This window comes from Strongylocentrotus purpuratus, unplaced genomic scaffold, assembly GCF_000002235.5.
Source record: "Strongylocentrotus purpuratus isolate Spur 01 unplaced genomic scaffold, Spur_5.0 spur5_scaffold_8, whole genome shotgun sequence".
Lineage (NCBI taxonomy): Eukaryota > Metazoa > Echinodermata > Echinoidea > Camarodonta > Strongylocentrotidae > Strongylocentrotus > Strongylocentrotus purpuratus.
Genome location: NW_022145614.1, coordinates 12,743,406 through 12,879,881, shown reverse-complemented (window position 1 = coordinate 12,879,881; position 136,476 = coordinate 12,743,406). Strand labels below are relative to the sequence as shown.

At 37.9% G+C, this 136,476-nt stretch overlaps 3 protein-coding genes across 6 annotated transcripts; 2 read left to right on the top strand and 1 right to left on the bottom strand.

The window, feature by feature from the left end:
• Positions 1 to 34,018: 34,018 nt before the first annotated feature.
• On the top strand, positions 34,019 to 61,173 carry LOC581394 (protein APCDD1-like). Its single transcript, XM_030975634.1, has 3 exons — positions 34,019 to 34,392; positions 35,035 to 35,284; positions 58,900 to 61,173. The coding sequence occupies exons 1-3, from the start codon at positions 34,019 to 34,021 to the stop codon at positions 59,659 to 59,661; spliced, it is 1,386 nt and encodes a 461-aa protein (XP_030831494.1). The 3' UTR covers positions 59,662 to 61,173.
• Positions 61,174 to 74,739: 13,566 nt separating this feature from the next.
• Positions 74,740 to 98,116, bottom strand: LOC576382 (low-density lipoprotein receptor-related protein 12). 3 transcript variants are annotated; one of them, XM_030975108.1, is made up of 11 exons: positions 97,716 to 98,116; positions 95,447 to 95,551; positions 94,287 to 94,440; positions 86,613 to 86,824; positions 85,648 to 85,791; positions 84,950 to 85,314; positions 84,213 to 84,375; positions 83,360 to 83,476; positions 82,358 to 82,459; positions 81,204 to 81,350; positions 74,740 to 80,879 (listed from the first exon to the last, which is right to left on the bottom strand). In XM_030975108.1, the coding sequence occupies exons 1-11, from the start codon at positions 97,729 to 97,731 to the stop codon at positions 79,660 to 79,662; spliced, it is 2,745 nt and encodes a 914-aa protein (XP_030830968.1). In that variant the 5' UTR covers positions 97,732 to 98,116; the 3' UTR covers positions 74,740 to 79,659. The 3 variants fall into 3 exon arrangements, with proteins under 3 accessions (XP_030830968.1, XP_030830969.1, XP_030830970.1); XM_030975109.1 differs by having other exon boundaries at positions 95,456 to 95,551; XM_030975110.1 differs by having other exon boundaries at positions 95,492 to 95,551.
• A 4,475-nt stretch (positions 98,117 to 102,591) lies between these two features.
• Positions 102,592 to 126,455, top strand: LOC576022 (RING finger and SPRY domain-containing protein 1). Of its 2 annotated transcripts, none has more exons than XM_030975345.1 (14): positions 102,592 to 102,652; positions 103,917 to 104,478; positions 105,892 to 105,944; positions 116,100 to 116,212; positions 117,013 to 117,198; positions 117,830 to 117,896; positions 118,631 to 118,762; positions 119,389 to 119,504; positions 121,137 to 121,280; positions 122,005 to 122,116; positions 122,905 to 123,007; positions 123,786 to 123,938; positions 124,912 to 125,016; positions 125,951 to 126,455. In XM_030975345.1, exons 2-14 carry the CDS (start codon positions 104,009 to 104,011, stop codon positions 126,132 to 126,134), a joined length of 1,938 nt encoding a protein of 645 aa, XP_030831205.1. In that variant the 5' UTR covers positions 102,592 to 102,652; positions 103,917 to 104,008; the 3' UTR covers positions 126,135 to 126,455. The 2 variants fall into 2 exon arrangements, with proteins under 2 accessions (XP_030831205.1, XP_030831204.1); XM_030975344.1 differs by having other exon boundaries at positions 102,601 to 102,761.
• Positions 126,456 to 136,476: the final 10,021 nt, after the last annotated feature.

Here is a 136,476-nt window from a genome sequence, read left to right as displayed (position 1 = left end):
GATTACGGGAATAATTCATTAATTATTTAGAGTGCGATATTCTTTTCAAAAAAGGCATGCCCCTGTTATCAGCGTATGATGTAGAATAATTCGGTGTATATAGTCTGTACATTTACATCGCTGTGTTTCTTAGAGAGAGAGATATGTATATTATATATATATATATATATACAGAGAGAGGGGGAGAGGGAGAGGGAGAGAGAGAGAGAGAGAGACAGACAGACAGACATAGAAAGAGAGAGAGAGAGAGAGAGAGAGAGAGACCATTGCCCCCAAAATACACGCAATAATGATAAACTGAAAATGTTAGAAAGTAGCGAACTTCTGTCTTGTTAGTAAAGTTAATAACCATTTATCTTTCTGTTTTGGTTTATGATTTCTGATATCTTTACTCCTATATTACAAAAAACGAAAATGTCAACCAATCGAAATGCAAGTATTATTTGGAGTCCTCTCTTTCTTGTCACCCGAAAGCCGTCTGGTTCCGTCGGTATCGTTGACCTATTTTGCACAAGAGGCAGAAATAATTCTCGAAGGGACATGGACAAGACAGAAAAAATGGGTCAGAGGACCCCTCCCCCCCCCACCTTCCATCTGGGGGGCAACTCGTCATCCCTTTAATCTCAAGGGGTAGGGATGGCCTTTAAATCTCGCTTGATCCAACAGTTGGTGTTGGTTGGGTGACGAGTGAGGTTTCAATAAGGGTCCTTATCGAGAGTGGTGTTCGGTCCGCCAGGAGTTTGTAGGTGTGTGTTTGTGTGAGGGATCCGTGGGCATATATGGATGAAGTGTTGAGATTTTTTTAAAGATATCTTACACAATATGTACTTGTAAAATACGTTTGGACCATACATTTGTCTCATTTTAGAGAAAATAATTGAAGACTTGATAAAATGAGAGAAGATAATGAAGAGAAGTATGCATATAGGAAAAAGAAAGGAAACCGATGCAGATGATCCAGAAACTAAAGGCTGTGTATAAATCAGATGAAGTAGAGATACACCTGTACTATAAATATTATTTTATCTCAAACTAATAGCGTATTTGCTTGTGACTGTAATAGATCTGGCCCTCTTTATGATAAAATGAAGAAATTGCTACATTGTCAAATTGCAAAACCACCTTTTCCAGTCCTCGTCGCACCCATCATTCCCAACCTTACCACATCTTCTCTTTTCACTTCTTCATACCCCATCTACACCAACCCCCACCTCTCTCACTCTCCACCAACCCATCCCGCACCCCTCTCCTACCCCTTCTACCATCCCCTCACCCCTCCACCGCGCCCCTCTGTCTGTTGATTGATGGCATACGCTCACTTCATAAATCATAACACCGAGATGATGATATATGAATCTTTACTCCCAAACTCGCCTAGATTTATCCCCGGGGACCACCTACAATTCCTTCGGCAGAAACACAAGCATTCGATGGCCGAAGTTCAACAATCAAATCCCGTTTTATTTTGTTTTTCTGTCGAGGACTCATTTTAAGATGCGTTCTAATAGCGAATAGTTTTTGTGAGAAACTCACCGCTGTAACCGCAATTTCGAAACTACACAAGCATAAAAGTCGATGTTGTTTACCCAAAACGTCATAACATTGGAACATATTTAACTTACTCCGTAAGTTGGCCTTATAAATATGATACAGAGACAGAGAAGAATGCACTATTTTGCTCTAAAATGACTATTTATTAGGATATAGCAAATACTTTTACTTCAATTACAAACAACATGTCTTGTTTTTATATGTCGTCGTCTGACTCAATGGTCACTCAGAGATCACGTTGGACTAAATAGCGATATATAAACTTGTTTTACAAAGTTTATGTTTTATGAGTTTTTATGATTTCAGTGAATTTCATCGCTGTTAAAGTTTTTTTTCAGTCAGAGGCATTTCTTCAACGAGCAGACTAACCTAAAGTGTCAGTATTTTATGACATAAAAGAACTATCTAGAGTTCTAACAGCAACAATGAAGTTGTTCGTTGATGCCGAATCTTAAGTTCTTTTGCCAGCCATACAAAATTTTAAAACAAATGTTTGGAAATTCAGAAGAGACATTGCTTCAAAACCAATACACCTTCAGAAATTGTAAATCTAGAACGAACAAAAATATGAAAGCCCTTTTTCTTTTCTGTATTTTAAGAGCAAAGATGAAAATAAATGACTGTTACTTTGGCGATCCGTCAACGACTGTACAAAAAAAGTTGAAGAACCGGATATAAAATCGACGGGAGCTTGGTATTAGGGTTATGTTTGACCTTTAAGTTCAAGGGTCATGGTCGAGGTCATCATCAGTGATGTCGATCATCCATCACTGTCCATCGTAAATACGTTGTCATGGTTATCAATGAGAATACAATTTAATAAGCATGCACCCGCCCCTTCAAATTTAAAATGGAGATCACAAAATGTATATTATGTATTTAAATGTCGGGAAATGTTACTGACTTCAGCCTCAGCTTAAAGATATAACTTATGTTTGATGTATTTTATTGCCCATACTGAGGAAACTTTAGTCAAGGGAAACGGGACAAAAAAATTAAACGAATTAAATGATCAGGCTATATCGTTTATCTTTAACATTTTTTTATCATTTTAGCGACGTTATTAACAAGTTATTGCACAGTGGTAGACTGATATTTTTGTTTAATAAAAAGATGTTTAACCGACGTATTGTAACTTAAAGATTTGAATTTGAAATTCAAAGTAACGAAAGAAGTTTGGAAAGTAATGACAATGACGAACGGTCTTTCATGTTGTACATCAATATCGTTTGAAAATAACTAAGCTTTACGTTTGTTCAGTTTAAAACTACTTTGTCAATTCTGTTACTCCCCGATCTTTGATAAAGTTAACTTCTCATTCTCAAGCAAAAATGTCGCCTTGAATTTAATCTACTCGACTGAATCGCAATATCCGATTTGTTTTCCTTTGACGTAATGTAACGGTTCTAGTCTGAAAGAAGTCGTTATTATCCTGTCAAAAAGCTATAATACTTTGGTATGGTATTCTTAACAGGGTTTTATCGGTACGCTCTTAGGCCGTCTTTTCTTAAGTGGAAGTCTTTTTTTCAGGAGGGAATTCCTTTATGAATGGGAAGCTCGAGTCAAATCTTCGGAAAGTTTAATCTGCTCTCTGTCTCCCGCTTGACTTACGGTTTTTGACAATATGGCACTTTAACATTTACAATAGAAAGAATGTTCCTTTAATTAAGTACCCACTTGTGTTCACCCACTAGAATTGAATATAACGGCTTCTGACCAGTGAACCTTCTTTCGTTGCCCCCCCTCCCCCTTTCCCCACACTCCATCTTTCATCCAAAGTAGAACATGGCTTAGTATTTCTTTTCCTTTTACTGTTACACTGTTCTTAATTGGGGAAATAAAGCCTTGTAGATATATCTAATCACATTGTTATATAAAGTTTATTACTTTTACAAGTCTTTGAGAGTACATTATAGGGAGTGATTGCTTACAATCAGTATTCTATCGAAAGAAAAAAAACAGTTACTTTTTCAATAATTCACTGAATGACCCAATTGCCGTTTTAAAAAAAGGTCAGGTACTTCACATGATTTAAGCGATTTCAGATGATCCAATAGATCGAACTTTGTCCTGCATTATGTATTTTTAATAATGAAAAAATGACGCTTAAAAACAAATTCTTCTGGCAAACTATACCTTTAGCAAAAGGTAACTGAGAATTTAAAAGTGGAATAGAATAAGTTGATAAATAGGAAATAAGAAAAACTAGTGTATATATTTTCGTATTACTTCTTACACATACAACAGTATGAAGAATATTATTGGTTGAAATGCATGGATAACTGGAAAACATGTTCAACAACTATTCTTTTAAGGAGAGAGAGAGAGAGAGATCAATTGTTAAAAGTGTAGATCAAGAAAGGCACGCTGCTAGAATAAAAAGATTAGCTAATTTAGCTTCTTCTTTTTTTAAATAGAATTTGAACAAAAAATTATGACATGGATTCAACCGAGTTAGATTACCTTAACATATTTATAGTTACAAACGCACACCATATTTAGCATTGACTCACACACAAGTCCCCTGCAATTATAAATATATAAAAATAAACATACAATGGACCCAAAAGCTAGTTCAAGGAACACACCTGCCGTTTGGACAATTTTTCGCACAAACTGAATGAATGGAGAGACTTTAATTCATATTATTACTTATATCACGGCATAATAGTACGATTAATCATAATGTTGTATCTCATCGTCCAAAGCTTAGCAAATAATGCTATCGACTGACCTATGACATTTATTAAAGGGGTGTTATTACTCAAAAGCAATTTCCTATTTATCTTATCAGCGGAAAGGGTGGCTACTTTCTTTGATGAAACTGTATCGAATCCTCCATCCATCAGACAAACATTTCTGACTGAACAGCCGTTTTTTGTAAAGAAGTAATTGAGCACATAGCCAAATTCAGGGGCGTAGCGAGTATCCACCTATTGAGTTTTTTTTGGGGGGGGGGGTACTGGCGTCATCGGGGCATCAAATTAGGTGGATGAAATGCGAGAGAATAATGATATAGACATGATGGAGAGAGGAGAGGGGGTTGGAGGGAGCGTATCATCTTCTATTTGCTTTGACCCATCATTTTTCCCCTCTTTCTTTTTCCCTTCTTCGCCATATGTTAAAAGGGGGTGGGGTTCCTGAGCCCCCGTATCTACGCTACCGGCCAAACCCGCGTCCCGAGACTCCCTATCTGTGACGGGTTATTTGTGATGATAAGCACCCGCTTTTCAATAGAGACTTATTATATTGCTATTATCATCCAAGTTGAATGCACGAGTCCGGCCTAGGGGCAAGGAATTATATCAATTCCTCTGAAGTTATTGGTTTTCTTTTTTCACATGCCGCCCCTGCCACAACCCTTACCAGTACAAAAGATAGATAGAGGGGATCATGATTATAGACCTATTACAAGACCATTGAACTATCACGTATTAGATTAAGCGATAACAAACTCTATTATTGTAGGATGGATTAATCAATCAAATTAAATGTATTATCTATTTAGCTTGTTTGTTTGTCCGATTGAGATATAGAATTTGGTCTTAAGTGAACAAAAAGGTTCATAAAGTTAATCACTTAGAATACTCTTATAAAAGAAAATCCACCGAGCTCGGTTAGTTTATAGACAGAGAAAAGAAAAGAGGGTTGATAGCGATTGGAAAGAAAGAGCGATTACAATTGTGGAAATGAAAAAATGGATTGAGATAAGATGATAAAGGGGGCAAGATATTTTTAAAAATAAAATTTTCCGAAAGGAATTCGTTTTTGTTTCATACAAAGTGTATTTTTGCCTAATGGCTTTACAAATAATCTTTTTTAAGAGACATTTCAGCTCTTAAAGGGATAGTTGAGTTCTGTTGCAGAGAGCGCTACACAATTTTTTTTTTGTGAGATAATGAAAAACTGAGTGTCAAATTTGAAAGAACATAATATTTAAATAACAAAATCATCTTTGTTTGATCAAAATCGGTTCAGAGACGGCTGAAATATAACGATTTCTAATACTTGTGTACCACCACTTAGACAATTCGAAAAATTTGAAAATACCGTTGAAAAAACGAAATAATGCATTTTATATCGTATTTCAGCCAATGTCGATGTTGGCTTTTTTGTTGGCATTGTGTTGCAACCAGACGGCCCATGTTATGTTATTTTTAATTAAATAATTAATTAACGGTCACCATGTTTTTTTTTAAGTGGAGCTGGATTGGGATGCTCGTATTGGCTAAATTTCACATATTTTGGGGTCTAAAATTACCTTCATAGCAATTTTAGGATCTAAAAGGGCACTAGAAATGTCATAGATAAGAATAAGAGCAATAACCATGCACTTTGAAGGCATTTGCGGTCTGAAAACAGAACTCAACTATCCCTTTAAAATGACTATGAAACTATGTGTAGGCCTATACTCGCAATAGGGTCTGAGGTAACTCTTAGGTCTGATCCAGGATTTTTGAGAATAGAAGGCACAATTTCTAAAAATATCTGTTAAGCAAAAAAAAAAAAAACGAAATCGAACAAACAAACAAAACAAACGACACAAAAAATGAAAATAAATAAATGACATAGGCCTAAATAAACAAAGAGAAAGAGAGAAAATCAGTTTCTTACATTTCCAGGTGCCGTTAGGGTCCATAATATGTATACGAGGAAGGGGGCACAAGTGACTTGTGCCTCCTCAGATTCGCCTCTGATTGGTTATATCAATTATTTTATGTAATTCAATCGCCAAATGCACTATTTTACCTTGTTTACCAAACTCGTAGCTCCGTGGGAACTACAACAAATCTTATGAAGCTGTTAAGATAAATCTTCCTCGGAGATGATTTACTCGGCTCTCCGTTTGACTGTCTTCACGCAAGGGGATGACGATGATTTATCCTAGTTTTTTTTTCTTGAGAGAATTTGGGTGATTTATAACGGCGACAAGTGTTAGAGGCAAGATGGATTGGGCCTTGAGTGTGAACAGAAAGGTCCGTTCTCATGGACCTATATCTCCTTGGGTTTCCGCCGCCTTCACTTATATTCTTCCTTATTCGTTTTTTTCCTATTCCTCCTCCTCCTCCTTCCCTCTTCTTCTTCTTTGTCTTCTTCTTCTGCTTCTTCTTCTTCTTCTTCTTCTTCTTCTTCTTCTTCTTCTTCTTCTTCTTCTTCTCCTCCTCCTCATTTAGACGCCACTGAACCTCAACAATTATTTTGTTATTATCAATGTTGGCAATGACGACAAGTCATTGCCAATATACGTAAGATATTTTTAGTGTCATTCAAGTGTCAAGTGTCAAGAAAAAAAGCAAAAGAAAAAAAAGCTATAAGAAAACGAAGCGAAAAATCTAAGCAAACAAAAAAAGCAAACAAACACAGTAAATGTGAAAATGAATATAAAGGTAATTATAAAAACCCAAATGAAAAGAAAAAGAGAAGAAGAAACCAAATTAAGGAAGAAAAAGTGACAAAAATAAGAAATGATCTTAGAGAATCATCGTAAATGCTAGGGTACTAGGTAGACCTAATTAATCAAACTCGATTTAAAAAAACAAAAATAGTGCCAACTTTTAGTTTTCCTAAAACAAGAGTGATATATGCCCTACATCCAAGTTGACCTAGATCTTGGTGTATATTCCTTGTTTATTGTATAGTCATACGTATACAGCCTTTTGAAAGCCGAAATAAAATATTTGCGACAACTAGGCGCCTCCATATTTAAAACCTATACAACCGGCACCTATTTTCTACATTTTCTGTCTTGAAATTAAATAGAAAACGATTATTTTTGCCTATACATTTAAGTAGATGAGTTTAAATGCAGCAGCGGAAATGACTTTTATGAACTAGCCCCTTAGCTTTTTAGTAGTTTTTTATTTGTTGTTTGCTTGTTTTAAAATATCCAGCCCTGGCTGGTCAAAATTAAAGAGGGTCGTAAGCATGTTTACTTTAATAGGAAATAAAAAATATATGATTCTCTTTCTCCCCCCCCCCATTCTTCCTCCCCTCTTTCATCTATCTCACTGTCTCTGTCTCTGTCGTCTCTCTCTCTTTCTCTCTCTCTCTCTCTCTGTCTCTCTCTCTTACTCTCTCTCGCTCTCTCTTTCTCTGTCTCTGTCTCCCCCTTCTCTCCATCTCTCCCCTCTACCATATACGTCCCAATATAATTGTATCTGGTGGAAGATCGCTATATTATAATCGATAATACAGGACGGGACAGAGACGAACTTGGCGATTGATTGACATTTTCCACAGACGAGCAATTTTCAATTTCAGTCACTTTTCTTTCATATTTCCAATGAAACCAAAGCCACAAGCCTGATGTTGTTTTGCCTTGTTTCATTCATATTCTTCTGTTGGTTTCATCTTGTTTTCAATACTTCTCATCCACTTTGCTTTTATCGACCGCCCTTCTTCTTCATCTCCGTCTGTGATGGAGGTTCTTCCTCGCCATCTGCATTTTCTCCTTTCTTTTCGTTTGTTCTTTGTTTGTTTATTTCTATATGTGTTTCTTCATTTGTTTTGTATGATTATTTGTTATTTTGTTTACATTTTCAATTACCTTAGTTCATCAGCGTTCTTCGATCATATACGACTCACAGCTCACTGCACATTTTACACATGTGCATTTATCCAGACTTTTTAATTCGTCATCCTCTGTTCTTTTTCTTCTCTTCTTCCCCCAATATTTTACTTTTTAAGAATTATTATTCTTACATAATTCATAAAATGCAGCGAAATTCTATTTGCCCAGTCCAGCAATATTTTTAACATCTTTTTCTACGTTTTGATACATTGATAGTGTGTTTTAAAAGTGAATAAATGCATCTAAACATCCTTCAAACTACGTATATGAACTTTTCACGTTCTTTGCTAATAAAAAACTTATCAAGCTTCTTTTTTTTGTTGCTAGAGCATAACCACTGTCGTTTTTCACATATTCACAAACGTTTCTTCTCACAAATATAGGTACAAGAATGTTTTGAAGGAATTTGTGTGAAGCGTCAGATAGCATGTCTTATCCCCCCATTTTTATTCTGGCCAATTCATGTAGCCTACGTGACAAACCTAACAAGGATTGGAATACGTTTTTTTATTTATATTTTTTATGAACGGGTCTCTCGTTCATGCCATCTATCTCATGAGTGTTTTCATTACAATATTTGCGGGTCACGAAGAGTTAAGATGATGGATGAGAGAGTGAAAGAGTGAAAGGGAGTAAGGGAGAGAGACCGAGAGAGAAAGGGAGAGCGAAAGAGAGAGTGGGGTGGAGAGAGAGACACACACACACACACAGAAGGGAGGGGGATCCGGGAGAGTGTCCATGCCAGTTTCCACTTGTCCCGATTCGGTTAGCATAAAGCTCCTTACACACGAGGCGCCAGTTAGATTGCGTTATGATACCTGCGCCAATCAATCATGTGAGAGAAATTAGCCTATACGTCATTAATTTTAATGCAATGTTTGAATTGTTCATGTTGCATTCATACTCTGTACGATGTCACCCACACATGCGTCATAGACTGCGCCAGTCCCTGACCATGCTGACATAGTCCGGTCCTGCGTCAGTGAAATGGCGCCTCACGTGCAATGGGCATTACTGGCTCAGGGGGGTGTTTCATCAACTAGAATTGATTTCGATTTAAAAAATCAATTTCAAGGCTTGATGAAACACCACCCAGATTTCGTTATCCATTCTGTGTGCGATCTCATGCTGCGTTTTCGAAACTACCAAGATTATTATGATTTGACAGCGTATGCACAACAATTTTAAGTCACCTTAATGCTCTGTCTACACTGTTTGGTGCATCGGCGTGCTAGAAAACGCGATATCAGATGTGAAACCACATGAGCAGCGAAACGTGATCGCGGAAGGCTATAGTTTATAGGACCAGAGAATGCACCCTATGATGATGTGCAAAGAAACATGCTTAGTTTCCACAGTTCCTTACAATGTTTAGCATGTTCTCAATATTAATTGTGCTCAAATTTGAAACAGAGAGTGAGAGAGAGATAAACAAAACATTTATAAACTCTGAATGGAGTTCTTGGATAGAAATTAAAAGATGAATGAAATTCCTATCTCTACTCAGAAATGCCCTAAAGCAATAATTGGTCAAATCGGGAGTGGTGCCAACAAAAATATAATGATATGAACAAGCTCGAAGAGTGGGAAATAAGCAGGGGAGATAGAGTGGACAGCCCTAGGCTAGAATAGGAACAGTGAAAGAAGCTAGGGCAATCATTAAATCGTTAGGACCTCCAAGGTCACCCTAGGTCATGTCCAAAAAAAGGCGCAAGAGGTTTCAGATATTTTTCGCCGGTGTGAGCAGACGACATTGAACGAAATTTTTCGACGCGCGGTGATCGAGCGAGACATGAAAAGGGCGCGAAGTGAAACTGTCTGTCGCTTTTTATTATCCTCAAAGTTTTCTGTACGTTTGTGGCAGACTACCAGGAATGACAGTATACCACGTAAAGAGTATACAGCTTTAGACATCACTGATGTTGTCGTTGTTTTTACATTTGCTAAATAAGTTTAATCTCTAGTTATAAATGCGTGAGTGTTCTAATATAAAAACGTATTGTATTGGCCTGTTGTTTAATCGGAGTTAATGACGGGAGAAGAGAACACTCCGCTATCGTTTGCACAAATATGAATTATTTGAAAAATTAGAAAATCATTCATTATCTATATCACTTGAATACGACAAAAAAGAAATTTAAAGAACATAATAACACATAGTTACTTACGTGTATCACTTGAATACGAAAAAAAACGCTTTGCTTGTTTAAGCTTCTAGTATCATAGCTAGCTAGATAAAGCACAATTATTACTTTAAAAAAAATAAGCTATGACTATTATCATTTTGCAAGGTTATCATTTTTATTCGTAAAACTGTCACCTGTATAGGTGAAGTCCGGATATGGAAGCAACATTTTCTAGCGGATGAAAAATAAGATTCAAGCACCTTTCCGAGACCTCCTACTTATATGTCATCACTTCTTCATAAGATGAGGAAAAAACATGCATGTTAACGTCAGACATACTGCTCTGCAAGATGGCAGATTTGAAAGCTTACTGGGGTCTAATGATCTGCAAAAAAGAATACTGACGTTGCGTGTAGTAATACTAGTCTTATTTAAACTACTGTTTTCTTCTTCATATTTAGGTCCTTTTCTGATTTATGATTGATATATTATGTCAAACATATTATTGTACATTCGAGAAAATATTTTATTTTTTATTCAACACATACTTATGTATTCTATTTGTTTAGCATGATATTATTTTTGTTTTAATTGAAGAATCAATTTGACTACAGCATTTCCCCTTAACAAATTTGTTTACGTAGCTCCATAATTTATCCTATCAATCGGTGATAAAACGCGTATCAGGACAATTACCCCCTGGGCAATCACCCCCCGGAAAATTACCACCCGGTAAACTACCCCCCACGGACAATTACCCCCCACAAAATTACCCCCCGGAGAATAACCCCCCGAGGACAATTACCCCCCAAGGACAATTACCCCCCAGAAAATTACCCCCCGGAGAATTACCCCCCGCGGACAATTACCCCCAAGGACAATTCCCCCCGGAAAATTACCCCAGAGGACAATTACCTCCCGAGGACAATTACCCCCCGAGGACAACTACCCACAGAGGACAATTACCCCCCGAGGACAACTACCCCCAATGACAATTACCCCCCGATGACAACTACCCCCGAGGACAATTACCCCCCAAGGACAACTACCCCCGAGGACAATTCCCCACAAGTACAACTACCCCCCTCCTCTAAGGACATTTACTATCCCCAAAGACAACTACCCCCAATGACGATCACCCCCGAGGAATTTGTAACACTGTGACAAATAATGCAAGCTTCTCTTCAAATTGCTCTTTACAGAAAATGTCATAAACTTTCAATTTCTATGTTATTTGTGAAGTTCCTTTCAGTGTTTTCAAATTATTCACTTCGATATGGGGGGGGGGGGGGGTGGGAGTTGCCCAATTCCCCCGAAGTTTTGCTTCCGAGTAAAGAACAGAAATTACATTTTTTAAAGAAATTCAACAATACATTGCGCCCAGATGAGTACGCCTTACAGCCTCTCTCACCAACAATGGCAAAACAAAGAAATTAAGATGTAATATTTCATTTATGCATCCTCTGTAACTTTTTAAATAAGCTGATCGTGTATTTGTCTTTGTATAATGGGCCCTCGTCCATGATCCGAAATTAACGTTATCTATATATTTCTGTTATCTATATATTTATGTTGTCATGCGGGAGTATGATATGCGCAGGTCGAGGGTTCGAATCACGACACCGGCACTAATATCCTTTGGCAAGATATTAACCTGCACCTGCTACTCTCCACCCAGGTGTTAAATGGGTACCCGGTAGTATGCGACCGTCATTGTTGGTCACAACGGTGTCGATTTTTATCCGTGGTTGGGGGGGGGGGGGGGGATGATAGGTGCCAAAATATTTTCGGCAATGGATCAAAGCAACAAAGAGGTAGAAGCGTGTGGCAGGTTGCACCCCCTCCCTTACAATTTATTAATTTTTTTTCAAGTCACCCTCAATAAAGATAACATTTCAGAGAATATGGGACCCATGTGGGCTTGCAACTTTGGTTATTATCCTCTCAAGCGCGTAGCAAGGATTTGATTTTAGGGGGGCGGTAGTGAGCACGCGAAGCGTGCGAAGAGCGCTCCCTATAGGGGGTGGCTGCAGGAAGGGGGGGGGGGTTCCCCGTCCCACGCGAAGCGCGGAAGCTTTGATGTTTCATTAAATTATTAGATAAAGAAGACGATTCGTTGTTACGTTCTCGACTCTTAATACTTTTCTAAATTCAATTTCTTTTGACGTTTTATTAAATTATTAGAGAAAGAAGATGATTCGTTGTACCGTTCTCGACTCTTAATCCTTGTTTGAATGTAGTTCTCCTTCCTCCGCGCATAGCGCGGAAGCTCTGACATTTCATTAAATTGATAAAGAAAGAAAACGATTCGTTGTACCATTCTCGACATTTAATCCTTGTCTGAATTCAGCCCCCCCCCCCCTCCCGCGCGAAGCTTTGACGTTTCATTAAATTATTAGGGAAAGAAGACGTTTCGTTGTACCGTTCTCGACTCTTAATCCTTGTCTAAATTCAATTTCTTTTGACATTTCATTAAATGATTAGAGAAAGAAGACGATTCGTTGTACCGTTCTCGACTCTTAATCTTTTTTATTCCTACGTCCTCTTCCTTTCTTCTTTCTCTCTCTCTCTCTTTATTTTTGGCCGGCGTTTTTTTTTTTTTTTTTTTTTTTTTGGGGGGGGCGACCGCCCCCTGGCTACGCGCCTGTATCCTTTCAGTCTCTCATCAATTCCTGATGAAACCGTATGAGAGAGAATTCAATTTATTCTTGTCTCATATACGGATGTCTCATTTACGTATGTATTATGAAAATGAGATAGCAAAGTGTGTATATTGATGGTCATCTCGCGAGTAATAACCATTAACTACTCTCATCGGGCTCTCATCATTAATGTTTCTCTTCATTTTTTTTTGTGATGGTGAATAGTTTAGGGGGGAAGGAATGATTGTACACCCCCCTTCCCCCCCCCCCCCCTCCCCCCCCCGGGATCGACACCCATGAACATAGCACTTGGCGAGTGCCTGGGTCATGCAAAATAGATAGCCTGTGAAGACTTTAGGATTTGGGAGAAACTTTTCATTTCTTAAGAGGGTACCATGACTCAAAAAGTTGAAATAACGCTGTTCAAGAGAAATGTATTTCTATGCATTTTGAGAAGCACTTGACGATTACCTAAAACTTACATCCTTCGTGGAAATCAGTAGCCGCACTGCCGTTCTATATAAAGGGGAATGTTTAGTAACGAGGAAGACAACGTGCTAGTATTTGAACGAATATGGGTTCATGAAGGGGTCTTATAGGCTCGTAGCCATCTCTCAATGTATCAGATCGTCTTTTGCTATTGAATCCCGATTTTCCACGGGGGGGTAGTTGTCCTCGGGGGGTAATTGTCCTCGGGGGTAGTTGTCCTCGGGGGATAATTGTCCTCGGGGGTAGTTGTCCTCGGGGGGTAATTGTCCTCGGGGGGTAGTTGTCCGGGGGGTAATTTTCTGGGGGGTAATTGTCCTCGGGGGGTAGTTGTCCTCGGGGGTAATTTTCCGGGGGGTAATTTTCCGGGGGGTTATTGTCCTTTGGGGGTAGTTGTCCTCGGGGGGTTATTCTCCGGGGGGTAATTTTCCGGGGGGTAATTGTCCTTCGGGGGTAGTTTTCCGGGGGGTAAATTTCCGGGGGGTGATTGCCCAGGGGGTAATTGTCCTAGAACCGATAAAACGTAATGTCAAGATAAACGAAGACGCTCTATCTCGTATCTTTCCAATAGATGAATTATACAAATTTGAAGCACATTCCTAATATCAGAGATGATCTTTATCATAAACTCAATTAAAGATTCAATTAAAAGTTTAGCATTGAACGAGGATGCTCAACCATCAACTTTGCGGTGGGTGGGAAATGATTGGCATATTCTGGGCAAATAACCATTGTAATCCTACTCCTCTTGTCATCTGTCTTCCATTTATATTTGATCAAAATCATATGGACCGTGGTCCGATTAAGAAGTCACTCTCGTTACATATGTCCAATATAATAAAAGGTTCGCCTATGTCTGTGTGCGCACACGAAGGGACCAAAGTCTACCATGATGAGTTGCTGACGAGCGCGAAATATGAAGGGATTTTATCTTGTCGTTTGAGCTTTTAACTGGGATCCTGTTTTTGTATGTATCAATTTTGAAATTACATTGACATTTGAGGAAGATTGTGTTTGTCAGTTCCAGTAAAATTAAATTATCGTTATCTCTCGGGTGTGTTTGCATCTCTTAACCCTTTTCTCCGTGCCTGTCTCGGTTTTCTTGTTCTCTTCCTATTCCCCCTCGTCTCTCTCCATATCTTTCTTTCTGTCCCATTGGCTCTGTCTCTTTTCAGTTCCCCCAGAACACTACACTTCTCATCCTAGTATGTCTCTCCATTAATGTGGGTTTTTTCTTCACATGCAGAAGCACTTCATGTCTCAGGGATGAATGTACATGTATAGTTTGTTTTTGTATACATACACTTTTTGTTCGTGTGGCTGTGGTTTTGTTTACTCTCCTTTTCTCCGGTACTCCCCCCCCCCCCCCCCCCCCTCTCCCATCTTTCTCCGTCTATCCCCCTCTTTCTCCCCCCTCTCTCTCTGTCTCTCTGTCTCTATCTCTCTATCTCTCTCTCTCTCTCTATTTATCTATCTATCTCTCTTTCTCTCCCTCATTTCCCCTCTTTTCTCCGCTCACTCAGCCTTCCTTTAATACAAAAAATTACCATCTGTGTGAAGCAATTCCCTATACCCCTACCCCTGACAATGGCAACACCGTGGCAAATGTTTACCGGTTTCGGTATGTACCATTTTTGCAGTTGTTTTGAGGCGATGGCAAAGTTGACACATTGAAATGCCCGGCATGCACTTCACCGAGTCTCGATAAACCGCATCACACTTTTGCGAGTACAAATATATCCATATGCCGAGAAACGTTAAGCCTCTTTTCATAAGAAAAGAAAAAGCTGAAGATCTAAGGTGTTTTGATGTCTTAAATCTCCAAAAACACACCGCTGTAAACAAATATCAACGGTATACTTTGGACTCGGTTTGAACTTTGAAAATGAAACTATCAAAAATTGGTCATCGCTCGTCGGCACGGCTTAAGCGCCCACAACGCCCACAAAAGCGATGGATGTTTGCGAAAATAATTGTCTCTAATATCAGAGAGTAACTATTGACACCGCTTCGCTTGACGTGAAGATTGGTCAAGGATGTGCTCCTGCTTGAGGGGAGATTTCAAAACAACCGTAAGAGCAAAGATGAAAACTTCGACGAGTTGCTACGTCTTCTATTTTTAAAAATGTTCATAAAGGAATGTAACACAACGGTTTTAGAGAGGCCGATATTAGGGACTTTTAGATTTGCACGAAGACAATGTGGATTGCTGCGATCGACGTCCTTGTAATGCACTGTCTTGAATGGACGTCACACGTGTCAGTCCACGCAAATCTAAAAGTCCCTAATATACGAATGGGGTCACCCCTCCCTGTCGAGCGGAGAAAACAGAAGTGAAAGACAGAGAGATAGAGGGGGGGGGGGGGAGAGAAGGCGACATGGAAAGAAGATGATATGACCCCCCCCCCCTCCCACTTTCCCCTTACACGATGACAATGGTTCTGTCCCATATTTTGACACCCCTCTCCACCCTCAATGCCAATAAGAATTCGTTGCTTTTTGGCTGATATTTTTCATCATTGTGAAGGTAAAGGCTTTTCTATGATTTTCGCAACAAAAATGCCATTGGGTTGTTCATTTTATGTTTAAAACTGTTAGCGCTGTATAATAAATGATGAAATATGGGAAGGTAATAGGACAAAAGGTGCTTGGATTTAATTTGAATGAATATTATTATTCATTATTTTGAACTATATAAAAAGAACACCGTGAACATAACCGCAGACCTTTACTTTCGTACTTCGTATCAGAATATTGAATTATATACGCTCTCTGACATAATTACAAGGGTGAACAATTTGAATGCCAAAGCTGACAATATCGATTCTAAAACAGTGATGTCAACATAGAAGGAATATGCTTCTGAAGTATATTTGTTATTTCGTTGATGGTGGTGGGTGATTCCCGTAGATACCATTGTGGTCTTGAGCCGCCCCCTCCCCCCATCCTGATATCTTCAAAGGTTTGATTAGGGGAAGCTTGGCCCCTCTCTCAAATTTGAAAATGCTGGATCCGCCTCTGTTAGACTGAAACGGTGGATCATAATACCTGAATACCAAAATGGGTTCCAATGGTTGTTGTTTGCATTTTTCTTCACATACACATGAATATTATTTGCAGATGTAATCAAATATATTTTCAATGACGACAATCAATTACAATGATGACAATGATAATCAGTCTCAAATGTCATAAAAAAAACTGTGAATTCATAATGTTCATGAGTACACGTACCCGGTAAAAATGTTAATCCCGAACACTCTTTCAAATAGACAACGCCAGCAAAATATTCCCTACATTCCTTCGAGGGTTTTGACCTTCCAAAAGAGGAGAACTAAGAGAAGAGAGACAGAGAAGAAAAAAGTCTGTATTGATTCGAGTCGATTGAAGTTTGGATTCTCCACGGGTGATGCACATAATAAATGATGCTCGAATACTTATTGGAATCAAAACATCGATAAAGCATAAAGAAATATATAATATCATCTGGGCTTTCATCGGTTGGGGTATCATTCTTTCATTAAGGGGGCAGCCATTGTGGCTCCCCGTCTAATAAATTGTATCAGCATCTTCTGTGTTGTGACAAGCTTTTCAGTTTGGGGAATGGTAAACTTGTTGTGTTTGATTTATGTTTTATTTCATTGCAACCTGAAATCACATGGTTTGGAAAAGAAGAAAAAAAAATCATGATTATGGTTTGTCCTACATGCAGGCAAGTTCATATCGGCAAGAAATTTGTTTCTTCTTATTTTCCATTTTCTTTTTGTTGACATGGTTGATGCGTGGGTGAAGCTAAACCTTTCTATTTCATCCTTTATTACTATACAAACAAAACTTCGAAATAGTTTTGAAAGAGTCTGATGGAAAGGGTATCCAATCTAAATGTTCGGCAATTCTCCAGATAATCATTAGGGTGATTCGGGATGAAATTGAAGGGGTTCTAAAAAAGGAGAACGAAAGAAGGAAAACTCGTTCAGAGTGGGAACATTCATAATTTGAACATGGAAAATAATAATAGAAGAGAATAGGGGAAGGAGGATATAATCCGAGAAAAGAGGTATAGGATCAATATTGAGGAAGAGGCAACAAAGGGAATATATTTGATGATTTGCAAACCTCTCAAAATACAGCTTCATCACACCTCCTGCTGGTGTTACGAAAGAGATGAAAGTAATGCCTCATCAGATAGCAAGCCTGTAACTAAACTTTCTATTACCATCATCATTATGTGACTTATGATCAAAATCATAACTCATATCGAGAAATCAATCTCCCAGAACATCATGCCCCATGAGTGCTTATTTTTATTTCGGTCCCACCTGTAGTGTTTCATGTTTGGTGCAATGAATATGTTAGTCCAGTTTACACATGACTATCACTTGAGGATATAAGTCTTCTCGTCGTGTACATGGGGAAATAGGTCAGGGGTGTTCAAATGTCGTGATTGGTCATTAGATTTCACTTAGGGATTAATTCTCGAAATCAGTCCAGCTTCAAGCGTTTCTCAATCCCCATGATCCTTGGACATGAGCCTATGGTGTAGGTTTATAGGAAACAACCGTAAAGGTATGGTTTCACTGATAATATACCTGCGGCATGACATCGAGGGTTTGATAATTCAGTGTCACTGATTCACGAAAGAATCACGGATTCATTCTCCAATTTGTATTGCTGTCATCATTCAAGAGGGAGGAAGTAAGATCAATGGAAACTGAAAGATTTTCCCCCTTCTCATCTTTCGTTCAAAACCGCCATTACCAAGTGAACCCAAGTTGATCAAATCAATTACATATGCATGTATGCCCTAAAACAACACTTGGTCAACGTGAACTTACTACTTGTACTTCGGTCGAAGTTAGCCTTATTCTGCATCACATCGCATGAAGAAAAAAAAACTTAAAACATCACATCGTATTTTACTATTTGTAAAACTTCGAGATTTTTGACCGGGCGACACTTTCAAAACTTCTTATCTACCATATGTCAGTATGCATTTCTCACGAAAAACAGCGAATGATAGAGGAGGATTTATATCCGATGTATACCTGCTTGTTCAATGAAATCAGAAAAACATCTGAACTACATTATTAAAGAATAGGGCACAGGTAGATTGAGGAGAACGTTATACGTGGCCACCAGTGTGCACCTCGAATTAGGCCTATTGGCGCGGGGATTTTAATTAGAGCGTGCAGCCGGAGCCCTCGGGTGCTCCTCAAATGATAACAACAATAACCGACCTAGCGTCCACATGATCTGAGCTCAGGTGATCAGTTCATAGGTTTGGAGATGGGGAAGGGATGAGAGGAAGAGGAGGAGGAGCAGGAGGGGGAGAATGAGATAGAGGAGGGAGAATAGGAGAAACATGAGGACATAACAATATAACACTAACCAACCTATCATTCATAATGATCCGAGCTCATGTGATAAAGGGCTTAATATATAGGACTGGAGAAGGAGAAGAGAGGAGACGAGGAGGAGGAGGGGAGGAGGGGGAATAGGAGAAAGATGAGGACAATACAAGACAACAATAACCGACCTAGCGTCCACATGATCTGAGCTCAGGTGATCAGTTCATATGTTTGGAAATGGGGAAGGGAGGGGAGGAAGAGAAGGAGGAGGAGGAGACAGAGGAGGGAGAATAGGAGAAAGATGAGGACAAGACAAAACAACAATAACCGACCAAGCGTCCACATGATCTGAGCTCAGGTGATCAGTTCATAGGTTTGGAGATGGGGAAGGGAGGAGAGGAAGAGAAGGAGGAGGAGGAGACAGAGGAGGGAAAATAAGAGAAAGATGAGGACAAGACAACAATAACCGACGTAGTATTCATTATGATCGTAGGTCAGGTGATTTCAGTTCATAGGATGGAAGATGGAGAAGGAAGGTGGTAAGGGGATAGGATGAGGATGAGGAAGAAGATAAGATGGATTAATGGAGAGAATGGAAAGAGGAGGAAAAGGAGAAGAGTGGAAAGGAGGAGGGGAAGATGATGGTGATGATGATGGTGATGGTAACGATGAGGAGAAGGAGGAGCATTCCAATGATCTAAGCTCCGAAGATACTAGGGGTGAATAAAAAGGGAGGGGAGGCGGAGGAGGAAGTGGAAGAGGTGACGAAGATTGAGGGAGACAGAGGAGGAGGGATGAGTAGAGGTAGGAGGACAGGAGGAACTAATTATATATTAATTAACTTCATTAACTATGAAAATGATCTTCTATAATTATGTCCTCTTACTTTAGAAAAATAAATATTGTGACATTAATGAAGGGACGGAGTGCGGTCGCAAAAACAATAATATTTATAGGGTTGTCAGCCACCGCTCTGTAGAGGTCTAAGGAAGTGCGGAAGGGGTACTGTTTCCACCTGAGGGTGCAATGCTATCCCCTCTCGTGTACCCTCCTGGTCAATCGTGAAATCTCATATTGATCTGTTTAGGCGGTCAGAACTATCCGATAGATTAAAGGGACCCCAGACATCAATTCATTTGTTCAATTATAAATAAATATCCTCTATAGGCCCAACTAGAAGTGTTACTATAATCATATCAATAAAGAGCACGGTCCAGAAAGCAACAATCTTTCTAGGATTGTCGGTCACCGCTCTGCATGTAGAAGTCTAAAGGAAGTGCAGAGGGGGTTCTGTTTCCACTGGAGGGTGCAATACCATCCCCTCTCGTGTACCCTACTCAGGCTACTGGTCAATCGTGAAACCCCATATTGATCTGTTACGGTGGTCACCCCCCATCCCTTAGCTTAAAGGGACATCAGACATCAATTAATTTGGTTACATATGAAAACGATATCAATTTAGGCTCTGTGTTATTTGAATATCAATTTCAAGTGGTAGTACTAAAAAATAAGGAAAGCTTGTCTGAGCTTTGACAGACGTGGAAGTTGCTGATGCATTCACTGTATCGTATCCAAGCGTATAATGGTAGCTTACTTGCTTAAAGGTAAAGACCAGTATTGGCAACGCCCCAATTTCAAAAAATGAAATGGAAGCTCTCATTACCAATCATGTGAAAGAATATGTTTTGACTAATACATGATGATAAAAAATTTGCCGGGAAACCGCCTACTAATTCATATATTTGGTAAATTTATTTCTCTCATGGTCTGGTGAGAGAGATAGGGTAGTCCCATATACATCTTTCTGTGTATAGTGCTTGTAACTTTACGAAGAATGGGCCAAATTTTTTATCATTTTGATGATTCCAGAACCTTGCAGATGCTAGATGCTAGATGATCAACCTTTTCTGATCGATTCCACAACGTTTCTTTCACAATGCAATCGCATGACCATTACTGGTCTTTACCTTTAATTGCTTTAGCATAGTTGGAATGAGCAATGACTTTGACTCTTGTCATTAAGATGTTAATTGGTCCTGTTGGTATCATGACTAATGGTGGACGATTTTTCAATGTAAAATTAATGTCAAAAGTTGTTTGAATAATCAAATTATATAAATAGACTGTATCGCCTAAACCCATATTTCGATTACTAATAAGAGGGATAATTATCGACAGATCAAAGGCTACTTAAGATACCCTTGTGCATTCCTTATCTCACACCCCATGCAATCTATAGAACTTTGTTTTTTTAAATAAGAAGGATGTGCAAATGATCCTTTTGATTTTCCAGTCATGCTAAATACATCTTTACTCGAATGATTATCATCATGAGTTTTCCATACTCTATACATAATTATTATGATAAAAAAACATATTGTCTGGGATGAAGGAAGCAGACTGCGTGACTATTCTACGTATTTTCGGTAGGTTGTTTATCCACAAAATGGCGACCAATTATCGACTCTACCAGCATTCGATATCCATGCCTGAACGAGAACCGAGGTTTGTAAATTGGAAGTTGATTGCCCGTTATTGTGGTTCCATATGCGAGATGAAACCCATTAATGTTACAGAGGATATAAATTCGTTTTAATTCGTTTCCAAAATGCCACGAGGATTCCTTTTTCTAGGGCGTCAATTAGGGCTTTAATGTCACCATTTGGGTTGGATTTAAGAGGGGATGGCTTTATCAGTTTCTCATCATTATAGTTCATTGGTCTTAACTAACTCTGAAGCTCTCGCATTATATGATCCGTCGTTATACTTTGTCTGAAGTTGACTCAGCATCATTAGAAGGTCTTTCACCCATACTGACACTCTTCAAACAGGACAAACTAACGAGAAAAGTTTTCTAGATCCTAAGGAGCACGTACTGACGTAGGTTCATGTGTTGCCAAAGATGTGCTACAGAAACCCCAATAATAAGAACATTCCAGCTTATTTCGCATGACTCAATTTTCGACATATAGATGAACAAAAAACAGCATTCATTTCAACGCAAACAAAAGATTGTGATGTTTACGGCGAGGCAACTAGAAAATCTGTTAAAATCTATTTGAAGTTCACACGGTCATGTAATAAAAGGTACAAACGAGGGGTCGACAGTATTATTTGCACGTATGGAAATCCCAGAGTTTGCTCGAGCGCGCTTCGCAAAGTTCACTGTTATTTTCTATTTTCTTAACTTCACGCCCGATCCCAGCTTTCGTTAAAGATTAACGAAAGTTTGGTTGAGAAAAGTAAATCTGAGGAGAAATTTTAAGCAAGAGAAAGCTGTTTTAGTACATGATTGACTGTCATATTATTTGGTATTGCCTAGAAAGAATAACAGACGGTTCATAGTTGCGTGATTCCGTGACCCTAGCACTGTATAACGTGTTAGTGCCAGAATGTCCAAATATATGAAAACAAGTTCTGTCTTTCTTTTAACCTTCCAATTCTGCGTGGGAATTCGAAAAACTAAATTAAATCAATTCCATAAGAATTTTGTTGTGAAGAGACAAAAAATGCGGTTTATATGTCAAAAGTATATATGGAAAAATCCAAGGTAATTTTTCCCATACTCAAAATGTGGATCATAATTATAAAATGATTCTTTCAACTTGTTATCCATACTCGAGCGTAGATACGACCAAGGAAACTGGCACCCGTGAAGTTAAATTTATTTTGTTGTTGTTATTCTTGATATCAAATGGGACGGCAAATGACTATAGATTTTACCTTTGGATTGCACGTATGAATCTCAGAAACCCAGCTTTAATGATTGCGTAGGTCGCAAATATGGCAAACGCATTAAACCATTATCTTACGTCATATCTCATTCTTAATAATGCAAACATTGAAAAAAGAATAGAGTGTCGAGGTGGTACAGATGTATACAGTATATTTTGGGTAATGTAAACATGTATATTGATTGTTAGCCTACATGGTATTTAGGTAATCAGATACGCAAAGAGGAGATGAAAATACGGAGAGAGAAAGAGAGAGAGAGAGAGAGAGAGGGGGAGGGGGGATAAAGAATGTTTACTAAGATATAAGATGGTGGTATATTGGCATAATCTTTTAGGAAGCTCACTCGGAGCGTTATGTGGTCACAAATCGAATTAAAAACCTCGGTCTTCGTTCGTCCTTCTCGTCGAGCTCCTAACCCAAGGGGACGTCGGGATGGAATAGACGAAGCAAGAAGTCAACGATGCGACACGTTCCGTGGTCGTACGAATGGCGGCGCTTTTTTTTTCTCTCTCTCCTTGTCGTGACGTAAATGCGCCCGATCGATGGCGTAGCCCGAAATCGATGGCGTAGCCCAAAAGGGGATCAGAAAAGACATAGGAGAAGGGCAACAATGTTTCCGTTAGCTTTTCGTGCTGTAGTGTGATAATTTGATGAGGATTACACGCCGTGATAACGTTAGGGTATGGGATGAAGTTCATTGGATCATGGTGAAACTGGCTACATTGCGAATACGACTCAAACATAAGTTTGTGTTGCCAACCGTATGACTGGTAATGAATTCGTCAGTGAAACAACTGTCTTGCCATTGAAGTTTTAACTTCTTTGAAATTGGACTTCCCTCGTTCACCATATCTATAACGTTGTCAGCATGTGACTTGAAAACTTGTCCGGTGTCTCTAAATTCGTTTTTATTTATTCTCAGTTTCGAATCATGACGAACGTTAACTTTAATCAAACTTGAAGAAGAAAAAATGAAGATGAATATATAAACAAGAAATACCTGATCCCGCTTTTCATTTCTACTCTCATCTCGTGCGGTGATAATGGGTCCGTTGGTTCTTGAAGTTAAACTAAAAATGTCTCGCTGCGCGGTAAAGACCCACGGATTTCGGCGTCTTTTAGAGCCCCTTAACCTAATTTGGTCCCCCGCCGGTCCCAGGCCAAAGTTCACTGTCGTGTGAGAACGGTACTTCACGCAGCTCAACGGGCTAACATTTTTGAAACAGTTACGGTTTGTGCGTCTCATTATTGTCGTTTGAATAGCTGCCCCCTTGAAAAATAGATGTAGGCCTATGTCTTGGTACCTTGGTATCTTGGTAGAGCGGGAATATGATTCTGATTACTTTAACCTGTAGCTTTATACCTTTTGCAGATAGAAAGAAAGAGAGCGATAGAGAGAGAGAAAGAGAGAGAGAGAAGAGAGAGAGAGAAGAGAGAGAGAGAGAGAGAGAGAGAGAGAGAGAAGGAATAGGGGTGGAGTGTGAAAGGGGAGGAGGGAGTGAGAGAGGGAGAAAAGAGGGAAATATGAGTCTAAGAGCAACACTAACAAGTTTGAATAAATTAGATATAATAGGGTATTTCTACTTGCAACACTTGTTCAAACAATAATGGTCAACCTGGGTCCTCTGTCCCCCATTTTGTCTTTTTGTAATACCGATTTTTTATAAAAGAAACGCCTCTACTCCACCCTTGTCCTCTGTTGCTCCTATCCTGTACTCCCACTCATCATCATCGCCCTTAAGATCTCCTAATCGTTATCACGATCATTAACGTCACCTTCCCTTATCTATATCGTTTTTTTTTAAATATTATTCCTGGCCTAGTCTTACAAAGAGTTACGATCGATCCAAATCAATCGTAAGTCCTCCAATCAATCGCAAGTTGGCAGTCCCTTATCTCTTATGTACATAGTTACGATTGGTATCAATCGCATATAAGTTGTGATTGATATCAACCCTTTATAAGACGGGGCCCTGGTCTGTTTAATTACCTTTTTACTTTACTTGTCCATAATATAATAAGTCCCGATACAATTTTGCCACATGCGACAAACGTCCCCCCGGAGGAGGAGCGGACACATTTTCAGGTTGAACACACGGCCCTTTCTAAATCCGTTCCATTATGCCAATTTTCATACCGGTATCACATGCACCGTAATGATTGGCAATACGTGACTATCAGGGGCTTTCATCAAGCAGGAAATAAGAATCGGATTCACCTTCATCATCAGATCGCATCCGAGATGGAGGGGGAGGAGGAGACGAGGGGCGAGGAAGAGGGACTGAGGGTGGATGAGGAAGATGGGTTGACTGAAAGAGAAGCAGTGATGGGGAGAATGTGATGAATGGAAGTTGAGGTTGATATGATGAGACGAGAGGATAAGACGTGTTTTTATGTATGTAGATAGAAGGCAGATAGATGAAACAAAACAAATAAAAGTATACATACATAGGTAGATACATGTACATGTATATAGGTAGGTAGATGGATCAAAGGGAGATATATAGATAAATATGTAGAATGATAGATATATATAGAGAGATACATGTAGATAGATAGATAGGTAGAGAGATAGAGAGATAGATAGATAGATAGATAGATAGAATTATGATAGATATACTGATAGGCCTAGATAGACAGATAAGTTTTTTCTAAAGAAATTGAGACATTAATAATTGAGATGGAAACACAATGTTGTGGTCTTAGCAGCGCATCGCAATGACGATCATCAACATCCAGTTATTAAACGTGTCAAATAGGTAAATGAAGCGAGAAAATGCAAAAAATAATATGAAACTAATCAATAGAGGTTGGTGTCTGAAAACAAATGTCTGAAAACAAACTAAAAGAAGAAGAAAAAAAGTCAAAGAGAAATAATAGGAGGGCAGAAACCAATACGATACTCGCCACTCCGTGACCGTCACCTTCTCTGAAGTTCACTGTACTTTGGCGCGGCATCTCAAAAGAGCGCGATATTGCCTCATAATCCTGTTAAGTACAAATGTTTCATCGGCCGAGCGTGTACCGTCAGATAAATTGAATAAACGGTTTACATGATCATCCCACAAAAGACAACATTGTAGAGCATCTTCTATACTCAGCCTTTTCAATCGACAAACATGACTTTCACCGAAAATACATGCAGGTAGACTGATCCAGGGTTGATTTTACCAGTTATTCTATTTCAGTGACAACAATAAGAGCCCATTGTTTAACTGTTGTTTGTTTGCTTGTTTGTTTGTTTGCGTTGTTTGTTTTTTTGTTTTTTGTTGTTGTGTGAGATAGGGAGGGTTCTCGTTTGATGATACTTCATAATAATGTACACCGTCATGTTTTAGTTGGTATAAAAAAAATTGTACCGACTAAAATCGGCACACACATTCACGTATTTTTATTTCTAAACAAATGTTAAATTAAACATTTTTTAAATATATTTCTCTCAGACTCAGACGTTTGTGAGCTTATTATACTTTTATGTTTTGACGATGAAACATACATGTTTATTGTGAAAACGTTAGCTTATGGAAATAGCACATGATTTGTGATGTAAGAGCGAACTGACATACGATAAAGAGCAATTGATAGTGAGCGCAAATATCAGAAGTAAAATCATTTGAAATCAAAGTTACCCAAAGTAATATGAAGGATAGCATTAACATTGCATACCGGTCCCGAGGTGCCAAGTTTCCGCGTTGCGAAAGAAAATGTACTTTTGATTGCAGGGTTGACTGTCCCCCGGACTTCTTGCCAATTTGACTCCATTCACACCGTGTCAATCAAAGATCTGTTTGATCTTCTTCTCAGCTGTTATGCCATTGATGAATGCTCGAAAACTATACGACTGGCACTTTATGAACGACGGAATGAAATATGTACTCATCTTTTGACATTCGCTAGAGAGAGAGAGAGAGAGAGAGAGAGAGAGGAGAGAAGAAAAGAATGATGTTACCCAGCCTCTACCTCTGCCTATCGCTACATATTTATGACAGACGTAAGCAATTCAGCTAGGAGTTACTGATCGTTTACACCGATAATACATCCATCGTTCATTTTTTAAGGTATTGGTGTGTTGTCAGATATTAACACGTGGGATTATACATGTAAGTAAATCTAATCAAGATCAAAGATGCCAATTTTTATAAATTCATTTTTTTGTGTAAATATTCATCCAAGGTATTCCTTTCGTGATACAGTAGTCGAGTACATTGTTTGAGCATTCCACTGGAGATGCGAAAGTCACGAGGCCGAGCCTAGGCGCCGCATTAATGTTCTGTGACAATAATATACATTTGCTTCTCTATACCCAGGGGGCACTGGAGTGAAATGGGATCAAGTACATAGGATAATAAAAGCAAAAATGATTGAATATACCGTGTGCCCTGCCTCAAACATAACAAAGTGGGGGAAAAGCCATATTGCTGAGTGGAGATGGTACACACATTGTGTGAGTGCATGCATTTCGATGTCTGGGGCATTAATGTGCAAAATGCCATACGTTAAACACTAAAGACAAATCCAGAATACATCTCTTGGCGCAAGTAAATATGTTTTTTTGTTTAATCATTTCGTTGTAACAGAGGACTTATCTATAGCAATATCAGTTGCGATTTTGACGTATTAATGGATTGTTGCACGGATAGAAAGAAAACAAATTGTAGGAATGAGTGCACCCAATTTTCTTGGACGACCCGGGTCGATGGCTCTGTGAAGCATGTGTTGGATTGCCATTTTCTCTGTATTTCACCGAATGGTTTATGACTTCATTGCCTCCATCGTCTTACTAATAACATTATCTCATTAACTAAACTCTAGAATATATTAGCGAGAAAGCATGCGAAGGTAAATCGGGCGGTTTTAATACGGGTATGACCGTGATCAAGCCGGATACAATTTGGAATGGGAGATTTGATGGAGGTATTGGAGAGTCTTGATGGGGTATTTGGAATGCATCTGTAACCCGCGGCTCGACAACTGTTTCCATCGCTAACGATGTCATAATTCATTAGAGGAGGTCGTTCCGTAAATGGTTCGCTATATCAAGAGGTCATCGCATGCGGCTTAACACCTGGCCGTCGGTAATGGGCTAAGTGAGATGTGGTGAGATGGAGGAGGAGGAGGAAGAGGGAATGAGGAGGAGGAGGAGGAGGAGGGGAGGAGGAGTGTGGATGAAACATCAGCACATTGTAAAATGAATCATATGTATCATTCTTTGAACATGTAATCCGCAGACATTGGGAGGAGGGAAGGAGGTTGAAAGAAAATTCAAAAGATGAAGAGAAAGGGAAAGATGACGAGGGAGAAGAAATAAAAAGAGGGGAGCGAGGAGGTGGTGGCTGTGGTGGTAGTGATGGTGGTGGTAATGGTGATGATGCTGCTGTTGGTAGTGGTTTTGGCGATGTTTGTAACGATAGTGGTAGTGATGGTGTGACGATGGTGGTGGAGGAGGTGATGGTAATAGTGGTGGTGGTGAAGGTAGTGGTGGTTTTTTATTGTTGCTGATGGTCATGGTCATGGTGATAATTGTTGTGGTGATAGGTGTCATGGTTCTGATGGTGGTGGGAGAGAAAGAAAAAAACATTTAAAGGGAATCATCACCTGTAGAATGGATGTACAGTTTGTTTGTTTGTTTTATTTCCGAAAATCATCATAAAAAACAATAACACAATATAACAAAGTCAAAGACTTATATAGCAATGATAGAATGATAAAACGGTTGGATAGTGACTATGTCATGAATGTATATGAAACATGTATAATCATAGGAAGAATAAACGATATACCTATTAAAAAAAACTTCAACTGTTAAAAAAGTATGAATATAAGATTCACAGAAATATAAGATGAGATTGTATGGGGGTAATCTAAAGTTCAACTCCCCCTCCCTCTGCACCAATAATCAATAGCAAGTGTGTTTTCTTCTTGATTGGCAAGTCTGGCTCGTCGGTGGAGTCTGGTCTGGCAATTACATGGTATTTTTCTCTGGTCATTTCCTGTCGTCTTCTTGCTAAGACGGGCTTCTATTTTCTGGTCTTGATATCAAATTGAATATAGTTCAGGTTCATTCACCTCCTCAGGCTGGCGAACATCTGTTTATGAAAATTAGTCTGTAGATAAAGACCCTCGGTAGATTTTGTTACATGTTAGTTGCAGGTCATATCATGGACGTATACTCTACTGTATCTGTTACATGTCCATGTCGACACCAGTATGACGTCAAACGTTTAAGTATGAAAAGTGTTCGAATCATTATTAATAGAGCAAAGGTATTTCCTCATCTTAATTGTTCGTTTTTTCAGTCTCTATTACTTTGGTTACCGTTGAGCTCATTCATATCTCCTTGCTCCACTGTTTCGTTTATGATATGTCGACACTTCAAACATTATCCCTCGTGGCGTTGAAATGCATGCTAAATTAGCATATTCAAAGGAACCACAGGTATAAAAGAAATACTTTTCTTTTGGATAAAGGATAAATCAGAATTCGGTTATTATTCAAACAAAATTTTAGGACCTAGAAAGGGTCTACTTCTTTGTGATTTCTCACGAAAATTCGACTTATACCAGAGAATGGCACCTCTTTTAGACAGACTAAAATCTAGCCATATGGAGAACGCCGGGTCGTTTCTTACCAGAGAAGCGTGAAATAGCAGGTGTATTCTTGCATGAAAGCTACCATACATGGGTCAAAGGTCACGTCTGACATTTGGTACTGTTTTTCATGAAAATAAGAGGTAGGACGAACACATTTATTAAAATATAGGTTGTTATGATGACCTATGGAAATTATTTAATAGTTTGAGATGGATACTCGGGACAAATTTATTTGAGACTTTATAATCAATTTTGACGTTCTTAGTAATCTAGAAATTGAATTATAGAAGACCTTACCAATGACAGTAGTCCATGTGCCTTTAACCGTGGTAGACTAATCATGATTTATCACATACCGTGTGGTTCTTAACTTCGCGGTATGAACACACTATCACTTGGACCATGTCCACATCAATTTTCAAGTTCCTGCGTTAAGTTTAAAATCGAGTTATCGAAGATCTTATCAATGCCAATAGGCAATATTACCTGTAAACGCGGGGAAAGTCATGATTTATCAGAGACATGAGTTCTCACTGACCTTGCAGTATGAACACACGCTCATTACGGCTTAAACCAGATTCATATAAGCTCTTGGGTAAAGTTATCTAAATTGAGTTATCGAAGACCTTTTTTCAATGCCAATGGTCGATATTAGATTAAACCAAGGAGTTACTCCGGTGGACTAATCATGATTTATCACATACCGTGTGGGTTTTAACCTCGCGGTATGAACACACACACTCTCACTATGCATACTTGGACAATCCTGGGAGAGTACGGAAATGTGACGAATGTGATAGCCGTGACGAATGCTTCCAAAAAACAATGTTATCGAGTGACAACAACAACAGGTGGATTCAGACTAACACGAATCATCGCGAAATTTCATTTCGAGAAGTTTCGACATGAGATCTTGAGATTTTAAGCATAAACTGGCCTTCTCAAGTTCTCACCAAAACTACACCTGGACGAACGCGATTGGAGCTTAATGCCTGTCACGTGGACACGCGGTTAATCACGTGACCTATTTGTGGTATAGTCCGCCACGCAAGGGCAGGCGTATTTGTATTGCAGGTATATGGGATTTACCCAAATTACACCAATAGTAGACAACTGGTATGGAACTTTTACAATTTAAAGGCCATGTGCATGTTTGAATTCAGTCTCAGTGATAAGGAGGTAGAGGGTGACATTTTCATGTTTTGGATATACATGTGTGTAGCAAATAATCCAAGACATCACTTATGATACAAGGCCGTATATGTCATAATAATTCATATGGCATTATGGCAGAAGTTACAAAGGTCAGAAAAGCCGGAGGTTAATTAGATCACAACTAGAAATCTAGATAATTAATTTTCCCGTCCTCGCTTTTTATGGAGATAAGATTACCAGTCTGCGTTGGCTTAGGCATCTTACAAATCCAAGATATCTGACGAAAGTTTTCTCACATTTCTTAGATGTGTACATATAGGCATTCACTATTTAAGACATGCGAGTAGTGAGAAATCATCTCAGATATTCCCTGCCATATCATAATCAATTCGCCCCAAGTCCAACTCGGCTCGTTCATGACTCTTTCAAGGACATCAGTGATCCCTAGCTGTGTCAAGAATCCGCAGGTGATTATGTGAGGATATTATTTATAGAGAACCAAGTTCGTCAACACTCGAGACACAAGAGAAAAACAAGAGAGTGGTGTTATTTCTGGAGGCCAGAACATTGGCGAAGAATTTTACCTATGTTAAAGGTCGTGTTTAAGGTATGTTTCTTTCACAAGTTTTTAAAAAAGTCACGATATGCTGGATTACACTGTGTTTTGCCATCTGCGAGTCCATGTTATGAGGCAGCTAAGATGTTTGAAAAAGATCACGTGATCTAATTGTGATATAATCTGCCAAAATATTTAAAAGTTATATTTGGGTGTTTGTATTGCAAAGAGTGTAGACCTCGACTTGACAACTTGTAGTGAACTTGAGATATTTGATATTCATGATGTGTGAGTAGTCTGTAGTCCTGCCATTTCATTGTCGATTCCCCCCAAGTGTAAACTCATTCATGACTGGCCTAAGGACATTTGTCATTTATAGCTGTGTCAAAAATCCGCAGGTCATTATGTGAGAATATTATTTATAGAGAACCAAGTTCGTCAACGCTTGAGACACAAGAGTAATACAAGAGAAAAAATAAGAGAGTGGTGTTATTTCTTGAGACCAGAACATTGGCAAAGTATGTTGTGCATGTTTGGAGGTGGTGATAGCATGGTCATACTATTAGTACATGTAGGTCCATTGTCATAGCTAGTTAATTAGGCATTCTACAACCGAGAAATTGTTCATGTTGGTACTAAATTATTATCTTCGAAATCATGCAAGTGCACCGCATTTGTCAATTTTTCGTGAAAATATTCTGTAAAGGTCGTTACCAGCAAACACAAAACAATACAATAACGACAACAAACAACAACAAAAAAGTGTTTTGTAGGTATCTAACACATCACTGTAAAATGTTGATAGATGAATTCATTATCTACTTTTTTTATTCTTGGATTATCAAACACCACATAATATTTTAAAGTTTGTCTGCTCAGTCTCTTCTCAGTCATTAATTTGTTTAAACGTCCATCTGCCCATCAGCTGTGTCAATCCCGCGACTAAGTTGTCATTGCGTTCATTAATTCGAATATTTCATGCACTGTTCTGATAAAAGTTAAGTTATCACAGCTGAATTAATTAGATCACCCTTCTAATCTGGAATGAATTCGAGTTGCCTTGGAAGTCCTCTTGTCTTAATTAAATCACTGTCCTCTGTCTGCAACATCAATTTAATCAGTTTGTGAAAATCAGATACGGAAATTGTGTGTCAGTGCCGCACATCCGTTCTCGTCCACATTGGTTGAAGAAAATGATTATACTCTGTTAATACATTTTGGTCTGGATTGACCTTTTGATAACATTTTTAAAAATAATTTGACCCATAAATTAAAAAAGGAATTTTCCTGTCTTCAAATTGAGCTAGGATAAGACCTACATTCGTTACATTGTTTGCCAGTGTAAATGCCATAAAAGTAGTATTTCAAAGCATGTTGGAAATTTCGGCAATATGGAATTGCATGTGTCTTCGAAACAAAAATCAATTAGCAGACAAAAATCGACAAGTGGTTCTCATATATACAGATAGGCCTAAATTAACTTTTCCTAATCAATACACGTATATTGATAAATCGTAATTCGTGTGCCCTCTGATAGGATCCGGAGCTAAAAGTGAGCCCTTGATTGCTCTTCAGTCGCCATTTTAACTCTCCACCACTACATTAGCTGGTCAGTTGTAACTTGACAGTTGGAGATCGAGCTAAGCGATGAGTTGATATCTTAATTAGATTGTACAATCTCTCTCTACCGATCGCTGCCACACGTGTCAAACAGGCTGGGTTTGGTAGTCTCGAAGCTCACACTCTGCATGATGGCTTGTTGCCTCTTCCTTTATTACTAGTATATTTATGTGCAGTTAAAAGGGATAACTCTTGCTTTATTATAGCTACTAGTTCTCATAAGATTGCCATTTAAAAAAAATGCAATTTTGGCTCCATTTGTTCGCTCGTTCATAAGAAAAGCGAAATGTATGCTAAGATATAAACAAGAATATAAGTGTTTATTGCATTACATTTGATTGTGAAACAAGACAATTTCATTCAAGATATCGATTAAAAGATGAATATGCGTCTGGAATGGATAGACTATCAAAATGACAGTCGGAATGGGGGTAATGAACTTACCCCGTCGCTGGGATGAACGATCGCCTTAATGAACCGTGTGACTTTTAGTTTTTCGGTCATTTGAACGATTTTCCCTGTCATTATCCGAGATTTTTGCCCTCCATCCTGCCTCATGAATGGATCCGCAGAGATGATTCATTTTTCTTGTTCATAACATGCTACAGATATCTTCATCGGTGGTGTAGGATGGTTGCAGATTTTGAGGGGCACTGGCATTATAGAGGAACCGCTCTTAGTCGGTGATCAAAATGCATTATAAAAGCACTTATATTAGGAGGAAGGGTCTGATCATCATCGTTAATCATCCCTTTCCACAGTCTTCTTTTCCTTTCCCCTCTCCACCTTTTCACCAAGGAAAGGGGGCAACTGCCTAATGTCTTCCCCGTATCTACGCCCCTCACTGAGTCGTATCTGTAATGAAGATTATCTGTGGAAAGTGTTTGCATTGTAACGATTGGAGCGAGGTTGGATGTATGTGGTTATGGGGGAGGGGGTTACGTGTCCGCATGAGTGGTGATGATGATGTTGATGGTTTTGAAGATGATGGAGGGGGCAGACGTTTTCATAGCGGTGACATTGCTTGTGGCAAAATGATGATGCAGATGTTTCCAATGAAAGATGAAGCATGGTAAAAAGAACGATGAAATTAATACAGAAAATCGGCGTAAAGGAGAAAAGTGGACACAGAGGACACATATTCATGTCATAGGAGTGTTTTATAATGCAGATACATGAGCGACACCTCTTTGTTTGTCACATGGTTATTCGATTATTTTTACCCGACTGAGAGATTTTTCGTCCGATGTTTTGTAAACAGTGTTCAAAAGAGGGTAAAATTACCCCAATTAGGCAGAAACCTGACGACTCTTATTTATAGTTGAGTCTTCATAGACTAATGTAATATATTACACTAAGAGTGTACATTCTCAATAATGTTGCCTTGTCTTAGAACTTTGTGATAGTACATTCGAATTCGTCTTATAACATTTTTAAGTGATAATTATTGTCACATTTCTACTTGCGTTTGTTGCCTGTAGAGAAAATTAGTTTCTTTGAGTGGTTTAAAACACATGTGTAAAAGAAATGTGAAGGAAGGGTAGTTGCTTTGTGGTTGATTGGAGAATAAATGTATGGGTCCTCAGTAAAAACAAAATATAGGGCCTATACAAGTGCAAGCAAGCAAGACGTCTAATTATGTTTCATGACGTTATTCTTGTTTTTTACACTGATTTACATTACTCTTTCTTCCATAACAGCTGCGAGACAAGACCAGGACCCTCCTTCCTCACCCGCCGTTACAAGTTCCACTCGGACCACAGCTTCACCTTCTACCAGTTCTACTACTCGGACAACCAGTGCCAGTCCCCGGCCTACTCCTACCGGGTCAGGGGTCAACTGACCATCGGAGGACTGACCTTTACCCTCGATGGGGCGAACGAAGCCCTGTACGAGTTGGAGAAGGTGACCTTGACGGTGTTCCAGGATAGATTCGCCATGAAGCTGGCGCAGCAGCTCAATGGAAGCTGTCCGGGGATGCTGGAACCGAACCAGCCGCTTGCGATCTTCAGGTACGAGGATAAGTTGATATTATAGAATACTTTAAAGCCCCACTGCAGCTACTTGCGCCCTCTATATAGCAAACAATGTCCAAGCGGTGCCCATTGGTCCCCCATGATCCTCTTTTTCTTATGTTAAGTGAGAGCTGATTTGATGAGATAACCACCTGCCAGTGACCTTGCAGGGTGGTCTAATCCCTCCTGGAAACTAGTACAGATTGGATTAAACAGTTGATTAGTATCTTGGCATAAACCGTAAATACAACATAATCTGCCGCTTGTGACGAAGCTGCAGATTGTTGTGTTGTTAAGTGTAACGAGCCCCGATTGACTGTTGAGAAACTATTTCCACTAAGAATCTTTGGTGACAAATTAACCAATTCACCTGTTATGATTGTTATGATAACATCTAGATGGATAGAGCACAGGCCTCTGGAAAGTCAAATATTTTTTTCTTTAAGAAGTACATGTTCATTCATGTCGAAAAGTTTTCTAACAACATTGTTATGTTTAGTTATGTTTTAGGCATGTTAACATAGAGTTAGTCATTAGCACTTAATCTGGTTCAATTTCAGAGTTAAGCTACTCAATCAATCTACTTGTACATGTAGTTACCGTTTTCTATTTCACGACTCGTCTTTTCCATGTTGTCAGAAAGTACATCGTATTGGATAATTCACGAGACGTCGTGCAGATAGACTGCACACCGGGTCTAGGATTCACCATGAACGAGCTCCAGCTGATACGACAGGAGGTTTACGAGAGACGGGTGGAGGACACCGGGACAGTTCGAAGGTCTGAGACCCTCTACCTAGGAGACATCCACACCGATCCTGCACAGATGATTATCCACAGATCGAAAGGTTACCAGACGCCGTTGAGGAAATATGATGATGATAGTGAGGTAAGCATGGTAAGATTTTTTATAACATCTTCACCCTTTTCGTAGGTTGACAGCATCGTTTCCCTCAAGAATCTGTTCTCTACAAATCATGACTTGTTGTACTCTCTGATAGTCTGAGTCCATTCCACGTCTGTCTCTGTTACCTAGTTGGTTGTTGTCTTTGCTCTTGGAGTAGTACCCTCTTCTTAAACCTTCCTACTCTTTGATACATCCTTCCAGAATGTGTGATGTCTTTTGAGGACTTTAATGTCTTTTATATTGTGACTAAGATGTGAGAATGATGCTAAAACCATTAATAATGAACGTAAACAAACAGTAGTATTGCAACTTCATTGCTGATGGTCACGTCAAAGGCTGTTTGGATGGACAAGAATGACCACTATGACATGGCAGCGGATAAAGCTGTCAAAGGTGATCTCCTGTTTTGTTTTGTATGGGGACGGTGAATAATGATGTTGCTCTCCTTCGGATAGGACGTGAAATGAATCTCATTCTTTTTGTTCTGGTGAACGTATCTCTTGCTATAGGTTGGATAACGCTTGTTATTTGTCAATTCTTTACCGTGGCTATTCTTTAGTCATCGCTTTACAACATTTTTTTTCTCCTTACAATTCCAATCGCAACTTTCCCTTTGGGCTATCCTGTATATCACTGAATCCTGGTTGTCTTCTTTGTTATATATTTTTATTTAAAAATCATGTGGGTTGAACCATATCTAAACTTGTCTGTTTCTCAGAATCATGGGAGAATCGTTGAGACAAGGCGCGCAATCTTGGGTTGAATTGAAGAAACAATCACATTTAAAATATGTCAAACACGGCATACTGTCAACAATTCTAATCGAATAGACGTGAATATCAAATGCACCGTATTCAACCACGCGATATGAAACGTGAAACTCTATTCTTTTGATTATGAAGATGTTTAAGCATCCATCATCTTCTTCGATGGTTTCTCTGTGGACCTCGTCAACGCCATCATAACTCAATCTCGGTGCCGAGATTTGATTTTGGCGTTGTTGTTTCAGTCGTTGCGTGGTAGACGTATAATACGATCACGACCGAGCCTAAGCCTCCTATATGAATACATAATGCTACGGATCATCAACTCTATCAATTCTTTAATATTCCCTCTTCTCTCCTCTGACGTACGACGTAATTCCTTTCTCATATGTAGGTTCTTCTCTCTCTCTCTCTCTCTCTCTCTCTCTCTCTGGCATTCCTCCTTGTCTTTCTATCATATCTCTCTCTCATTCTTTTTAAAATTCGAATTGTATTTCTTCTGACGATCAGATATTTTCCTTCTCTCCTCGCAATATTACAATCTCCCCGTTGTTTCCCTCTCACCCCCTCTCCTTTTCTCTCTCTGTATTGAACTTTATCTCTCTATATATATAATTGTCATCCTTCTTTTGCCTTTCCTATTTCACGAACCTTATAATTCTTTATTTGTTTTTCATAGTTAAGATTTATTATAATTTTTTTTTTTAATTTCCAATCTTGTTCCTCCTCTTTCAAAACAGCATAAGCGTTGATACTAAGTTGTTGATATTCTTCTTTTGTTCTCTCACCCTCCTTTCCTTGTATTAGTTAATCATTATGCACTATTCAATTTTCCCGTTTAATTTATTATCGTTCATTGGAAATATATATTATTTTCACTAGATGTACCCAACTACTCATCTTTCGTCAGTTCCTTACTCCTCTACACTCTATACCCGTTCTTCTTCTTTCTTTCTTTCTCCTTCCTTCTTTCTTCGTTGCCAGCCTCCCTCTTCCATTCCTCTGTCATCTCCTCAACGTACTCTCTCTATCTCTCCCTCACAATTTCTTTGTGTCTCATTCTTCGTGGCAAGCACTCCACACTTTCTTCCCATTCTTCATATACGTTTCTTTTTCTGGAGAGCTGATATCAGATTGCATCGTGCGCCCTGCCAGTCTTACGTGCCGTCCATACTAAGTAGGGGGGTAATCCCAAACTACACAGAAAAATGCGTTCACATTAGAGTTTATCCGTTTCGTAATGATGATTATTTTGTTTAGGTGAGAAGAAGAGATATTCACGTTTCACCAATGTTTATACTTTTAGTTAGTTAGATAGTGGTTTGTCCTCTATTATGAAAAAATAAAAAAGAACACATTAAAAATGTCATTTGTAAACAGTGTTTTTTATTAGTTATACCTGTTGTTCTTTGGTACCATGTGACTTTGCCTAAAATACATAGACAGCAATGAGTTAATATATATTCATATTCTACAGAACTTTTCAAGATTTTGTAGGTGCATTGTAAAATTATCAAGAAAGCTACTATACATCTCGCGTACAATGAGATCTTTTTGTTTAAGATGCTTCATTGATCTCTTTGTTCATTCATGACAAACCTCCATAACATCTTCGGGACCGTTAACTTGTTAATGTTGAGTTCACACCGTCTTTGACAAGCTCACAGCCATCTGAACACGTTGTTTCATAAATTCACAGTTTCCTCGGAACATTAATATCATGACAGGTTCAGCGCTAATACTCAATATCCACTATTTAATTACACGGTGTTTTTCTGTCTTTTCCTCGCTTCCCTGCCTGGCCCCCGGGTCAGGGAAGAGCGCGGCGGGTTTCGGACAATCCTTTTCACTCTGTTTTTAGTGCATCGATACTACTTGAAGCAGCATGTAAAGCCGGATCTGCTTTGGAGGGTCGCCAGATATGGAAATGGAGACTTAAGTATTCGACTTGCTGGGATGGCCGATGATTTTATTTTGTTGAGAGTTAAAAGAATGCAATGTTCAATATTTTTACCACTCGAGACGGTAGAGAATGTGAGAGCATGAATGATAATCTATATTTTGTTTTTCAGCTTAAAGGATTGAACTTCACGATGAGGGTGTACACGTGACGGAACATGCTTCTCATGTTTAAATGAATGATTTTATTCTGCACATGAATGGGTAAAGAATTGTTTCATTGATCTCAGATGTTTTGAATTGTCTGATTATGGAAAACAACTTTGTACCTTGTTTACACTCAATTTATTTCCATAACTTACCAAAGAGTATACCACTCCCCGTAATAACGTAAATTATACTTCTGTACTTAAAGTCCGCACTCTCCAAAAGTTGGTAGGCTGTTCCAGCAAGGCGCCATTTTACAATTGTGCGCATAAAGCCTAATCGAAACCACAACGATGATCGCCTCCTACGAGATACCCATACACCTGGATAGAGAGAAACGGTACACATTGCGTCAGGGTAGGGTTGAGGCTGTGGTTTCCAACAAATACGTAGGATTAGGGTAACGTGGTTAATGATCATCAACGATAATCATGTCGTAGGTAAAAATGTTGTCAATTCACTTTTAAAGACTTAAAAACCTTCTTATGAGGGAGCTGACGTAAAGAGTACCAAAGCTGTGACATCATAAAAACATATTTTTAGAATGGGTCGTAATGTTAAGAACCAGAGCAATATAACACTGAGCTCCTATAGGAAATCTTTTTATTCAAATGGTCACATCTCAGCCAATACTTAACATATTCAGTTGGTTTTCGACATTCGGTCATTATTTTTATGCTCTTTTGGAAAAATGAAGGACAAATTGAGAAATTCGAAAAATAGATTTTTGATGAAGTCACACTTCACCACTCTATAAGCCTGAAATCAATAAAGGTTTATCAATAAACTGTTTCATTTCAACCGTAATAATGACGGTTAACAATATCTCACTGAGTAAACATAAAGACAGATTGTCTGTCCGCCATCTTGAGGCGAGATGACTCAAGTGTTTTGACTGTCCATCTCCTTGGGCTTGAAGAAGAGTCACTCACCCACTAAAGAAGTCACCAATACAATCTTCCTCTAACCCAAAGGCAAAAGAGAGATAGAAGATGATACGGAATATCATAGTGATCTTATTGACATGGAGATAAGAGAGAAAGAGAGTGAGAAAGAAAGAGAAAGAGAAAGAAAGAGAGAATTTATTAATACATGTACTTCGTGAAGATTGACCCTCTTGTCAATAAAGGCCCCAGGAGTGGGGTATCCCTCTTTCTGGTCGATGAGTATTAGGATGACTTCACGTGGTTTGTGGTCAAGGTTACCTTGCTGTCATGGTAGCCGAAGATGCTTTCCAGTGCCATTGACTAGAAGATAGAGAAGGAAAAGGTGAAAGAGAAAGAGAGAGATGGAGAATATGCGAAAGAGATGGGATAAGAAAATTTATTTATACTTTCTGAGAGGAGGATGACCCCCTTATCAATAAAGACTCCAGGAGCTGGGCATTCCTCTCTCTGGTCGATAAAAGTTTGGATGATTTCATGAGCTTGGTGGTCAAAGTAATCTGGTAGTCAGGGTTACCGAGGATGGCTTCTCGTGTCATCCATCTGAATGTGAATGAAAGTTCAACGGTCACGATTTAGTTAACACAGAAAGGCATTATGGTCTTCTTGACCAGAAGATAAAAGAGAGAGGGAAGGAAAGGATGAGAGAGAGAGAGAGAGGGAGGGGGAGAGAGGGAGAGAGAGAGACACACACACACGCAGAGAGAGAGAGAGAGAGAGAGAGGAGAAAAAAGGAAAGAAAGAGAGAATATATTAATATGTATAGAGGAGGATGACCCTCTTGTCAGTAAAGGCCCAAGGAGTGGGGTATTCCTCCCTCTGGTCGATTACTACTAGGATGACTTTACATGGTTTGTGGTCAAGGTAACCCTGTTGTCATGGTAACCGAATATGCCTTTCAAGTACATGTATAACCTTTGAATTTCTTTTTTTCTCTTTAATAATACGTACTAGAAGGTGACAAACTGTATTCAATAAAACCTTGATTTGTTTTAAGTGTGAATTTACATACCTGGTAATGAATTGATCAAAAGTATCCAATTATTAGGCTTTAGAACAACAAATATTTATTTATCAGTGAACAGAAATGCATATCAAGCAAAAAAATGTTGATTAGCGACAAGAGATGAACTTTTCAGCAGAATTACACGATTAAATTGCATGACGCCATAATATGCCTGTGATGTACCTCCTACATTTACATATATGAAGTAGAGAATGGTGATAAGAACTCTGCATTGTAGACGAATTGAAGCAGTCTAACTCAAAATGAAAAAAAATTATAAAGGATATTGTTTGGCGAAATTACACTCATCAATCTACAGTAGATGGTAACTTACTAACAATTGAAATGATTTTTTTTTCCCCTTGCATTTTGGTTCGTTAAACTAAATTAATAAAATAATTAATAATATAAATGCCGAAAGGAAGCCTTTTGTTGGAATGAATATCCAATTTGACGAAAAGAAATGCGGAAATGAGGATGAATGAACTACATCGTAACATCGGATTTGATCGAATAGCATATGAAATGAGAAGATTAAAGTGGAGAAATTGATTGAATGCTGACGATTGAAATACATGTATGCAAAGCGTCCTGAACAGAAGGATTCAATTTTATCTTCATCCGATTTTGATTATTTCTATTTCTAGCACATGATAAGCCTTTGTCCTGCATTCTTTTCCGTTAGGTGACTAAAGGAAATGCACATAAAGTTGGTTCAATAGTCAGTTCGTCAAAACCCGCATTGAAAAGAAAGAAAAAAGAATATCAAATTGAATCCTTTGCGGATAACATTTTCACAATTATGCACTAAAACCCAGCAGCCTCCGATATGCTTGATTGTTTCATTTTTAACTTCTTCTTCTTCTTCTTCTTCTTCTTCTTCTTCTTCTTCTTCTCCTTAGTCTCCTACTCCTCCTTATTTAGCTGTTCTCCTTTTATTTTCTCCACTACTTCTTCTTCTTCTTCTTCTTCTTCTTTTCTTCTTCTTCTTTTCCTCCTCCACCTCATCCTTCTCCATCCTCTTCTTCTTCCTCCACTTCTTCATTTGAATGACAAATAGGTCAAAATGGTATTGTGACAGCCCTGTAAGCAAAATGAGCATGGTTTTGATATACCTGTATTTATTTAGTAAATACACCACTATCAACTGTATAATAAGGAAAACGAAAAAAATAAATCCTTTTACCAGATTTGACCTTTTAAAGATAAACTCCAGTACTGGTAAAAAAAAAAAAATTAATTCTCACAGAATCAAACGAAACTTACACTGAATGTTCAAGATTACAAATAAATGACATGTGCCAAACAATTTTGGAAGAAAATGTATACTGGCTGAGTAATGAGCATAGAAAGACAAGGAAACCAAGGTAGTACCATCCCCGACACGATGTGTGTTGTCCCATATATAGCTTTCTATGTGAGTGTTTGTTACTTTACCAAGACTCGGTCAAATTTATTATGATTTTGATGACTCCAGAACCTTGCAGTGCACACCAATACTTACATGCTACATGATCAACTGTTTCTGATCCTTTCACACCTTTTCTTTCACAATGCAATCGCATTACCAGTACTAAAGTTTAGCTTTAATAAAGGTTTTCATTCATGCCTATAAAATATCTTCAAAGTTCAAGGGAACCGTCATTGACAATGTTGGCAATGAACTTAATTTCAACATTCGATCAATCAACTCTCATTTTTTCAATAATGCTCATTTCGTGAGCTGCGTTCACACAAAGCAGCATCCCCCATGTTATAGGGTCAAATCAACGCTTTAAGATAGGTTCCCAACCCTTCCTCGCATGTGCGTTAGCATGCTGATGCGTGACATACCAGCGTGGCTTTACCAGCATAATAAGGATCGAAAACCACTTTTTTGCCTATTGACTCTTCCTCCCGGTCCGAATGTGTGAACAGCTTTCAAGTCTTCCGTCAATATGTTCAGGAGATGGATGTATCCCCAAGAGCCGGCTGATTTTGAATGCTCAATGGTTTCTCAATGTTTTCGCCCAGCTCAGGAGAATGTGACATTACGCCCCACCGATTATTGGCTCATCATGACTAACGAAATCAGAATTTGATTTAACATTGGTTGGAGAGGGAAAAAAAACCCTCTTATTTTATAGTCGTAAATTGGATAGCATTCAATCATTGCCATTCAGCCCAATCGCCGTACTTCCTCCTAAAAGTCGACTTATGAGCGTGGTGGTGGTGATCTTGAAGAGTTCTCCTGAACTCCCAAACCATCACCAATATTCAGAAGTTACAGAGCTGGAAGAATCATTCCATGACTCATAAAATGTGTCTGGCCTGTGTAAATGTTGGAGTCTTTGTGTGTGTTGGTGTGGTGGCTTTATAGAGTGGACGAAGGATGGTTACATTTGAGAAAAGTGCATGCAAGCCAGGACAGTCACCTTTGTATTCCCTGGTATTCATGAAGGTGATATTCAGGAATCAAGGTCTTTAATGCAGTTCGGATCTTTTTGAGAATGATTCTTATACAAAAGTTTAATAAAGTACATGGATTAGGTTATGACTATTGTGTGATTCATCTATGAAGGTTTTGTTGTTGATATATTCATCTATAAATCCAAGTGGTACATTGTAAGTAGTTATGTAAACTATCATTCCCCGGTTGAAGTATGAATGGATGATGTAAGGCTTGTGGTATAACTTACCTCAAATCATCGAAGATAAGGAACTACATTTACACAACGCCCACGTTGCTGAGGACAGCGAGAAAAATATTGAAATGAAATTCATATCTATTTCAGATATCCGTAATTCATTTTAACATTTCGTAATGGTTTGCAAACAGGCAAATAAACCTTCATCCGAATGATTGGTGTTGAATGTCACGATACATTCATCGTATTCATTGCAATATAGGTATGGATCGTAGGATCGATGCATAGAGTTACGAGGTTTAAATGGATGATGGAGTTACAGTGTAAGTGCTCATCAGCATGGAATTATTCAGTTCTGCCGAGAGATGAATGGCCTTTTTATGCCAAAGAGTTGAATGAACTGTTGCTGTGTCGGTATAGCTTTCAAGAAGAACCACCTCGTGGTACCGCTATAAAACCCTAATATCCCCTGGCAGTGTTCGTAGAACATAGTAGAATGCTTATTTCCATTTTTATGTTCAATCTATGTACCAGAAATTCACACGTTGACGATTTGCGAAGAACCTCCTACAGAGGCAAACAAAAGTATTGTTTCAACATCGCAAGAGAGAAACTTTGCAGTTTAAAAATTGATATGTCCATGTAGCTTAATTGATAAGGCGTCTGTTTGGAGCCAGAGGGGCGTTATTACTTTAACACAGGGTTAACGCCCTTCTGGCTCTCAACAGATAAAGCATCATTGCAGAATTAAGGAGTTTTTGTTAAATTGGTAGATTGGTGGTTGAATTCTTGAGAACTGAAAGACAATATAATATGAGAGTCGATAATTTGGAATAATGACAAAACTTCGACTTCAAAGTAATATAAATCAAGGGAAATCCTTCAAACTTAGGATCACCTTTTTTTTTAGAGCATTCATTTTTATGTAGATCAATAGTAGAAGGCGAGAGGAATAGTTCAGTTCAGGTTTGCAGATACAGTGTAGCTTGCAGATATGGGATAAATGGAGACTAATGATGAAAAGTTGTTGATGAAAAATCTCCGCATTTTGGTAATGTGCCCACCACCACCCTCAGGTCATCTGTTGAAACCACATTTTCGAACCCCTGAGGGTAAACTACTTGAATTGAAAACAACTTGTATGCATGATTTGCAAATGAAGCGACGCTAAAGCATTTCGCTTCAATGATATTCGATTGGCAAACTAGTAGCACATTGCTTCCACTCCTCTGATTTCTATGAATGGAAACTAGCATCTCTCTACCTATACCCCACCCGTAAATAACACGTGCGTGGAATTTGATACATAACAAACGTTATTATCAAATTATGCACCTGCCTGCCAAAAAGTACTAGAATTATACCTGCCAGAATAAACTTCGCATACTATCTTCTATATAGTGATAGGAAAATTGAAACTATAAAAAAAGAGTTAAATCGTTTGTGTTAAATTGTCATCATGTTGTTTGATCATTACAAAATTTGACAAGAGATCTTTTCTGTACTTATGCAATCATTAGATGTGTTTTTTGCGTAATTATATTCACTTTGTTGCCTCGCATCGACCCTGAAAGTCGAAGATTATCAATATATATTCGCAAAAATTGTAAAGGCCTGTACTGTCAAGTTTATAACTATCATTATGCAGAACTGAAATAGCAAAGTACTATTATGATGTAACCTGACCATGTCTTTACTAATCCGTGTTTGTAGGAGTCTGTTCTGGTTTAATGTTACAGGTTATAGGGGATTGATGAAAATCCCTTCGTCAATGTACTTCTAAAATTTGCCCATTACCAAGATTGGGAAATTAAGGCGTGTTGGCGTGTTTGCAGACACATAGAAATCATTGTAGGAACATAATATAGGCCTTGTTAAAACATGTTCTGGTACTGGAATAGGGAAAGGGACTTCATTGATGGTGCATTCATTTCCGTGCTCTTCAGACTGATCACGAAGATATCCCTTGGCGTCTCAGAAATAAGACATTCCCAGCCAGAAGCCTGGCTAATTCCGGGAGGTAAACACGCAGTGAATTGCGCGTCTTTACCAAACTAAGATCCCCAATGAGATGAGATGTTACCCCCTAAGGGTGCGACACAGCCCAGAAACGTGCACTTGCCTCAGGGCACGTTGCCATTGCTATTATCAATAACATATCTTGACGTTACTGTAGAATACAACCCTTTTTTAGCTATAGTAAGTGGTGGGAATGTAGTAGTGCGCACAGTCTTTGCTAGCGTGCTTTTTAATGAGCAAAGAGCGCGATGTGCATTGATGGTGGCAGCGGTGGGATCAAGCTTTCAAGATTTTATGACCTCGGGGTTTATCGGATCTGGAATTACACCGGCAATCCCACTCCATGGAACATTCTATAAGGACCTCGCTCGACTTGAACTTTGCCGGTCTTCAACATGTATAAATGTGAATGGCTCTGCCTTTTTCGACGGGGAAAATGAAATGGAAGACGATGTCGTGTTGTCGAGTTACCGACATCGCATCCGACTACTCTTAACAGGGATCACATTAAATGGTCTCGTCTGTTTTGGTTACGGTATAGGGTAATTGAAGTTTCGTTGAACTGTTGGAAGGATTTAACACCGCTACGAGTGAGCATCGCCATTATGATATTCTCAATAAAAGTAATCCAGCCATATATCTAATATTTATAGAAGACGTGATGACATGTAGTACACTAATACACTCAAAGTTTGACACGCGATCTATTTTTATTGGTCGTAAATATTGGGATTTCAGAATGTACATGTAGCAAAGGATTATAGAAAATAATAACGGTAATAGAAAAGGTATTATGAGCCACGATGTAAACGAGTTTAAGACGTTTCTTTTGCATTTTGGAATAAAATATATCTTCTACAATGTCTGAAAAGCCATCTATGTAATGTTAATGCTCCTTAAAAGAAGAAGAAATCTAGCTGACTAGAAGTTACATTCCAAAGCCTAAGCAATGTTGATCGTGATATTGCATTAAAGTTCACAAGACCATTGAGACAGAACCAGAAATTTCATTTACATTTTTCTTCTTCTTCTTCCTGTTGGAATTCATCTCTCAAGGCAGATGGGCTACAGGTAACATTCGTGTTGGTCATTATTTGCTTGGCATAGTCCCACTGCCTTGATTTTATGCATGGTCAGATACGGTCTGTACGCCACAAAATGTGGTCCCACTCGTTTGATTTCTTGCATGGTTGCTCGCTGTCTGATCAGTCGCATGAATACGCTACTCAGTGCAATTTTTTCTCGAAAATCTCACCGTTTCACAGATGGATAGGTTTGCATGCACCTGGGTTGATTTTCTTTGCAACAACCCTTATTTCTTCTTGAATATTCACCTGATGAATATGCGACATACAGCAATGACTTAGAACCAAGAAGAACTGTAAGTCAGATCAAGTACCATAACTTATTCTTAGATATGATTGAAATCTCAGTATACATTGTTCAATTTTCAGGGCCCCCAAGTATAACAGTATTTTAACTACTGATGGGGCTACCCTGTTGAAATAAAACGAAATAAATAAATAAATGTTAAAAGTAAATATGATATTACATTACATAATGCAAGTATTCCTAGTCAGCAACAGCAGAAACGTGAAGAGAATGATCTACATGTTCAAAAAATGTAAGATAATAATTGAATATTGCTTGACACTCGGATAGGCCTACATAGGATTAATAATTATCTAAACAGTCAAACCTTACCAAAAAAAATTATCCCGTTCGCAGAAGAAAACAAGTAATTATATCCTCTATAGTTATAGCTACCGAAATTCATCATTTCTTGAGAGCTAAATATAGACAGTTATCTTTGGTTAATCAAATTGAAGTGGAAGACGATATGTAATATTTTATTGTTTGTCGCAGTGTTCCCTTGGGTAGGGACGTTGAAAAGTTCCTGAAGAAAAAAAGAAGAAAAGTTTCCGAGCTTTGAATCTCGGATTTTGTATTCCTAAAGTTTCTCCACATGTAGGTAAATTTTTCAAAACAGACAGGCAACATGGGTGAATCAATGCATCTGCCTTTATTGGTTTCTGAGCTCATCAGCAGTCAGCGTACAAGGTTCTACAACATTCCGTCTGAAAGTTGATCGAGGGGATGAAATAACCTTGTCCCGTGAGAGCCATGTCTGTCTCAGCAAAGCGACAGCAATCATTCCTTTTCATTAGCCAGCTTCGTCTGTCTGTCCGTGTAGGTGGCTTTCCAGTCTATCTGATTGATGTATAGGACGGGGCACTGTGGAAAAAGGAAATCAGTTTCATTTAAGACGGGGAAACAGATTCTCACAAAATCAAATTAAAATTTCATTGAATGTTAAAAGATAAGCACAAGTGACATCTGTCAAACGATATTGTTATAGACAATGTATACATGTAATAGCTGAATACGAAGCAACGGAAGATAAGAAAATCGAACTTGTGTCATGACTGTGTATTAAAGACATGCGGTATAATGTCCGAAAAAACGAATTGTGCCTGTTTAGTGAATGTGATTTCCAACAAGTTTCTGTTTGTCTGTAAATATTTTACTGGTCTAAAAACAACCAACCAAATGCATGATAACCAATTCAGAATTGATTTGAATTATTTCCTTGCAATAATGAAAGTCCTTTAATTAAATAATTAACTTTGAGTTACTAAACCTTTGTTATTATTGAAACATTGTTCAAATTTCACGAGGGAACGTATGAGAAGTGTCGTTTCCCCCTTATAAATGCTATCAACGTGGGGATGCCGGGTATAAGATAATGTAACCATGGTAAAAGATTATAACTATTTACACTAAAACAGATTTTCCATGGATAATATATCGGTCCTGCAGTTGCTACCCCTACATGTACTCTCCCCCTTAAGTATCTCCTTAAAAGCGACATCAGTAGCTTCACAGTATGTAAAATGAGACAGGAACTTAACCATCCTGGCTCTTAGTTTCGGAAGATGCTATTGTTTCGCTTTAAGACGAATTTAATATCTCCATCGTAGTGAAGTAATCTGGCGTCTTCGCCCAAAGGTATTTGCACAAAAAGAAAAAATGCCATTGGTCCATGATGGGGGAGAAACTCATGAATGAAAGATCATCAAGCTAGCCTGTCATGCGCCTTTGTTTTCAAATGGCATAAATGATGTCAAAGCGACTATAAAAAGTAACCAATATATAGAAATCCTGTATGGATTATGTAAAGCTTGAGTCTTCAGGCATCACAAATTATGAAAAATAATTCAGTTGCTTTATTCAGTTAACTTTATTAATATTCCAATAAATTTCATTTCATATTCTGGAGTAAAACATTACTTTAAAAGAATAGGTCATATCGACTTATGATATCACAAATCCGTTGTTGAAGTATTGATACATTCTCGTTGAGAAATCGAAAATAACCTCATTTTCAGCGAGATATCATTGGATTCCAAATGGAAAGGTAAATGTACTTCTGATATTTTAGTTGCTTCTGATATTATATGGATGGCATAGTTAACATTTCAAACCCTCGGGGCTGCAGTGTTGTATCTATCTTAATACCAAGATTTCTATGCCGCACGAACAGACGATTAATAATGCTCCAAAACTCCATAGTAGCTTAGCACAAAACACCAGCAACATCAATATGAATGTTTGCATCGAAAAATACTCCTTTGTGAAGATTTTAGTATTCAAAACATATCTGGAAAGACGCCCAGTGTATTTCAGACGAGCGGCACCGCCTTTTGAAGTCTGATCGCTCCATTTTCAATTGGTTGAACGACCAATCACAAAGTGAGCTTACATCTAATCATCGTGCTCGAACAAGCGATGATGTGATGAGAAAGAGAAAGAGAGAAACAAAAAAGTCTCAAAGGTGTCGGATGATGTCAATGAACTAGAAAATTTAGACCTCAGTCAGCAATCAACAAGAGCTCCCATTAATCATTATCTTAACAATCCACCATTTTCAGGCCTCTTATTGAATTCATTCGCGATTGATTAAGTGTTCCTATTGTGATTAGTCGAAGAAGAAAAAGGGGGGCAAATACTGTGTTAATCCGGGCATCTATTTGCTCAATGGCAGCGGCACAAAGTTAATAATATTACAAAATATACCACGCCAGATTATCCCGACTGAAAAGCCTGTCGGTACTGGCTTACCCCGACGACAGTCGGCGAAGAACAAAGAGCCATACATCGCCACCGGTACCTGGGACCAAAGGCAAATAAATGTCTACCGCCCGCGGCTAATATTTCCTCCAAACTGAAACGGAGAAGAAAAATCGGATTAAAATTAATTTCCATCCGCTAAAAAATGGACGCTATTGTTGAGGAGCGTTTGAGTGGGGTGGGGTAGGTGTGGGAATCATGCAGCGCACACGATCTGGGCAGATAATAAAAGCTAGGATCGGATATTGTCTCGTTTTAGTTGGGGATGCATTTCAAAAAGCCCTTGGAGGAGAGGAAAAGAAGGGATTATACCCCCACGTTGAGTACTCGAGTACGATGCACCTGCATATAATTTGAAATAAAAGAACATAGATAAAATGTTCACAGATCCATGCCTTAATCCCCAAATTGTTTATCATCTCGTTACATTCAAGTTACATCGACCATGTATTACAATTATTATTAGGATGAAAATAGGTCGATCATATCCAGTGAGTTATTCATGACACTCAATAGTCTTTCAAGAAAAGAATGTCGTCTTTATCACAATATGCTGTACCTTTCTGAAGGAAATTGAATTTTACATTTCATTGTAAAAATAAGCGGCATTTGTTGGAATTCATTTCACGAAAGTCACATGTACTTTTCTCCTTCTTAAAAAAAGGCGAATCTTCTTTATAAAACCATGATGACAAACATTATAGTAGCCTACTACATTAGCATTTTAATGAAAGTTCAAAATAATGTTACAAATGAACATGTTTATAACTCATTGTATTTCTTAGCTTATAGGGTTTAAAAATTGCTGTACTTTTTTAGTTTCGAACTTCTTCTTTTGGTCTGTTTTAGGTTTTCAATTCTCAAAGTCTCAAACTCATCGGATGGATATTTTTTCACAGTTTATAAACTTTTAGTCATTTAGGTTCCAATATCTCAGATCCCAACAGTTCCTCGACAATCAACATTGTTTACACAGGGTTTCATCTATGTATTAGACTCCTCTTACTTATCAACCAACGAAACACTACAGTTATTCTCGCAAAAACTGTCGCATGCTGAATCACGGTGATGGTTGATGCTGCTCTAGCAAGGCAGCGAAGTAGAAACCGTAATCTTGGCCCGCTGTTCTCGGCGCGCTGATACGTTGAGAAGTGGTCATCACGTGACCAGTTACGAAACTGGCGCCACGTCTTGCCTTGGGATTTATTACCTAACATTAATGGATTAATAATTCCACGTGTGCGCATACTGAAAGGAGATTATTATATTGTGTCACTGACTCAATATAATTTGGCTTAGTATTTCTCGTATTCCGAATAGGAAAGTTGCATACCCCGATTTTAATCATGTTTGATATAAGAGCATGATTGTATGTGTAGGGAACTAAAAATCGGTTTTATTCAACTGAAATTTATAAATCCGCTATATCTTAGAAGTCTGCAAATAAGAAAAAAAATCAAGATAATATTTTGTATCGGAGATATAGGGAGAGATTGGAATTAGAAGAAGATATATTTTGACAGAGATAGAGACAGAGAGGAGGCAGAGAGAGAAGGGGAGGAGTGGAGATGAGTTACCCGAAGAAATAGGTGTACGCAAACATGTTAGATCGGCCTGTGCTAAAAGTTGTCGATAACAAGATACATTTATCCTCTTTAGGCCTCGGTTTTACAAATGTACTTGGGGAAAGTCCTGTTTTCGTGTTGTTTAGTTAACTCCAATCCTGTCACATCATCTTCCGTATCCTTCTAACCTACCCCCAGCTTCGGATCTTTGAACAAATATTATACCCAAAACATTGTTGGTTCTTCTGCGATGTCAACATGCGGCTGAACAAAAAAAAGACAAATATACATCTTTGCTCCAAGCCACCTTTCATCTCCTTACCAAGACTTATTCGAAAATTGTGGTCCCTTGCTAGTCTCTAAGTCCATACCCCTTGATTCATGACATTTTCATTTTCTCGGGATCTTTTTGTGACGTAATTTAATTCACTAGTTGATGGCTATCCATTCTACCTATCTACTGCCTTCAATTGCTTTCGGAGTGCGATAGTATCATTAGTGACTTGGTGTCGTCTCGGCAAGTCATGGCGATCAGTCAAGAATGCCTAACTTCATTTCGTACAGACTATCTCCTGCTATCGATACTTTCTCTTTCTCGCCTCGTAATTTTGCGACCGATTACCGCGGGCGCCAACTCGACGTCATGAATATGCATGTCGATGACAACGCTCCTAGCCAATGTGTGCACTCCAAAGCTATTAAACTAGGCTGTATTGTCTCACGTTACAGACCTTTCACTTTGGATTTGATCTCCAAACTCGTTGACGAACTAAACCCAAAATAATTTTGATATTGATTTTTGTATATTTATTTATCAAAATGCGATACTGATGGATATTTTTTTCTTCCAATATACGGTAGGAAAGAAATTCTTTCAGTTCCAAAACAAATGCAGCGAAATGATACCATTGAAAGTGGCAAAATGACAGAAATGACAAATTGACAGAAACAGTTTTAAAAATTAAATTGTCTAAATATTGTTCTATTTCCAATTCTAAGCTTGTCACCACAAGGTATTTCAATCGCACTTTTTGCAATGCAAACAAGTCTTACATAAACAAAGAAATCATGAGCACGATGAACACATACGAATTACACGCAGATTTCGACTCCAAGGTCCATCAACTAGTTATGTCAGTCTTGCAAGTTATATGATGAACCAGTTTTATTAAAGTGCTAGTGTGTTTGATCGCTTTTCATTTGTATAACTTGCATTTGCTTGTTTTTCATTATTTGTAACGTTTTAACGTGTTTCAGGCTATTATTTGATATCATGCCCTGACGTAACGATAAGAACATGAAGCCTTAAAAAAAAAAAAAAAAAAAAGTAGCTTTTCGGTCACGAAAGATTTCTAATAAGAATTTCTACAACATACTACCAGGAAAAGTTCAACCCATTCTATATCTTTCTCTATAACTCAAATATGAAATAAATAAAATTACAGGTCTATAAAATGGTCAGTTTATTCTAATATCAAATTTTCTAACTTCGACTCATATTTTTCTTGAAAGTCAAATAGTTCACACTTAGTTTTTGCCTAATTGCCATGAAATATCACAAATAATTAAGTCCTGTCTTGTCTCAAGACTATCAATCCCGAGTTCGTATAGCCGCGGGAAAAATGTGACCAAAATCCGTAGTTGCAGACGGCATGGGGGTCAATCGACCCCATGTGAGCAAACACAGCCACCATTTTGTCACAAAAGTAAATCATATAAACTCATATCTCAGAGGGCACAAGACGTCAATTAAACTTGTCGTCATGATGAATAGAGAAAACAATTTTGTTGATGAAGAAACAGAAGCGCCAAGAGAGAGATATGATAACGATGAGAAATTATGGGTGTGAGAACAAGACTTAGCGGAGACGAATTAATTGCAGACGAACGAATGGGGTTAATAAGGTCATGCTATTTTAAACTGTAGCGGTGCGTCCGCACTGCCGGGTTGATGACTCTGTGTCTCGAAATGATTAGCTCTTCTCGGGGTTTTTTCACTAAACCCTGAAATCGATCTTAAAATCGAAATCATTTTTATTTGATGAAACACCCCCTGATGAGTTTATCTTCGGTTTTGGTGATATTGTTACTTTTCTATAAACGTTGTTCGATCCCATGTCATGTAGAATCACTATATCAAATATGTTACTTAGAAGATAAGTCTGATGCAAAGAATCAACCATTCGGTTTAAACATTCACATTAATGAGTCGTTGGGCGCGGGAAGTATGTTTTGAAAATTTATATCGATTGCTTGAGTACTTGGAATGATCATGAACAAAATGGGTAAAGTTGAAGAAGTAATCCTCGAACTTCGACATCTTTATTCTAAGGTAACATTGAAATAGAGCAAATCATATGTACAGTAATACCTATGTAATAGTAATGTAACAGTAATAGTAATGTTATAATATATAATGATGATAGGATTATGGTTTTATGGATGAAACACTAGTCTTCTGCTACCCCGGTTAAAACACACGAAAATCGTTAACGGCAGTGGTGACGTTCCCTAAGACGTAGAAACATTATCCGCACCACGTGGCGCCTACTTTCCGTGAATGGAGTGGAGCGCATTGAATTGTGATTATGTTGTCCTTGCGCAGATTGTCAAGATCATCATTTATTCTACCACTGCGCAGAATGTAATACATGAGAACCTAAAGCTGATTGATCTTCTTGTCACAGCAATACTGGTTAGACAACATTAATTTAATTCACATTTTTTCTCGTTTTTGTGAGCGATCATTAAAATACATGTAATGTTAAAATAACGTTATCACAACAAAATTAAAGAACATAACCTGAGGTTGTTGTAACAGCTTTATTCGTCACTTTTTAAAATGTTTGAGCTTTATAATGACAATTTACATAATCCGTACGCAATTTGTATAGGCATCACAGGAGAGTTTTGATTTCTTGAAGGTCTTTGCGACCGTGTGCGACACGACACTCTTTGTAAATAGACCATTTTCGTGATTTAATCAAATTTAATGCACAATCTTTGTTAAGTGCCATGTTACAACGTATTTCATTCACATGTTACAAATAATTGTATTTCAATAGTCACAATGCGTATTGCATCAATTGCGCTATGTGGGACAAACATTATGGATTATCCTATCAAACATCACGGACAACAACTTTAATAATGAGCGAATGATAAGTAATATCCTAGATATCATATTTGCTTCAGATTTTATTTGGAAGATTGCCACCAAGTTATCACTCAGCTTAGACCTAATAATGTCATGAAAATGGGGTATTCTGTTTCGCAAAAGAGAATCATGACGACGTATTAGGTTTAAACCACGCATATTTCTTACCCCCCGTGGCTAAATCCCGATCGCAATTGTATTAGCCACGACCCAATTAATCTACATGTACTTAACCTAATTTAGGGAAAACGTTTTTCACTCCCGACATCATTTGGTATTTGGCGTATAACTCGAATATTGCGATTGTATACTAATACAATTGCATTATTCTATTTGGGAAAGAAAATATTTGGATTTGGGTTATTGAATTTTAATATGGACGGGTATTACTACGAGTATAAATAGAATGAGATGATGAGAAACCATATTATGTTGCCAAGAAATAACTGAATTCCCCGCGTTTTTTCAAAAAATAAATATCTTGCCACTGGCGTTGTGTAAAAGGAGGGCAGAGACCCAGATTTCTACTTCTGTTACAATTTCGCGCTAATTTGAGCCAGGTTTAGGGATGACTTGTCTGCTTGTAACATCTTACAAAATTAAAGATGTTCAACATCTGAAAGTCGACTGGAGGCGGTGTTCTCGATCACAAGTCATATTCGTGGCAGGAGCACGGATTCTTTTTTGAAACTTTACTAGTCCTGCAGGAAGATGTATGAAGGAAAATGGAGGAAGATGAATTATTAATGATTTTTGAGACATTTGCATGATTGACTAATGACTATCCCGCGGTTCATGAATGAGATATCTCTTTGTTCATCCGAATTCACAGTTTATTTATTCTCCATGTAATGTCACCATTCGTATATGGCCTCAGAGAACATTCCGCGACTCTTTATTCTTTATTTTATTAACTTCTTAATTTTCTTTCTCTTTCTTTTTCCTTTTTCTTTGTTCTCGACAAGATCTCCATCCATTCTTCTATCTGTATTTAAACCCAGTATCCACTGAGTCTTTCACTCTTATGTTCCCCCAGTCCATAATATTAAGGTTTTTTTTATTTTTACATGTAAGTTTTTCTTTTTATCGTTTTTTTATATAAAAAAGGACGGTCTTTTCAGAGAATGCTATTTCTCTGGTATGAATCATGTTCTTTTGCTCATCATCTTTTTCATTGCTATTTCACTCCACTGCTAATAATTCGACTATGGCTACTACTACTATAACACAAACACCAACAATTATTAAGACTACCACCACCACTATTACTACTACTACCACTACTCTACTACTAATACCACCACTATCACCACTACTACTACTATATACTACTACTACTACTACTACTACTACTACTACTACTACTACTACTATACTACTACTACTACTACTACTACTGTACTACTACTACTACTACTATTACTTCTTCTACTACTACTATTACTACTACTACTACTACTACTACTACTATTACTTCTACTACTTCTACTACAACTACTTTTACTTCTACTATTACTGCTAAATGTACTACATCCACTACTAGTACTACCACTATCAACATTATTACTACTACTATTACCACTACGTCTACCACCACCACCACCACTATTAAGATTACCACCACCAGTACTGTTACTTCTACTATTACGACACTAAATGTACTACATCCACTACTAGTACTACTGCTAGTTTTACTACCACGTCACCACTACTACTGCCAATGGTACTGATACACATTCCAGCCTAGTAATGTATCCATAACACGTATACTTGGAATACGAATCATGCAAACTATACGAATGGTCTTGATTATGATATTGCACGTGAATTATAATGCACCAATATTTATGAATCTAATCTGTCACCTTTTCTCCTAAATGTTGCTCTTCGTCTCCTCTTTGTCTCCGTCCTCGATCTAGTTTACCCTATGCTCTCTTTCTTCTTTTTAATTTCATAATTATTCTGTCTACCAGAAATTTGAATAATCAATCGATGATGGAGTTTGTCTGAGACCGCCGTCCCGAGTCCGCAGCCTGGCAGATGCGCCTTGGTGTTCTTCTTTAAATCTTTGACATTGGACTACATTTTAAGAAGATCACATTTTTCAACCACTACTCTCGGGGCTCTCCTGGGTTACGCGATACATGATCGCGTCATGAGCGAATACGAGAGTGTAATCCAATCGTCTTTGATTTCGCTCATGTCTTCATCAGAATAAATGTTTAAAATGGGCCAACAAATGAAATCACAAAACGTGTCTTATTGTCTGTGCGGTAAAAGAAACAGAGGAAGCGCGGCGTCCTCCGTTTTCACTATTAAGAGTCTCCTCTACATTACGGAGTGGAGGGGGGGGGGGGGGGGGGGAGAAAAGAGGAAAAATGCGGCGAAATTTGGAAAGGTACCGGAAAAACTAGATCTGTAGTCTAGGGTTTCATTAAGGTCTCGTCAAGTGTGTCTGGCATGGAGATGCGTTGAAGTGGTCATTATCTGCACCGAATTTCCATTGTATAGGGGTGAGTTTTATTCCCCCATAGGGAGGACATGAATTGCGATTGTATTACTGCCCCGCCTTAAGTCACCTCTCTACGAAGTCCTTACTAATATCTTTGATTAAAGGGGGCTTGTACTCATTGCCAATGTGCTCTGTTGGGTGATAAGTTTGTAAACCGATCTGTTGCGAATGTGTTTGGCCGTGTGATGAACAGAAATTGCGTTGCTCCTAAAAAATGGGAAATAGCGCGCAGCTCGAAGAAGATGGTGTACAACATTTACAAAGTCTGTGGGAGTCATTCATACTTGTGTATTTGCTAATTAGAGCGTGAATAACGGCGTTTTATCATTCTCTTTACATTTGTTTTATATATTATATATGATAGGCGACTTTCCTTCCGTTTTGTCTTTCCGTCCCAAGTTATCTTCTTTGATCCGAGACGCACTATGTCTTGCGTAGTTTCAACCTTCGGCAATATTTGTTTGTGGTATTGTTCGTATTTCTCCGTTGCATTCGCAATAATCACTCTTGAATATATTTTACCCCCTCCCATGTTCTCTCTCTCTCTCTCTCTCTCTTTTTCCCTCTCTTGTTCTCTCTTTCTCCCCCTCTCTCCCTCTTTTTCTCTCTTTCTCCCCCTCTCTCCCTCCATTTCTCTCGCACGCTCTGTTCCCTTTTCTCTACCTCCTCCTATTAATGGCTCTTCTCTTCCATATTTCTATGAAACCTTTGTCCTTGCCTCACTCTCTATACCCCTCCCTTTAAGTCTCTCTCCCCTACCCACCTGTATACCTCCTCATCTCACTTCCACGCTCCTCACCCGTTCCATCTCCACCAAAACCCCCTCTCTCTCCACGCATCTTCTTCATCTGCTGGCCCGTACGTAAAACCACTTCACATCTCCTTAAGATATTGACCAACATGTCAAACAATGTGGCTACCCCTGCCTGCCACTCAGTAGAACGGCATCTAGCTCTAGCTCACATTTCACCTTTGTTCTCTTTTATTCAACCTCACTATATCGAGGGGTCAGTGACACAAAGACGTAACTCTATTTTGAGAAAAAATGGTTTATGTGTCACTGAGCACTTGGGCCTTTATATTAGCTTAAGTTAAGTCTATGTTTCACTAGCCATTGACTTCAATTGGGTGTTGGGTGGAGTTAAGTCTTTGTCTTTCCTGGACAGCCCACATTTTTCTGAACATTTTGATATCAAATACTCAGTTTGGCAAAATATAGAGTTACGTCTTTGTGTCAGTGAACCCTCGATATCTTCTCCGAATTCTCTGGGGGAGAGAAAACTTACGTGAAAAGGATCGCATGTGAAATAAATAAGATCATTGTCATGTAAACGAAATGCGGGCAATCATACACCGCAATAAAACACGCAAAAAAAAAATGATTGTCTAGAGGAGATTAATTACGGAACAGAGGAGGAAACGAGTATTAATTTAATGAAAAGTCGATTACAAAGAGAACATTTTCTGAAGCAAAAATAAATGGCTGAATAAAATGGTAGCGTTATTGCAATGTAAGTTCCATGTCAATTTCAAAATTTATACTGGAATCGAATAGCGTTTTGGATGATACTTCTCTTTATAATGCATTATGACATATACGAATATGCATTGATATAGATTTTTTTAAATACTGAATAACATACTAAAAGCATGGCTCTTCAAATGCCTTCATAATCTAAATATGACATGTAACAGATTAAAAATAAGAGCCTGAATTATTATGCCACATATTTGTGTAGTCCCATGTACAGTGCTTGTTACCAAGACTGGGCCAATTTATTATCCGTTTGATGATTCTAAAACCTTGCAGTACACACCAATTCTACTTAATATGCTACATGATCAACTTTCTCTGATCGATTCTACAATGCAATCGCATGGCCAGAACTCAACTTTATCTTTAAAGCCGAGGGATAGACAGATGGCTTGTACACATAATTATGCTATTTCATCATAATAAGGGTTTTCTAATGAAAACAGTGATGGTCTCTCGCTTGTAGACGGCGTTGAAAGGTTTTTAACTTGGAAGGCAATCTTGTAGCAATCTGGAGTAAGCTCATCGGTGTGCATCAATACAAGACGAAAGTTGATTTGATTCTGTCGGAGTTGGCGCTACCGAGAAATTGGCGCGACGTTGGAAGAATTAGCCAATGACCTCGGTCAGTCAGACCGTCGCGTCATTTGCCCCGCCTGCCCATTGACTTAAAAGGCTCAGTCACAACAGCAAACTGACACCAAACTGACCGATTTCCGGCCATTCGGTGGAATGTGGTGTTTTGATCGGTCTTCAACCGGTCTGGTATCAGTCTCGTTGGTATGGCCGGGGTATAAGTGCTCTAATATGAGTAGCTTCAGTAATTTGTTGCATCATTTGGGTGTCTCCTTCACTCGACAAGCGATCTGTCAATGTCCAACCTGAACGCCATTTGTATCACCATAGTAATGGAATCAATCAAACTCAACTCTTTCAGCTATTAAGTAAAACAGTCTTTTTCACAGGGCCGAAGCGTTTGATGTTAAAAAGTACGACTTTGATGCAATGATGTTACTGTCATTTTCATGATTGTTCACAAAACATTGAGTAAATCTTTGGTTTTTAATCACTAGAGGTTTTTCATCAAACTGACATCGAATTTCCCTCTTGGTATAACATGTTAATAGTATGAAACTTTCAATAGTTATAAACTCTTCCTAATAATTTAGGCTTATTCATTAATAAGTGATACATTTTTTATTACAAACATTTTCTTTCCCTTCTCATTCCAGAATTACTGCGCCGTGTGCCAGATCGTCTACAATGCACGTGAGCATGCGCCTCCAATACTACCTCGGATACAACACGAGAACATTGCCTTATCCGGGGGCTGGGTCAGCGTCCATTGCGAGGTTCGACACATCTACTTTCTAACCCGTCACCTCATCTTCTTCGACAATCAGACGTGGGAGGGTCACTACCACTTCTATCGCGACCCTCTCTGTCAATTCCCCAAGTACACTGTCTCAGTCAAGGGAACAAGAACAGCAGGAGAGCCGTCGGCCATTGTAGAGGGCGCCACAAACTTTAAATTCACCAGTCTCGCGATGTACCTCACGCCGCAGTGCGATAAGGAGGTCGAGCGATTCAACTCCAAGAACGTTGGGTGCGGAAGGCGCGGCGCATGGAAGGTCGGACGGACCCTCGACGTGACGTCAGCAGGAGGATGTGACGTCTTAGGGGTCAACTTACCTCACATGGAGTTTGAGCTCGTAAAGACAGTGCCGGACCCTGAGGAGGGTCTTCTGCTCTTTACTGGACAACGCCCAAGCGACGGGCAAACTCCTAACACGGAGTCCCTCCGAGCCACATCATTCCAAAGTCCATTACTACATTGCTCAGATGAGGACCCTTACGAAGTACAATACACTGAGAACTCTGGCGATACTAACTCCAGTTGCGACCGACAAGTGAAGATAGCAACCAGCAATATCATTTTATTGAGCGTTTTATTACTAGTAATAACATCAGCCGTCAGATGGCGATCATTATAGCAAATATGAACACTTTCTTTGGAAATATTAGAATATAGAGGGGGGTTTCTTTTTAATGGCTTCCTGTAATACTTGTATTTGTAAATAGCATCCATCCATTGTAAAAATTTGGTCTCCTATTATGAAAGAGAAAGTTTTATATTATCTTTTGCACATAATGTAAAAACATGATTGTAAATACGGATCGTCTTCTAAAATTGTATGATTTCAATATGTCTCTTGCACATAGAATAAATAATTAAATGCCTCTGTGGTTGGCTAAATGTTGGCACTGCACTTTTTAGAGGCATGATGTGGCTGAATTTTTATGTCCGTCTGTTACAAAGAGATGACGAGTTGACTGTCTTTCGCACAAAAATCACACTCATCTCTTTGAAATGTATGATATCATTGAATTGAATTGATACCTTTATTTATACACGGTTAAAAAAGGCCAAACAGTTACAAGACTGATGTCCATTGAAGATTGTGAAAGATGTCATTGTCTTTATTTCCATAGATCTGTATAAACGAAAAGGGTCTTTTATTTCAGGTATCCATGTAGCTTTGCATAATTACCTCTTTATTAGTTTAACTCGGCATATTCTGACACATGCAATAATAATAATACCTTAGTGTTGTTCGCAAAGAGCCCAACTGTCATGGTTCCTAACAAACTACAGCCAGTACTAGACGTCCATGTTTCGTTAAGTAGTCGCTGATCATGCTGATTCGGTGACACTATAGAAATAAACCACGATCTATGGTGTTAATGAAATTGTCGATTCTGAAAATGGATAAATCCAAGTTCACAAACTTGTGTTATAATGATGCTCATTCTTGGATGGTTTGCTATTTATTTCACACAGGGTATAAACTCCTGAAACGGTGTATTTATCAATATGCAAGCATTTATGTTTTCCAAATTTCGTTTTTAGATGTAATGAGATAAAAGTAGAATATATTTAAATGATTTTCACTCCTACAACAATTCTTTGACAATCATGACGACGGCGGCGATGAATCGCGGAACAGAAATTAAATAGCGGTAATATATTTGTGGTTACAAATAGCAATATGTTTTATGAGCTTCTAACAGGGAAGTAATTTCTTATCAAAATCTTAAGAATACTTTTTCAAGACAAGTATTTCTGTCAAAAAGTATTAAAACGATATTTCCAAGCATTTTCTTCGACACAAAATGTCTGTCGTTGTTTGTCTGTTAAAATATTTTACGTGAAGACATGTTTTGACATCTTCCAATTTTTCTGTTTGACATTATAATCATTATGAAATATTCATTAATGTTTAAAAAAGTAAATCATCGTCGTCGTCATTTTCATCGTTGTCCTAATCGTTCACGTGTTACTTTTTAAAAAGACCTAAGAAGACAGATGCTTTGAAGATTGGGAAAGCAAGGGATTCTTATTGCATTGTCGCTTCGTTATACTTGTCATACAGTCGAACCTGCTTTAGTGACCACCTGTCTACAAAGACCACATGTTTTGTTTCCCTTGAAAATGGTTTCTCATTGAAAAATGTACTAAAGGAACCTGTCTACAAAGACCACTTTTTGTGTTTCCCTTGGGCGGTCACTATAGACAGGTTTGACTATATTATGTTTTTTATTTGTTTTCCAAGCTCAGGACTCTGGGCTTTATTGAAAACAATACAACTATTTTCTATTTCAATTTTTTGTTTAAGTTTATGTCTCTGAATTATGTACATATTAGGATAATACACAACATGATGAAATACTGAAGTGTTTAAAAGAGAAATCACAAATGCCATTGTTTGCTCTCGTTTTGTTTGTTTGTGACATATAATATCGAGAGAGAAAGAAAGAGAGAGAGAAACAAAAAGAGAAACAAAGAGAGAGAGAGATATATATAGGGAGAGATAGAAAGATATACATATATATATATAGAGAGAGAGAGAGAGAGAGAGAGAGAGAGAGAGAGAGAGAGAGAGAGAGAGAGAGGAGAGAGAGAGAGAGAGAGAGAGAGATAGAGAACGCAGAGAGAGGGAGAGCGGCGGAATGGGGAGGGTAGGCCAAAAGACATGGAGACCATACATTTCATTTCATTATCTCGAGAAAAAAAATTGTATAAAACTGACGAAATCATTTTTTTCAGTGGTATGAATGCTTACATAAGAGAGAAGAATGAGGCGTTAATTCTATTTTTAAAGTCTAAACCATATAAACTTTCCAATTAAGGGCTAACTTTTGATTCTCTGCATCGCCACATACCGACAGGCATGCCACAATATCGATCAGAATGCACTTTGTATGTTCAGCAAACGAGGTTAATCGGAAGCGGTGTATCTAATTAAAGAGAAAATAATTATCGCAGACGGTATATGATGACTATTGGGGAGAGCAGGATCGATCTGATTTTTGTAATCACTCAATGTTGGAGGGAAAGAGTGTAACGATGGGATACCAAACACACAAAACCTATGCCAATCATTGTTCTTGTTGTGGAAACGTTTTCGAACTCTGGATCAGCTTACTGGTCCGTATTCAAATCAAAGCACGGTTGTACGATGTAATCGCATATATACCATGTAAATATTACTCCCTTTCTTCCTCATCCTCAACCCCCTTCGTCAGTATTTTGCATTCCTCCCCCACCCCCTTCTCCTCCTCGTTTACCTCTTCATCATTCTTCGTGGCACTTTTCTTCTTAGGGATGAAAATATCCTTTTTTCTGTAAAACACTGACTGTTAGAACAACTACAAAGATGACGATGGTTAGAATGATGAAGATGATAATGACAATGATGATTATGATGATGTGATGATAAATACGATAATGATATTCATGAAGATTGTTGTAGTTGTCAACATTATGACGATGCTAATTATGACGGAATGTATCTGATACAACAGAGATCAGACAGAATAAATCTATATACGAGAAAATTTTATTTCCGATCTATGTCACTACACAGCTAGCTAGGAGCTTCACATGATTTAAGAGAACGCAAGGATACACATTTGGCAAAACTGTTCGACAACACTCGCTTCATAAATATGCATGTTTCATGACACTCTTTCATGTTCTCCGTCGTATGGTTTTATAATTTGAGCACTTAAAACATGGGGTAAAGACTTAATGACTTATGATACAATGTAAGTGACGCCAGGTCAGGAGTTAAAAGGCGAGACTAATTATAACATAAACCGCTTAGAGCCCGAAATAATTACTACTGCTTCCTCTAGCCATGTTAGCCGAGAATCAATACTCATCCAAATAGCTGTGAATGTTGTGACAATCGATTGTATGTAGTCATCGTTGAAGTACGTTCTTGAAAAGAAGATGCTTCAGTCAGTGCTTCTTGCCCTTCAGCGTTTCAAGGTCAAAGACGACGTTTTGTTTTAAAAGATGCAAATTTAACCATTTTGGTGGGTCTATACCAACTGAAGACTTCTGTAGGCCTGAAGTTGAACTGATTAGATTGGTCACCGATATGTGTTCTCTCGATGTGGTGATTGCATAATAGATAGCAATGTTATGGTCAAAAGATAACGTTGGAAAAGGTCAATGACGGCACTGATGAAGACGATGATGACGAAGAAGTCGACGACAAATTTTCAGATCGACAGCATTCAGGACAGTCGTGGTGATGGTGACGATGATTGTGATGATAATGTGAGGATGATGATGAGAACGTGATGATGATGATGATGATGATGATGATGATGTGATGATGATGATGTGATGAAGATGATGGTGATGATGTTGATGATGATGATGATGATGATGATGATGATGACGACGACGACGACGACGACGATGATAAGATGATGTGATGAGATGATGATGATGATGATGATGACGACGACGACGACGATGATGATGATGATGATGATGATGATGAGAACGTGATGATGATGATGATGATGTGATGATGATGATGATGATGATGTGATGATGATGATGATGATGATGGTGACGACGACGACGATGATGATGATGATGATGATGATGATGATAAAGAAGAGGATGGGGATGAGGATTGTGAGGGTGAGAATAATTAGTATGAGGTTGATGATGAGGAAGAGGAAAATGAGAATGAAGATGATGATGATAAGGATAAGGATGAGGATGGTGATTAGGAGGATGAAGAGGATGATAAAGATGACGATTATGATGATAATAATGAAAATGATGATGAGGATGAGTATGGTGAGGAGGAGGAGAAGATGGAAGGGGAGAAACAAATACGATGACGATGATGAGTCACATAAAAAAGGGCAATTTTTACCCGTTTTATATATCATCATGACAAGTGAGTCAATATACAGTAAACCTTCCCCTTTTGAGCACCAACAAATGCAAGTGGTAAGTTATCTTTCCATTATTAAAAGGGATAGAATTACCACCAAACGTACGGGTAATTGTCATGGTGGTACTTAAGAATGGAATGCATGACGTAATACAAGAAAATTATGTATTACTCACTTGTATTATAAGTAAGATAAGATCCATGTCAGTATTAAAACGTGTGAAGAGGTTGACGGGAGGGACGGAGAGGGGATTATCTGGGTGAGATGTGGACATGGTGCATGAGCGTTGCGCTGTAATTGAAATGAAGAAAGAGAGAGAGGGAGAGGGAGAGAGAGAGAGAGAGAGAGAGGCAGAGAGGCAGAGAGGCAGAGAGAGAGTGTGGAGCAATGACAAAATGGAGCCATCGAGGGGGGTTGATAATGAGTAAGAGAGACAGAGGATGATGTAAAAAAAAATACACAAAGTAAAAGAAAAAGATTCAGTAGCAAATGAAATGATGGAAGGGACTATAGGTTAGACAAATTTTAGATTGTGAGAGAAGTATTTTTGTAATGTACGAATCAGAGCTGCTTTGAATTCTAAAAGCAACAAGACGGAATCTAAAGCAAATAATCAGTGACAGTAGATAAAGTAAAAGAGAACGAATAGAAAAATGAAGACAAGTTTATAAAGAAAGAGAGAGAGAGAGAGAAATAACAACAACAACAACAAAAACAGAAAAAGAAGCAAGAGCTTTCTTCTAATTAATCCTGAGGCGGGGAGGGGGCAAGCGTGTACACGTGGTTACACACTTTCACAAAATGTAGTTTCGCGGGGGGGGGGTGGCACGCGCCCCTCTTGCACCTGACGAGTTATCTCATCTGCCATACAGCTTGGTTGTGTCAAATAATTCGAGGTAGATAGACAGGGAGAAAAGCAGAAACTAGTGCAAGAGTGAAATATTTTATTTCGATGTATTGATTTTGGAAGGATGGACGCAAGACAAAGTAAACATGACTTTGTTATGAATCATCCGAGAGGTACACTCCGGCATCGAGATGAGTACGGGTACAGTTGATCTCCATGGAATTCGTTGACAATGAATCAAGGAGATATCGCTTTGCATAATAGGAGTTTTAGTCATCCAAGGCCGATATTCATAAAAGCATACCGGGAGCACTGTGGTTTATTGATAAAGGCTCTTCACTCACATACGAGAGGTTCTTGGTTCGAGACGCTCTCGGTGCTTGCATCCTTGGACTAGTCTAGCCCATTGTCCCTCTCGATGCGCGTGTATTAAATGGGTACAATTACTTTGTATTTAAAATATTTTTACTGAATAAAAGACGATACATGAACAGAGGTTAAAATCGGGATAAAATAATGACTCACAATTATAAAGGTATATCTTGTTATTTATTATGATTTATGATATTATTACCCTGAAGCCCTATACACCTACATAATTTTGTTTAATGAAAAGAAGAATAATTTTTTTATCGGCGTGGTACAATTTTAAAAGTGGAATAAAGAATTCATTTGAATATGAGATAGGGCTTGACTGAAGTACGATAACATTTGAAAAGTGGAATAAAGGATATGAACTTGAAATAGGGATTGATTGAAGTATGCTTTCATTGAGAAAATATTTCATAACGAAAGAAATTTATATTTGTGGCTGCCTTAATGGACTGTCGGCCTTTCTGTGCTATGTTCTTCCCTCCTTCATTTCTGTTTCATTTTCTCTCCATCTCTCTCTCTCTCTCTCTCTCTCTCTCTCTTATCCCAGTTAATCTTAGGAATGGTATCGAGTGACTAACTTGAAATTCTATCTAAAAGCTATACTTGAGTGACATAGGAAGGAAGTCCCACGATCGGACAGCCTCTAATATTTTGTCATTACAACCCGCCACCGCAATGATCAGAGATGGACGATAGAGAGAAATAAGAAATGACAAGTACTTATCTCACAGATCTCTCAGTCTCATTCCTCCTAGTTTACGTTGCAGACTGGTCCAATTTTTATTCTGAAAGCAAAATTTATTGTCACGTAACCAGTGTGGGAAATTGGTACTCGAACACTACCATGAAAAATATTATAAAGTGATTGAAAGAAAACAAGAAAACAAAATTCGGACTGGCATTCGTTAGCTTGTCCAGCAGTAAAAATGGTTTTGTATTGAAAAAGAAAACAAACAACAATAGCCTGAAAAACATGAAACCCTTCTGAATTTCATCATGTTAATTGACCGATTACTGATCGGTTGCCACGAAAATTATGAGGAAGACATTGTCCTCTGAATATTTGTCTTTTACGAAAAATGTTATCTCTCATAAATTTAACTGATCACAGTTAGCTTACGAAAGCGCTTCGTAGAAGAGAAATGATGAATATAGTTGAATCCTATTTCGGAAAGTATCTGAATTGAATCTTTCCAATCGGGTTTCTTCAACAACATGTTCGATGATTGTTTTCCAATTTTGTAATTGTTCTTTGAGAAGGGTTGCTTCTCATAACGAGTTATTATCAAATCATTTCTAACAGTGTTTATTATAGATATACAAATATAGTATACGATTTGTTTATACTGTAAACCTGGTATATTTTCCTTATACCGTATATTGTATGCATGGCACCGTCTCGGTATTTCACCATAGGATGGCTGAATGTTGAGAACATGAATTAAAGGGAAATGTCGATGCTCACTTCTCAATGTCTGTCTGAGCATAGGGTCCATGGTATGAGTGTTCCTGTAGCATCTCTGAAACAGGGCAGCGTCTCACGAAACCGTCTTAGGTACAAGTTCACCGAAATTCCTTTGAAATGCGTGTAATAAGTTTAACACGCGTTTCAATGGGATGTCCACGAACTTAGACTTATGACGGTTTCATGAAACGCTGCCCTGGTCGATACTATCTTTATTAAGAAACCCTTCACATCAGGCTCAATATCAGTAATATTTTGGATGATGTTGTTCACAAACACCCCAAGTACCAGTTTGCTTGGGGGGGGGGGGGGTTCCGAAGCAGATATGGATACATGCAAAGGTTTAATCAGAAGAGTATGATCATATCATGGAGAGTAATAACATATTGTAAAAATATCACACCGCCATAATATCTATCGTGTCTACGTGAAATTTACGGAGCGGCGCCAGGGAGAAGGGGGTATATATTAGGCTTTTTTGAGATTGAGACGAGGGGCGGGTTTACAATTTCAAATAACATGGAGGGCGTATAGTGATACGCATATTTACTTATTGCTTTTCATCTTTGAGTTTCAGATTGCCTTTGCAATTAATAAAGATGTGTAAAGTCAGAACACGACATAGGCCAAGATTTTTCCAGATTGTAAGTCATTTTGTTCTTGTTTCCTCTACTGGCTTTCTCTTATTCTGTTCCATTCCCAGTTGTAAATACTCTACATGACTACAGGGTGAGTCAAAAAAAAGTTTACACCTAGAAAATTGCTAATCATTTTTATAATCATCGATGAACATTAAATTGCTATATGTCTTATGAAAGAGTGTTTTATCCCAAATCATTTGGTACCATTTTGATGTGGTATGTATTCACGCTTGGATGAACAGGAGACATTGTTTGCGAGAGTGCAAAAATCGAATTGCGCCAAAGTTGCTTATGTGATATTTGAATAAAACAATTGGGATTTGGGTATTAATTCGGTCTTTGCAGATCCAAATAACATCTCTAACAAATTTAATCATGCCACACATATCAAATATAGAATATCAACCAACATTTGTGCGCGTGTGTGTGGGTTTGTGTGACTTTGCCCTTTGCAAAAAACATATGCAATGCATTTCATTTGATACATTCAATTCATTCTCTCACTCCGCTATAATCCCAACATAATGCATACTGTAGGCATCACTTTGGCGCAATTCGATTTTTGCACTCTCGCAAACAATGCCACCTGCTCATCCAAGCGTGAATACATACCACTCAAAAATGGTACCAAATGATTGGGGATAAAACACTCTTTTATAAGATGTATAATAAGTTACCGTTCATAGATGATTTTAAAAATAATTAGCAATTTTCTAGGTGTAAACTTTTTTTTGACTCACACGGTATATAACAAATGAAATAACGATATATGCACCACTATATTAGAATAGGTCGTCTTGCATTGCTCCAGCCTTGTTATCGCCATCCTTATTTCATTCGGTTCTAGAATGTTCCTGTCCCAGATTTCGAGAAATACCTCAAAGAACCCATAGTCGCTCATCATCCTAGTTTCTCGCTCGAAGCGTCATATTTCATTTTCACCTCGACATTGTCGACATACTATTGACATTGAAGAATCGCCTCGGGTATATCATGACTCTTGACCTTTGACCTTGTTAGTATACTATGGCACATCTACACTGCCATTTGAACCCTTGATATAAACCCAGGTGACATTCTTAACCCGTGTAACTTGTTGATGGACCAGCCAGCCTTCCCTACACGGAAACGATATTCCATTTTAGTGATCTTCAAAAGATAATATGCTTTTTTATAGGCCAAAATGTCACTGTTATGTATAAGTTTAAAATGTAAAGATATCAAATTCGACGTTATACCGATTTTAAAATTAAAAAGATAACCATTTGCGAAACGTAGCTTTTTTTAACCTGAATGTTAAAATATCCAGTCTTTTGATGTTAGGGGCAAGCAAAGCGAATGTGCCGCGGACAGATTGAAGAATATGTGCCAACAAAATGTTGAGGGCATAGTGCCCTATAGGCCCCTGTCGCCCTCCTCACGGTATAACACAAATTGGACACAGGAAGTTTAGGGAGTTAAATTTAAAAAAGAGAACATTCATCTTTGATATTAACCAAAATTTCCCATTGTATTGCGCACTAATCCGAGTTCAGAAGTTGAAATTGTGCGCCTTACAAAAGTCAATCCTCTTAGAAAATTATATGCGTCTGGGTAAGCTCTTCGCGGTAAGCGATATAGAAGTCACAGAAATGTAATGTATTCTTGGTTAAACATTGATGTCTTCATATGACAAGGGTGTCATCCATCCATCCAGTCAGCCAGCCAGCCAGTTGGCCCTTCTGTGTTTATGATTTGCGATCAACCATTATACAACGCCACACCATGGAGTTTGCCCTATACCATGGGAACGGAAGTTTAAAAAACCTTGTTCCACTTGCATTTATTGATGGTTTCCTGGAATAACTGGTTGACAAAAGTGCATCTTCTGTGATGTATTTACGAGTTACGGTTAGGAATCTCCCCCGATTCTCTTTCATAATGAGATAAGGATGGAGGCGTAAGGGGAGGTTTGATCCTTGAACTCCCTCAGCTGAGTCCCCCTTGGCCCAAAGAGTGCAGCGCGTGACGATTGCCTCAATAACAGTTCCCGTTTACCAAAAGCGCCAGGGACTGAGTAGGGGTAAGATTTCCGCGGATTTTTAGGGGGGGGGGGCATCGGGGGAAGGGGTTGTGAGGTGGAGGGGGTGGGTCAGTTGGAATGTGAACAGGTGTGTTTATAGTTAATTTATGAGGGTGTCACCACAGCTTTTACCTTTATTTCAACCCTTCAGTATCTAATATTTAAAAAATACACATTTTAAAGATTATTTCTAACTTCCACTTTCTTCACACTCCCTTGCCCCCCCCCCCCTTCTCTATCTCTTTCTTTTTTTTCCATTTCTCTTCCCTCACTCCTAATAAAGGGTTTGAAAAGAAATTGTGACTTTCATCTTACTTCTATGTTGATTTACAGGAGAAATATAGTTATGCCGAAAGAAATCACTTGCTGTAATATTAGTAGGCTGATCACAGTGCATGCATATACATTCTGCCGTGCACGTCAGTGCACAGCAATAGCAAATCTATGCTGAGAAGCCATTTTTCAACTTATGATTTAAAAAATTCAAAAACATGTAACAACATAATTTTTTCACAGATATTTCAGTCATTCTTTTAACCCACTATACTTAAAATCCTGTGGGTGTGGGTACTATTAGGGAAAGTATTTATTTTATTTTTTTAAAAAGGGATGTTTTTGACACCGCGCAAATTGGGCCAGTGGGTGTGTGCAATCACCACGGACAATACTGCACTAAATATCCCGGCAGATTGGAAAAAACTCCCCTGTAAAAAATGGACTTGCCACCAATGTTTCATTCACTGGATTTCAATGACCTTACCATATATGGTACCTGTGACCTTTCCCTGGCTACCCCAGCAACAGGTACATCGGAATTTTGTTTCTACACGAAGTTACATTGAGTTGAATGAATTTTCAGAAAATGCTCATAAATCCGTAAATATTGCCCGATTTTCAAATCCTAAACTGGTTTTCAGTAGTTTAACATCCATAGTTTCTTGCCACATGCTCCGATTTTTAATCCATCGAGTGAAACATTACTGGAAATTGCTGCGAAAGTTCAGCTCATCATTTTATTCAGCAAATGCAAGCATCTACAAAGCTCAAACTTTCTACAGTTGTTTTATATAGATCAGGAAGTTAGGTGAGAAGGAAAAAAAATATATAAACATTGTCTAATTTGCATAACGGTGTTGCGAATATGTAATTAGCTAATTATCAGCTCATTTGCATAATTAATTAGTTTTCATAAATCTTATTATATAAATGGATAGGGATTCATTAGTTGAAGCTTGCCACAAAGTTGTATCAAACAGACTCATTTAAAACTTGAGATATTGCATTTACGCATAATTAGCTGGACTTAGTCGTTTTTTGAACATTTCCAAACCTGCGGATTGGTGAAATTGAACAAAATGTGGTTTTTGTCAATCCGGTGCACCAAAATGCAACAAGTCTGGTTCTTGAATTTTATTTTTCATGCTTATTTCACTTTGGTTTCACAATACATATCATTTTTAAGACCATGTAATACTCTATTATGTCAAAAAAACACCCTTAAACATGTAAAAAAATCCATTTTTGCCATAATTTGCTATTTGCGGCAGGTTTTTGAATGATTTTACGATATCTTCAAAAGACCATATCTCAGGAATGCCTTGACAGAATTTGAAAATTTTTGCAGCAAAATAAATATATCATTGATATCTTTAATATGACACCAAAATAAAGAATGTCTTATGTGTATTATTTTTTTGAGTGCTCTACCTAATATTAGCAACGAAGGCATATCCATTAATTTAATGCATTACGAAAAAGGGCTCTTAATGGCTGGGGTCATTTTCGAAAGTGGATATCATTGGCGTCCTTAAGCAAAAGAAATTCAATTAGGTCCATTCAGAACAGCTAAATTAAATGACTCGGCATAATGCTAGCACTAGAGAAGCATCGCCCAAATTTGTTTGTTGTTGATTGGCTATAAGAGAAGACGTTTTCAGAAGACTCTTGTTGTCATTACATAATAAATGGGATATGCGCATGACAGCGTTGTGCTAATGATTCATAAACTGGGATAGAAAATATGAAAGCATCAAATAAAGAGGCCCCTGACCCAGTTTTAGTGGGGTGTTTTTTAATGAAATGTAGGCCCCATGATCACTCGCTATTGGACCTCTATTTCATATTCTCTCATTCTTTGAAATGACCCGAGATGTTCTTTTTCTGTTGTTGTCTAAAACATTTCTATACATTGCATTTTCGAAATATCAAACCCTCAACCAAAATAACAGGAGATGTGAAATATATTGGCTATGCAATCATTCGGCTCACGACACAACTTTTACCTGCCTATAATATTTATCCATGCTTCTGATATTTGGTTTTCCAGCTCTAATGTTTTGTTATTCTTGGAAAGCGGACTACCGAGTGACTAATTGCTCAGAATAACACAAGCTGATAAATTCATCATCCACGTCTCTAATCTACTTCGTGAAAACTTCATATAAAAGCGTAAAAATTGCATGTATTTGAGTTTCTTATGGGGCGTTGCAAGAAAGTTGCGATTGGTTGCAAGTTGCAAAATTTGCAACTGTATTTGCAATCGATTGCAACTCAACTTTCTTGCTAGTTTCCTAATTTTCCTAGGATTTGGTAGGATTAGATCTAGCTTTTATTCTCTCTCTCTTTCTCTCTCTCTCTCTCTCTCTCTCTCTCTATCTCTCTCTCTCTCTCTCTCTCTCTCTCTCTCTTTATCTCTCTCTCTCTCTCTCTCTCTCTCTTACTAATGGGACGTTGCAAGGAAGTTGCAACGTCCCATAAGTCGGTTCTATACTCTCTCTCAGAATTGTAAGTTTTCGATAAGGAAGTTCAGCTGTCTTCGTGGTCATAATCTCATCGCCCTGTAGGCTTCGATTGCCCTTCTGTACTTCTCATGAACTTCACCTTCTCGACAGGATTAATTTACACCACTCCTGCCCCTGGCTCTGCAACCTCCATGCTCGGAAACGGTTGCCTAGCAACGGGAGTGCCTCCTAGTGATGTCCCGTCCGTGTCCATGCTATCGTTTACTGCGTTTATTGATATTTTATCCCTCTCCCATGTTTTTTTTTTTGGTTTTAATCTAAAGCGATGGCCGAAGAAGTTAGTTGTTTTGGGGGTTAAATTTCATTTCTTCTATTACATAATATAGCTCTCTGTTATAAACTCACAATTGAATGTTATCATTTTTAGTTTACAAGGAAAATTGATTATGAACTTGTTTCGGATTTCTTTAAGATTACTTTCAACCCTATTTCTCCTTCTAATATGACAGCATGATTATTGGTGGGTCATTAAACATGAAACCCCTCTGTATTTGTCATACAATTAAGGGTCCAATTTCGATAGGGGCTGACATCTCATGCCCGAATATCACATTGTTGACAGTTTATTATAGTGAAAATTTAATCAAGAATCTAGGCTAGCTGTCCAAATGTGAGAATACTGTCGCCGCAATTTGGATATTGGTAATAGCCATATTTTGGAGGGTTACAACCCTCAGTCCCCGCCTCTTACGCCTTTAGTCTTGCTCGTTTTTCCCTGCTCCCATAGTAATTATATTATGTCTCGTATACTAGATTTCTGTAGCTCTGCTAATGTATCACTGCATTACACCGTTCGTGTAACTGTAGTGGTGGAAAGCAATATGGGGACTATTTGAACCAGTTTAAATGTGAGAGACGCGCTGCACTTTAAGAGGTACAAGAGGATAAATTTACACATTTTAATGGGTTATACCAGGGAGGTCATATCACCTCCCTGGTTATACGATAACGCATAACATTACCTCTGGCCTGTGTGGGTATATGTGCATAATTTCACCGGGCGTGACGGCTCTGGCCCAAAACAGCGGGGAAAAGAAAAATTAATGGGGAAGTGACACAATGAGTATTTTATTATGTATACATTAATTTTATAGCATATTTCATTAAATAGTGTTAGTGAATTATACTTTATAAGATAAGATATAAATATAATATCACAATAGATAACCTCGTTGCCCGAATATCAGAAATGTCAAATTTACTGTTGCCCCTTCCCATATACGTTTACAGTAATACTAATTGAAATGGATTGCATAGTAGAGGATTATTGATAAAAGAAATAATATTGAACATCAGGGAGGTGAATGCCTTTTACGAATGTGACAACAAAAGAGAGGGGAGGCTCGGAAGTTGGGAATAATAACAAAAAAGGGACTAAAAAAGAGAGAAGCCGGAGAAAGAAGTCGGAAGATCGAATGTAGTATTGGAAGAAATATACAGTATGAAACTATTGATTGTTCTTCCAAGTCCCATTGGCGTATAAGAAATTGTATCTCAAGCTCTGCATTGGGCTGCATTGTTACCTAAACCCTCTTCCATTTCCATCCACCTCCCTGTCATTGTTATGAGAGGTATGTAATCTAAAAACAAACGACTGGACGGCATCCCCATCCCACGGCCAAACACCCCCACCCGCCGGGGAGCGTTAGATAGAACCGGTCTCTGGTTTCAAGTCAAATTATATCGGATGACCGCGGGCTATCCGAATAATCAATTACGAAATTGGCTTCCACGGGTGTCTGCTGGTACCCGATGCGCAGCGGATACCCGCGGGCTGCGTTATGGCATGCGTATCCGACTTGTTTACAGGATATACGATCGGCATGCGGCGTTTGATTTACCCGTTCGGTTGGGTTAGGATACTTGAGCCGAACATACAACATGATAACGATAAGAATAACAGTGAATATTCAGTGATGTGGAGTTGTTTTCTTTCAAACTTTTTGCTACTTCTTGGTGTTAGAAAAGAAAAACTGTATAAAAAAAAAAAAACTACCATTTGTTTTTCTTCTCGATCATCGTTCGATTTAAACATATTATTTCTTCTTTTCTTCTCCTAATATTTAACAATTCCACTCAATAATATTTTTTTAAATTCTTAGTAACCTTTCTTTTTCTTTTCATTCACCTCTAATTTCTCTGCTACAATGATGCCTTCTATCCTCATATTATGGCAAAATCATAAACATTATCACCACCACTATTTGCATATAACATCGTCATCCTCCCCCCCCCCCCTCCTCATCACCATACACATCACTGCTACCAACATCATCTTTAATAAAGTCTTTGTCTTTAAATACACCATCAACATCATCACCATCATCATCTTCGCCACCATTACCATTATCATCATCACTTTCACCATATCACATCATCAGCATCATCATTGCACACCATTACTACCACAAATATTATTGGTAACATCATCATCACCATCAACCTCGCCACGAACACCCATCGTCATCACAACCAACATCACCATCAACATCACCCTACTTCCCATCATCATCATCCTTATTTACATCATTTTCACATTTTCCATATCTCATTTTCTCTATAATTCAGAAAATCCCCTCTTTATCAACTTCAAAGGAAACATGTAGACTTTCAATTTCCATTTCATCATGGTCATTTATATTCATTTTTTACACAAAATTTCCGGGAAAAAACGTTACAATGTAAGTCAGTACGAGACGATGATACACCCTCATCTGTTTCTGTAATATATATATATATAGATATAAATATACTCTTCTATAGTTTCCAAAGTTACAAGAAATTAGGATCAATTAGCCCTTTCAAATGTACAAAGCTCCAGTTCTTTCAAAAACAAAATCATATATATCATAGCAATGAAAAAAGCAAATTATACAAAAGATGTATAAACACAAAAATATATGTTTCCGATTAATAATCACTGTGTAAAAATGTATAAACAAAAGCAAACAACCGTCTAAATATGCATCATTTCAGAAATAAATGCTTTTACAAATAATGTTCAAAGCTTCAGTGAGAATCTCGATAAAGTCAGGGATACAGAGAATAAAACAAGTTACAAGTTGCTGAAGTATATAACAAGAGAAAAGGATAGTGACAAATGAAAGTACTACATAAAGGTTAACTAATATGGGCACCCTCACGCCTCCGAGCATCAACTTTATACCAACTGTTATTTTTGTAAATTATTTTTGTTAAAGCAAACGTTCGGTATTAATGACCAAATAATATCATCCTATAAATCACTCCTGTCAATTCTTAAAGCTTTAAAATCTGATTAGGTAGCTTTTGGTTGGTAACAGATGCATAGCATGAAACTTCTTTCATTTACAGCATTCATAATATAAATCTAAATTACTTTTTGTTTCAATCTGAAATTAGGGTGGCAACCTGACCATGCAAGCCTTTTACAAAATAATCAAAGCAATGCTAAAACAGAACAAATATATCTCTCTTTTGATACCACTCAAAGTACTAGGCATCAAGATTAATAATACTTGGGGTATTTCTATATCAAAAACAAGGTACGTATAACCCTCATATCATATTCTGAGGCAACAGGTGAACACGCAGTGGCCATTTGGGCACTTGCGATAACATTGGCAGTTTTAAATGGTACACGAAAATGTAGATACTAAGTACTAGTACTGCTTTACGAATGTAGATGCATCATCTTCAAATACTACAGCATGTGATTCATATCAATAATATACTATCCTTATCTCACCTTACCCCCGATGTTCCCAACAAAACTGACTCAAGACTGAAGTGCACAATGTATTCTAGCGATGATGAAATCTGCATGTGAAGATTCATTAAAAAAAGTTTAATAATTGCCAAACATTTGATGATTATACACAGGGAACTTTGTGTTAACATAGTACTTTGGGGGATCTTTGAACCATGATATTATGGTCAAACATGCAACATTACAAAACTGGTTGACTTCACAATTTCCTTTACAGAGTTAAGGGAAGCAACAGTTTGGTGATGTTGAATTGTGGAGTGAAATTATTGACACCTCTGTTGCTGTCTGTGACTCAAATTTTCAGTCAGTGTGTGGCTCCTTCCACTAAGGCAGCAAAACTCATGAATTTTGAATTATTTTTGTCAGATTAAACTTAGAAAATCACAATTACATGAAACCATGATTATTACGTCCTTATGTGCTAATTTAAATTAACTTCACAAGATCACTGTGACACTGAATGTTACATTTCATTTTTTTGTTACACTGGTTTGGTTTTACCAAAGTTTAATTTGCACAATAAAAACTGTGTCTTATAAATAGTCATATTAAGAGAGGACAAAAATCCTTTGTAAAGGAAAAACAACCATCTTCAAACAAAAATATAGTTGGTCTATAAACGACTATGTAATCAAACCAACAAAAATATCCCCAAATAGGTTCACAGAAAAGGGATGGTTTAGATGAATGCAGTTTCAGGCAAAAGATTTGAAATATTGTTCAGAGTTTTGCCTTCATTTCACTAAAAGCAAACACGACAACCAAAAGTATAATGCAACTCAATGAATACAGGACAAAATCCCAAACTTCTGGTCCTCTCTCTCGACATGCATACAGGTAATGATTAAGTTATTAACTAGCATAATTGTGTATCACCCATTTTTCAATAGCCATTTCGAATTGTGCCTATCTCTCTACCAGTACATGTATATAAGAGATGAATTATATTTTTGTTCCTATTATGAGAAAAGAGTAAAATGCAAGTTAGTGTTGGGCGAGGCGCAATCTACCATGCCATATATATGCAAGTGTTATGTTTGAGATATATTCTTTACACAAAGGCACCTCACAAATCTATATTTTCTACGAGTGTTTAGAATAATATTGTCATGCGGCTGGCAGAACAGCACAAGCATGTCGCACCTTTCTGCTAAATGAGAGTGTGCACCATTGGGTTAAGCAAAGGGTGGTTAGCAGTTAAATGCCTGCAACTTAAAAAAAAAATCTTTCTAACTCTGGTGGACCTTCGGTATTGTAGACCTTAGGTTAACTTTGCTGAACCCAGATTTAAAAAAAATGGAAAAGAAGATGATTTAAACTTGTCGTTTTAGTTATAAATACAGCATAAATGTCAATGATATTTGTGCAAATAATTTATACACAAAGCATTGCAACGATGAAAGTCAAACAACACACCGGATACTAGTCTTATGATTATATAAAATATCATGATATAGATATCTAGTACTTTTTTCGTAAACACAATTTAAGCGCATTTGATCTCAAGATAAAATTTCAACTGCTTGGTTTTTTATGATTTATCATTATGAAGGGGAGCTCTATGTACACTATGGTTCACCAAATCAAAAATTTCAGCATCAAATAAAAATACTGTATTTCATGGACGATTTACAAGTATCGAGGCCGGTTTCAAATTCCCTGTCAGTGTGTTTGTACTCAAACGAGGCATTTTATCTACAGTTCTACTTCTACTTCTTAAAATGCAACACGTCCTGGCAATGGCTGCTACAGCTAAAGTCAAGGCAATAATAATTTCCAAAGCACTTTAAACATGTATAGACGAGATGAGACACAAAACAGGGCTCGACAACGACAGGCGCCCGGGATACATGGACACCCAATATCTAAGTCCCTCAAATTTTGAAATTTTTACGTAGGGGTCACGCATACAGACTGTAGAAAAAGAAAAATTCCAAACCCCCTGCCAAAAAAGATATTGTTGAGCCCTAAATGATGAGACATGTACAATAGACATAGAAAATTATTTTTAGGTAGCTCTCATCTGATTTTTTACTTTCTTATGAAAGGTCGAGTATGTTATTTTCCATCAGGAGTTGGCATGTCCTTCCGAAGTTACATAAATGACCCACGCAATGGCATAAGGGGGATTTAATTATTTTTTAAATGATGTCAAAGGATTTAGGTTATAGCAAAGAAGGCCTACATGTACACTGCAGAGAAAGTTATCTCAAAATTGTGCCAAAAACGTGCAATGAATCATTTCTGATATTTTTTTCTGCAATATTTAAATCTCATCTCACACATTACATTAGAACACAATGATTTAAACAGTGGGACAAACAGGGCAACTATCTTTAACCTCACTTAAAGGCAGTAAGTCCCTTTTGCAGACTTGTGCAAACTCCATGAAATTCCATGCCGTGGCTCTGTGGTACAGCAGTTGTCTCTTGGCAGTCAGGTAAAACAAACCATCAAGTCGAACTTGTAAAGCGTTTGAATTATATCCTTCAGTTATCTTGCGCAAAATTTTACAGTTGTAGGTTCTGAAACTTCTTTTCACATGTAAGTAATGCAAATCTAGCACTGTTTTCATATTGCTGCAAAGGAAGGTATTCTCAATTCAACAGATATAACGGTCTAATTAAGTACAAATTTTCTATGGGTCTCAAAAATAAATATCTGGAATTAAAATTCAAAATTTGCTAGTTGAAAGCCAATTTTTCATTTGGGGTGGAGGTTCCTAATAATGGACCTCGTCAATATACCACTAGATTCATCGAACTTCAGGTTTTTAGGTCTGCAAAAGAGACAACAAACCATCTTTAAGTTCATAACTGTAAGGCTGATAGAGATTTATACCACATAATAGAATCATTACATTGAAGTATTAGAACCACTTCCTTGGTCTACTTTTTGTTTCAAAATAATGTGTGTAACTGTGTATGGAGTTCACAAAATAAAATCAGATATATAAAATGTTAACCCGCAAGGAAAAGCACCCCAAAATATACTAAATCAAGAGCTATATATATAATTCATACAAAAATTTGAAATTCAAATATAAAAAGTGAGCTTAATCTATAAACGCTTGCCAACCCATTCAGCAGTGGGTCTAAACAAATCAGAGATTCAAATAAAACAAATTGGACTTCCAGAGACAATTAGCAGGTGGTTAGATAGAAAACACCTCAACAGTTCATTGACAACATCATAAGGATATTATATGTGTTGTGGGTCTTCCCATCGGTGTAGAGACTTCACAAAATACGGTGCATAGAATCCATAAAAGATGTGGTCATCACACCAACTTCCCATTGTTTGTTTTTGTTTGTTGCAAACATGAATAATTATTTTTATCATTGAACTCCTCTTTCTGTTGATCTTATACATAACATCCATAACTTTTCCATTTTTGCCCTAGATGATATAAGTTTTGTTTTATCCCTTTGGTTCAGTTCTATAAGAGTTTTACCTATAAATTTGCTGAATGTTCCATTATATGTTCCAAAATCACTCCAATAACTTCCATTAGGACGATAGACCCTCTCCAAATCTTACTCCTTCATTCACGTGCACAGTAACAATTGCAATGTTTTCCTGCGATGGAAAAGTAAAACGTGTACTGGTGAGAAGCTTCGCACATGGCTTCCTAGCCAGATCCCTTATGGTGTCTTTCAGATTGTTTGAAGTGATTCAATGAATACCGACATACAAATCTACATGGTCGAAGCCGCAGGTGAAAGCACATGAAATAAATTGTATTCACTAAAGCATCCGCTTGCTTTGGGTGAGGGTTCATTTAAGTTATGATGAGGCAAGGAGCATAGTTTCATCATCATCATCTATGAAGGTGGAGTCCTCATCATGGTCTAAAGCATGTGAATTTGAAAGATCAATGGGTGCATCGTCACTTCTGGAGCTTCTGGAGCTGGGCGAGGGAGATGGAGGTGGCTGGGGTGAGTTGGAGGAGCTAGGCTTGTGGTCTGAGGCACCGGATGATGATTCATTTCTCTCTGCGGTACCCTGGACCACCGCAACACTCCCGTCTGCGGATGATGTTGAATGGTGGTTAACCGCATTGTCCCGTTCGGGAGAATGATCATCTTCGCTAGTGAATGAACTCTCTTGCGTGTTCGGTGGAGTGCATGTGCCGTCCGGGCCGGCCAGGGTGGGAGGGGTAGCGCCGGTTGGGGAGTTTGCCCCGCTGTTCTCACCCTCCCCTCTATGCTGGTTCTCCCTGGTGCGGTTGACGCGCTGGATGATGTTCTGCAAGCCGCTGCTCGATCGCCTTCTCGTCTCCCCGTCCGATGCACCTTCTCTCTGTCGGTTCGTCACAGAATCCACAATGTTCTGTAATCCCCCTGCTAACCGCATACGACGTATATTAGTTGCCGCCCTGATGATCTCATGATCTCGATGCTCCAATTCCGCCTCTGCGTTTGTATCAGAGTCGGTATCCGTCGTACAACTACTTGCCGTATCACCACCAAGGTTCGGCCTCTCCCGTAGCTCTGTGATTTCTGTATAAGGGGAAGAACCATCATCGGCTGCGTCTGATGACGGAGGATTTTGTTGATTAGGAGGACTAACCGTAGTACTGTCAGTTGTAGAGATTGTGTCCTGAGTTGTGTTTATGCTATCTGGAGAGCTGGGTCTGTTTGCGTTTGGCGGCTGTGGTGTTTCCCCTCCCTCCGGCTGTGAGTTGTTCCTTCTTCTTGAGGACCTACCGGTCCCGTTGTTACCCTCCCCAGCTCTGGCTTGCGCGGCGGCTTGCAGACTCTCGATGAACGCCCGCTGCGCCTCGTCGAAGTGGGGCGAGGACATGCTGGCCGTGTAGGAGGGAGGAGCCTCTCGTCTCATCAGCTCATCCTCTATCTCACTGAGGGGGGAGACGTGGGTGGGAGGATGGGGGTCGCTGTGGTACAGCTGGTAGAGCTTACAGGTGCAGCTGAGGGCAGCTATAAGCAGGAGACCACACACTATGGAACCAACTACAGCTGCTGTGATCACCTTAGGGGACATTGCTGAATAGGACAGCGATAAGAAGAGAAATGAAAATCATGTGTTTAGTACCATCTGCTAAGGTAACGCATGAAAAACTCATAGCAGCTCAGAAGGGGGAATTTTTTATACAACAACATCTTAAACATTTGGCATACATTCAGTATTGTTTGAGGCATTTTGGTATCAATATTCAATACTTTGGGCTTTAATACCAACAACAAAAAGTTTTTTTCCGTGTAAGCTGACTCTTATGACTACCGGTGCTTAAAAATGTCAATGACAACATACAAAACATCCTTAACCAGGGATACATTACATTTAATTGGGTCATAAAGGTTACTTACGACAATTCATTTCATCTGTGTTGTCTGGGCAGTCTACATTGGAGTCGCATATCCAGTTCTCCTTAATACACTTGCCCATTCCACAGAGGAAGAGGCCATGCTCTCCACTACATAGCGATGCAGGGCAGTCCAGTTCATCCTCTTTACCTAGAAGAATTATGAATAAGTTCATTGATCATTAATTTTGTATTTTTAATTTAATTAGTTTATTAAAAAATCAACATGACATGCAGCTCAAGACCGATATTGTATGTTTTACAAAACATTCAGATATTCACAATGTAATAAAACAGTGTCAAAGTCAAAATACAAAAGCAGTACAATAAAATAACAATGGCAACATCACACAGTTTGAACTAGATAAATGGCGCCATACAAGTGCTGTGGATCATCATCATCATCATCATCACAGCAATATCATAAAAGATTTAGAAAAATATATCAAAGATGCGGATAAGTAGCCACCAAACCAATCAAGGCAATGTCATTAAATATTCAACACTTCAGTGTGAGTCCCATTCACATTTGGGCTTGTTCATTGTAAGATACACAGTCTATTATACAAATATACACTGCCTTGAGAGGTTGTGGTTAAAACTATGCGCAAGAGGTGACTCCAATAGTACTATTTGCTAAGGGGCGCAGCCCCGAAGCAAATGGTACTTTTGGAGTCACCAAGGCCCATAGTTTAACCAGTACCTCGAATAGAAGGCATGGTATATTTGTTTTATATCCTGCATCAAAAATTTATTTAAAAAAAAAAAAAAAAACATTTTTGAGAAACAAATTTTTAGAACAAAAAAAATGTCAATTTTTATCTAGAAAGATTTAAAATATTTTGTTTTCATTAAATTAAGATTAAAAAAAAAAATTGATTCAATTCAAAAAAAAATTTCACATTTTTTTTCTAGCTCCCAAATAGTAAACCAAAATAGTACTCTCATATAGTACTTTCTAAAAATAGGTCAAATATTTCTGGTCATGTGACGAGCTCTCAACCAATCAAAAGCCAACACATTTTTGATGCAGGATATAAATTCAAATATGCCAAGTTTCACTATATTCATGTACGCCAAGTTTCACTATTTTCTCTATCACTTTTTTGTTGAGATCCAGGTTGAGGTTGAAAGCAAAACGTTGTTTAAAGCACTGACCTGAACAACGTGGCTGACCGTTGCACCTCTCCAGACTGTCGTAGCATTTCAATGGTAGATCAGAGGATGTAGAACATGGTATGTCACCCTCTGGACAACCATCTGTTGGTCAAGGAAAGAAGAAAATACAGAGGTCAAAAGACCTAGATCTACTCTTTCAAGACTACAGTTGCATTTCACAGAAAAGCTAATCTCAACACATAGATGAATGAATGAAAATAAGTAATGTTCTGGGGGTAAACAGACACAAGTGTGGGCAAAACCGCCCCTACGCATACTTACCTATGCAATAATGTATTATTCTATTATTGCAAATTATGTCCTGAAGTATGTTAAACTTTAACTTATATGTATTTTACTTTCTTTCTTGAATTACTTGGTGGTCGTATGCCCACAATTATACAATTTCAACACAACTGGGCCAGGAGTGTCATTTTTGACAGACATGGCGCATTATAAATGTTCACTATTATTATTATTATTATAAGCAATACAGAAATGAGAAGTGTACTACATTATCAGATTTCAATTCGCCACAAGATTTTTTTGTTTAATCAGTCTTCGATCTCACATCAGTGTGGGCCATTACAGAGGTCTAGAACCTATTGCTGGAAGTTTATTGGGAAGCATATTCCTCATCATGTTCTGCAACTATTTCTTTTCAACTTCAAATTCATGTCAAGGACTTCAGACTTTATCTGCAACTGTTCTCTCTAAAGCATTTTTTTCCTGACTCTTTTCTGACATCCTACCATAGGAACCTGATACTTACTGCAACCTTGCTCTTGCTATCTCAATTATGATCTTTAGATAATATATTTTCCTTCAATAATGAACTATCAAAAAATGTAAATTCTGTAGATTTGTGACCATGATTTATTCATCCCTTGAGAAACCAATGCCAGGAATGGTTAGAAGAACTAGTGGCATGAATGGCCTGCCATAGTTAAGTCCAACTTAAATTTGATCTTAGTCTTTGTGAAACACCCTCCAGATACTTACTGCAACCCTGCTCATCTTCCCCTCTCAGGCACGTCATCTTGCCATCACAGCGCTCATTCTCAGCATAGCAGTTGCTGTCTGTTGCACTGCACGTACGTTGATCATCGATGCAATCACCTGATGCAAAACAGAAGAATCATGATACACGTCAAAGCTTTGTTTGTATGCATTTCTTTTGTGTCCATACAAACACATCATAAAAGTTTACCTAATGTGACTTTGGTTTATAGTGCAAAGCCTTAAGAACAAGTTCAAAGGAGATGTATAACTTAATCACTACCCTTCCCCTTTCTGCAGTGTAAATCACAGTCTAAGATTCGGAGACAGTTTGTGTTTTAAATCCAAATCAATCAACTTTTCTTCTTCGATTAGCTTTTTCATGTAGTTTTATGCAGTAGTTAAGTGTTTTACATCACACTGTCCTTTAATGGGATTAAATACAGCAAAATGATAGGGCTGCAGTGTATTTTATAAAGAAAACTTAGCAATAGAAATGGCAACAACATCCCTATAAAGCCTATCTGCACTAGTTTGACCAGGAGGGATCTAGTCACTGACAGGTGGTTATCTCATCAACTCAGCTCTCAATTAACATAAGAAAAAGGAGACCCTGGGGGACCAACGGTCACCGCTTAGGCATTGTTTTCTACATAGAGGGCCTAAGTAGTTATAAGTAGTGCAGTGGTGCTTTACATGAATAATAATATTCCTACATGTAAGTAACATTACTCTTCTTCTTCTGCATCTGTCTGTCTCGAAAGACAATAGAATATTGCACTAGTTGTACTTGTAACATTACTCACAAACGTAATAAATGCACAATGAGGACGTTGAGTCAACTGTCCCCTCTTACCTTTACTCTGGTAGGTTGCATTGAAGCCAGTGTTCCCAGAGCTGCTATCAGTGATGAAAGTGACATAGAGACGGTTGCTGCTGCCCTCTATGACGGCCGATGGATAATGAGTACTGCTGTCAGGGCTACTTGACTTGTAGCCATAGTAAGTACCAATGATGTCCTGAGAAGGAGAAAAATAAGCATGTTCACGCGTTGTGCTCGTAATCCAAGAAATTCGTACAAAAGCCATAGGCCCCAATTCACAATGGAGGTTTAAATTTAATCTATGGTTTAAACCCTCATTTGCATAACCCATGGTCTAAAATTAGCGCTACATAAGCGTACCTTGCCTTGAGCGGGTCTTATATTGGACATCTGACTGTTCTGCGCTCATTTTGCGCTAATTTTAGACCATGGGTTATGTAAATGAAGGTTTATAACCATGGGTTAAAATTTAAACTTCCTTTGTGAATTCGGCCCAAAGAGAATAGCTGGGCTAAGAAGATGTTTTTCTGTTTAGTGGCATTATGATATTGCAGAACAGAATCTGTATACAGTATTTTAGGTTTTGATCATCAAAGAAAAGAAACTAATGATTGTGTAATTTGCATCTATCTTAAACAAGCAAAGGATAGTTATGTTCAATATTACTGTCAACATGAATCATCCCAGGCATCATCAAAATATTTGAAAACTTTGTTCCTATTTGATTTCAAGTTGTGCCATACGCATCGAGTTCACCACCACCAACTCACAGCTGATATGGAACCACCATCGTAGACAGTCACGTAGTCTCGAAGGTAGCCCTGCTCGATGTCAAAGGCCACGAAGCGCAGCTGGATGATGTTGCCTTCGGTCACGACAAGCGTCCAGCGGCAGTCCAGGTTGTTCTGGTACTGGTCCGGATAGTTGGGGGAGGAGAAGGAGCCGGACGGAGGGGGCATCTCGTGGATGCAGGTGGCCTGGCAGCCGAGCTCGTCCTCGTTGTTGACGCAGTCCTGGTTGCCGTCGCACTTCTTGTCCTCGGGGAGGCACTGGGACGTGATGCCGTCCATCTTCAGGCAGTAGATGGTGTGGGGCGGGCAGTAAGGGATGCCCGTCACAGGAGAAACAGAGGGTACTGGAAAGAAAACCAAATTTAGCAGAAGTCAGTAAGTGCTTGTAAATTTTTTTTTTAGTAGTCCTAGTGTCATTTTTGGGAATTGGGAATTTAAAACATACTGCAGGTGCATTAACTTGCAATTGTAGGTTTTTAGGACCGCGTTTCAAGTACAACCGTTTTATCGGTGCGGAATAAACTAAGTATATATGTCTTATCAGCAGTAAGGCTTCTGGGTCTAACTATAGAAGGCGTTCAGCACAGGCAGGTTATGCCCCCTCCCCCCTTCCCCCTTCCCCCTCCTCCTCCAAAAAAAAAAATATCCACCACTGCTTGCATTCTATCTTGTCTTACCTGTCTGGCATACATCGACGGACTCATCACTGCGATCCCCGCACTCGTCCATATTATTGCACAGCCACTCCTTAGGAATACATCTGTGGTTCTGACACAAGAACTCCAGCTCTGCATCGGGGCAAGAGTCCATATTTTGTTGACCTGTTGATTGATAAGATAACAATAATTATAATAGTGAACATTTATAATGCGCCATGTCTGTCAAAAATGACACTTCTGAAAAGTGGAAAAGAAGGCATTAACAATATTAACAATAACCAGGATTTATATAGCGCTATATATGAAAGACTGTCCCTAAGCGCTTTACATATGTTCATCCCGGTTGTCAGATTCATTCAGGCAAAATGTGCACCATGTCCACTCCCTGGGGAGTATTTCTTACATATGGTCACCATGAGAGCATATGGCAATTACTAACACAAATGCTTTTGTCATCCTACCAGCTCCCCATTTCACCCCTGGGTATGGAGTGGGAAATGCAGATTAATGGCTTCATGGAGAACAGGGGAGTATTTCACAAAGACTAAGGTTGACTTTAAGTTGGACTTAACTTTGGCAGGCTGTTTATGCCACTGTTTGCTCTCACCATTATGATACTATTTAGATCCAATTTTTCCCTTCAATAATGAACTGTCCAAAAATGTAAATTCTGTAGATTTGTGACCATGATTTGTAAGTCCCTTGAGAGACCAATGCCAGTAAATGGTGAGAGCAAACAGTGGCATGAACGGCCTGCCATAATTAAGTCCAACTTAACGTTGATCTTAGTCTTTGTGAAACACCCCCCAGTATTAATACTTACGAGGCTACCATGGGAAAACAAGACATATCATTAGTGGTAATAGTACAGTCAAACCTGCTTTAGTGACCACCTGTCCACAAAGACCCCTTTTTGTGTTTCCCTTGGGCGGTCGCTGTAGACAGGTTTGACTGTAGTAGTAGTTGGCCATCAGAACACCTACTTTTATAATAATCCAGCGAGAACCCTTTCCCAGCTACTTGTTCGTCGGATTGAAACCTGATGAGGATGTCCTTGCTTTCACTAGTCGGGTCAGAGATGTACGGGGACGGGCGCTCATATCCACAGTACGTCCTGATGGATTTCTCCTGGATTTGAAGCTTGTCTGATGTGCACTGTGCCCCGTCCGTTTGCTCGACATTGAATGCTTGAAAGCTGAAGAAAACAAACAAGTGAGGAATTCAGGAAAATGTCACTTAGAATTACATGTACAGTACTTGTATTTATGTTTAAGTGGGTATATAGAGGGCAGCACAGTTTCTCATTGAAACACATACATGTACTAGAGGAACCTGCACATACTGTAGAGACCATCTGCCCATCAAGACCACTTTTCTTGCCTGCCACAAGTGGTCTTTATAAATAGGTTTCATAATTTCATTTTTAAGTATCCTACAATACAATGTAGAAGAAATTCTAGATTTCTGCTCGGAGTTCAAGAAAAATAAAAAAAATAAAATAATTTTGCTTCCTAAAGAACAAAATTGCTTTACAAATTTGTTAGCCCTTAAGGGGATTGCATGACATATCAATAACTATTTTTCATAGTAAAATAAAATCATTACTTGACAAAGCCCTACTTGTAGGGCAAACATTTCTAAAACAATTTCTACGTGCACAGATTTTTGTGTACCCTACCATGTGCTTTTACAGTAGACGTAGATGTACATGGCGACTAATTAAAGGTGAATCATTACCATACAGTGCGAGTCAAAAGAAAGTTTACACCTAGAAAATTGCTAATTTTTTTAAAAATCATCTATGAACAGTAATTTATTATACATCTCATGAAAGAGTGTTTCATCCCAAATCATTTGGTATCATTTTTGTGTGGTATGTGTTCACGCTTGGATGAACAGGAGGCATTGTTTGAGAGAGTGCAAAAATCGACTTGTGCCAAAGTTGCTTATCTGATGTTAAAACAAAACACAATTGGAATTTGGGTATTAAATCTTTTTTTTTTCAGATCCAAATAACATCCCGACAAAATTAGACATGCCACAGATATCAAATATCAACGAACATTATTTTGTGCGCGTGTGTGACTTTGCTTCTGCATGGAGCATTTGCAATGTATTTCATTTGATACATTCAATTCATTCTCTCACTCCGCTAATCCCAACATAATACATGCTGTAGGCATCACTTTGGCGCAAGTCGATTTTTGCACTCTCGCAAACAATGCCTCCTGTTCATCCAAGCGTGAACACATACCAAACAAAAATGATACCAAATGATTTGGGATAAAATACTCTTTCATATTAAAGGGATAGTTGAGTTTTGTTTTCAGACCGCAAGTGCCTTCAAAGTGCATGGTTATTGCTCTTATTCTTATCTATGACGTTTATAGTGCCCTTTTAGAACCAAAAATTGCTATGAAGGTAATTTTAGACCCCAAAATGTGTGAAACTTAGCCAATTACCAATAGACCAGTTCACGGTTAGCACCTTACTGCAATGACCCCAAATATCCACAGATCTTCAAAACATGAAGAGGTCCCACTTTATACATTTTGAAATAATCACTCCTATAGCGATGGAGGTGCTTTTATAAATAGCCTTTGTTCCCCCTTTTCAAAGAATACTTTCACCTGTGTACCATGGAGTGCACTAAATGTGCATGAATGAATAATGTTACATAACATTCATGAGCACGTATCCAGCATGAGCACGTATCCAGTATGTATCCAGTATTTCAGCACGTATCCAATATTTCGTCTCCGTGTATTTCAAAATTTGTTCTGCAATGACCTTTATCTGCTCATGCTCAGACTGCAACCGTGAACTGGCTTATTCAGCTCCACTTTAACAAAAACACGGTGACTATTAATTAATTATTTCATTGAAAATAACAATACATGAGCCGGCTAATTGTGGGTAATATAAGCAACACGAAAATGCCAACAAAAAAGCCAACATCGACATTGGCTGAAATACTATTTACATGTAAAAGGCGTTATTTCGTTTTTTCAACGTTTTTTTCAAATTTTTCAAAATATCTAATATTTGTGGTGGTACACAAGTATTAGAAATCGTTATATTTCAGCCGTCTCTGAACCGATTTTGATCAAACAAAGATGATTTTGTCATTTAAATATTATGTTCTTTCAAATTTAACACTCAGTTTTTCATTTTCTCACAAAAAATTATTTTGTGTAGCGCCCTCTGCAACAGAACTCAACTATCCCTTTAAAGATGTATAATAATTTATTGTTTATAGAGGATTTTTTAAATAAATAGCAATTTTCTAGGTGTAAACTTTTTTTTGACTCACACGGAATACTGTAGTACTGTATACCTGACTTTTACACATGAGATACAAGTAAATACATATGGAAACATACAATGACTATGTCAGGACATACAATTACACCGTTTTTGTTTATACTTCATTTGGTGTGATGATATACTGAAATTCAGTACAACTTCATGTTCTCTACTACAAGTGTACATTCAACATAGAGATCACATATCAACATCTCATAATCAAACATATATACCGGTAAGCTAAATATAGACACAAAAGTGCAGTTTTCTATCACTTCCTCTTCCTTCTAATGAGACTGTAGTGATTTCCCCCTCTTTATCCCTTCCTAAAACATTAACCAGGAAAACGATCAGATCATCTATTAAAGCAGATTGACTTACGATAACAAATCACAAAATCGTTTTCATTTAAAATGTATGATTGCCTGTAAATGGAATTTTAAAATACACATGTACAATTGTACATGTGTATTAAAAGAGCTGTGCATGTACATGTATGTGACATTTTCTGCACACATAATATTTGCTAGACTCCCTATTACTGCATAATTCATGATAATTGTCAATACAGTTCTTCATTCTGTGAATAACCTTTGATTTAATGCAGACGTCATTGGATGAATATGGCTTTCTGCTTGAATTGGCCTTTACAATTCTCTATTTACAAAGCCTGGAACGGTTTCAATACTGATATTGTAAAGTTTTAGAAGAATTGAGGACGTTTCACTACCATATTTGTCTATGAGTACTATACACATGTACATGTACATGTATTTACTTGTGATATAAACCCAAAAGGGAAGTGCATGTAAAATGCATTGTCACTGCTAGAATTTCCTGCACTCCTGGTTTAAATTTGTGACTGCACAAGTAAATATAACGTGTAGACTGATTACATGTACCTTATTAAATAAACAGTCAACAACTAAATTAGTCATACTCCTTGTAAATTTGATGGGTTTTTGTTTTTCTTAACTTAAGAATGAAAAGTGGACAGGTTGTCAGGGCCTTTGTTGCATACTTATAGATGTAAGCTTTAATTTGTCACACTACATGTACAGTGTACATGTAGTCCATGCAGTTAGGCTTTCTCAATTATAACAGTAGGGTAAAGCTAAGACAGGAGCATCTTCCTGTGGACTTTAAAATTAAAAAGAAAAGTGAATTGAGATAAAGCAAAGGAGAGAGAGAGAGAGAGAGAGAGAGTCATTGTACTGTTTAAAAAGAGAAAGCACACATGAAATTAATCATGGACACAAATTTGATAATACCAATGTTGAATATAATGTCACCCACCCCCCTCCATTTTGTTCTCCTTCATAGTTTACCTTACCAACTGAGCACCAAAAAAGAAAGAGTCTAACACTAGGGCATATTCAATAACCAGACTCTTACACAAGACAGAAAAAGATTCAGGGGCGTACTGCACACTCTTTGAACTTTGGACTTGTGGTGGTGCACCTTCAATTTAGTTAAGCAGGAAAATGATTAAAATAACAATAAACTCCAATGTCAATCTTTCAAACTTTTGTTGACAGTCTAGAAGCTACTGCACCTTTTATCTATTGTACATGTAGCATGTGACAGCCACTACAGGTGTATGTACAGTATACAGTATTGTAAAAAAATATGTCCAAGATAGACTGCATGGAATGGTGGTCAAAGACTCAGTATACTACCGTAAAACCATCAAATTTTATGTGCTTGAGTGGACCATTTTTGTAATGTGATAAAATTTATTACATAAATCTCTGTTTCTTACATGTATGTACAGTACATGTATCAAAGTGCCTCGTTACAAATTATTGCATTTCCTTTTATGAATAATTGTATTTCAATAGTCAGAATGCGAATTGCATGTACCTAATGTAATAATTCGCATTCTGACTACTGAAATACATTTATTCATAACAGGAGAATAAAATAATTTGTAACAAGGCACTAAAGGTACTACAGTGTACATGATGTATGTCCCATTTGCAGGTCAAAAAATGGAAAGGTTAAATTCCAACTGCATTTGAAAGACAATAATTGTTTAGAACTTCCCTCAAAACGAAAGGGTTTGAAACTGGCTTTTTGTGGGAAAATAACGACCATCAGTTGTCATATTGCAGTGGGTGATTGCAATCGCCTAAGTAATAGTGTGATTTTCAGACCCTTGTACCAAATGGTTGTATGTTTTGTGCTGCCCAAAGATTGAATCAGTTTAATTTGGGTCATTACAAGTAGTGGGTTATTAATGTAGACAAATGGTCATGTACATGTACAGCTCATTACAGTGTATATTTTACCAAAGAAAACAAGATGTCAGTCAGTCACTCAATAGTGTCTGACAGGAGAGTCTAGAAAGTAAACAGGTTCCCTTGCATAATTTGAATACTAGGACACTGCTAATGTTTAAATCTCACAGATAGGACATACATGTACATCACATACATTACATGTACTCATAATTCCTGCAAAGTTCTATAGAATTTGGTGTTGGTTGCAAAAAAGACATAGTATCTTTAAGAAAGATTTGTGCATTAAATTTCGTTACATTACAAAAAATGGCCAATTGTTTGTGAATTATGCAGTGGTTCATACGTATGTATTCACGAAGGTGTCATGCTTCGAAAAAAAGGAATCACGACTGGAACAAACTGAAATTATTGATATAAGCAAAAGACTCATGCAGTGAAATTTATGACCCTTATCAATCTGCAAAATGTTCAAATCACAAAGTTTCTAGAACGTGAAATTGAATTTCTAAAAGGTCCATATTTTTTAAAGTACATGTAAATAAACCACAATATATTTTGGGGAAATTGCTAAGTTTTGCCATTAAAAAGAGCCATAATTTAGCAATTTACAACAATTTTGTATCATAATATTTCTGGTTTCACAGGATATCAATGTTTCAGTTTGTTTCCCTGCAACACTTTTGTATGCCTATTGTAAACAAGATGTTAGGAATGTGAGCTAAGGAAATTGTAGGAAAGTACCGGTATGTAAACAAGCAAAGTATACATTTACATATATGTAAATATTGGTATACTATTACTAAAGGTATCAATAAAATATAATATGAGTGTAGTTTAGAGCCCTGCCTGTACATACAGAGCTATTACTGACTAGCATTTTGGAAAAAATATTGACTAAAATGTATTTGTACATCATGAACCGGAAAAAATGGTACACAACGTACGAGTACAGTATAAATACTCAAGAACTGGAAAAATGTCCGAGACCAGTTTAAAGGCAAAGATCAGTTATGGTCATGCGATTGTATTGTGAAAGAAACGTTGTGGAATTGATCAGAAAAGGTTGATCATCTAGCATCTAGCATCTGCAAGGTTCTGGAATCATCAAAATGATAAGAAATTTGGCCCATTCTTCTTAAAGTTACAAGCACTATACACAGAAAGATGTATATGGGACTACCCTATATCTATCACAGACCATGAGAGAAACAAATTTACCAAATATATGAATTAGTAGGCGGTTTCCCAGCAAATTTTTTATCATCATGCTATTAGTCAAAACATATTCTTTCACATGATTGGTAATGAGAGCTTCCATTTCATTTTTTGAAATTGGAGCGTTTCCAATACTGGTCTTTACCTTTAACATTAAAAGGAAAATGGGAAAGAAAGGCATTAATTTGAATCTTACCATTCATGTACATGTGCAATCAAACCTACATTTACCTGTAAGTAAATCTGCACAGAGGTTTTGGCCTAGTACATTGTACATGTACACACTGTTCTGTACAATAAAAGCAGTACATGAATTCTACATTGTGTACATTGTTAGAGGACTTTCTGCCACCATTTATTACATTTGCGTAATAAATGTAAATGTAGTCCCAAAGTCATATTGTACAAATAAAGTTGATTGGGCTAAGTTTAAATGGAAAAATAAATTTAAGGGCCAACCCCCGGCCCCCCCACTCCGAGAACGGACAGACCCCATGCGTGTTGCCAAAATATCGGTTGGAACATGCATATGCGTACCCTAAATAACACTGAGTGGGGGGCCGGGGGCCAACCTGAGATTCAGAGCTTTACAATTTTCTAAATCATTACCTCACAGATCCTGCTGCTCTGATATTTCTCTTGGTTTGGTTGGTTGGTTGTTGATGCTGTTTTGTTTTGTTTTAATTTTGTAGTACTGGATACTAATGTACATTATTGCTTGTACATGGTTGTACTGTACATGTATATACATTACATTCTAGGTCACTTTCAGTCTGGCATTGTATCAAACAGTTTTCACTTTCTATTTACATTTCAAATGTTCATATTGATAAATAACTTAATATGAAACATAAACCAATTTCATCCACACTTTCATTTCAAAAATGATAAATTATTTTCACTTGAAAACCCCATACATGTACATGTACGTATTGGTACTATAAGGATTGATTCACATTGCATATATTGAATCAGCAAATAATATTGGTAAAAACAAGGAAATAAAATTTAAAATCAGTTTCATGCACAAATATTAAACAGTGTGCATGTCAATGAAAAAAGAAAGTGCATTCTCTATTTGAACAAAATAATGAATGTACAGAAACTAGTAGATGTATAAACAGAATTATTGCACAGACTACAATTCTCGCTATCGCCGATACCCCCAAATGCACGGATGTTACATGCTACAGCTACAGAGGGGAAGATAAGTTTGAAATCAAAGAATAATTACAAAATGATGGACATGCTGTCACATGCAGTGGGATTCCCTAAGTATTTCTTCTCAAACAATCCTTACAGACACACCTAAGATATTCCATTTTTCAGATTCGGGTAGTGGGACCGCCGATTACAACGCTAAAATGTGATATTTAAAGATACATTTTCCATTGCAAATGTGGTTCTCCAGTGACTCTGCCATGTTATTGTATGTGTGTGATTTGTGATATGCTGTTATGCAATGTATTTTAAAGGGATTTTACCATGCATCCAACGGACCGGCCGAAAACTGCCACCAGCCCCCAAAAACCCTCCTTTACTCTACATGTATTTTTGTGATTTATAATTTCATCAAAATAAATAAACTATCATTATTATTATCACTATTTTTATTTTTTTGTTATGATATTAATCATAATAATAAAGATAGTAATAATAAGACATGCATGTACAGTCAACCCTGCTTTAGTAACCACCTGTCTACAAAGACCACCTGACTACAAAGGCCACATTGGTTTTTTCCATTGAAAATGGTTTCTCATTGAGACATGTACTAAAGGAACCTGTCTACAAAGACCACCCGTCTTCAAAGGCCACTTTTTGTGTTTCCCTTGGGCGGTCGCTATAAACAGGTTTGACTGTATATGAAGCAAAGGATTAAAGTAGGCTTACCTGATTGTCACAACTTCCCCAGGGTCATGAAAAATACGCCACTTGCACTGGGAACCAGGAGGGTATTCGTCGGGGTAGTTAGGGCTGGTTATCGTCCCTCTCTGTTCGTGTCTGTCTGGGTCGTATTCTGGACATGCTACTTGTACTAGGGGAGCTGAAACAGATAGAGAAAGACATGTACATGTTAATGCATCAATGATCATTATTATAAGCTTTATTTGGCAATATTATAGCAAAGTACTTTTTACTACTTGGTGTCTTACTCAATCACACCTACAGTTTTAAACCGTATTTTTCAAACTAAACATTATTTTTTCTTCAAGTTTTAAGCCCAACTGTACAAGGCTATCACATTTTTTTCTTAAAATAGTATAAAAAGCAATTTCACATGGCTTATTATGCAGCTATTTTTGCAAGAACATGTGTGTAGAGGTCTATATGTGCATGTACATGTAAACATACAAATCGTATCCGGACACCTACATGTACCCCCTGGACATCCACCCCCAGTCAACTACCCCCTAGGGCAGCTACCGCCTAGGACAACTACCCCCTAGGGCAACCACCCTCTAGGACGACTACCCCCCAGGACAACTACCCCCGGACAACTACATGTACCCCCTGGACAATTCCCCCAGACAACTACCCCCTAGGAAAACTACCCCCTGAACAACTACCCCCTAGGACAACTACCCCCCGGACAATTCTCCCAGACAACTACCCGCTAGGACAGTTGTCCGGGGGGTAGTTGTCCTTGGGGTAGTTGTCCTAGGGGGTAGTTGACTGGGGGTGGTGATCCGGGTTGGATGTCCAGGGGGTATGTACATGTAGGTGTCCTAGAACCCTCATGAAGAAGAGAAAAAGGAGCATTAAATACTTAATTTTCATGACTTCTTGTAGTACATACATATTGTATAAAGGAAATCTGTTCCCAAATCTACAGCCAGGGTAGAGTATACCAGTACCTACAATGTACAGTAAATCCCTAAATTGAATATTTCCAAGTCACTCAGCAATGCTACATGTAAAGTACATACATGGTCATGAATGTAACCTGGATTGTACTTCAATAGATTTGGTGATTCTTTTTGCCCCATGTACTACAGTGCTAACTACAAAGTTTGTTTAATGGGAAGCTACAAACATGCATAGTTGCCTACATGTAGTACCAGTAGTATTGTATTGTCTTCTGTTCAAATCCTTACCGGTGGAATACACAGTCTGCATGAATGATGGAATCAATATCAGGAAGAATATCTGCTGACCTGCATAAAAGAAAAGGAAACAAAAATCAGGGCTTAAATTAATCCAAGGCCGCCAAGGCCATGGCCTTGGATGCCCCTTTGATTGGCCTCAATGCCCCTCTCATTGGCCTTGGAGATTTGTTGTGCCCTTTCCCATTTCCCCCATTTGTGCTTTAATATAGGAATGTGCCCTACATAAAAGTGGCCTTGCCCTAAAAATGTTGAAATTTAAGGCCTGAAAAATAGTACAATTGCTTCTTAATAATAATCTTAAATCTACAAAATATATGTACATGTACATAAATTAAAAAACAACAAAAACAAACATTACAGTACATTTAGGCTACACGTATGTAGGTCTCGATCAATATCATGATATGCATGTACATGTACATTGTACTAGTATTGTACATGTACATGTTAGATCTGCATGCATACTAAACCTTAACTGTGCATTTTAAGACCTTACATGTATCCAAGTTACATGTAATGTGTTAAAACTTAAGAGAAGCATACATGTAGATGTTGAATAGAATGTGTGAAATATGTAACATGCAATTATGTGTACACACAAGTAACATGACAAGTGTTCAGTCAGGAAAATACATGTATTGCATTTTTTAATTTTTGTGTGATGCATTTAAAATTCGGAATTCATTTCAGGAAATGTTTTCATGCACATGCAGCCACAGGTTTATGTGTACATCATTGCATAGGGCCTAGACCTCAGTCTAAATGATTCTAATGCAAGTATACATAAGTAAACATAGATTTATGATTAAGGCAAAAGTATATCAATATCATAACGATAGTCATAATAATTATGGTCTATAGTATTGCCTACCTGCAGTTAGTAGCCTAGTATTAAGTAAAAAATGTTACTTTTTTGTTTGACAGAGTAAGTTAGACACTGCACATACATGGAACTTGTCTTTAGCTTACAATTTTTGTAAGTTGGCGCCTAGCCTAGTCAACATGGGCCCTTCAGATTGGCTAACGCTGTTCTCCATTCACCCAATGCTACGAGATATTTGTGCGAGGAGCAAGCTTGCAAATTTCCGTTTTTTTTTCGATACCAAAATTATATTTCAGTCAAACCCTGAAACCCTCCATTTGTTATGATTTTTTCAAATATCTCAGAACAAATTTCACTTAAGTTTAAGTTTTACAATTCTCATTTTCGTCATCTTTAAGGTAGAAATCTACCTGTACAAACTGGAAATTTATTCTGAGATGTTCTTTCATTTTTCTATTTTATGTGTTTGCAATGCTATGTGTGCGTCAGTTATGAGTGAAGTGCTTCTTCTTTTCTTCTTCTTCTTCTTCTTCTTCTTCTTCTTCTTCTTCTTCTTCTTCTTCTTCTTCTTCTTCTTCTTCTTCTTCTTCTTCTTCTTCTTCTTCTTCTTCTTCTTCTTCTTCTTCTTCTTCTTCTTCTTCTTCTTCTTCTTCTTCTTCTTCTTCTTCTTCTTCTTCTTCTTCTTCTTCTTCTTCTTCTTCTTCTTCTTCTTCTTCTTCTTCTTCTTCTTCTTCTTCTTCTTTCTTCTTCTTCTTCTTCTTCTTCTTCTTCTTCTTCTTCTTCTTCTTCTTCTTCTTCTTCTTCTTCTTCTTCTTCTTCTTCTTCTTCTTCTTCTTCTTCTTCTTCTTCCTTTTGAGTACAGACCTAATACAGAGTATTATCGTACTATACTGGGGGTGTGTGCAATCTCTGTGGAGTGACGTAATATTACGTACTACCTTTGCCATTGAACTTAAGTTGCGCATAAGTTAAGTAGGCCCTCTCTCACTTAAATTCAAAGCCACTCGAGCGAATCGGCCAATGAGAGCACGTAAACTCACAGTAAAGCGCTCAATGCGCACAGTTCTTTGTGCACTCAACATGCTGAAAAGCGTTATGCATTAGAAAATAGAATATGCATTTATTTTAAAAAACGGCTTAAGGACAATTTATTTACAGTCTAGCCTCTAGGAAATAAACATATAATACACCATTAAGCAGTTTAATAAGTCATTTTCAATCGTACACAAACTTGTTTTTTTTTAGTTGATTTCAAATTCATGTTTGTTTGGTTAATTCATCAATTTATTAATTTTATATTGAAGTTTTGAACAATTAATACTATAGGAATAACTAATGAATGAAAAGCCTGAAACCTGTATTACTGAGAATTTTTGAGAATATTCTTACCATTCAAATGGGCCATGTTTGACGAAACTTTGAACTGTTTACTATTGCTGATCCAAATCTAGATTACTTCTAAGTTTGTTGTCTTTTTGTAGTTGTACCAGTCCGTGTCTGACTACAGGCGGCGGGTCCTCACATCACGCGGCGTTGCGAAGAAGCTCCGTCTATTCTGTGATCTGTCTCTGTTCTCGGTTTTAAATTTAACTCCGATCCGCTGTCATATAAATTATTCACTACTTGTTGAGAGAAGGGTCATCTTCATAAAATCCAAATGACAACAGTGACGATGTCCAGTATGTCATGAAAATAATATCAACAAAAAATTGCCTAAAGACGCCGGTCATAACATGGTCACGAAATCATCTTCCGTGTTGTGTCAATGCATTTTTACACAATCTTTTTTCTGTACCATTAATATCCCCGTATATGACGTCATGATTACTTTACTAGTCTTTGACAGAGACTCTGTTTCAGAAAAAGAGTATGCTAGTATTATGATTTCGATATTTGCGTCATTCCCCCGGAAAAGTACCCCCCCCCCGGAAAATTACCCCCCCCCCGAAAAACTTCCTCCAAGGACAATTACCCCCAGAAAAACTACCCCCAAGGACAATTACCCCAAAAAGTGCCCCCGTGGACAATTACCTCCGGGAACAATATACCCCACCCCTGAAAATAACCCCCTATATAGGACAACGTATACCCCCTAGGACAATCAAGAACAATCACCCCGAGGACAATTACCCCCCCCCCCCGAAAATTACCCCCACCCCTGAGTAGGGCCTAGCGGATAGGGCGGCGGCGTGGTCAAGTCGTCTTCTAGACTTTTCTTGTCCTTTTCCCTTGGCTATTCTTTCCCTTCTCCCAGTTCTCGCTCAGTTAGGCAGTCACGTTTTTTTACCATTCGATTACACTGATCCTTATGTGGGGGGAGGCCCCCCCCCCCCCCACTCAGTGTTATTTAGGGTACGCGTTTATGCTCGTTGCCTCTTTTTGAAAGCACCCCCTATCTGAGGACTGCCAACATTTCCGAACCCCCCTTTCGCGGGCCGTTTTCCTGCCGTTGGAGACCCCCCTAAATACGGAAAAATGCTCAATGTACCCCCCTAAATTCGGAATAATTTCTCAGGAGTCCAAAGAGATGAGAGAAAAAAAGAAAAACACCCCCTTTTTAAAGAAATCTCCGGGTGAAAAGTTAAATACACCCCTTTTTTTACAATTCTCGGGCCGGACTTTGTCGCACGAAAAGTACCCCTTTACCGGACATTTTGGTAACAGCGGCATGCAGTCATTCCGACCCCAAGGTGGGGGGGGGGGCCGGGGGGAGGGGAGGGGGTTATGATAATCGTATTATTCATTATTTTGTGATCTAAGTGCCTACACTCCGGGTATTGAATTTTGCTTATTTGCGAGATTCAAAAGTTTGAAACTGAGCTATTAATTTTGATACACGCACACACACGCACTGATGAACGAAAAAGAGAATGAAGTTGTATGCGGTTAAAACTTAAAAATAAAGGCTATGTTAGATGTAATTCATCGAGCGGTTGCGGCCCTGTTTTATACAAACGAAATGGAATATTCGTGGATCGAGGTAAATCCACACACAACCTGTCCGCCTCAATGCCTCTGCCCATGCTCTGCCACTGCATCCAGTCCGCATCCATGCAGTCTGCCTGTGCCCCCCCCCCCCCCCCATGACTGTGGAACTTCATGCTCACCCCAATCCCCCCCCCCCCTTCAAAGATAAAAAGTAGAGCCCTTGTCTTAGAAAGGGGGCATCAATCCATCTTATTACAAACAAAACGTAGGGATGCTCGAGTGTCTTAAAATCGGACATGTTTACCGGCAATCATCTCATCCTAGCCTTGCCAATACTTAAAGCTTGAATATCTCTGTTTGGGACTATTTTCAAAGACTATCAACCGGACTCTCCTCGCTCCTCTACAATCGCCCTATGAATAATCGTACCAAAACGATTCGCACCTTTTGCTTTTGAGATTATAGTACATGTAATTAATTATAATTATTTGTCTCTCTAGCTCTCACTCCTTTCTGTTTTTTGAAGAAAACTTTAAACGGAGTGTATTTAAGAAAAAATATGGTAGCTTCAATGGTTCAATCTCAAAACTATCTACAATTATGTTGACTTGGTATTAATCGATCGCCTCCCTCCATTTTCAAAAAATCAAGAAAATTGCCCTCATAAAAATTATGGCACAAAGATCAAATGCCCCTCTATCCCACGTTAAAATATGTCTCCACCCTGTCCTCCCGGAATGAACTTCCCCTTCCGGCCTTTTTGATTGATTTTATTCATTGCAGTTTTCCTGACACTGAGACTGTCACAGAACATCTAAATCAGCTATTGCTTTTGTAGACTCGGATGTTTGATGTCTACCAGGCAAAACGTGCCCCCGTCCCAAGTCAAAAAAATCCCGGGCCCTCCGACGTGGTGGAGTTTGTGCACTTATTGTAGTAAAATTACCCGTTGTCTAAATAATTATATTAGTTAAGCCCTTCCATGACAAACAGATGCCTTTTTCGTTTACCGGTGGACCTATTCCTTTATAGTTTGGTGCATGGGCCCGTAAGTTTCTCAATTTAGGTCTACATTAGATAGTGTCATAGTTCTATTCTTGTCTTTTTTATTCTCTATAAAAGTTATAACTTTAATTCTCAAACAGAGATGGGCGTAAGAGTCGGGCAGGAGTATTCGTGCTTAGCCCCGGAGAAATCTGAAAAAACCGTCATGACCTCCTCATTGAAGAGTTTTTTTTTGGTATAAATCCGCCAGTAATGTTTTTTTTCTTCCATACGGGGTGCTTGAAGGGATCATATAGCTAGAACATTGATAACTAGGCACTACTCCAGTCACATCGTGTGATTTTCAGTTTGAACTCAACTTTGTCCTTGGTAATTTCTAAAATTTGCGGGAAACCTTGAAAAATCTAAATGTTGTGTTTTGGTTTTGTAATAAAACCAATTAATTTTGTCTGATCTTGAGGTTGTCGTATAGGTCTAGTAATTTCAATTCCTTAATAAAAATTGGCTATTGGTCTGATTGATTGATTTTTATTTGCCAAATTTCCCAACATACAACAATTATGGGCAAGAACAACAAATCAAAATTAGGCCAGCTTGAACAGGATAGCCCACAAAAGCTCGAAAGCTTATTTTTAGTGGAGTCCCCGACATTATGTCATGTACAAAATTAATAAGTTAAAATAGTAATATTTACAGTCAGATAAGAAAAAAAAAATATATTAGATGATAATGATGATAATAATAATAACAACATTAAACTGATGCCTGATAGAAATGATAATAAGTATAAGACAGAAGAAGAAGAAGAAGAAGAAGAAGAAGAAGGAGTAGAAGAAAAAGAGGAGGAGGAGGAAGAAGAGGAAAATGATGATGAATATGTTAAGTTTCTCTTTTAAGTCAGTTTAAAATAGAGTGAGATATTGAGCCGCGATATAGACATAATTTTATTTGATTTAGACCTAATGCCTTCTTTATTCGACATAAAAGGTTACCTACAAGATACAAAACTATACAAATATATTATGCATATTATACATGAAACCATACCAAAACAATATCGTAGACCTCTTTCTGAAATATATGGCATGCACAAGGCACATATAAAACACACAGAGCACAGACCAATACTATAAATACCAAAAACAGAAAAATGAAATGTACAAAAAAAATTTAAAAATGTAATAGATATCTTATGCATTATACATAAAAATCCAATAATTTAGACTAAGAACCTCATATATATTTGTTTCCGTTACCTGCTCAATTATTTCATTTCATGGTAATTGTATCATTTGGTAAATAATGCCAAATGAATAAAAAAATTAAAAAAACACGTTTAGCTTCCTGCCTTTTTGAAAATTAAGGAGGAGGACGGGAGGAGAAGGCCCTTTTCTTTTTGCTCAAAATGGCCGCTCAAAATGGCCGCTCGGTGCATTTTTCCTGACAGTCGGGCTTTTTTTCAAGATGGCCTCCAGTATTATTTTTTTAAATTTTAAATATAAAATAGATCATTTTGGCAGCATGTTTTGTCATGTTTTAATTCATTGAAGAACAGAAGACAAAATAGGAGGCGGCCCCCCTCCCCCAAAAGGAAACGGACGGGGACGCTAAACATGTATATTTTTTTTACATGGTCTAACATTGCATTGCCCATTGCTATTTAGCGTCCAAACTCAGAATGAGCCCCGAAAATGCCATTCCAGCCATATTTTTTAAATAAAATAAAAATAAAAAATAGAATTTAGAGCTTTCACAACAAAAGAAAGACATATTTTTGCAATATTTATTATCAAAAACAGTGTATTTCTAATGTGATATGTAGCACTTGTTTGAAGTTATAACAATGACATTGTCGATCAAAATCCGGGTCAAAATCTCAATCACATTTTGACATATCAAAATCATTTATACTTAGTAAAACATGTCGTAGATGAATTACTTAGGTTTTCTCTAATAAATGACAGGGTACTGTGCTTAATTGATGTGCTCAGTATTAAAACTAATCCGATAATCCCTTCAAAGAAGTTTATTTAAATTCTTCTGTCACCTTCACAATACCTTGTGATAGGAAAACCGGTTTAACACTGGTCTTCGAGCCCGGTAATCTTCTTTGGGACTAGAAATTCTTTCTTTTTTTTGTGGATAATTATCAAATTGGGATAATTTATGTTCCATTTCGTAGCTCAAAATTGCCTCTTTTGGAATCAGAATTTTAATTTAAAGTTCATAATTATCTGGCAACTTTTTGGTGGGTTTGTGGTGTCTGGATGAAGGCGAGTCAAATGTTTTTTTTCAGCCGAATTTTCTATAGGCCGAGCTAGAATAAGGACGATTTATACAATACAAAAAATCTCGCAAGTATCGGTTTCTGAAAAAGGGAAGTCATTTCCTAGGTATGTGGGCTGTATTTACAACATGGCTTTATTAATTGAGTGAAGTCAATATTTCTTAATGATCAGAACATGAGGATGAAACTGTGACTTCATCTTTCTTTTGAAGTTGGTAAGAGAAATACGTTTTTATTAGGGCGTTAATCCGCGCTAGAAGACAGAAGTAGCCCTTCGCGAGTTGAATGAATGAGGAGGACGGATGATCTGAATGAATGAAGTGTCGTCGATCGTCCTGGGTGGGCCGTGGTTGGCTGAGTGAGACTGAGAGCGATAGAGACTGAAACAAAATATGGAAAAAAGAGTTAGAGGTGAACATCATGAAGAAATGCTGCTATTAATAGTATTATATCAGAAAGCAGATATTGATGTTAGGTGTTCTCGGACAAGACCTCTAGTTCTTTTCATCTTTTATATTGTTTTTTAAATTCAAGATATTCTAATTTCTGATTCTGGTTGGTGACTGAGATAAACATGAAAGTGAATTTATTTTTATAGTGAAATAGGTCTAGATCTAGGCCTAGACTATATTTTAAAAAAATAAACACCCTTTGTTTCAATCAAACGGCATGAATGGAGTATAATCATCCCAAGCAACCTGTTCTTATTCCAAGAGTGTACAGAGATGATTACATTAAAACATTGATGGTTATTTGTAAGCCATTATTCTGGAATCATTTTGATCTCATGTTCATGCGAAGTCTTGGAGTAGGACACACCCATCTTTATCATCATCTTAATACTAGGGTTACATGGCAACAGAACAAGTCCCATGGGCAGCAGAATTGATACACTATGGGGAATTTATAAGGGCAGCTTTAACATTTACCAGGAATCTTTTTTACATGATAGCCTTGTTCTTTTACAAGTTAAAATACCATCCTTTTTTAGTCTTCGTGGAGTGAATTTGTACTTTTGTGCGATGTTGTGTGGTGTGCCACGCTGCATGTGTAAGTCACGTTTATGTAAAGTATTATTAAACCTAAAAAGTAGAATGTCTTGATTGAACACATTCTATTCATAGAGAAGACTTGACAATGAATTTGAAATTATGAAGGTACCTTCATGTATTTTTTGTTTCTTTCAAGAAGGTAAAATTTGTACTATTTCTTGTTCAAAGCTTATTGTTCAATGGTAAACAATCAAGCATGCAATAAAACAGTGAAATTGTACTAGACCTACTGTACATGCAAATGTTGCCATTCTGGACAAACGGCAAATACTCTAAATTTTCTCATATTTTCTTTTCTTTTCTTTGATATGATATCAGGGAGTGCAACTTAAAGGAAGAACTTAAGGAGAGGAGATTCAAGAGGAGAAATGTCACATTGCTTCCATCTCTAAACAGACCGCAATACATTCATGATCGTCTCCGCTTGGTACTCCTACATTGTGCTGCGAGAGACGGTCGTGCGGAAGTGGCCGTACATTGGGCCAGCGATTTACCGTTTCCTCTGGCATTGCATCAATACCATGGGCAACTCATGTATCAGTAAGGACCACAGACGTAGGACTCTTGAGCATGGTGGCACCACTGCAAGTGGGGGGAATGGCAGCGGTGGTGGACGTTATTCTGAGACCGATTACCCCTCTTCACACAGCACACCTACAAATCACAACTCGGAGCAATCGGGACAGTCCCTGAATGAGAACAGGCAGGCCCGGGCTCAGGTCACGCCCCTGTACATGCTGGCTTCCAGAGACATGGCGGCCGCGCAACCTACCTTTACCTCGGACATTTCTCACGTGAACAGCAGTGATGATGAGGAGACAGAGCATGTGAATCAGCTCATGTTAAGGACGTTGCAAGTCATTAGAACTCTTGTGGATAAGTAAGTGTGTTTGCAGCTTTAAACCATGGAAATTTATGTGGGTGTGAAACCTGCCTCTACATTTTGTGCTATGATCTATCATGGTATTTTGCATCCGTGTCTACTTTCTTGTCATTCCTGAAGATGCATGATAGATTTTACTTGTGTCCTTTTGGAAGTTGAAAGCAATTTGCTCTAAAGTTTGGATTGCTCTTCATATTAATGGTCGTTCACATCAGTTGATCATGACAAAAGTGAAATTATCACAAGTCTTAAAAATGTACATTACTGGAATACTGGGTACATGTATGTGGCATTTATGCACAGATTAACAATACGGTCACAGCGTCACAGTTGCTGCAATTAAATCAATGTGTGTGTACATTACTGTACAATGTTGGTTACTATGCTAATGAGATATTTATAAGCAAATAGAGAAATCTTTCATGAAGTTATTGGTGACATTTTGAGGGTTCAGTGAAGTGGAATGGACTGATTGGTGAATTTAATTACCTGATAAAAAAATAGTTGTAGTTAACTTTAAATGTCCTTTACCGGTAAGAAGACAGATTCTCAAGAATCAATGATTAATTGCATCTACATGTAGGACTACATGTAGTATTCATGTACATGTACATAAACATTGCGTGATGCATGCACAAGATATGATCTTCAAATTTTAATTAAATTTTAATGAATAACAAATAACAGCCCATCCATAAAAAATTGTATACCAGTAGGGTTAATTTGCATTCATGAGATATTCTGTAGCATCAGTGTTCAACACAACGTGGCAGTCACAGGAACTGACAGTTATCCATGCCCCAATCGAGTACCACTTGTATTGGTTAATATCAAACTTTTTGCCATATGGAGGAGTGGGATTTTCATGAGACTCACAGATAAAATATGGCTTGTCAGATAATTCATTTTAGATTCTAATAGCTTTTTACAGTAAAATAATGCCAATTTCGCCTGTTGTACAGTGAATGGATATTTTCAATCTTGCTTGTACCGGTACAATTTAGAGAGTCTCTTTATTTTAGTAAAAATGTAGAAAACTGGGAACCTTTTCACACAAAAAAACCTGTGACAGTTTCACAAGTTTTCCAGATACATGAAGTCGTATGCAACAAAAAAATGCACATGATGTGCTTTTAAAATTGTTCCAGAAAAGGAAACGAGTCCCCACACTTCACGTTGTAGTTGATGATAGTTTCTTTCCACAGATATAGCCTTCAGAATTTTCTAGTTTTACAGTTTTATCGCAGTTGAGGGATTATTCTGATTGTTCAGATAGAATGTTATGTGGCAACATACAAGTTACATGTAGATAAGTATTAGCTATTTAGCTGTCGTATGGAAATCTTTAATTGGTAATTTACAGGTCTGTTTTTTTTTTTAAAGCTTTATTCTTTTCTCTAAACTTCACAGTGAACAAGAGCCACCCTATGCTATGCTGAGATTACATGAAATAGCTGAAACAGGTAAGTCCACAAAATTTACTTTAAGGTTTATAGTAGGCCCATTCACACACACACACACCCACACACACCCGCACACACCCACACCCAAACACAATAACAAGAATAATAGAAACCAACAAAGTAAACAAACAGACGGTATGAGTGTTTTTTATATTTTTACCACAATCCAGAAATCACTTCATTTTGTTCTTGCAACAACAAAAAACAAAAAAATGAGATTCTGGTTGTGGTCCAAAAAGCAGTTTTGAAATCTTAACTAAGTGATCAGTGTGTGAAAGGTCCTCTATAATTCCTCATGGCAAGCTAGCTACCGGTACTCAACTACATGTATGTGAGCAATGTTAGCAAAGTTCTTTGTATGGAAGTAGCACACTGACTTTTAGTGGCCAATTAGCCTGATTGTGAAACAATGCCTTTAATAAGAGCTTGGAGTTGAATAGTTTTGTATAAATGACCGTTAAAAATCTACATGTACATGTAAGTAGCTTTATAGGCTGCTGCTGTGTAACCCAACCATTTTGTTTTCCCCTGAATTATTCTGTTGCTTTCTCAAAATTACGGTAGTTATGTTTTTTCTTCATAAAATATATTTTATTTTTTGGTGTTGTTGTTGTTGCACATACCGCACGTCAACCAGTTCCCCTAAAATGTAGATCACTACTTCAACAGAAAACTTTAGTAGAGATTTATAAAGAGTACGAATTTACAAATAGAAGAAAAAACAAATGAAAGGCGTAAATATTTTCAAAAGAATAAAATGCTGATAATACTTGTAAAAAAAATTATAGGTCCTAATATGGAAATATCATGAGGAATGTAATTTCTGCATTGGAAGTGTGTCGCGCGTGGTTGTAAGTTTTGTTTTAATGATTTCCTTTTTTTTTTGCTTGAAATTCCTTTTCTGATGCCGTCATGGTTTCTTTTTTTGTTGCACAAGGTTAGCATTTTTGCCGGTGATAATATACATGGTTAGAATAGAAACTTTGTGAAAAAGTGGCAAATTTTCATTGAAAAGTAATGGTTTTGAACCTCACAATGTGTTGCCAATCTAAGGATTTTATTTTTAACGCTTAGTTTGCTTTTTTTAAAATTGCTTGCATCTAACGCAATACGATCATGCACCAAGAAAGAATGCAGTGTGTGTAGAAATTGTTCTTGCTACTGATTCATCTGGGGAGTGTTTCACAAAGATCCTAAGTTGAACTTATCTCTAAGTTGGACTTAAAATTTATGGAAAGCCATTAGCATCTGTGAAAATATATTGTAAAAGTTATTATAAAAGGCATTAATTGTTTATTCAAATCATTCATATTTGCTATCATCAAGGAGATTTCATGTTCTGGATGTGGAATTTATAAAAAGTCTAAAATACTTGAATTTCTGCTTTTGAATATATTTCATTTTAAGACTCCAATGGCTGTCCATATATTTAGGGCTCTGAATCAAAAGCTTATTGAGCCATACCACAACATGTGGGACGACTGTGTTTAAAGCCCCTCTAAAGTGTTGGGAGCCCCAAATGCGCCAAAAATTTGATGGCAAAATTTCACTTAAATTGTACTATGATACTAAAGAGGATGTCATTTAAAGCCTGTCTGCACTAGTTTGGCCAGGGGGGATAAGACCTCCCTGCGAGGTCACTGACAGGTGGTTATCTCATCGAATCAGCTCTCAATTAACATAAGAAAAAGAGGATCATGGCCTTCATGGGGGACCACCATGCACCGATTAGGCATTGTTTGCTAGATAGAGGGCGTAAGTAGCTATAAGTACATGTAGTGCAGTGGGGCTGTAAAGGAGTCTGATGATTAGACCAAGTACATGTAAAAGCATGTCTCTATATTGACTATTCATTACGTGTAGACATACAGTACATGTCCGAGACAGATTTAGATATTGAAACTACCACACTTTGAATTTCAGAGAATCCTGGTTTCAAATTGAAACCACCTTGTGGTTTTCAGATAGGCATATTTGATCTAGATGTGCAATTTATAACCCTCATAAAAGCATGAATAGATAAACCGGCTTTCGTGTAGACTCGTATCCAAGTATGGCCATTACATATGAGAGAAACACAAGAATGAGTCCCTATTCCTACATGTACATTTCATGAAAATGGAAAATTATTTTAGTGAAAGGAAAAATTATTAGTGAAATGAGAAAATATAAGGCTCATGGACAGTCATGGTCTTGTTTTTTCACCATCCCTAACTTTTGCAGTCAACATTTGAACAGTAAATATAGATCCTGGTATTATTGATTGTAGTAGTTTCGATTCTCTGAACGAGCCTACCGTATTCCGTCATGTACTGGTACATGGAATTATGGGCTGCCTGGGGGGTTTTCCCTTGAATCCCTTATGATGAGGTACATGCCCTTTTATGAGATACAATGTCTTGATTCATCGTCTCAAGAAATTGTTAACGGGAAATCCAACCTTGATAAGAAACTACTGTGTAGGGGAAGCAGAACGATCAGAAAAGTAGAATTGTCTAAGTTTGAATAAAATCTGACTTAAAATTATGAAAGAAATGAATTTTTTAAAGTTGTAAACTTGTAATCACTATAGGTATGGGCTCTTCAAATATTTATGTAAAACTATTCACTTAAAATCCCAAATTTGCAAAATACCAAATTTGCAAAATACCAGTGCCTCATATTCAAGATAATTCTTTGAATGAGATTATTTTCAAAATTAGGTAAATGTTGATCACCAAAATTGCCTTTATTTTCTAAAAGTGGATGGGGAGGGAGAAGGGGGGGGGGGGCGGCAGTGGCCTATTTTGTCATGCTCTTTTATTATCAAATGAAAAAGATACATGTAGTTTTATGATAAAGTTTCTTGATGTGGGGAGTCTTGGCAGTTGAATTGCTTACTCCGTCAATGCTCCACACTAACTTTCAGGTCCGGATTTCAAATTTTAGAGTCCGTAGGCATTAGCCCTATGTAAGATTTTTTTTTTTTTTTAATTAAAATTGGGGGGGGGGGGGGTCATGGCTGAAATTTTAGGCGGCCATGTTTCGCGGGCACTTGTCAATGTTGAGCCCTGGCTTACTCGTTTGAAAAATATTAATTCATAATTTTCATATTCATATCCAAGGAAGAAGTGTGTTTTGTCTGCTTTTGCACTGCATTATGATCTACAGTATACCCAGGCAATGTACTGCTGTTGTACATGTACCTCAAGGAAATTGTATAAGTTGCTATGTGACATGAATAATATACAGTATACAGTCAAATGTGCTGGTAGATGAGTTGGATTGATGTCTAATAGCGTGCTTGCAGCAAACAATACCCAAAACATCTTTTGATGTACATGTATGCAGGGTCTCTCCTTTCTGCTTGAATCATTCATGTTTAAGACCCGGGGGGGGGGGGGGGGGGGGGGGGGGGGGGGGGGGGATTATAGTCGGACGGGGGTGTGCGGCTGAGACCTCCGAACCCATACCCACATCCAAGGGTCCTTTTGCTGAAATAGGTACCCATGTCTAAGGATTTTTTGTGAAAAATGGACCCATATCTAAGGATTTCAAACGTCAAATATTACATTTTTAAAGCTGTAATAATACACTACAGCAAAGCATATGGAGAGTCAACGCTAATGCATATTGACCTTTAGCACTGCACTACGCGTTAATAGGCAGCATTTAAATACATGAATAGTCAATACACTCATAACACAGAGATGCACACAATCATGCCGATGCGGCTGATCGGCAAGTTCGACAGTGGACTCACAATTTGATTTTTTAAATTATTCTTTCTAACATCGGAAAGTTGAAAAAATGTATTTTACTGCTATTTAGATTTTATCGATTGTCACTAAAGTATAGATTTTTAGTGAAATTGGTTGAGTTTTATACAGTGGTGTTTGAAATGTTGAGAATCAATAGCACAGCTTTTAATACACAGCCAGGATAGTAATGCACCTATGTGTGTATTAATGCAATGGCCAAAAATTTTGCAGTTCTCGATAAAATTCTTTATTAGTAAACTGTACCATACAACATGTAGTTTACAAGTAGTTTACACACATAAAGATGAAAACACCATGCAACATAATTATACTGTGCTAGCACCTCTAGCATCTGTTCTAATTGAAGGACTTTTCCTGTTTTAATTAACGTACCCGTACACGAGCTCTCAAGCATTGGCTATATAGCTCCCTGCTTGAGCCCCGCTGCTGCCCGGCTGCTGGACAGAGGGTACGCAGGGTATAGCTGATGATCATATCATTTTCAGTGTGCAAAGAGCTACAAGTTTCCGGGGGTACGACCCCTATACGGGCGGATACCATACCTAGCGCGCATTATGCCATATGAGTACCCGGTATAGAGCCCATGGGGTCGTGATAAATGTGGTACCCCGGGATCTAGTTGAGTTTACGAGCTACTGCGTACACCTCGTACACTGGAAATGCAATCAACCGAAGGATTCATTTATTTAGAGATGGGAGAGATTTAGGCATTTGCAAGGTAGGAGAAAATCCCAAAATCCCGGAGAAAATGAGGGAGAAAAGAGGGGAAAGGAATAAATGAAAAAAGGGACCCATGTCTAAGGATCTTTCCTGAAAAAGTCACCCTTCCGAGCGGCACATCCCCGTATACCCAATATACGTGAGTACCCCCCCCCCCCCCCCCCCCCCCCCCCCCGGGTTTAAGACCCTGAATACCGGTAGTGAAAACATTTGTGTAGGAGAAAGTCAATGAAAAGCATGAATACTATTGTGATCCATTTACCTACATGTACATGTAAATTGTACATTGAAGATTAAAGGTATTGGTAATACAAAGTTTTAGGAAATTTTGGAAACTGGGTGGATAGTGAATCTTTACAATTTGTATACATTTGGATGCCCCTGTGGATTTATTATAAGCACTAAAACAATTAACCCCTAAAACACTTCTGTTTTTGAGAAAAATTGAATATAAAAATTTACCGGTGCTCCCGGTAAATTTTGACAAATTTCAAATAGCGCCTACGGCCGTACAATGGTAGCTGCGACCATGAAAATCTCAGAATATGTAGTTGTGATATATAATTTCCAAACGGAAATAGCTAATCGGTCAATTTTTGTCAAGAAACATTGTTTCATAGCTAAATTGATATCTTGACCTTGAGAGGGAGCTATACAACATAAATAGTTTATTATTTATAATTTCATAACTTTACAATTGATTTCAACTGGGACAAAGATCAATGAATAATGTAGGAACGCATATGCTTCCAATATGTTAATTTGAACCAAATTCATGACCCCATACCAAAATTTTGTAATACCTTTAAGTAAGGCTGCGACGGGTAGTCGAATGCTCGAGTACACGCACGGTTGACAACTACTCGTACCCGAATATTTAAATTATATTATATTTTAAAAAAATTAAAAATAAAAAAAATGTCCAGGCCAACGCTTACCCGTGCCAGGGAGAGCGGCGGCCGCTGGCATGGTACCGTCGGTAAAAATGTTTCCCAACTCGAGCACTGTCAAACTCACCACTCAGAAACTGGGACCAAATGTCTGGATTTTTGTTTGGACTCGGAGGACAATGGATTATTCTGCCATCTTTGGTTTTTAAAACAGCATTGTTTACTGTTATTATTATTATTAAATCGGCGCCTGCAACTGCAACTCGAAGTAAAGTTGCATGCGTTTTCGGCGATACTGGGATACTGCACCAGTGGTATGGTAGTGGCAAAAAAATCAACAAAATAAAACAAATCAAAAAATCAAAAAAAAAATTAAAAAATCAAAAAAATTATAAAAAAACATGGCGTCCGAATATTCAAGTATTCGATTGTAAACCTGGGAGTGTACTCGGGTACCTCATTACACTGTTGTGCACAGCCTTACCTTTAAGCATGTTATTTCACTATGACATTGTAGCAGCTGTATTGTAAGAAAACATCTACTTTGCAGTAGTCGTGTACTGATGCATAAAATTACATTTACATGAAATTGGATTTTATATCGGTATGATAGTACCTGTATTTGAAGCAGTTTAAATGGCTCAACTAATGTAATCCCATTTTTGACCGAACTCACAAGATAGATAAAAGAATATCAAGACGGTATAAATGATGTTAAACTCAGGGGGAGGTGGTGATCAAATTTCAATATTAATAATAATAATAATAATAATAATAATATTCAATATTGTACAGTACCACAGCATATTCTTCTTTACCAAAATGCATTGATTTCATGAGATTTGTACATGCTATTTTGCCATTAGGAACTGCTACGAAAGCCGTACGAACGATTTTCAGACAATGAAAAAACAGAGATTCGTACAAAATTATCGTTCGTACAAAACTTTTGTGACCGTAGCATAAAGTGTACATCTGTCAAAAAAAATTGACGATTATATTCAAGGTTATGAATTATATTTAAATGTGCGCATACTCAGGGCAGTCAGGGATATTGTACCGGTAAATTAAAACGGAAATTATATGTAATTGAAATCACAATCCCCAAATGATTCATCCCATATTCATTTTCCACCTTTGAACCATGATATTCAGGCGTGATAAAAACCCGATTTAAATCGGTTTCCCGATTTTTTTTTCTTCTTCCCGATTTAAAAACAAAAACAAAAAATCCAGATTTTTTTTTTTTTTTTTTTTTTTTTTTTTTACCAATTTTTTCTTTCTTCCCTTTTTATCCTGATTTTCCCGATTTCCCTCTTATTTTCTCTATTCTTCCCTATTTTGCCCTATTTTTTTTCTCCCAATTTTCTTACTCCCAATTTTCTTACTCGAAAGGGGGGAATGTTGTGAGATGCCATTTTTTCCCAGCGAATCCTCTTTTTTTTTTTTTACTCAAGGGGGGCGTGGTCGAGGGGAAAACAAAAAGCCTTTTTTTTTTTTAGTGCTCACTATCACCCCTGGATATTACAAATTTTGTAATGTCAACGTAACCCCTATTACATGTACATGTAGCTACAGTGCACTCCTAATTGTAATATTACATGTATGTAGTACCTATAAACGAGGGTCAGTTTGCCTTAAAACCGAAATCTAGCGGTAGAGTAGCAAGTCCGTCATCCTGTTATTGTCAAGAAAGTGGCCTGGCAGGCAGACAGACCCTTGCCGTACATTCATAACCAAACGTCGATTCCCTTGTGAATGCGATGATTTCCATCCTTGAATTTGGATGGCACTCTCATAGAATGAGTCACTCTGAGGAGTGTTTCTAGTGTTGCATAGCAAGATCGAGACACTGCATGTGTGTACACAATATGTATTTGTAGGCTACTGTGTTAATCATTAGTGAAAGGTAGCTTAGATTTTCACTAGTTGTCGTGACTCGAGTGAGGATTTCTTTGAAAGAAATGAATGACAATAAAATTAAGCATTGTATTACAGTTGTAAATGTATATATTGAAAAGGAATCTGTTAGAAAAGGCTCTCTTTTCACAATTTTTCAGAGAAATTACGAGCCTACACGAATAAGAAGTTGAATTAATGTAAATGTAAAATTGTGACCTTTCAATCCATGACTCTAAATACACCCCCAAATCCCTTTGGCCCGAATTCACAAAGGAGGTTTGTCGACAAACCTTGGTTTTCGTACGTCATATGATATGTTTTATGCGTTTTTTACAAACCTGGTTTGTAAAGAACAAAAGGAGGTTTGGCGAAACAAAAGGAGGTTTGAGCTCAAACCTTGGTCTGAGCTCAAACCTTGCTTTGTGAATTCGGGCCTTTGTGTTGTATAAATGCATGTACATGTAGGAAGAATGAATGTCATAGGCCTCCCACATTGTAGACATACATGTACCTGTGGTTTATGATTGGTTCTTTGTATTTAACCTCTTCTACATGTATGCAGTGGACGGCTAGCCAGCAAACCCTCCCAAGTCCCAACCATTGTTTTTTAAGTTTTTAACCAATATTTCTATTTTTCATCCTGAAACAGAAATATGTATACCCACAAGTTGTGTGTCTGGACAGGTTGGTTGTTCAGACAGCCCGTTTTCAAACAGTGAATACATGTAGATCACTTTTTCACTTGAATTTTCATGAATCTTTCAACAGACGTGTTGTAAATATCATAAAAATGGCTAATAATATTGGCAGTTATTGCTATTTTATATGATTTTTTTCTAAATTGCAACAGCAAAAGAGCAGGTTTTATTTTGTTAAGTGTCCAGACACACAACCCTATCCCCCCCCCCCCCCAAACACATACACATCCCTTATCCTACCCTTATCGTGGAATTCATCCAATGGAATATACATTTAACACTTGTATTTTATAAGTGCTTTTCATGACAATTGTTTTAAAAACTTGGGGGCAAAGAGCCACAAATGGGGTTAATCTTCTACAGTGTACATGATACATGTATATGTATTCTAGGCAAAAATGGGTTAGAAACTTAGAACACAATAGACATGTGTGTATCCGGGTTAGCAAATCTATTTATATAATGTGTGTGCACGAGATGACACATGGTGTCTCACAAAATCAATGTTTTTTCCCTATCCTGTAAAGATGATTTATTATCTGAATCCGTAACCAATTATTTAATCATTGCAACACTGCTACTACATGTAGGTTAGGACTCACAATATAGTTCAGGCATGTACATGTGTGTGGAAGCTACATGTAATCATTTCCTTGTTATATGAGCTTCATGATGAAAAAAATCATGTAAATTCTGGTACTCTGACCTATTAATAGTTGGAAAATTTAGAAAATGATATGGGAACTGAAAACATTTGAAAAGAATATTCTTTCAGTTGTCTGTTTCCAGAGAAGAAAAAAAATTGTTCCTACAAAATTCCTGCAAACTCTAGAAAGAGCAAAAGTGACCCCTCCCCCTCTCTCTCAAAAAAAAAAACAGGGAGGGGGAAGGGAAAAAATACTTGTAATTAATACTAATAGTCACATAATAACGCATAAAACCGTGATAAGAAAAGCCCAATTTCCTTCAGGATTCGTCCTTTCATATAATTTTTCCCTGATAATACACTATGAATATGACTGACAAAGAAAGCGGACAAAATATACAGTTCCTCAGGGAGACAAAGGAACATCCCTTCACTGCTATTATGTAGAAATGTGTAGAACAGGTGTCACATGCATATTCACCTTTTTACATAATAGCAGTGAAGGGATGTTCCTTTGTCTACCTGAGGAACTGTATATTTTGTCCGCTTTCTTTGTCCTCCATGTTCATAGTGATACCTTTCATTTACCATCTATGTTCAATATTGGCTTACAGTACACAAGGATGTTTTGTGGAGGGGAGGGAGGAGGGGATAGAATAGAATTAAGTTACATATGGACAGGTTCAAGTACAGCACACATTTGGAGTTCAGCAATCAGTGATATTTGCAAAAGTGTCTACTAATGCCTCGGTGTAAGAAAATTTCAAAGAGCCCAAACCCCTTGTCCACTAGACCAATTATAACTCTTTGGAATTCCTAAAGTAAAGGTTAATTTATTTAATTAATTTTAGGGAGAGTTTTGCTCATAAATGACAGATAATTATCCACTAATGATCACACGCTAATAGGCCTCTTGACGAAATGCCTTACAGAAAATTTCCTCTAATTTACAGTAAGTGTTGCGAATTTCCCCTAATTAGGTCGCCATTCGCTTGAATTCAAGAATTTACTTAGCATTGACCATACATGTAGCTTGGTATTGCATGGAAAATGTAGCATTACCAGCTTACAGGATACATACAGAAAAAGATACAGAATCATTACATCTGTGTGATCTTTTATCTATGTCATCTTTTATCTATGTCATCATGTTTACCAGGTACTAAATGAACTGTGTACTATTCTACTGTTCTTTTATGGCGAATTCTCAGTGGATTTTTAATTAATGGCATTTGTATTTGATTCTATTTAAAATTCATGCCATAATTATGGCATAATATATCATTGAAATTTGAATGTTCTCATATCATGGTACATTTACATCCTACTGTATGTCAGACATTAAAAGTTTTAGTATTTTGCTCAATGATCAACTTCCATATTTTTAGTGAAATTTTGGCTATTAAAATGCATTGCTTTCATAGTGTAAATCAAAAATCCTTTGATTATTTCAAGCTAATCTATGTTACATATAAACCCAAATTTGATAGTGATTATTAATTTATTTCATGTTTTATTACATGTATGTTTTGTTTCAGAAAATGGATGGTCGAAGGTAGTCCAGGCGATGATTAGAGTGATCCCAATGGATGACCCATTGGGACCTGCTGTAATCACCCTTCTTATAGATGAGTGCCCCCTCCCCACCATGGTGAGTAGACACCCCCCCCCCCCCTTTTTTTTTTTACCTCTTTCACACTTTTATTCTTTAGTTGGTAGTGATAATAATAATAATAATAGTCCGCTTTTTATATAGCTCCCAATACATCTATACAGCGATGTGCCTGAAAAGCATGGCTCTTCAAATGCCTTCATATTCTAAATATGTCATGTAACATCATAAAAATCCGGGTACGATTTTTACCCCATGTGTTCGTGTAGTCCCATATACATCTTTCTGTGTACAGTGTTTGTAACTTTACCAAGACTTGGCCAAATTTCTTATCATTTTGATGATTCCAGAACCTTGCAATACACACAAATTCTTATATGCTAGATGATCAACCTTTTCTGGTCGATTCCACACCGTTTCTTTCACAATGCAATCGCATGACCAGAACTCAACTTCATCTTTAAAACCTTTAGATGAAAATATAACCTGTCTTATTTACAAGTGCCCGTCCCTGTCATGGTGTGTAGACCCTTTCACATTTGATATTTGATAATTAATATCAAATTCTAATCAATACAAATCTCTGGCGACTGGACAGGGCCTAGAAATCTGGGGGGGGGGGGGGGGGGGGGGTGTTTCACAAAACTTGTCATCAGTGACAAATGACAGTGTTTGTTATAAGCTACTGAAATCCTTGCTTCTGATTGGTTATCAGCAGATTTGTCACTGATTTTTTTTGTCAGTTGTCATTGAAAAAAGGCTTTGTGAAACACCCCCGAGGAATTTGCAGTAAATATATGAATGTGCTTATATTTTCTTTGCATTTAATTTTCCATTAGGAAACTGTCCAAAGGTTGTACAAAGCCCTTGGTATATCTGCCCATCTAGCGAGCGAGGCCAAGTGTAAACCTCAGCGTCATCGGAACATTGCGGCCGTCCTGGGCTGCATCGCAGAGAAGCTGGCTGGTCCCAAAAGTGTCTCCCTTCTAGTGCCAGAAATCATTGAGTACTTGTTCAGTTTATTGGTAAGTGTGTAAATACATGTAGCAACCTCATTTATAAAATATGGTTAGGAGCCAGAGCATATAACACTGAGTTCCCATAGGTCATATAATTATTCAGATGGTCATAACTCAGCTAATGCTTAACATATTCAATTGATTTTCGACATTTGGACATTATTTTTGGTGTTCTTTCGGAATATGAAGAAAAAATTGAGAAATTCTAAAAATAGATTTTTGATGACGTCACACTTCACCACTCTATTACAACTTACGTTATTAAAAAATACAAACGCTACAGGTGTCAAATGGGTACCCGGTAGGATGTGGGCGTCATTGTTGGTCAAACAGATTGTGAGCGTCAAGTAACGCCCGGCTGGAATGTTCCCCAGGGAGTGGAGATTGTGCACACAGTGTGTGCGGGGAAGCACTGAATCCAATGACCGGGGTAATAGTATATTTGTAAAGCGCTTAGAGACATTTGTATTAAGCGCTATATAAAAATTAAATATTATTATATTATTATTAACCGTTGCACATCTCAACAAGGCTTTCCAATCAGGTACATACTGGTATCCTTTGCTTATTTTTGTAGTATCGTGTATTTTAAAAAAATCTATTCTTTTATTTTCCTTTTCTCATATTTATTTTGCAGGCCAGCAAAGTAAATCCACAAATAACATTGTATGCCCTCATTGCTCTTGAGAAGTTTTCACAAACCAGTGAGTATACATTTTTTTTATCTATCATTTTTTTCTTCTTCTGTTCCTGTCCCTACCTTTCATACTGTCCTTATTACTCCTAACCATATTCTTTATATATTTCATCTGTTCTTTCCTGTTGCTCTGACCCTATCTCTGACTCCTCTACCATACCTCTTGCCCCCTTCTCTCTCTCTCTTTCCCCCTCCCCTCTATTCTGTCTCTTATCTTTCTCATATATCCCCCACTCCTTCTTGCCCCTGATCCCCCTCCTTTCCCTCATTCTCTTCCTCTTATTTTCTATATCTCTGTAGTTTTAATTTGTTTTCATTGTCTATGTAAATGTTTCAGAAGAGAGGTATATTGTGTCAAGAAAATGGAATCATGGATTGGATAGTTATCATGTCAATCAGATATATTTGTGCCATATTTAGTATTAAAATGCCTGGTGCAGATGTAATGCAGTATAATTTTTTTTTTAATTGTATGCATCCGCCCGCCAAAGGTGGTGCCAGACAGCTGGAGAAATTATTTGTTGGGGGTTGTTTCTCTGTCCGTCTCTTTCGTTCTTGTGATATCTCAAGAACCACTAGTGATAAACAGGTAAGCTTCAGGTGAAAATTTGTATCACCGTAAGAAGACGATATGATTGTATTTTAGGTTAAGTAAGTCAAAGGTCAAAGGTTATACAGGAAAGAGAGGATTTGAAAGTCTATGAGTTATAACGAATGGCAAACAATGTGATTCTTTCCCAGGTGAAAACAAGCTCACGATAAAGAAGGCGGGCATTGCTGAAAAGCTGGTACCCCTGGCCCAGTGGGCTGAGAGTTCAGACCTAGACCACAGGCAGGTCGGATTCTGCGCAAGATGGTGCCTTGACAATGTCTGTGAGTATATCATGAATGCTTCAGGAGATTATAAGATTGTACAGTCAAACTTATCTATAGCGACCGCCCAAGGGAAACACAAAAAGTGGTCTTTGTAGACAGGTTCCTTTAGTACATGTTTCAATGAGAAACCATTTTCAAAGGAGAAAAAAAAATGGTCTTTTGAAGACAGGTGGTCACTAAAGCAGGTTTGACTGTACTAAATTTTACTCAACATCAGTCACAGCACCAAAGTGAAGTTGCAATTTATATGCTAGTGTTGATAGGTGACCTATGACCAGTATTGTTAAATTGCAGTTGCAGAAGTAGCCTTTTTTATAGTACCGGTAGTTGTTGCTGTTGTATTACTACAGATGAAGGAGAAATATTAATAGGTGTAGTACATGTAGAAACATTAGTGGTGGTAAAAAGTTGTGGGAATATTGGTAAGTAGTAGAAGTAGAGCCTAGTAGCAGCAGTAGAGTCAGTCAAGGAAGTCAAGGAAGTAGCGTAGGTATTAGTTATGAGCCAAGTTATTCAAATTCTAAGTTTTACTTAATTTAAGGGTTTCAAAAGTGATATCAGAGTTAAGTTTCCAAAAGGGTTTGTTGACATATCAATAAATGTTTTTTGAATCCATTTATCAGTCTTTGTACAGGGAAGGTCACTGACCTATGAAACCATTGATCTTGATGGACTGAACGCCATGCTCAACGATAATGATGTCAGCGAGTACTTGAAGATATCTCCAAATGGCCTTGAGGTAAGACTATGTCCCCCAAGGACAAAAATTGTTGTGTGTGTGTAATTGGTTTTTTTTACAGACGTGTATCGATCGGATATTATGATTATCTACGTCTGGGGACCGACCTTTAACGTCACTATCCAAAAGAAGTGACTCGTTTCGAACCTGCATCCTAGGCTGAATCAGTTTGTAGCTTTCATTGTTAGCTGGATTACAGGCGCACGCCACAACGCCCCGTTGTTGCCCATAGCGGTGATCCGACATTTGTATGCAGGCATAGCCTCTCATTTGTCGCCTGAACACAATTCCATAAATTCTAGAGTAGAGCCTAACTTTGTCAGTCTCTGTTTAGTACATGGCCTACTTACTGCATCTGTGTATAGTCTCCTTGCTCAGGCCCTCTACTTTGCATTACGTTTGACAAGGGTCAGTGTCAGTGTCTTCAAACTAGTCCAAAATGTACTGCAGTGACAATTGCTCCAGGCTTTAATTTGTCCAAGGGTTAGGGTTAGGATTGTAATTGAGTTTTAGGTTATGTCTAGGGTTAGGTATAGCATTTTGGTCTAGTGCTAGTTAAGGCACAATCTTTGTTTGAAAGAGGGCTGAAACCGGGCAATCAAAAAGACCCACAGCCTCTTTTTTTTATATCCTCAAAAGACTTACCCCCCCCCCAAAGAACCATAAAAGAAATGTAAAGATTCTCATAAAAGTAAGATATGTAGGCCATGGGTTGATTGTGGCAAACTTTTGTTGTCATATTAAAGAGAGGAATAAAGAAGAATGAACCAATTTTTTCCAGATTTTTGTTTCTTTTTTCTTCCCCCCCCCTGAATCCTCTTCTTTCTTTTTTTTACTCAAGGGGGGCATGGTTGAGGGGGAAAAAAATAGTGCTCACTATCACCCCTGTGAGGTGTTAAGCGGCCAGTATTCAACAAGAACACAATGGAAGGATTAAGGATAAAGAGGGCTTAATTAAGGAGGGCCCTGGGAATACTATTGATGGTTAATTAGGCATTAAGCAGGTTTCCACAAGAACATGATGGAAGGATAAAGAAGGGCGTATTATAAAGGACTCTCTTGCCGTCACCATTGTATGTTGTTAATGAGGCACTCAAGTGAAATGACCTGCAATGAGAAGAGATGCAGTGAAAATTTGACACTTTCTTTTATCTCTCCAAATTCTCTCCAAATGAGCCCACAACTTCCCCATTTTAATGGCCAAGTAGAAACTATTGACAGCACAAGATTTTTTTTGTTTAACTTGTGATTTCATTAAGTTGATAGTCCTACTATTGTTGGTACATATCCAAGTATATATTCTTTCTTCTTATGTTACTCTATCCACTTTTCCTTCTTACTCTTTCTTACAGCGCATAGAGACAAATTGTGATATGCGCTATATAAGTACGGTATATTATTATTATTATTATTATTCAAGTATAATAGTACTTTCAATCGCAAATTTCTTTTTATTATTCCATTATGCCATGTCATATATTGGGGACACTTACATTCATCTTGGAACTCCCATACAGTATCATCCAAAAGCATGCCAATAGATACAAATAAAACAGATTTTTTTTACTTTCATTACTCCTAAAATATGTTCAAAAATAATAATTATATATTCCCCTTTTTCCCCTCCTCAAGGCAAGGAGCGATGTGTTATCATTTGAGAGTGTCCGCTGTACATTCTGTGTGGATGAAGGTGTCTGGTATTACGAAGTACGGGTCATCACGAACGGTGTCATGCAGATCGGCTGGGCAACAAAAAACAGCAAATTCCTCAATCATGTAAGTAAAATTATATCATGAAATGTATTCCTACAGCTATAGTTGCAGTTGAGCCTCTTTTTTCAGGTCACCAATAGTCAAAACAATTTCTTGCAGAAAAAATGCTCGTTCAGTTTTTACCTGTTCCGAATGTTTGTCAGAATGTTTACTAAACTACTTTAGACTCTTTGCAATTGAAATTAACATTATTTGGCAGGCAGTTATGTTTAAAGATAAACTTGAGTTCTGGTAAAAAAAAAAGAAAATGAATTCTCACATAATCTAACAAAACTTACACTGAATGTTCAAGATTACAAATAAATGTCATGTGCCAAACAATTTTGGAAGAAAATGTATACTGGCTGAGTAATGAGCAAAGAAAGATAAGGAAACCAATGTATAGTAGCCCCGACACTATTTGTGTTGTCCCATATACATCTTTCTGTGTACAGTGCTTGTTACTTTACCGAGACTGGGCCAAATTTATTATGATTTTGATGACTCCAGAACCTTGCAGTACACACCAATACTTATATGCTAGATGATCAACTTTTTCTGATCCATTCCACACCTTTTACTTCACAATGCAATAGCATTACCAGAACTCACCTTTATCTTTAAATGACTGATATGAAATTAAAATCTCTGAATTCTCTTTGAACAATTTTAAATGTTTTTATAAAAAAATCACTTAATTTCCTTTGACCACGCTTTTTTGTATTTTTTCATTTCTTCTATTAAACAGGAAGGATTTGGTATAGGTGATGATGAGTATTCCTTCTCCTATGATGGATGCAGGCAGCTGTACTGGTATAACGCTAAGAGCAGAACACATCGCCATCCTCCCTGGAAGTCAGGTTAGTCGACGTCTTCAGGCCGTTTGTCTGAACTTCTTGAAAATTCAAATAATGTGACTAGTGACGTACACCTGGGCCCCGTCTTACAAAGATGTCACATCAATCACAACTATGTACATGAGAGATAGGAGACTGCAAACTTAACTATTGGAGGACTTGCGATTGATTTGGATCAATCGTAACTCTTTGTAAGACGGGGCCCTGATGTGATGTAACTTAATATGAAGCAGAAGAGTTGATGCTAATATAGCTGCTAATGAATGATAACAACCTGCATAAATAGTAACCTTTGGGGATATGATAATGGTGGTATAGCTGCAGTTACATCATTTTGTGTTAGTGTGCCCCTCCCTTGTTCATTAGACAAAGGCAAGGTTACTGTCGAAACCCACTGCAATCTTTGTAAGTGAGTAGGATAAACATGGTTGTCGTACACATGTGTGTGTGTGTGTGTGTACTTGGGTTTTTACAGACGTGTATCAATTAGATATGATTATTTAAGTCTGTGGACCAATCTTTAATGTCCCATCACTTTGTGTTAGTGTGCCCCTCCCTTGAAAGACGTGACTCAATTTCGAATCTGCGTCCTCGACTGAATCAGTTTGTAAATTCCATTGTTAGCTGGATTACAGGCGCACGCCACAACGCCCTATTGGCACATCTCAATCATTTATGCCAGGAGATTCAGACTTTGGCGCCATGACACTCCCTCCCTCCACTTCTTCTTGTCTTGATTCATATGATAGGTAATGATGATAACAATTACTTGATTTGTGTTCCATCCATAGGTGACATCGTTGGGTTCTTACTGGACCTGGATAAGAAGTACATGGCTTTCTCACTCAACGGTAACATCCTTCCCCCTGAGAGTGAGGTCTTTGCATCAGCTCAGTAAGTGTGTTGCAAACTACTAACCTCTTGACTACTGACTTTTCTCCGTCCCCTTAGCCTAAAGGGATAGTTGAAATTTGTTGCAGGGGGCGCTACACAAATTTTTTTTTTGTTGTAAGTTAATGAAAAACTGAGTGTCATATATTAAAGAATATACAATATAAATGAAAAAATCGGTTCAGAATGGCTGAAATATCCATAAATATAACCATTTCTTATATTTGTGAGGCACCACAAATATTCTATGATTTTGAACTGGCCGTTGAAAAAATGAGATAGCGCCTTATACGTTTTGTTCCAACCAATGCCAATGTTGGCTTTTTCGTATTGGTTATAATACGCACAACCAGCTGGCCCGTGTATTATTATTATGGCATATAATGGCATAAATAAGAATTAAGAGCAATAACCATGCATTTTGAAGGCATTCGCGGTCTGAAAAAAGAACACAACTATTAGTGTAAGAACTAGCCGATTCCTGAAGGCAGATCAGTGCACTCCTTTCAACAGGTGCTCTGATATAAATACTTAAGATGCTGCTACAATGGTCCATAGACTTCATTGGTTGTGTCACAGTTTCAGTTGTCAATTGATATTCAAATTAATTCTGCTCGCTATTGTTAATGCATGGTCCAACTGATGCATATGCAGGTCTTCCTCATATACATAGCTGCCAAGTTCCAACTTTTCATATTTTGGAGGAATATTAAAAGGCTGTAACGACAGGGGATTCAGAATTTGTGTACTATGATATCATCTTTTTATATTGCTAATGCAGGACTGGCTTCTTCGCTGCTGCTAGTTTCATGTCCTTCCAACAGTGCGAGTTTAATTTTGGCCTGACCCCCTTCAAGTACCCTCCTGCTGGTCCATTCAGAACGTTCAATGAGTATGCCAAGCTTACGGCTGAGGAGAAGAAGATCCTTCCAAGGTAAGGGAGGGTTGTAACATGTACAGCCCAGCCCAGGGGGTGTTTCACAAAGATCCTAAGTCAAACTTAACTCTAAGTTGGACCTAAACATTATGGAGAGCCATTTGTAACCTTCAAGTAAAATTCAAGTATTTTAGACTTTACATAAATTCCACATCAAGAACACAAAATCTCCTTGATAATAGAAAATATGAACGATTTGAATCGACGTTTTATGCATTTTAAAATAACTTTTACATAATATTTTCACAGATGCTAACAGCTTTCCATAATTGTTAATTTCAACTTTAATAGAGATAAGTTCAATTTAGGATCTTTGTGAAACACCCCCCTGCTCAGTTTGAGGGCATGTATAGGTAGTGTTGACTACATCGGTGATGGGATCTTTCAATATGGTTTCGACCAAATATAGCTAAATCATGATTACTGAATGACTCAAAACAATGAAATTTGATGAACATAAAGGTTAATTCAGCATTATTGGCCAAAAATCTAAAAATTTCAACTATTTTATTTTAAAAATATCAAAAATCTAAACCAGGATGAATATGACCCAGTTGATTGAATTCAACCAAAATAGCAAAGGGTTAATTCAACATTTTGGGCTAAAAAATAAAAAATAAAAAAAAATAAATAAAAAAAATCAAAAAAAAAAAAAATCAAAATTTTCAACTACCGGTAGACATTTTTTCATGTTTTAAATCTGTCCAGGGTAAATATCTGTCCCCAGTTCATCAAAAAAGAGTATTTGGGCAAATTTCATTGAATTTGCTAAAACAATTTTTTTTTCTTCTTCCATCAATTAGTTAACAAACATTTGTACTTTTTACTGGGACACCCTGTAAATCACTGAATGACGTTGCCATGTAATTAGCCAATTATATGAACAATTTACTAATTGTTATGGTAAGAATGTTGTGTATTGATACACTGTACCTCATATTTCTTTTCTCCTTCTCCTTTTTCCCTCCAGGCATAAAAAGATGGAGCTGATTCACCAGATGAGCATCAGTGAAACGGCGTGTAGCTTGTGTTTTGACAAGGAAGCCAGTGTAACCTTCAGGCCATGTGGACACGGGTGAGAAAATCAACCTCTCTTGTTGTGTCATTGGTTTTTAATCCAAGATTTAAAGATAAACTTGAGTTCTGGTAAAAAAAAAAGAAAATGAATTCTCACTGAATCAAACAAAACTTACACTGAATGTTCAAGATTACAAATAAATGTTATTTACCAAACATTTTTGGTAGAAAATGTATACTGGCTGAGTAATGAGCAAAGAAAGATCAGGAAATCAAGGTAAGTCAGGGCCCGACACCATGTGTAGTCCTATATACATCTTTCTGTGTACAGTGCTTGTTACTTTACCAAGACTGGGCCAAATTTATTATGGTTTTGATGACTCCAGAACCTTGCCGTACACACCAATACTTTCATGCTACATGATCAAATTTTTCTGATCCATTTCACACCTTTTCTTTCACAATGCAATTGCATGATCAGTTCTCAACTTTATCTTTAAATTTGTGAAAAATATCAGTATAATATATTGGGGTCTAGGGTAGGAACAAGTTTGTGGCACCGTAAACTTTCCAAAGGGGCCCAAATTTGGCACAACTTTAGACAAATTTTTTTCCTCGTTAAAAAAAATGGCTGTATCTGCCACGCATTCTGGTAAAATCAAAACTACGGCCATGTACCGCTTTGTACGTTATGCCACACGGCAGTGAACTGGGTTGAATTTAGGTTTTTGAATAGTTTTCACGCTACCTGAAGTTATGTCCCGTGGAAATTGTGGGCCCTGTCTTACAAAGAGTTGATATCAATGGAAACTTATTTGCAAATGATATCACCTACAACTATGTACATAAGAGATAAGAGACTGCAAACTTGCGATTGATTGGAGGACTTGCGATTGATTTGGATCAAAAACAACTCTTTGTAAGATGGGGCCCAGGTCTACATCCATTTATTAGACATCAACATTTTTTTATTTTTTTTTGGTGCTCAATAGCGGCTTCTGCCCAGACTGTGCAATCCAGCTCGAACAGTGCCCTCTTTGTCGTACGATCATCATGCAACGTCTGCGGAGCGACTCGTCGACGATAGGGGTTGAGCCGGGCTCCACGAGCAACCCAAACAACAATGCAGTGTCAGTGGAGGAGACAGAGGAGGAGCTAGAGGAGGAGGATTCATGACGTAGGTGAAACGTGGGTTGGTGCTTGGAAGACGATGTGTTAGCAACTCGTATTAAACTGCAACAGCTTCAGGTAGTCTCGGGATCATCTCTGTCAGAGTATTATGTATGTAAAGGTCAAATATCAGTTGAATTTTTCTCATTTTAGATGAGTGGGATAATTGAGCAATGCCTTGTAATGTGTCCTGCAAGGCATGCAGTGCTTCTTCCCCCATTTATTTCGAGGGTTCAGTGACACAAAGACCTAACTCCATATTTTGCCAAAATTTTATCAAAATGTTTAGAAAAATGTGGGCTTTCCAGGAAACACAAAGACTTAACTCCACCCAACACCCCATTGAAGTCAATGGCTAGTGAAACATAGACTTAACCCTTTAAGGCCCAAGTGCTCAGTGACACACAAAACACTTTTTCTCAAAATGGCCAAAATGGAGTTACATCTTTGTGTCAATGACTCCTCGAATTGAATCATTCTCATTTTCAAGGAGTGTTATATTTGAGCAATGCCTTGTAGTCTAATGTGTCCTGTAAGGCATGCAGTGCTTCTTCCCCCAGTTATTTCATCCAAAAATGACAAATCTCTTGACATGACTAATTAGTAGTATTATTCATACAAGAAAGATCCGTTTTGCAAACAGTTCTGTCAAGAGATTGTCATATTTAGATGGATAATCGTCAAATGTTGTATGGCTCACATTGCATGCAATTGCCATTTCCGTTGTCCATTGTAGGTGTGGTTAAGGCAAGGTAAGGCTTGTTCAGCTTTTTCTGTGGCGGTTTACTTCGCCATATCTGAACAACCCTTAAGAACAATGTAATAATAAGTAATGCTTACAGTATCATGTAAACAAATCTCTTTGTGACTGCCTGTACAATCAGGCAAATAAAGGATTGGCATAATTGAAGAGGCATTTTACCAAATAGTAATGTAGTGGTCAATCCGCATGGTGGTAGTGTTAGGTTTGCCATAGGGAACATTTGAATTTGATTTTGAATATAGGGTAAAAACGCTGTTATATGCCGGATACATCATGGTATTACTGAATTTTTCCAATTTTCGAACCAATAAATACATAGCATATTTTTTCCAACGTTGGTATCTCAAAAGTTATAAAATTACTTTTTAATGTACCAGTTGTTTTGCTTTGGTATGTGCTTGCTGTTAGTGATACTGGCATATTAGAAGCCTTTTTTTTTTCTTTGGGGGGAGAGAGAGGCATTTAAATACTAGAAATTCTTTGATATAATCATGGTATATGAATTGGTTAGTTCATACTGCATGTGGCGATATGTTAGAAATGTTAAGAGAGTTTTCGAAAGAGGACAATAGAGCCTACAGGATGTAGAGTTTATTCGACCGTGACGTTCCTCTCCCATCCTTATTTCGAATTCTGGCGATGGTGACTTGAAGTCATGTGACCACTTTTTTTCATCTTTCTCATATTGGCTTTTCTCATTTTCTAAAATTTCTTTGTTTTTGACTTTCTATCTTTCATCCTCTCCTTATGTTAGTCTTTATTTTTGTATCCTTCTGTCATCCTATTTCTGTAAATTTCCATGTATGCAATGCACTGCTCAGTCCTGTTTACTGACTGGATTTTATTTCATGTGGAAAACTAACAAGACTCACAAATTTTTGAAAGCTCGCACTATTACAACTCTTTGAAACTGCGACCAGGTTTTACTTGCTGGGCAGCATGTTGAATTTTAATTTGTAGGATTCACCAATGAAATTCCTATGATACGGCCTTACTCATATATGGATGTATGATATTAAATCTCAAACTAATTGGTAATTTAAGATTTATCTAATATAAAGGTAATAATCTTTTCATTAACTTAAATTCATATATTCATATTCCAAATATATATATAATAATTGAAATGTTCGGTATTAATAACAACAATTTTCTACTTTGATCATGGTTGTAGTAACTGATTTTGTACGGAATGCTAAAACAATTCTTATTGAATGAGGTTGCACGAATGTCATATTGACATATATATGCATATTTTGAGTTGCAATATTTGTACATAGGAATCACCCCGACCCGACTCTTTCCCTCCGTATAGTCTATCCTTTTATTTATTTAATATAGAAATTAATTAATACTTCCTAGTACCTAGACAAATTATTTTTCAGGCTTGGAATGGTAAACTTGAATCACTTTGCTCCCCAAGAACCGATAGTATAGGCCCCCCTCAAACATTATTATCACAGAATTTTGTAGTTTTATTTTGGGATTTGTGCAACAAATGATTAATGAAGGAGTGGAATAATATAATATATTCTTGGTTTATGTTATTTATACGTAAGTTCAAAAGGGAGGATGGATAATTAGCTTGCAATTTACCAATAGTTTTTCCTTACAATAATATTTTATCAAGTTCAAAATCCTATAAAAATATGAAAATGAAAAAGAAAAAAAAGAGGCTCAAATTTATTCCAATTCTTAGCATGCAATCAATCTTGGGGATAAACACTCAGACAAAGTGATTATTTGCACCAGGCTTTCCCTTTTTATGAATTGTAATCATTTAAATGTCAACCAAGTCATTTAGAAATATAAATTCTTATATTATTGCACATGATTACATTGGTATGAATTTCTAATAACATATTACTGTGAATACAAAAGGTGATATTGCATGTATTCAGGATTTGGGGATGAAAGAAAAAAAAAATGAAAATTAAGCTGTTCATAAAAAATGACATACTTGTAAATTTTGGCTGCTATAGTTCTTTGTGCATATATAAGTATCTTAACAATTTGTAATAAAAGGAATACTCATAATGTATTAAAAAGAATTCTTGTGTTTTCATTACATTTCTTCAAGAGCTAATGACATAATTATGTATTACTTGTGAACTAGAATTTAAATTGAATATAAAAGGATATTCTCTATCAGTATCAGGCTCCTCATGAGATTTTTTTTTTCATTTTTCAATCCCCTTATAACTGTTTGAAGACATAACAGTGTTGAAGGTACTATGTCCCATTTGCAGGCCAACAAAATGAAAAAGTTAAATTCCAACCGCATTTGAAAGATAACACTGATTAAGAACTTCCCTCAAAACAAAAGGGCATAATAATGTCTTCAGTGGAAAAATAACGACCATTAGTTGTCGAATTGACTTTAGTGATTGCAATCCTTTTAGTAATATTCTGATTGTTAGACCCTTGTACCCAATGATCGTACGTTTTGTGCTGCGCAAAGATTCAATCAGTTTAATTTTAGCCATTACAAGAATTGGGTTATTGATGTAGACAAATGCTCATGAACCTTTACAGCTGTTTTATGTATGTTATTACCAAAGAAAAAAGAAGTCGGTCAGTCACTCAATAGTGTCTTGACAGTGAAGTTTAGAAAGTAAACGGGTTTCCTTGCATAATTTGAATATGAGGACACTGCTAACGTTTAAATTTCACAGATAGGATTTAAGTGATATATTCATAATTCCTGTAAAGCTCTACAGAATTTGATGTTGGCTGTGAATGGGACATACAGTAGTACCTTTAAGATACTATTAACACACAGATAGTATGTCCTTCTGGTTCCAAGCAAATGAATTGTTCACTAATTGAAATGACCAGATATTACTCACAGGAAATTTCAAATGTATCACATGGGGCCAAAAGTTTTAGTCTTACTCATAGCATAGAGAGGGCAGGTGTGGGGAGAAAAGGAGAGTGAAAGAGAAGAGGAGGGGGGAGAAGGGGGAAGGGGGAGGGAGGGGGGGGGGGGGGCTTGAACCCACCACACGCTGTACAATCCTGATTTTCCTCAAAATCAGTGTCATTAGAATTTTTCTGAAAATCACAGTTGCATTCAAATATTGAAATCTCCCTGATCAAGGTTCTGAAAAATGATATAAATGCGAACATTTGATATTTTAGTCAATTTAACCGTCCTAGTTGGCATAAAAGCTAAATTGTGGATAATCGCACAAGTGAAAAGACGGCACTATGATTCTAAGCCCATATGAATTTTGCTACTTCAAGAAAGCTTGCTGTCCCCCAGTTATTGTTACTTTGTTATTTGTATTTCACAAGTTTCAATGTTCATGTCGATTTCTTCCCAAATCAGTTCATAGTTTTTGTTGTTTAGTGTATTGTGGCGGACACGATTTCGCCACCTTGGCTTGACACGGAATATTTGTCAGGATGCCCCGTGTCGGCCAGGCGCTCTCCGTCCGTTTGGACAAAATATATGCCCGTAGCTTAATGGCTGGAGTTATTAACTGCTCACACGTATCTCAACAATCATTCGTCCATCGACTACAATCGGTCACCTAAACGTCTCGTTCACAGCATCAATCAATTGAGCATCCTTCGAACAATCAATTTCCCTTGTCAACACTTGTCACAGGTTCTCGTCCCTTGGTTTCACTGCTCCAAGAAATCAAACCAATCATGATGTGTAGGTTGAAAGTCTTTATTGCGATCCATTCAACAATTGGGTAAACTCAGTACAAGTACGGTGCAAACTATGTGAGACTTAGCTTAGAGACTTAGGCCAGGCCAACTATCAGGCCAACTATCAGGCCAACTATCAGGCCAACTATCAGGCCAACTATCAGGCCAACTATCAGGCCAACTATCAGGCCAGCCTCGGCGAGGCTGGCCTGTATCGGATACAGTGCAGTGGAAAGCCCTAGATGCACAACCCTGACCATCGTAACAATTTCCCTATACATAAACGTGTAAAAGAACAATTATGTCCTCGTTAGTAAAACAACACTTCACACAACATTTCTGCTAATCCCATAAAATCTTCACATATAATCTTCAGTATAACCCCTTATTCCTGATTAGATCACTACTATACAAGTAATATCCCCAAAAGAAACATGATAATTGCACCAACATGATCAAAATATGTAATTTATGCTCATTTTCCTTCAGTTTGGTAATTGCTAAATCAACGATGCACCATATTGCTATAGCGCATGCTCGTACAACAGAAAATGCTTAACCTTCGTCCAATACTAAAACACTGATTTGTTACACGATTCCCTTCCCTCCCAAGCTTGGTCCCCAAGCTAACTTATCTATAACTTATGCAACAACAACAAAACAAATCAAAACTAAAATCCAAGTCTTTTCTGACAGTTCAAAATGGCTCTTTTCCAAAAGTGTTCAACTGTTCAAAAGTTAGTTCGTTTCCTTTCCTTCTAGATCTAGGCATCCCTGGGCTCATTGTTCTTTCTCTCCATTGTCGTTCCGCACTTCCGTCAACTCGACCAGCTGCAACACCGTCAATGCTACCTCCCGTCGTCCCCAAGCTCCGTTAGCTCGACCAGCTGTGACGCAGTCAGTCTTACTGCCCGTTGTCCCCAAGCTCCTTCAGCTCGACCAGCTGTGACGCGGCAGTCTCACTGCACGTCGCCCCCAAGCTTTATCAGCTCGACCAGCTGTGACGCCGTACGACCTACTGCCCTTCGTCGTCCCCCAGCTCCGTCAGCTCTACCAGCTTGTGACGCCGTCAGGCCTTCTGCCCGTCGTCCCCCAGCTCCGTCAGCTCTACCAGCTTGTGACATCGTCAGACCTACTGCCCGTCGTCCCCCAGCTCAACCAGCTGTGACGCCGTCAGCCTTACTGCCTGTCGTCCCCCAGCTCCGTCAGCTCTACCAGCTTGTGACGCCGTCAGACTTACTGCCTATGGTCCCCCAGCTCCGTCAGTGCTACTGCCGTCGTCCCCCAGCTCTGTCAGCTCTACCACTCCACACCATCAGCTATCCCACTTCTGACACCATGTGTGGCGGACACGATTTCGCCACCTTGGCTTGACACGGAATATTTGTCAGGATGCCCCGTGTCGGCCAGGCGCTCTCCGTCCGTTTGGACAAAATATATGCCCGTAGCTTAATGGCTGGAGTTATTAACTGCTCACACGTATCTCAACAATCATTCGTCCATCGACTACAATCGGTCACCTAAACGTCTCGTTCACAGCATCAATCAATTGAGCATCCTTCGAACAATCAATTTCCCTTGTCAACACTTGTCACAGGTTCTCGTCCCTTGGTTTCACTGCTCCAAGAAATCAAACCAATCATGATGTGTAGGTTGAAAGTCTTTATTGCGATCCATTCAACAATTGGGTAAACTCAGTACAAGTACGGTGCAAACTATGTGAGACTTAGCTTAGAGACTTAGGCCAGGCCAACTATCAGGCCAACTATCAGGCCAACTATCAGGCCAACTATCAGGCCAACTATCAGGCCAACTATCAGGCCAACTATCAGGCCAACTAACAGGCCAACTATCGGATACAGTGCAGTGGAAAGCCCTAGATGCACAACCCTGACCATCGTAACAATTTCCCTATACATAAACGTGTAAAAGAACAATTATGTCCTCGTTAGTAAAACAACACTTCACACAACATTTCTGCTAATCCCATAAAATCTTCACATATAATCTTCAGTATAACCCCTTATTCCTGATTAGATCACTACTATACAAGTAATATCCCCAAAAGAAACATGATAATTGCACCAACATGATCAAAATATGTAATTTATGCTCATTTTCCTTCAGTTTGGTAATTGCTAAATCAACGATGCACCATATTGCTATAGCGCATGCTCGTACAACAGAAAATGCTTATGCAAGGGTCACTCTGTGGCCTGGACCCACCCTCCTCAGAGGTCGCCAAATATCGACGTCGACTCGACGCCTAAGCCTGACCCTGACCTATTTGTTGTTGTAGTGAAGTCCTAACGTTCGTTTTTCTTCATTGGGTGAAGCTTTACTATACAAATTGATGAAATGTGTGAAGCTTTGACGAGTAATTTGTTTTTTCTGGTGATGTGACATCGAATCCAATCGGTCGCCTTGTTTGTTCAGGTGATGTGACATCGAAGCCACTACCGGTCGCGTCGAAAATATGTCGAAATCATGTCGAAATCGTGCGTTTCAAAACAACTATTTAATTTTTATTCCGGTCACTCATGCACTCGCATGATTCATCAAAACCGTTTAGCATTTCTCGCTCCGGTTAACCGTTATTTGCATACATTTTGGAATGTGCTAATAGCCGATGATAAAGATAATCAAAGAAACCGCAGTGTAATATTACACCCTGGCCGCTGCGCGCTAGCTTTCTGGCAGCAGTTATCCCCATGAATGAATTTGTAAACAATAAAACAACCAGCCCCCTTCTCTCTTTTCTCACCCTCTTTATTCCCTTCTCTCTGCAATGGGTTCATCGCTCATGTACCTTTTCTTATTACTGCACTCTCAGCTCACAACTTTCTAAATGTTTACACATTCGATGGTCAGTTCCTCTCACATCCCTTCTCCCCCGAGTCTCTCTCTCTCTCTTTCAATATTAATATCCATCCCTTGCCGACTCGCCCCCTAAAATAATGTTCATATATAAATAAAATACAAAAATATTGATAACAATAATAATTGAAGTTTTAGAAATATCAATCAACAAAGTCTTGGATATTATTTGTGAGTAATTTAAGTTTTTGATCATTCTTCAATTCAGCCGATTAACACAGCCACCCTTTCTTACTTCGATCTTCACTCATGTCCCTGCCTCGTCCATGCTAGGGACATGCAGGGACATGCTAGCCCATATGCATGCTCTCTCAGTCACACACACATGTACACACAAACCTCCGGCGCCCAAATACACTGTACATACACACAGATGGAGAGCTCATGCTTGTCACATGCACACATGTGGGCGTGGCTTCTTGACCTCCCACTGAACTGGGTACGGTGAAAGCACGCGCGGTCACCAACCTGTAATTTATGCTGGTATCAAACTCCACCCACATAGCTAGAGAACCTTCCTGATTGGTCACTAACTTGGATCAGCTCATTGCAGGGTGTGTCTTGGGTGTGTGTGATACACACTTCCACATAATTTCATATGGCAATGATACATGCAGGGAGCTCTCTCCCTGACCATGTGCAAACATTGCATTGCAAAGGCATATATAAACACGTCACAGATCAGCTATCTTCACAGAGTAACTTTGCAAGGTTAATCATGATATCAAATTCAGATGAGGAATAATAAGACATGTTTTATGTTGTTTATTACTGGTCTCTGTTTATCAGGATGACCCAATTTGTGCCATAGTCCGGGGCTGGGAATGCTCAGCCCGACAGTCTGAAAACCAGCAGGGTTCCGAGCTACAGCACTATTAAAAATACTGTATTTTCACTTTTTCAGATTATTATTAAACGGTTAAACGAAACCGCCCGTATACTTTTAACGGTTAACCGTTTAGCACAAAAACCGTAATGACTCGGGCTTAGGTGAAACAGTGGTGAAGCTTGAACTATGCAAATGGCCAGTATGGTGAAACAGTGGTGAAGCTTCAGACCGGCCGAAAACTTACAAAAGTGAAGCCTCACCTATGGAAAACTGACACAAGTGAAGCCTCACCTATGTAAAACTGACAAAAGTGAAGCATCACCTATGCAAATAATTCAAAGGGTGAAGCCTGGACTAACACATTTGCTGATAAGAGTGATGCTTTGCCTTTGTTTTTTGTAAAGCACATGAAGTGATGGTGAAACCCTGAGGTTACAAATAATTGGCTCAGGTGAAGAAAGGTGATGACCTGAGGAGGGTGGGTCCAGGCCACAGAGTGACCCTTGCATTAACCTTCGTCCAATACTAAAACACTGATTTGTTACAGTATGGTGGGCTTCATGGGGAATTTGAAATAGCAGACAGGACAAGCCTCGCCGGAAAGAGTGAGCGTACTTGGTATGTATGCTTAAGATGATTGATAATTGTTCCTTAAAGGTAATACAAAGTTTTGGGAAATTTTGAAAATTGGGTGGAAAGTGATTCTTTACAATATTTATATTTTTGGATGCCCCTGTAGATGTATTAGAAGCACTAGAAAATTTAGACCCTTAAACACTTCTGCTTTCAAGAAAAATTGAATAAAAAAATTTACCGGTGCTCCCGGTAAATTTTGATGAATTTCAAATACCGTAGTTGTAGTTGTGATATATAATTTCCAAACAGGAATAGCTGATCGGTCGATTTTAGTAAAAAAAACATTGTTTTATAGCTTTATTAATATCTTGACCTTGAGAGGGAGCTATACAACATAAAGAGTTTTTTTATTTACAATTTCATAACTTTAGACTCGATTTCAACCGCGACAACGATTATTGAATATTGTAGGACCAAATATGCTTCCAATGTGTTCATTTGAACTAAATTCATGACCCCTTACCAAAACTTTGTATTACCTTTAGGGAACAGGGGTATGAATATAGCAGTGAATCAATTATCAAATATGTTCAAATTGCAAAATAACAATTGTGCATCATTGTGAACATTACTTGTCTCGCCAACTGAACTACATTTGAACAATCTACACATGTACCTGTATTCATATTTTAAGGTGCATTAATTTAACCACATCCAAAGATTGGCAATGATGGTTTCAAATCCTTTCATATCATGTTACCCTTTTTTGTAATGCATGGATAAGAATTAAAAAAATAAAAACATTTGCTCACCACATCATACCCCTAGATTAACATAATCTGTCTCTCTAATTCATCTCCCATCAAATCTCCCTCAATTTCAATGCACTTACATGTCAAAACAAACACGTATTGAATCTCCCTCATTCCTTTGATACAAAAAAAGTTGATTATGCTATGGGGTACATGTAGTCATGTAAATGTGTTAAAACATTTAATGAAAATAATTGCCATAACAAGACATTTCATGATGGTACACTGTTAATTCTGTAATTATGTTACAAAGATAAAAAATAGAACATACAGCTAGGTACATTTATTTAGAATACCATGAAATACAATATTATACACATTCTTGAAAGCCACGATACACACATTCATTATTGAAAAATACACATTCTTGTACTCATTAAGCATCATTGACATGTGTCGTAAACTGCAGGAACAAATTATTTCTTTTGTTCATATTCACTTAAAGGGATAGTTGAGTTCTTGTTTAAGACCGCAAATGCCTTCAAAGTACATGGTTATTGCTCTTATTCTTATTTATGACATTTCTAGTGCCCTTTTAGAACCTAAATTGGCTATGAAGGTAATTTTAGACCCTAAAATGTGTGAATTTAGATTGAATACGATCATACCTATTCAGCTCCACTTTCAAACAAAATATGGTCATCGTTAATTAATAAATTAAAAAGATAACGATACACTAGCCGGCTGGTTGTGCGTATTATAACCAACACAAAAAAGCCAATATTTGGCATTGGCTGGAATAAAACGTATAAAAGCGCGTTTTTCAACGGCTGGTTCAAAATTACTGAATACTTGTGCGGCACCACATATATTAGAAATGGTTTTATTTAT

What these genes read in the sequence shown, in the direction of transcription:
- LOC581394 (XM_030975634.1), top strand. Translation starts at nt 34,019, where the DNA reads ATGTTTCATGACGTTATTCTTGTTTTTTACACTGATTTACATTACTCT. An exon ending in CAGCCGCTTGCGATCTTCAG is followed by an intron (nt 34,393 to 35,034) that starts GTACGAGGATAA and finishes CCATGTTGTCAG; the next exon opens with AAAGTACATCGTATTGGATA. An exon ending in AATATGATGATGATAGTGAG is followed by an intron (nt 35,285 to 58,899) that starts GTAAGCATGGTA and finishes TTCTCATTCCAG; the next exon opens with AATTACTGCGCCGTGTGCCA.
- LOC576382 (XM_030975108.1), bottom strand. An exon ending in TGCAACCTACCAGAGTAAAG is followed by an intron (nt 83,477 to 84,212) that starts GTAAGAGGGGAC and finishes GTTTTGCATCAG; the next exon opens with GTGATTGCATCGATGATCAA. An exon ending in CGGTCAGCCACGTTGTTCAG is followed by an intron (nt 81,351 to 82,357) that starts GTCAGTGCTTTA and finishes TAATTCTTCTAG; the next exon opens with GTAAAGAGGATGAACTGGAC.
- LOC576022 (XM_030975345.1), top strand. Translation starts at nt 104,009, where the DNA reads ATGATCGTCTCCGCTTGGTACTCCTACATTGTGCTGCGAGAGACGGTC. An exon ending in AGTACTTGTTCAGTTTATTG is followed by an intron (nt 117,199 to 117,829) that starts GTAAGTGTGTAA and finishes TTTATTTTGCAG; the next exon opens with GCCAGCAAAGTAAATCCACA. An exon ending in TATCTCCAAATGGCCTTGAG is followed by an intron (nt 119,505 to 121,136) that starts GTAAGACTATGT and finishes CCCCTCCTCAAG; the next exon opens with GCAAGGAGCGATGTGTTATC.